The sequence below is a fragment of the Dreissena polymorpha genome, chromosome 5 (assembly GCF_020536995.1).
Source record: "Dreissena polymorpha isolate Duluth1 chromosome 5, UMN_Dpol_1.0, whole genome shotgun sequence".
In the NCBI taxonomy this organism is placed as follows: domain Eukaryota; kingdom Metazoa; phylum Mollusca; class Bivalvia; order Myida; family Dreissenidae; genus Dreissena; species Dreissena polymorpha.
The window spans coordinates 12,951,156-13,076,690 of record NC_068359.1 but is presented as its reverse complement, the minus strand read 5'-3'; the positions used below and the strand labels follow the sequence as shown (position 1 = coordinate 13,076,690).

General features: G+C 34.4%; 7 protein-coding genes across 12 annotated transcripts; 5 read left to right on the top strand and 2 right to left on the bottom strand.

Annotated features, from left to right (window-relative positions):
• Window positions 1-3,539: 3,539 nt before the first annotated feature.
• LOC127830961 (uncharacterized) lies at window positions 3,540-7,490 on the bottom strand. Of its 2 annotated transcripts, XM_052355912.1 has the most exons (3): window positions 7,385-7,490; window positions 5,957-6,867; window positions 3,540-4,859 (listed from the first exon to the last, which is right to left on the bottom strand). In XM_052355912.1, the coding sequence occupies exon 3, from the start codon at window positions 4,474-4,476 to the stop codon at window positions 3,898-3,900; it is 579 nt and encodes a 192-aa protein (XP_052211872.1). In that variant the 5' UTR covers window positions 4,477-4,859; window positions 5,957-6,867; window positions 7,385-7,490; the 3' UTR covers window positions 3,540-3,897. The 2 variants fall into 2 exon arrangements, with proteins under 2 accessions (XP_052211872.1, XP_052211871.1); XM_052355911.1 differs by lacking the exon at window positions 7,385-7,490 and adding an exon at window positions 7,244-7,384 and having other exon boundaries at window positions 3,540-6,867.
• Window positions 7,491-12,620: 5,130 nt separating this feature from the next.
• LOC127880996 (4-hydroxybutyrate coenzyme A transferase-like) lies at window positions 12,621-31,340 on the bottom strand. 3 transcript variants are annotated; one of them, XR_008049854.1, is made up of 9 exons: window positions 31,070-31,338; window positions 27,507-27,659; window positions 26,776-27,015; window positions 26,015-26,203; window positions 25,488-25,703; window positions 22,596-22,733; window positions 19,937-20,065; window positions 15,482-16,069; window positions 12,621-15,336 (listed from the first exon to the last, which is right to left on the bottom strand). XR_008049854.1 is itself a non-coding variant. In XM_052428554.1 (8 exons), the coding sequence occupies exons 1-8, from the start codon at window positions 31,236-31,238 to the stop codon at window positions 15,879-15,881; spliced, it is 1,425 nt and encodes a 474-aa protein (XP_052284514.1). In that variant the 5' UTR covers window positions 31,239-31,340; the 3' UTR covers window positions 12,621-15,878. The 3 variants fall into 3 exon arrangements, 2 of the variants coding, with proteins under 2 accessions (XP_052284514.1, XP_052284515.1); XM_052428554.1 differs by lacking the exon at window positions 19,937-20,065 and adding an exon at window positions 20,360-20,488 and having other exon boundaries at window positions 12,621-16,069; window positions 31,070-31,340; XM_052428555.1 differs by having other exon boundaries at window positions 12,621-16,069.
• Window positions 31,341-31,440: 100 nt separating this feature from the next.
• LOC127880997 (4-hydroxybutyrate coenzyme A transferase-like) lies at window positions 31,441-49,126 on the top strand. Its single transcript, XM_052428557.1, has 9 exons — window positions 31,441-31,655; window positions 35,769-35,921; window positions 37,033-37,159; window positions 37,711-37,823; window positions 40,575-40,763; window positions 41,859-42,074; window positions 43,493-43,630; window positions 44,162-44,290; window positions 45,259-49,126. Exons 1-9 carry the CDS (start codon window positions 31,493-31,495, stop codon window positions 45,441-45,443), a joined length of 1,413 nt encoding a protein of 470 aa, XP_052284517.1. The 5' UTR covers window positions 31,441-31,492; the 3' UTR covers window positions 45,444-49,126.
• A 6,573-nt stretch (window positions 49,127-55,699) lies between these two features.
• Window positions 55,700-62,752, top strand: LOC127881171 (interferon-induced protein 44-like). Of its 3 annotated transcripts, XM_052428870.1 has the most exons (8): window positions 55,721-55,803; window positions 55,915-56,078; window positions 56,761-57,295; window positions 60,219-60,289; window positions 60,503-60,700; window positions 61,021-61,164; window positions 61,382-61,553; window positions 61,771-62,752. In XM_052428870.1, the coding sequence occupies exons 3-8, from the start codon at window positions 56,773-56,775 to the stop codon at window positions 62,118-62,120; spliced, it is 1,458 nt and encodes a 485-aa protein (XP_052284830.1). In that variant the 5' UTR covers window positions 55,721-55,803; window positions 55,915-56,078; window positions 56,761-56,772; the 3' UTR covers window positions 62,121-62,752. The 3 variants fall into 3 exon arrangements, with proteins under 3 accessions (XP_052284829.1, XP_052284830.1, XP_052284828.1); XM_052428869.1 differs by having other exon boundaries at window positions 55,700-56,078; XM_052428868.1 differs by lacking the exons at window positions 55,721-55,803; window positions 55,915-56,078 and adding an exon at window positions 56,310-56,549.
• A 1,595-nt stretch (window positions 62,753-64,347) lies between these two features.
• Window positions 64,348-71,746, top strand: LOC127881444 (interferon-induced protein 44-like). Its single transcript, XM_052429338.1, has 6 exons — window positions 64,348-64,430; window positions 65,210-65,684; window positions 67,721-67,791; window positions 68,682-68,879; window positions 70,023-70,194; window positions 70,422-71,746. The coding sequence occupies exons 2-6, from the start codon at window positions 65,306-65,308 to the stop codon at window positions 70,763-70,765; spliced, it is 1,164 nt and encodes a 387-aa protein (XP_052285298.1). The 5' UTR covers window positions 64,348-64,430; window positions 65,210-65,305; the 3' UTR covers window positions 70,766-71,746.
• Window positions 71,747-77,064: 5,318 nt separating this feature from the next.
• Window positions 77,065-88,008, top strand: LOC127881173 (interferon-induced protein 44-like). The gene is made up of 7 exons (XM_052428873.1): window positions 77,065-77,146; window positions 83,100-83,647; window positions 84,594-84,664; window positions 84,887-85,084; window positions 86,459-86,602; window positions 86,858-87,029; window positions 87,168-88,008. The coding sequence occupies exons 2-7, from the start codon at window positions 83,122-83,124 to the stop codon at window positions 87,464-87,466; spliced, it is 1,410 nt and encodes a 469-aa protein (XP_052284833.1). The 5' UTR covers window positions 77,065-77,146; window positions 83,100-83,121; the 3' UTR covers window positions 87,467-88,008.
• Window positions 88,009-104,906: 16,898 nt separating this feature from the next.
• LOC127881443 (interferon-induced protein 44-like) lies at window positions 104,907-109,533 on the top strand. Its single transcript, XM_052429337.1, has 6 exons — window positions 104,907-105,620; window positions 106,200-106,261; window positions 107,721-107,928; window positions 108,324-108,451; window positions 108,689-108,860; window positions 108,990-109,533. Exons 1-6 carry the CDS (start codon window positions 104,915-104,917, stop codon window positions 109,337-109,339), a joined length of 1,626 nt encoding a protein of 541 aa, XP_052285297.1. The 5' UTR covers window positions 104,907-104,914; the 3' UTR covers window positions 109,340-109,533.
• Window positions 109,534-125,535: the final 16,002 nt, after the last annotated feature.

The window sequence follows — 125,535 nt, the reverse complement described above, 5'->3', positions numbered from 1 at the left end:
ATTGAACTAATAGAAGTCAGAGCTGTCGCGCGTGAGCATTAAATACCGTGATAACATCGTTCAGCGCTGTAATGATTATAAAAAGATGTGACGAATTTATATTCATAACTTTATGGCAATAACAATTCTGGCAGTGTGGTATCGAAGGAGATTCTCGCAGTCCGACATATGTAAACTTTACGATACCGAAGATGTGGTTTTTAGAATGCATTGCGGGCGGTATTTATTGATTAACTTGAACTAGCGCCTGCTATCTATAGGATGCCTCCATGTATAGGGTGCCCCCCACACACACATTCCTAACATTTCCTAAAAAAATGATATACATATCCCGGTTGATTTCCAAGCATGCTCGGATAAAGGTCTTATGTAATATATTTCTGTGGGCGTCAATTTCTTTTGAAGAATATAGAGTTACATTCACAGAAAAACTTAAAAATAAATTTTATTTATCGTAATGATTTTATATCTTATTTTTTCCACCTGTATGTTTCATTTATGCACATAATGCAAATGTTATGGCATGTACATCAGTTGCACGTCAGTATATATTGAAATTTTTTGTATGAGCATATCTATGGGCGGCGTGTCTTACAGCCCATGTTGCCATCCAGGAGAGAATCTTTTATATTGTTATGTGCTTTATGGAATTTCTATAATAAATGCCCCGTTTCAATCATTTTTTTTCCGTCACGACGTACGAGTCCGTCCGGACTATCACCTTATCATTACCACATAGGACAATATAGAAATAAGATGTGTGTTTCACTGCTTAATAGTGCTGGTTCCGATCAAAAAAAATCTTAAATCGCTCGGAACCGTTGCCCTTTTCCATTTACCTCGACCACCAAGTAGGGCAGTAGATTATCATTTAGTATAAAACTATGATGGATTAATGTAAAGTCTGTTTGAATTGTGTTAATTTAGATTTGGGAAATATTTCGGGAAAGGCTTCTTTAACTTGACGGACAAACTTGAACACACACGTTGTGATTTTAGCTCGCATTTTTTTTTGGTAAGTGTAAACCTCAAACTTGCTATGATAATAATTGTAACACATAATTTATCCTTACACACCGAAAAATCTTTTTCCTACAAGAGGGCCAGAAGTGATTTCAAATACAAGAGATTCATGCTGGCCCTACAACGCTACTGAATTTACATTCTGAAACTAGAGCGATCGTATATAAGGAATTTTTTAAGTAAAATAAATAAAACTAAATTAAATAAAACGTATAACTCATTAGGCGGGAACATTTTGACCACATAGTCAAGATTGAATAAATGTTGTAGAATATCGCAATATGATTTTACATATAAATACTATACACCTGAGCCGCACGATGTTAGAGGAGGTATTAAAAGCAATTTGTATTAGTCTATACATGCAATGTAACCACTGGGGCGTTGCTAGTTTTGATAGGTTCAAACATAATTAATAGTTATTTATAATCTCTATAAATGTATTATTTATTGGTCTTTATTGTAAAAAAGTTGACAACCAAATAAATGCAATATATTCATTTGCTGCGCAATAAAGAAAATGATTCATTATTAAAACTTTCTTCCACATTGTGAAGGAGTATGGACAATTTTTGTAGAACAAGCAATCAGAGACCATGAAAAAAGAGAAAGATGTCAAGAACAAAAAATAGTGATTTCTATCAGTATGAATATCAAAACATAGTCCATATAAACATTCAAAATATATAGAAAAAGTAATGAGTGACAGAATAACGCAACTTAAAAAATAAAATAAAAACAGATTGTAAACTGTTATCAAAGATCTATCCATCGAGAGTCTCGTCGATTCTCGCAGCAACCGAGATTTCATCAAGTGAAAAAGTGACGCGCGTCACATTATCGTGATTATCTTATCTACACATGTGCATGCGTGTGGTGTCACAGGCATAGCAGTAAACGCTCTTAATCCACAATAGGGACATGGTCTCCCTTGAACATAATGCGTTTGCGCCTCTATCGCAGATGTGTATTTAAATAGTTTATCGTCTTGAAAATATTATTTCTCCGTAATAAGTGACGTCAAAATGAGTTTCCTGTTATCCGTTTAATCTAAAATTTATACTTTATTATGGACCATTAATACATAAATAGATTAGTTGAGGAAATATAGAAAACATCGTCGGGACAGTTCAATATAAATTCATCAATTTTATTTCAGCCTTGAGTTTTTTTATATTTTATTTAAAACTGCTACTTGATTAAAAACATTTATAAAACATACGAGTTTAAGGCAAAGGCAGATATGAACTTTTCAATAATTTTTTTTGTCACGGCCTTAACCCATGTATGCCTAACGTCTAGAAAAAAGGCCGGCAAACAGCGTAGACCCAGATGAGACGCCGAATGATGCGGGTCTCATCAGGGTCTGCGCTGTTTGCTTAAAGGAATACTCTAAATATAGAAATACATATACTAGACATCCCTAATTTTGGAAATAAATTGATCCAATTTAGAAGGATGGGAGAGTCAACTAGGCATAAATGGGTTAATCATTCAAATTTTCTCTGTTGAATATCTTCCGAAATACTTCAGTTACAATCGCTTAATTTATTTTCGGCTATACCTTTTTATATTGCTTTTAAATTGATCTTCAAACATGAAATGTTTATTCAGGAATAGTAGAGCAAGTTTAGGGCAAAGGCGAATATGTACTTTTCAATAAGAAAATATTCATCGAACTGAAATTTTACAAAGAATCGTTATGAATATACCCGGATATGCACTTTAACCCATTTATGCCTAGCGCCTAGAAAAAGACCTTTGAAAACAGCGTAGATCCAGATAAGACGCCGCATAATGCGGCGTCTCATCTGGGTCTGCGCTGTTTGCTTTAAAGAATTTCTGTAAGAAATATTCTAAATACAGAAATAAATATACTAGACATCACTAATTTTGGAAATAAATTGATCCAATTTAGAAGGATGGGAGAGTCCACTAGACATAAATGGGTTAAAGAAGAATGTCTGTATCGGACTGAGATGTTACAAATATTCGCTGTATATCTCCGAGACTATTCACGTTAAAATAATAAAAAATTCATAGTCTTGCACATTTTTATATTAATTTAAAATGATCCGTAAATAAGCAGTATTTATAAAGAAACAGTAGAGTTTTAGGCAAAGGCGGCTATGTACTTATCAATAGGAAATGTTCCAAAATAGTCTCTTATGAATATATCCGAAGCTTTTCAAGTTAAAATCGAAGTTTTCTTAGCCTTGTACATTTTTATATTACATTCAAAATGATACGCAAACAGGAGTATTTATAAAGGAACAGTAACGTTTTAGGCAAAGGCGGATATATACTTTTCAATAAGAAAATCGGCATCTTTATGGTTTGTATCAAGATTTTTCAAAATTGTAGTAAAGTAATTACTCAAAGCTTTCAGACATTCACACAAAAATATATTGGCCAAAAATTATGATACAAAAAATATTCCCTAAATACAAAGTACAAATATTTAGAGCCACTCTGGCAATATACCTAGTGAATTGGGTGTTCCTATAGACCTGTGCTTATAATCACTAATTTAATATAATCATAATCAAATTAACATATTTGATACATATTAACATCATAACGTTGTTTCAGAAGCAATCTCTCTCTTTCATATCAGACATTGATTTACAGGTCGTCGCTTTGTCTTAGCGACATCTATGTACCGACCTGCCCCTGTAACCTTACATGGGAAAATATTTAATTTGGAGCCAAATTAGGTCAAATTAACCCCGGCCGTCCGGTTATTCGCCAAATAATTTTTTAGATCCAAATAGACCAGTGCACGGTGGCCAATGAGACCTTTATGTGCCCTCGTAGACATGATGGTGATCTCTGGTGGCTTATGTTGAGTATATTGTATGTGGGTGCTGTGTACTAGTATTTGTCTGGAGCGGAAGTGGAGGGGTTAGTCAAGTTGTTCGCGTCCGTCAGTCGTAAAAAGCAATTGCGTCTTGTCTCAGTTCCCAGTGTGTAGAGCCCACCGCCCCTACGCAAGCGCACATACGCCACATGGGCCATCACCATCACCACCACCACCAGAGCCATCCAACAATCAGCAACAACATGACAAATAATCTCCACCATCACCACCATTTCCACCATCACCTGCACCATCTCAAGCACCACCACCAACACCAACATTACCACCATCACACCACAACTATGACCCCTCACCACTTCCACCACCATCACCACCATCATCGCCCCCTTCACCACCATCATAACCATTACCATCATTATCAAGACCACGATCACTTTAACCATTACTACCATCACCACCGTAACCATCACCAACACCATCATCATCACCACCACCATAACCACCACCACCATCATCCTCCCCACCAACACCATCACCAACGCCTTCAGAACTATTACCACAACCATCACAAACACCATCAACACCATCATCACCACCACCATCACATTCATCCCCATCATAACCGCCATCATCACTATTAACCCAAAACCACCATCACGACCATCACCACCACCACCACAATAACCACAATCAACAGCACCATCACCATTTCCACAACCACCATCGCAATCATCATCATCTTGCAAATCGTTTTTTTCCTTGTTTATTTAACAAAATGTAATTTCTTATAAATAGTAATTATACATGGACAAATAAGGCATGTGTGTTTGTATGTAAAGGGGTTTCTTATACATAAATAAAAAAATATATTATTCAGTCGCTACAATTTCTTTAATATGCAACGATGTTCAGCCTCCACGGAACGGCTAAATTAAGGAATCTTCATTGCATCCGTAAACGTTGCGCCATACTTCTCCAGCAATTGAACCGGATCTGACACGAACTGGAGACTGACCTTAAAATACATTAATTGCTACTTTATTGAAAATCAACAATAAGCGCTTTTTTTCTCCTCCTCCATATCTTACCCCACCGAATACACATATCAAAAAGCAGATCAATGTATTTACACCTAATATAAATGCAAAAACTATAAAAGCGTGCAGTTTACGCGCAAAAACAGTACTGTATTCTCTCTACGTAATACATGAACAATACCAACAATATCCCGTTCCCACAAAGTGTAAGGTTGAACGAAGTTTGACTATTATGAAAGAAAATATGTTTTGTCATAATTACAAAACGAGATATATGATTTAATCAATTACTTAAGATAAATGCCAACTAAATGATCATTTGAAAACATGATTCTGCATTTGCTGTCAATATGTCCATTAAAGGATGTATAAATGACATATATACATATCACAGCTTTATAGCGAAATCACTTACATGAAAAATGTTAGGATTTAAAGTTCTCCCAACATTATTTGTGGTCTTTACGTGTTAACATTATTTACATGTTTCTTGCGATGACAAGATTACGTCAAGTGTACAGCTAAACAAAACAAATAAAAGAAGAAAACAGATAAATAACATAAACACGTATTAGCATGTATAGAAAAAATAGGATACGTCCATTTGCACAAAAAGATCAGAGTTAACGCTATACTGCTGCAATGAAAATAGAGATAAAATGATGCAAGACCTTACTTACTGCCTTTGGTAAACAGTATTGCTGTTGGAAAACAGAACGAACACGCTATTGATTAGACTTGGTTTTCAGAGCTAAGGCGTTTTAACACTTTTTACGCTGACTCGGACTCGCTTTCGCACCATCGACCCACGTCAGTGTGTTTACGCTTGCGGGCAAAAAAGTGTGTCCCTCGCTGTAAACTGAGGAGCCTTGCCCGAGTTTAAGCCTTCGATGTTAAAACGTCCTAGCTCTATAAATCAAGTCGAATGGACAGTGTTGTCTGTCTGCATACCAACAGCACTAGTGTTTACCAAAGAAAGTCGAGGACAATCGCATATCACAATTATCTCTTTAAGCATAGCTGTCTAACGTCATGATTGGCCTTTAATTTTGATATCACTTATCTTTGTATTTACTCCAATGGCAGGGATGACGATCCACACTTCAGACTGATATGTATGACCTTCAGCGGTTGGCCATGGTGTATCGGAGCCCATTTGGAGTTCCTGCCAGTATCCCAATGCACGGACAGCTATTGAACAAACATATGTTAGAGATACCACCACGACGTATATTGGATACAGACAAAGAATACGACGCAAGTTTTTTTGTCAAAATATATTGATTAAAGTTAAAAAATGTTACAAATGACCATGTGCTATATTTTTCTCCAAATTAGTTGCAGATAAATAACATAAACACGTATTAGCATATATAGGTAAATTTGAATACGTCCATTTGCAACAAAAGATCAGAGTTTACGTTATACTGCTGCACAGAAAAAAAGAGATAAGATGACGCAAGATCTTACTTACTGCCTTTGGTAAACAGTATTGCTGTTGGAAAACGGAACGAACACGCTATCGATTAGACTTGATTTTTAGAGCTAAGGCGTTTAACACTGTTTACGCTGACTCGGACTCGCTTTCGCACCATCGACCCCCGTCAGTGTGTTTACGCTTGCGGGCAAAAAAGTGTGTCCCTCGCTGTAAACTGAGGAGCCTTGCCCGAGTTTAAGCCTCAACGATGCTAAAACGTCCTAGCTCTATAAATCAAGTCGAATGGGCAGTGTTGTCTGTCTGCATACCAACAGCATTAGTGCTTACCAAAGAAAATCAACGACAATCTCGCATCACAATTATCTCTTTAAGCGTACCTGTCTTACGTCATCTTTGACCTTTAAAAATGATATCACTTATCTTTGTATTCACAGCAATGGCAGGGATGACGATCCACACTTCAGACTGGTATATATGACCTTCAGCGGTTGGCCATTGTGTATCGGAGCCCATTTGGAGTTCCTGCCCTTATCCCAATGCACGGACAGCTGTTGAACAAAAATATGTCAGAGATACCACCCATGACGTATATTGGATACAGACCAAGAATTTGTCCCCAATATGTGTTTGTCCAAATCTATTGATTAAAGTTTAAAAGTGTTCCAACTGACAATTTGCTATATGTATTCCAAATTAGTTGCAGCGCTAAAACCTTCCATTAACGAGAATTGACAGTGTTGAACATTCAAAACGATCTGTTAATGTATACATACACATTAAGGTGCACATGTGAATTGCTTAATACCTATCTTTTTCATGGGGAATACAAAGCACATATAAATGTGCATTAAGGTCATGCTTCTTTTCATTAATATCGTCATGTTTTTAATACTTCGAGCGGAAAATTAGTCACCTAACACTAACCTATTTTTTTTATTTTAACTAGATTTACATCTTCATTATGTTTTATTTTCAATTAATTAAACACATTCTAAACGCATCTTTCTCACAAGCACCGTCTCAATTGTAAAGCACACAGCATGCGTAACACAACTTCATATTTACCTTATCAGGTGAACTACACATCTATCCATTTCAATATCCCGACAACCAATGGTCTAAACAATCAAGTTTCACACCTTACCATATCACCTGATCACATCTCAGAAAGGTGCAACACGCCATTAGAACAACTCAACAGATAAAGAGGTGGTACATATTTAACCCTTTACCACTTAGGAACGTATTTGGACGCATGTGTAATCCCATAGAACGTTAAATTATATGAAAGACATTTCGTACTAAATTCATATTTAAAGGCTTCATTTCCAACCCTTAGATACTGATGAGCAGCAAACAGCATAAAACCTGAACAGCACTGCGAGTTACTCGCATAGGCATTTTTAATTTGCTTTTGAGTGGGAAAGGGTAAATCAGGTGAAGGTTTAATACGGCAAAAACATCGTCCGATTTCGAATAAGATCGTGTTGGCATCTAGTGACAGGAAAGGCACTAAGCAATCTTAATATAAAGTTATTATCTAGTTATTGGGCAAAGCCTTGCAGACTTCGGGCGGCCACCTGTACAGAACTCAGAATTTAATTGCGGCGACATCAACTCGATTCCTCTTTCAGCGAATTCACTTTGCAATAATGTACAACCCTGCATGAGAAAGATCCTCTAGGTTGAAATCAAATCACAGGAGCGCCATCCAGACATTTTTCGGTTCTCGCCGGTCTGAACTCTCCTTATTTCCGAGTTCAGTCATCACCAACCGTTCGATGCCCACTTAAATTTGATCGAGCAAAAGATGTAATTGTTGTATATTTTGATTTGTATATGGTGTCAAAAAAGTTGTATAAAGGGAATTTCCATCCTGAAATTATATTGTTAGTGTGATAGGTATTCGATATTCCAACAATATTCATTTAATATGATGGAGATTGCAAAAAAAAAATATTATCTGGTTCACGTTATACCATTGTCATCATATTTTTAATGCTTTAATTCTTGTTGATGAAAATAAACAAAAAAAATTTGCGAGCACTAGTTTTTACTCACGAAATAGGTAGTCTTAAAGACGGCGCTGTTTACCCTTACTTTGTTGTTGATGCATTACTTGTAAGTTGTTACCCTAGTAGTTCACACGGTGTCAACCAGTCTCTTAACTTAACGTCGGTATGGAACACTCTCGCGCTTTTTCGGCGTAGCTGTTTTACCCAGCTTTTCACCTTAAATGACCTCTACATAACGCCAGCAGGCACAAATGAATACATTCGGATATTTTAAAGGCCGATTCAAGAGAAATCCCCTGAAATTTGGCTGCATCACTGTGTCTGTGCGCAGCGTAAAGAATGTAACACTGTTTAATGTACGGAATTCAGGACTACTCTCTGCGTGTTCAAACGACACATAGACACAAACTGTGGCCCAGTTACAATTACGCGTTAAAATCCATCTCGCAGAATTTCAGGGTCTGTACTCGGTCACTAAATCGTCAGGGGAAGACATAATTGACTATCGATAAACATAGTTTTGCTTTCAACATGAGACAATATAAACTACCGAAATAGTAAAATGTCAAGTCAAGAGAAAATCGTTTAATTATCTAACCTCGTTTAATTATCTAACCACAAATGTTTGCGTACTCGGTCAGCATGTCTGGAAATCGTTTCTGAACGCCTTATTTGCCAGTTTGCTTTTTTGAATTCAATTTTATATCGAAATGCATTGTGCTAAAATATGCAATTTACAACTGGCAATGAGATTTAAAAAATACCGCGTCATGCGGAAATGGGTCTTATGCCATATGCGCCCATCATAGCTATAGTCCACCCAGCCTGCGCATCTCTCAGTCTGGTCAGGAGATACATAATGAGACCATAAAAAATTAAATGATTTTAAAGCGGACAGCATCGCATCTGACCAGACCACGCAAATGCACATGCTGGGCTTGAGTTACGCTGGCCGAAACGCCATAAGACCCATTTTCGCATGACGCGGCTATGAATGTGTGATTTGAATGTTTCGAAAGAAAACCACGTGTAAGATACTAACATACGATATATTTCGATGGTGTAGAAATAAACTCATAATAAGCCATGTGAGGACACATATGATGTGAACTCCCGTTGCATAATTTGTATCTACTAACACTAATGTGTGGTTTGACTATACTAACATGTAGTGAATATGCGATTTACAAGTGAAAATACACACACAATAGTTTAACTTTTGTTTTCAATTTAATTATTTAGAAACGAAATTTTCAAATTTTATATCATAGTCAGCATTTTCGCAACTCATATTCAACGTGTTATAAATTGATAACTGTGAATATAAACAAGCTTAACCTTATACTATTGCGTTGTTATTGCCGTGCAATTGAGAATACATGTGATATTGCCGCTACCTGTTGAGAACAAAATAACGTTTCCCAGACAAATCAATTATAACCCCGCTGTAGTAGCAAGCACTAGGGTACGCAACAGATGCGTGATAGTGTATTGGACTCTCGATATCTATAGCCTCAGATTATGAATTATGGATGACCTGTGCTGAGCAAAAATACCAAGTGATTAAGACGCAGCAGATAGTGGACTATTTTAATCATTTATAAACATTCTCTTCCGCGACACGCACATTTCTAACATTGTTTATTGATTCTTTTCTATATACGCTACGTTAAAATATTCCATTTAACACGATATTCACATTGTTTTGATATGTGAATGAATAAATTTGAAAAACTTAAAACTCTGGCATAAATTATACAACTCTTTCTCGGCGCGGAAGCGGCAGTTATCAGTTTTATCGTAGTTACAAAACCGGCTTGAAACGCATGGTATTAACCTTAGTTGTTCGCAAGCGAACAACTAAAAATCGGACAATGTAGTGCGGTTCAGGGAAGATTAATTCATCTACACATGTACAGAAACACACACAACTTATTTGCAAACGTGAGGTCCTTTATGAGTTGTGTCATGTTGGCGTTTTTGAAAGCATATCGATGTTTTTGGCCTGTGTGACGAGCAAATTTCCATCGAATGAAAACGCCAACGACATCAAAACATTGCTTTGAACATATACAAGTTGTTGCACGCAAAACATTGGCCACTAGTGGGTCTAATAGATAATTTTGTATATTTTCAAACGAGATGGGGCCAATGACAATGAGGTCGCGCTAATGCACAATTTAATTTTCGTCACCGTCCGTACGTTTTGTATGTGGCATTCTAGGTTGAATGTTCGATCTATTTTTCTTAATTGGGTACATATTTTGGGTTAACGTATATACGTTAAATCATAAAAAAGAAATATGAAAAGGAACAGTATATATCAAATGTAAGTCATGTGCTGATTCATGTATCGTGCATTGGCGCCACCTCCTGTCCTTAGCACCACCTCCTTGGCATCGGCTCCATCTCTTTTGGAAAAATTAAAAAATATCAATTAGATCCGCAAAAGGCCAATGTGTTTGTGCTTGCAGCAAATTGTATATGTTGAGCGCAATCGTTTAATGGCATTAGCGTATCAATATGGTGGACATTTTCCCGTCACACAGGTAAAAACATCAATTTGATTTCAAAAACTCCACCATGGCACAACTTATAAAGGTCCCCACGTTTCCAAAAGGATTGTGATTGTGTTTTCTATATCATTTGTGGATGAATTAATCTTCGTTAAATCGCACTATAGTGTCCGATTAAAAAAATGCGAAAAACAAATATATGTTGAAAAAAAAACCCATATAAAATCTATTCATCCTTCAGAATTATACTAGAAATTTCAAAACGTCCGGTCCTTAACGCCACCTCGGAAGTAGCATTGGCTCATTTATGAATGTATTTTCAGAAAGAGGTGGCTCCGTGATTAACCGCCGTGTAGTGGTCGAAAAGGCCGAATGACATACGTATTGGGGAAAGCGTACCCTTCCGTCGTTAACATATGGTTTGTTGTTGTTGTACTGTGCTTTATTCTGTATCTTGACAAGCTCGCGTCCATGGCGCCTGAACAGGGCACAGCCGCTCGTCAAATACGGCCAGTCATCTGAGCGCTGCTCAGGGGTAGCCATAGGTGACTGAAGGCCATGGCCCGGACCAGGCCGGTAGGATACAGACAAGCGCAGCCCACGCAGGACCCCCGACAAATTGAGTCGTGTTCTGTGAAAACTGGGCATAATGCACGTGCGTCGTCCCAGATTAGCCTGTGCAGTCCGCACAGGCTTATCAGGGACGACATTTCCGCCTAAATTGGATTTTTACTAAATAAGAGACTTCATTTAACCTAAAAATGTCATAAAAGCGGAAAGTGTCGTCCCTGATTAGCCTGTGCGGAGTGCCAGGCTAAATGGGGACGACACTTTAAGCACATGCATTATGCCCAGTTTTCTCAGAACATGACTCAATTTGTCCTAAGACGCTCGTGACGTCATATACGGCCCGCCATCCGTGTCCTGCTCAAGGGCCACCATGGGTGATTTTAGTCCATGGTCCGAAGCAGGCCGACAAGATACTGATTGATTGGTTTATGAACATAATAATTTATCTATTTATTAACTGTTGTTAATGGCCTATATACAATATGACGCCATATTTTCTGGGGTTATATTAAGTCGAGATGATTATTGATAGTTTGCACTCTAATCATTGTATTAATTAATCATTTAAGAACGAGTGGCACGGCATCGAGGTTCGTAACAACGCTTTGCGGGAAACACGTTCATATATATATATATATATATATATATATATATATATATATATATATATATATATATATATATATATATATATAATCAATATATATATATCAATATGCGAACCCACAAACATTCCGATATGCTTAGGGGAGGTAATTTATACAAGTAAAAGCGAGTTTTATTTTAGGAAATACTTGTTAGCTCGCTTATTTCATTTATTAACTTGAAAAAGTTATAATTTTGAATTGATTGCCACCAGAAAACTGTCCGAAAAAAGAAATATTTAGTTTTTTATTGTTGGTAAATTGTATATTTTCTTATGTATTTTCTGTTTTTAATTCTGTTTTGCAAAGTCATGAAATTTTGTTGATTGGAATCAAGCTGCGATTGTGCATGATATCGCCAGATAACAGAGGGAGATCAGCGACTACCCCACTGATGTCACGTGATGCAGATCTCGTATTCGCGGCAAGAATTTCCGATACTTTCTATTGGTCCGAATGGATGTTTCCAATCTTTGTGTAGTTATAGATCTTTGGGGAAATTGCTTCTGAATTTACAGTCCATGATACATAATAATAAGACACAAGTAAAGCAAAGTCACTTCCAGAAAAAAGTTAATTTAGCATTCAAAAGCAAAACATTGTATACTGAATACAAAACATTGATTGTATTCAAAAAAATTAAATTATTGTACAGCCAATCATAAACTTATTAAATCGACACATTATATAACAAGGACCATGTTAACATCCTTCTATAAACTGTTGAATTTTTTTGATGGTATATATTATAGGTACGATTTCTGCTAGATTAAGGAAAACGTTTTTGATAACAAGCAACATACACAGTTCTCTATGTCACTAATGTGCGCTAAAAGGGAACTAGATACATAGAAAATATTTGTTTCCATCTGAACAATTTAATAACGCTTTTTAACTCTAAACATTTGGTGGCAAAACTGAATCATGCTCATGTTGACCCATTTATGCCTAGCGTCTAGAAAAAAGGACTTTGCAAACACAAAGATGCGGCGTCTCATCAGGGTCTGCGCTGTTTGCTGAAAGGAATTTCTGTAAGAAATATCCTAAATATAGAAATAAATTATTAAATATACTAGACATCCCTAATTTTGGAAATAAATTGATCCAATTTAGAAGGATGGGAGAGTCCACTAGGCATAAATGGATTAATATCAGAACATTATAATATGAATATCCAATTCAAAAGATACTACCTGGTACATCATTTCCGATAGATACACTTCTTCAGTTAAGTATCGACATTCTTTAAAGCCATCATATTCTTGTACAATGCCAAAGTTATTTTATTGTATAACAACTATATTGTCTAATCAATAGGACTACTACTCGCTTACTTACACAATTCTTGAACTCGTTTAATAAAAATTTAAAAATGTTTATTATGGTTAAAAATAAACTCGTGTCAGATCTTACATAACCCGTGACAACATATACAAAAAACACCTACCCGGTACCTTAACGTGTACACCACAACAATTTATATTACACAAGGCACCATACATGTACGTATCAAGCACAGCTCAAAATTGATAATTACAATTACGTAAAATGATGTGCGCAACATATGACTATTTTGCACTGCATGGTTGTAAAATATTGTTTATAATGAAGACCAACCGTCACAGGGAAAGATTAATAAACTCTGGGTAGATTTATAAATAGGGAATCAAAAAGGAAACAAAAAGCTTCAACGGATACCTGAAATTATCAGTGAATCTATGTGATGTGATTAACGAGTTTAATGTAAATCCTTGTAAATCACAGGTGTTAAAGAACAACATGTGGTCCTACAACCTTTTAGTCTAACCTTGACCTTGAGTTTGTGTGATAAATATTTGTTCTGCACATCGTATGCATGACCTAAATACATGAAACAAGTTGTGTTAAAATCCATCAAGGATTATGAAATTAACGAGAACTGACAGCTAAGTCTGAACAGAGATGTAGATAACATATGTCTCTGATCTGAATATATTCATACCTGCCCTTAATGGAGAGTAAATAAGTGTCAAGTAATTAAATATTATATAAAGACATAAGCGTGGTATGCATTACTTTTAACAAACATAATTGTATAACGAATTGAGATTATTGGTCCAAACTAATTTGGCATTTCATGGGCAACATTGTGTCAAAAAGCTTGTCAAACAGTTCCCAAAGTACAATTCCATGCACCAAACCAATAATTTAAAACCAAGTAAACGAAATGTTTAGCACAGGTTTACACTTTGTCAAGAACAACAATAATAAATCAATACTACTAAACAGCATACCCTTAACGACAAGTCATAGATCAGCAGGGACATGTAGTTTACATTAAAGGTAATATCACTTATTGCTCATTATGTGACTCAGCAAGGTATAAAACACCTGACTATATACATGTTACTGATAATAGTTCGTATTTTATGTATAAGAATTTTAAGCCAAGATATCACCACATATAATTTTAAATATGCATGCATATCTTCACACTAAAATATTAAACCATTTGTTTGATATTTAAAATGGTACCGCTTCAATCATGATTGTAACATAATTTGAAGGAAGAACATAATAATCAAAATTATTTATCATATTGATTAAGACTGGATGAGGATATAACCCACGTTATGATTGGTTCGGTCAAATGTTCATCACTGAAACACATCCATAATATATATCCCAAAATTGAAATGTTAACTTCAGCTTCCAAGTAGAGTGTGTTCAAAACAACCAATCAAAAGACAGACACTGCTTGCATTGATGTCATTATCTCAATAATAATGTTTTCCAATTAACTATTTCAACCCAGGTATGTCATGTGATCAAAGTGTACAGCAAGTTCTGATTGAAATTCCAGCACATTTGTGTATGTGCTGAATTACATCTTCCCACTAGTGAACGTGCAATTTCTAATATAATCTTATTCAGAGAGAACATCATAATTCGTATATTTTCGATCTTTTTTCTTATTTCAAAATTACTTGCTATATTTATCCTTTACAAAATATAAAATTCTTGAAGAAAAATTGATGATTTTTTTCAAACTTCTCCCTTTTTTCGGCTGATGAAAACGGCAAAATTTGACTGCGTCTTATACACTGGTCAGTCTTAAATCAACCCATTATAAAGTCCCAAGTCGTGGTGCGTCTTATAAGCGAGGGCGTCTTATAAGAGAAAGTATACAGTAACAAACATTTCTTTAACTAGGCATATGCGTTCTTGAGTTATCATCCGAAAACCATTTTATTATTTCGGGTCACCGTGACCTTGACCTTTGACCTAGTGACCTCAAAATCAATAGGGGTCATCTGCGAGTCATGATCAATCTACCCATGAAGTTTCAGGATCCTAGGCATATCCGTTCTTGAGTTATCATTCAAAAACCATTTTACTATTTCGGGTCACCGTGACCTTGACCTTTGACCTAGTGACCTCAAAATCAATAGGGGTCATCTGCGAGTCATGATGAATGTACCTATGAAGTTTCATGATCCTAGGCCCAAGCGTTCTTGAGTTATCGTCTGACAACCACCTGGTGGACGGACCGACAGACCGACCGACAGACCGACTGACATGAGCAAAGCAATATACCCCCTCTTCTTCGAAGGGCGGCATAAAAATCACACACAGAACAAATAACAAAGATTCATATAATATCAAAATATGGCCTTCATTTAAACGGTGTGGGCATACACTTGAGTCGTTCACATAATCTTGTATCGAAAAATCATCTGTTTGCATATAAAACACTACTACATGTACAACATTTTTCATCTACACCTATGTTAATACATGTAATGCTATAATGTTTAAGATCAGAATAGGGCCTTCATTTAAATTTGGTGGGCATACACTTGAGTCGTTCAAAGGCTTGTTTTTCCAGTGATTCCCGGTGATCCGGATGAGCAATCTGTATGAGTTCATACGCTCGCTCCCGCAGACTCTTCCCAAACAGGTAAGCTATGCCGTACTCCGTGACCACGTAGTGAACATGGGCCCGTGTGGTCACAACACCAGATCCTTGATAAAAGAAAACAACTCATCACAAAAATCCTGCAGATTTAAAACAAAACAAAACTCTTCAGCCATTTACTTAGAAATGTTTGTCACATTAATAATTTTTGATCAGGTATACAAAAAGCTCCATAGACAGATCCTCTTTTTTTCAAGCCAATGCATTTTTTATCAAAATGATTCCATTGCAATAATTTCAGCAATATTTACTTACACCAACAGATCCTTGAACAAAATCAACTGATCCATGCCATGCATTGTGCGCAATCATGTATAACGCACACCCAATTTGTTCATGCCAAAAGTGGATATTAACGATAGCAAAATGAATTTTTTACAATTTTGCACTCAGTAGGGTGTTGAATCAATGTATTATAAAGCGCACCAACTTTTTAAACTGAAATTTCTGGTAAATTTAACTGCGCGTAATAGGTGTGTACAAAACTCATAAAAACATATGAGCAATTAACTAAGAAATATTAGTCACAATATTATTTTATCAGGTACGCACTATGATCCAGGGAAATCTTTTATAAAATTTTGATTGTATATTTCAACTCCAATATGTTCGCAAATAAAAAAAAAACAATATCAATACTTTCAGCAATATTAACTGATTCTAAACAGCTTTTAAAAATCAGGTCAATAACTTATAACAATCTTAAGTCATCCCGGGTCAATGACTTATAACAATCTTAAGTCATCCCAGATCAATGACTTATTACAATCTGAAGTCATCCCAGGTCAATAACTTATAACAATCTTTATCCTGTCACATGCCTTTAAATCAGCCTGATAACCAGGTAACCTAATATCCCAAAAGATATTAGGCTAGTTTACCACGTGACCTCGAATATCCGTCAGTTGCTCTCCGCACATGCGCATGCCTTTACTATTTTCTATTAATAAAATATACTTTTTTTTATATTAATAAAATATCAAATACATGTAGAGTACTGTTTGTTTAAACATTATTATTTAAACAGCATAATTTCGTCTTTGTGTATTGAATAAAAAACGAGTAACTCAATTTCTGTGTTGTTTAACAACATGGAAGCTAGCCTAAGCGCTTTGAATGACGTGACGTCACCATGTTTTTGTTCGCGCGTGATGTTTCGCGTATTAAATATTTAAACACAAAATACTCGAAAACTAGATATTTTAGAAACATTTCAACAAATGTTGTAAATGTGACAGGATAAATAGAATAATAGGTTTGTGACATGGATGGAGAATGGTTATCTGGCTCGTCGGAGGATCTTATCGGGTTCGCCTTCGGCTCACCTGATAAATTACTCCGACTTGCCAGATAACCATTCTCCATCCACGTCATCAACCTATTATTCTGTACAAGTTATCCAAGGTCAATGACTTATAACAATCTTAAGTCATCCCAGGTCAATGACTTATAACAAAATTTTAAGTCATCCCAGGTCAATGACTTATAACAATCTTAAGTCATCCAAGGTCAATGACTTATAACAATCTTAAGTTATCTCATGTCAATGACTTATAACAATATTAAGTCATCCAAGGTTAATGACTTATAACAATCTTAAGTCATCCCAGGTCAATGACTTATAACAATATTAAGTCATCCCAGGTCAATGACTTATAACAATATTAAGTCATCCCAGGTCAATGACTTATAACAAAATTAAGTCATCCCAGGTCAATGACTTATAACAATATTAAGTCATCCCAGGTCAATGACTTATAACAAAATTAAGTCATCCCAGGCTTAATGACTTACATTTTGTATAACAATCTTAAGCACAATCTAGTAATCGCACTGAAATGCTTAGAGGAAAACAGTATCATAGGATTTATATAATTACCTCGTGACATAATATATATATATAGAATAACTGGTTACTTCCCTTCCTTACATATCAGTTGATGCTTAGAATAAAATAACACTGATGGTTGCAGAGCTGTTTTTTATTTGTGCAGAGCCCGATATACTGAGTATTACAAATGTTAGGGCATTTATGTAATTTTTGTTATTCATACCTATATGCCCCATTTGTAAAAAAAATACTTAAAATCCCTACAAGTCCGATTTTTGGTTAAATCAATTTAAATCTGAAGCTAAATCAATATAAAATATTCAGGTGCCTAAATCACTAAAGCCTGGGTTGCAGCCTTAACCCTTTCCCACTCAGAGGCAAAGTGAAAATGGCTGCGAGTAACTCACAGTCTGTTCAGGTTTTATGCTGTTTGCTGCTCATCATTATCTAAGGGATGTAAAGCTTTTAAAACTTTAATTTATTAAGAAATGTATGTAATTAAATTTAACTTTCTATTGGACTACAAATGCATCAAAATACGTTTCTAAGTGGTAAAGGGTTAATCAGAAGAATCTTGAGGAAGTTTCATCTATAGATCTTATCTTAGCAGATCTTATTTTAAATCAAAGAAAAGTCTGAGCTGTAACCAATAGATCGATGTCAAAGCTTCATCAAAGATTTATCAGAGCATTAATATATAACACATTCTTAGAAGTAAGATTAAATAGGTAGTTAATACAGGCATTATATAGATTTTAAAAAAGGTAATAGAATGTGCAAATGATAATTTTCAGAGTAAACAATATATTTTTGTATATGCATTTGCAATGCAGCCCTAGTGCATATTGAAAGCAGAGTTAACTACATCTGTACATATATGTACCCTGACAGCATTACTCAATCTAGCAAGAAACTTTCCCAAAAGGCACATCAAACTTACACAGCTATGAAAGAGATGCACACACATCAATAAATATAGTTGTAGCAAAGGAGTTAAAGTAAGCTACCGTAAATACCATAAAGTTAATCTCAGTATCACTCTGTAAGAAACCACACAAATTCAATCAAACTTAGTCAAATGCTTACAAATATCTACATTCAAATTTATGCAAGTTTCTTTTTGGTTCAAGTATAATGTACACATGCTCTGTAGCTGTTTTCAGAATTTGAATCGTGAATTTCATGGTTATCGTATGAGCCTGGCTCTGTGAAAAGGGGGTTTAATGAATGTGAGTAAAGTGTCCTCCCAGATTAGCCTGTGCAGTCTGCACAGGCTTATCAGGGACAACACTTTCCGCCTAAACTGGATTTTTGCAAAGAAGAGACTTTCTGTAAATGAAAAATACCATAAATGTGGAAAGTGTCATCCCTGATTAGCCTGTACAAACTGCACAAGCTAATCTGGGACGACACTTTACTCGCATATATTAAACCCCCTTTTCACAGAACACTGCCCAAATAATTGTATAGGTAAAATTCAAGCAAAGCCAGGAGCAAATTACAGAAGGTATGAAAACACACATATGAATGCAGAAGCATACATATACAAGACATGTGTCAATACAACAAATATGCGCCTACATTCCACTTGTGTTTACAAATATGACCTTTGATCCAAATAATGACCTTGATCTTTTTGGTAGGGAGATGTAATAGATGTAAAATATTTTATATGATAGTTTAAATTTGTGCACAGTTATTTTAAAATCCATGTTTACATGTTAAGTTAAACAAGATATGTGTTCGTCAGAAACACAATGCCCCCGCTTTGAAAAAAAATCATTATTTTTATGACCTTTGACCTTGAAGGATGACCTTGACCCTGAACTTCTACCACTCATAATGTGCAGCTTCATGAGATGCACATGCATGCCAAATATCAAGTTGCTATCTTGAATATTGAAAAGTTATGGCCAATGTTAAAGTTTTTTTCCGACGGACAGACAGACTGACTGACGGACAGTTCAACTGCTATATGCCACCCTACCGGGGGCATAAAAAGCCAAAATAGCAAAGCCAGAGCAGCAAAGCAAAAGGCCAGAAACATACATGAATTCCTTTTAACAATCCTGTACAATCTCACCTAACTTAAGTGTGGACACTATTTTTGTTTCCCCGCGACTGGTTGTAGAGGGCATGGCAATGATTGGCTTACCCAAACCGTCCAGGCCAAGGGCCGCCCCTCGAATAAAATCTATTTGGCCTCCAAAACCTAGAAAACATGCCCAACCAACGATGAAAACAATGCGCAAACATATTCACCTTGCTCTGGGAACACTGGGCTTAATATATGTGCGTAAAGTGTATTCCAAGATTAGCCTGTGGAGTCAGCACAGGCTAATCAGGGACATCATTTTCTGCTTTAAAGTTATTTTTTGTTTAAAGGATGTCTCTTCTTAACCAAAAAATCAAGCATAGGCCGCAAGTGGGCCTTTACGCACATGCGTTAGGCGCCATTTTCGCAGAGCGCGGCTAATATGCCTGTTTTGGAGAATCAAATACTCACCTGGCTTCAGAGTGACCTGAATTTTAGACTCCCCCCTTTTTGTGGCAGATGGCATGGCAATGATGGGTTTTCCTTTTCCATCAAGCCCTAGTGCAGCACCTTGTATGAAATCTATCTGCCCTCCAAATCCTAAAAGCCAAGGTCATTAAGCACAAATTTCATATTCGCACAGTTAACATAACTTTTTGTTTCATTGCTGTATAAATATAAATTTTTGAATGCTGAGCTTTCTTTGAGCTTTCTTTACTTCTTAACGAATTGAAGACCAATAGGACCAATAACCAAAGAACCAGTATAATTAAATAATCTTGTAAAATGAGAATACAATTCATCGCAGAAATAAATTTCTGTGAGTACTGTAATTTCGAATAGTTTCTAATTAGTATTTATAACAAGAGCACCGCATAACGGGTGCCACGCTCGGCTGCAGGTGCAGTTTTTAATAAATTATAGCTTGTCAGAATTATTTTTTTTTACAGGTCAGTGACCTTGACCTTTGACCTAGTGACCGCAAAATGGGTGTGGCGTGTAGAACTCATCAAGGTGCATCTACTTATGAAGATCAAAGTAAAAGGTTGAAGCACTTCGATTTTAGAGCCAATGTTCAAAACCTTGACAAAATGTGAAGGTTTGCGGACGGCGGACGACACTACGAGCTGGCTATGACAATACATCGGGTTTTCTCAGAAAACAGCCGAGCTAAAAATACAGCACTTAATAAATTTTGTTAACATATGTTATGTCAGCCTTGGTTAGGGAGTTCTGAAAGTGCAGAAATTTGACATGAATGAGGCCTGATATATTGGTTATTAAATCTTTGTAAAAATTAAAACCAATGACTCATAACTGCTGCTCATTATTAATTATCAATAATTTTCAATTTAGATATTAATTCTTAAGTCAACTGTTCTAATATGTGATATTATCCGTTGAAATTCCGTGCAAAATTGTCGCATCTCTTTCTGATTATTTAAGTTACAAATGGCTAAAGATTTGCACATGATAAAAATATAAATAAAACATTAGGAAGGATGATTTATCTTTTTTGGCCATGTCATATGAAATAATTGTCTTCGGTTATTGGGCCTCATTTTGGCAAATATAACATAATTTATTGGTCTCATGCTTGGCCTCATGCAATATTCCACTTAAAATCATAACATCCGGGGCGTTAATGAAATAGAAAGATGAAACACATACCGGTAGCTTGAAACATGTTAAATATCATTTCATGAAACAGCATATTAACATCTGATAGCTTTATATTATTATTTAATTCGGTTATTGGTTCTTGCCAAGCAGGGGGAAATATTAGGCCCTCCAGCAAACCAATTTTTAAAATTGATTCAATATTCACCAGATTTTAGGTAAATCAAAGACATGTTTCTTCCACTTTACCTTTTGCCTATAAGTTATCATCTAAAATTGAGTGCAATGCCTTTTTCCCAAATCAAGAAAAAAAGCCCAGGAACTTTTGAAATTGTTTGCTGTCAACAGGGCCACAAATAAATGAGCCACACTTAATGCATGTGCGTAAAGAGTTTTATCCCACTTTTACAGCAAATTCAGTTGATTAAAGCCCCGTTGCTTAAATATCATCTATAATCAACGGCAGGAAATGACGTCGATATTTCGACGAAATGACGTCATAAATCCAGCAACATTATCCAGTCAAACTAATTTTGTTTAAACAAAAAGGTTTACAAAATAAAAAGTGGGATAAATAGAATAATAGATTAGTGTTGATTATAGATCAGGTTTATCATTTGTTTTCTAAGCCTCGCATGATAAACCTGATCTATAATCAACACTAACCTATTATTCTGAATGTCCAAAATAAGCCTGTGAAGCCAGCACCATCTTATCAGGGATAATACCTTCAGCTTTTATGAAATTTTTCATTTAAGAAAATCAATTTTAAGCAAAAATCTGGACTAGGCAAAAAGTGTCTTCACTTATTAGCCTGCGCACACTGTACAGGCTTATCAGCAACAACACCTTCGACTATTATGGAATTTTAAAGGAAGTCTCATTAAAAATGAAAAACAAGCCTATAGGTGGAAAGTGTCGTCCCCAATTAGCCTGTGTGGACTTCACAGGCTAGTAATGGATGAAATTTATGCACATGCATTAAGCCCCTTTTTCCAAAACACTATACAATAAAGTTTTGAATGAGTAAACCCTTTCCATTACATGTATAAAGACAAAAACTAGTTGAAGTTGAAAAATTGGTCACCTGAGTATATACGTGTCCCGATAGAGTCAGAGCATATCTGTCCTGTGAGGTCCACCTCTATACACGAGTTGATAGCAGTCACCTTGGGGTTCTGGCAAATAACTGCTGTGTTGTTGGTAAATGCAACATCGCACATCTCTGTGGAATGGAAATACAAACTTGATCTTTGCTAGTTGGATAGGTTGCTGGACAGGAAATAATTGCTTTTGTTGATTGATAGTCTATTTGGTTCCTATGTTGTATTCTTCAGCATGTCAGTCATATTAGGGAATAATTAACCTTATCACATGGTTACTACAGATGTATAAACTGCTAGTACTAAGTGTACCAGTGAACCTTATCACAATTTTACTGTATAAACTTTTTGCTAGTACTAAGTGTACCAGTGAATCTAATCACAATTTTACTATATAAACTGTTTGATGAGTGTACTAAGCGTACCAGTGAACCTAAGAGACATACTTTTTTTATTGAATGGTACATATCTTTGTTTTTCTAAAGATTTATTATTTATTTATTAATATTTCTTATTCAAGAATAATTTTTAAGGTAATGTAAAAGCTCTAGCTGAAATAAAGTTTGCGCTTTAACTAAATTTGGTTCGGAAATATTGTTAAGGGAAACTCTGTAAGATTTCTTGTAGAGGCAAACTTTTCTTATTAAAAAGTATTTGGTTTAGTCTAAAACTTTGTTGTTTTTTATTAATATATTTTATTTAAAAATCGCTTTCAAACAAAAACCTATAGCCGGATAAGAATTTTGTGATTTTAAAAGAACTAGTCCAGGGGATATTCATTAGCCTAAATGTGTAAGATGTCAGAACATTGCAGGATTTTTAATTGAAAAGTGAATATCTGATTTTGCTTATAACTTTATTTTTATTTTATCATTCAAATACCATTCTAATGTTACAATCAAAGTCTGTAGCCTGAACAAACTGTGTTTTTCTTGTTGTCAATATTTACTTAATTGTTTGTTTGCTTTTCTTTATTTTCTTAATAAAATCTAAATTTAGGATAAAAATGCTCAACATGACACATACGTAAACTTAAATAGTCCCAATAATGTTCCCTACATTCCGTCAACGTATTAATTTCTTTATTAAATTTTCACTATACAGTTAAGATTTAAAATAAACTATTAAAGCACGAACGCAATCAGTGATGTTCTTCTTCGGTAATTACGGATTGTCAATTTAATTAATTAAATAAATTAAACTAATTTATGGTAAAAAAAAACACCATCTGCGATTGAGGAACGAAAGCATTCCCTCAGTGGGAGACGATGTCCCAATGGTGGATTAAAAGTGTTAATTGGTATGTCTGTGACACCATATATCTCCACATGTGTAGATGCTGTTATTAAGATAAGATACCATGCTTCACCTTCTAATAACATGTCAAATGACAATAAAGGCCTAATTCATGCTGAGTTTTATCAGAGACGTAGAACTATGTCTCTGGTTTTATGTCTCTTCAACAATTCAGATGGACCTGATAAAAATATTACTTTTAAAAATACGAACTGTTATATAATTTTTGTATACTATCGATAACAGAAACCATATAAATCTTCAAATATATTTAATAAAATCGCGTCCCTTCGTTTTTTTTGTACAGGGACCTATACAAGCATATAGGTCCCTGCATTGTTCTTCAGTTCCGTCAAGGTGGCGCATGCAAGTATTCAGGGGCGGTAATCAGGGTGTTATCGATTTCTGGGATTGTCTATATAAACTGTTTGCTAGCATTAAGTGTACCTGTTAACCTAATCACAATTTCAATATATAAACTGTCTGCTAGTACTTAGTGTACCAGTTAACATAATCACATTTTTACTATATAAACTGTTTGCTAGCACTAAGTGTAACAGTTAACCTTATCACATTTTTACTATATAAACTGTTTGCTAGTACAAAGTGTACCAGTGAACCTAATCACATATTTACTATATAAACTGTTTGCTAGTACAAAGTGTACCAGTGTTTTACTATATAAACTGTTTGCTAGTACTAAGTTTACCAGTGAACCAAATCAAATTTTTACTTTATAAGCTGTTTGCTAGTACTAAGTGTACCAGTGTACCTAATCACATTTTTACTATATAAACTGTTTGCTAGTACTAAGTGCACCTGTGAACCTAATCACATTTTACTATATAAACTGTTTGCTAGTACTAAGTGTACCAGTGAACCTAATCACATTTTTACTATATAAACTGCTTGCTAGTACTAAGTGTACCAGTGAACCTAATCACATTTTTACTATGAAAACTGCTTGCTAGTTCTTAGAGTACCAGTGAACCTTATCACATTTTACTTTATAAACTGCTTGCTAGTACTAATTGTACCAGTATGCTAGCACTAATTGTACCAGTGAACTTAATCACATTATTACTATATAAACTGCTTGCTAGTACTAAGTGTACATGCCTATGCTAGTAATTGACAAATGATTTACTTGAATCAGATATAGGGAAAAAAGACCTCATACAAATATTTCATGACCAATCCACGCAGAAGCACACCCTCAGATTTGTTGTTGAGTGCTCTACCGCATAAGCTAGAATGCTAACATGTAGAACCATTCTACCTAACATTTTACATTTCTTTCTTCTTTCTTTATTCCTTTATACAAAATGCAAAAAGTCCAATTTGTATTAGTTTTACCTAGCCATTTACTAATATGAATTTGTACATAACCTATTTGGAAATATTGCAAGATTTTGTTTTTCCTAATAATACGAAACAGTCATTATTATCATCTCTTGTTAGAAAATATACATATGTTTCATGTGATTTCCTTTCTGAATAATTCCCCTATTCAACATCTTCCATATCTAAGCTACAACCTTTGGCATTCAAAAAGAAAATAAACTATAGAACAAGCTCACCAACAAAAGGGTTGTTATTCATAAAGTCGTAGAGTTTCTTGGTGCCCACTGCAAAGCTGCTGACGATCTTTCCCGTCATGATAACCTTATCGTTGTTGGTTATTGCACCCTTTTCACAAAGGTCCACAACTCCATCTGAGAACATCTCCGAGTGAACGCCAAGGTTTTTGTGGTTGCCTAGCTGTGCCAACACAGCATCAGGTATTGATCCAATACCTGTTAAAAAAAATTCTTAAATAGACAGGCCACAAGGAATAGAAATCTATGCACTTGCAGTGGCCTGAAATTTACTGTCAACAACTAGAACAGTCATTGAAGCTTACAAATACCTCTCCAGTGGCTCATTTTAAGCAGGCAATTAGAGTATTATTAAAATTAATCTCCAATTGTTGTCATTTGCTATTTTACATTGATCAGACATTAAGTAGAAAAGCTCCACAATGAACTAAAGTTGAAATGCTTTACAACTCTGCAAAGAATATTGTAACATACACCAAAATACTGTCTCAACAATCTACACTACCCACCCATCTGGAGTGTAGCCCCATCAGACACGAGATTCTCCGCTACCACTTTCCCGATCTTCACTTCCTCATCGGTCAATGACCCCTTTCCATGCTCCGGTAGCGGGTCATTACATTCCACCATAGCATCGATATGAGAGGTGTGGATAATACCATCACCAAATGTGCGGGGCAAGTGCCTGTTGACTTGCGCTGTAACATGATGAAATGGTCCACGAAGAATTGTTAAAACCACTGTAACAAGATGCATCTTACTTTGCTAAGAATACTTTGTTTTGATTCAGTTGATTTCATGTTGACCATGTATATCTCTATATTTAGTCAGTAAGGTTCAAATTGAATCAGTAATTCTTTCCAAATTAATATTAAATGATATCATGAAAAAAAGATGTCATAAAAATAAATCATATGTCATTGAAAATTTCAGTATATCTAAGTTAAGCCATATTATTAGATTTACACTAGGAAAAATGTTTTTTGGTAAGATAAATTTTATATTGGTTTCTTACTGACCCCAATCACTGTGATACAAGCAATAAAATTTAGATTGGGGCAAAGAGACAGTATCAGACAGAACAGTGTAAGTAAGAATCCAATTAGCTGCATGTATTGAATTTGCCGATAATGCCAGGTTCATACTAAAGGTGGTAAAACAGGGGAATCTAGGTAGGTGATAAATCCATTTCAACATCACTTCAATGTGTTAGGGCTGGATAACATGTGCAAAAGATTGTTATATTATATAATAATCATAGGTACGTTACCTATGATGTATTTGGCGTTCTGAATGGCTGATCTCGTGCAGTCCACACTAGTTCCCAGGGAACAGAAACCGTGCTTGTCTGGCGGACTCACCGACACGAGTGCTACGTCAAGGTTGATGATCTTCTGGCGGAATAATCGTGGAATCTCGCTAAGGAAAATGGGGATTGCGTCGCCTCGGCCTTCCATGACTGCTTTACGAGAGTTCCCGCCCACAAACAACGAGTTTGATCGGAACATCCCTAAAAATAAATAAATAAACATGAGTGTATGATGGCCCCAAAGTGCTGACCCAAGATCCAGGTATACCAATTATTGAAGATTTGACCTCGTGACCTTGGTTTCATCCCAAGACCCAGACTCGGACGTACATTGCCTTCATATTAAAAAGATAAACACTATGACTAAGTTTCATATAGATCGAGTCATAAATGTGGCCTGTTATGGCACAAAGTTTTTTTATAACATTTAAGCTTAATGTTATGACCTTGTTTTTTTTAACAGACTTGTGCTCCTACATAAGGCATAGGGCATTATGAATGAGACATTTTCAATTATTTCATAGAATTATTGTAACATCGGTATCCACGTCAAAGTAGAGCTTCTACATAACATAAGGACAGCACTAAGATACTTGTGCTACACAATTACTGCCAATGTGTACAGTAATATTTTCTCAACGCTAATCAAAGGCTGAACTACAGTACATGCCATGAAAGAATGCTTTTCTTACCAGCATATTCTGGTTCATTATACAGCCCGGGTCCCTCTGTATGGATATGCATGAGTTCCACATCACGGATGTTAGCTGACTTGCCGTGCTTGCACATGGCCTTGATGAGGTGAACTGGGGTGGCAGCTGCTCCATGAATGAACACCCGCTGACCTAGAGCAGAGACAAATTGACACTGTTGACATTAGCAACAGTCAGGCTTGTGGACATACAAGCCTTTTCCAGACCATTTTGAGAAACCAAGAAAATTCGCAAGAAAAGTCCATTGATGTGGGAAAAACTAATATCATATAAAATACAAAGTCATGTAAACTATAGTTGTATAATTTAATAGATATAATTTACATAAAATTGAGTATAATAATCATGAGAAGCTACATGTATAATAAACTTATTTCCAAAAAAAAATTAAAAAAATAGGGGGGGCAGGGGTTTTTTTTAGAGAAAGGGGAAGACGCTGGACGCTGGGTGAAAGGGGAAAAAAGAGTGCGAAAGAGACATATTAGGGGAAAAAATAAAAACTGTTCATTTCAATGTCTATAACTCATCAAAAGAGGCTTGTCTCCGTCCTTTTTGTTCTTAAACACATTTAACACGTATTAAAGTCAAAGTCCTTAATTAAGTTGCAGGTGTAGATCTAATTATGGGAAATGTTTTCAACTATATTTCTGTACTGGGGCCGGGGGACGATGTCAATTTTGTGATTTCAATTTCATGATGAATGGGTTGACGATCTTGATCTGCTACAGTATTGGAAGGGAAAGGAGCAGCAGCTGCCGATTGTCTACTTTCACTTTCACAATGTTCGATGTTGATTACCTCAGAATCCTGATGGGTTATAACGGTTTTCGATGATTCTTTCTTAAAAAAATGCCTCGATGTGTTCAGTATCTTCCAATTCCAAATGTTTTATTTTGTTTGTGTAAGAACGCCAATTGTGAGACATTTTTTTCTGTTTTCACGTTTATATCTTGGCTTGCACATAGCCCGGATGAAAATTCGACTGGTTTCTGGTAATTTATTGACGAAACACCCTTCTCGCGCAAGACCGGTATCCAGTTAAATAGTCACATGATTATTACGATTAGTTGCCCAGTTTACATAACGTTATTTAAGAGCTATATTTAGAATAACTGGGATTCTCAGATTTTTTGTGTTCGTCTGGAGAGAGAGAGAAAGATAGTTAACTTGTACATGCTGCAAATTGGATAATTGTCGAATGCCCAAAGGAAAAATAAACATTTCTTTAAGAGAAAATATTATATTTTGGTGAAAAATGATATTTTTGGTGGGGAAATTGTATTTTGAGGGGAAAAATTCTGGTAGGGGAAGACGCCGAATATCGGCGTCACTTTCTTAGTAAAAAAAACCCCTGGGGGGGGATTTTGATTTCAAATTTACAATTTTGCTTTTGGAATGGGTTAGTTCAACAGACATGTATATGCATAAGGAAAAGGTCTGGCATAGTGATAGTCAGGCTTGACATACATGTAGTGACTGACTTGTGGAGTCTGTACGCTTTTTAAGCTCACAATAAAGCACCCATCCAATAGTTTTGGAGGTTATGGGTAAGAGTCTGTACACACGGCACACTTATCATTCAATGTAAATTCAGCAGTGCAGTGTGTGTCAGTAGGAACCAGCCTGCCACCTTATTAATTTGATGCTAGAGTGCCATGTTGAAGCTATATTGGTTGGATATATCCTGCAACCAGAGGAAGAAAGTACAGTCAAGTTACCATTACCAGATCAGCAGCGTAATTAAGTTGTTCTGGTGAAAAGCAATAAAAGTTATGAGACCTCTTTTACACCAGTTTGATTTTTTAAATATTACCTTTGCTTACTGAATTTAGCACATAGTCTAATTTTTAAATGCAGGCAAGATTTTTTGTGATATCTTTTTTTCGCCGCAGAATTCATGCATTAACAGATCAGTTGTAGCCATAATGGATCACATGACTGAAACCACTCAGGGGGGCATCTATTCTAACATGCTATTTGAACTGTCGAAACATGAAATGTGCTGTTTACCATGACCAAGTTACATTTTCAGCTATAAATTATATTCATTTTTTTGTGTTATTAGTTGCTTTCTATATGTGATCTTGCATCCACACTTTACACATGGTGTTCTTGTGTGAATTATCTGTTGAAAATTCTAAAAAGATCGAAAAGATATAAGCATCATCGATATTGAACATGGAACATAAATAAAACATTAAGATTAAGATCATTTATTGAAAGAATCAACAAGATTTGCATATATTTAAATATAAAATACTATCAATAAGCATAATATCATGCTTGATCCGTTATTGCCCTAATTCTTCATTTCATTTAAGGTGTTGCAAAATCTTTAACACGAATCAAAACTGAAATGTACGTTTGCAGGCAGAAAGACTACTTAATGGCCTTTAAATTAATGCGTTAACTTCTTTCTTTCCAACAGAGTTATAGCATGTGGCCGTGAAAAATGTCCAACCTCGATTTGGAAATGAGACGGAAGTCAACAAAGTCGTATATACATGTCAGCAAAACATACCCAAATGCTTGACAAAGAGTAGCTCCAATTACGACTCAATCAAAGAACAGTCCTTGAAGATGCTGTGTACAAAATATCATCTAACAAGGGACAAAATTGTCACAAAACCAGGTTTTCATTGTGAAAAAAAAATCTGATAAAGGGAGAAAACTCAAACTGAACTTTTGAAATGAACAAACAAAATTAACCCCCTTTGTAAGTTTGTTTTTAAAAAAAAATATATTTTTAGTCGTGGCGACCTTGACATTGGAGATATTGACGTGATTCTTTCGTGCGACACACCGACCCATGATGGTGAACAAATGTGCCAAATGATTTTAAAATCTCACAATGAATGACATAGTTATGGCCAGGACAAGCTCATTTATGGCCATTTTTGACCTTTGAACTCAAAGTGTGACCTTGACCTTGGAGATATCGACGTAATTATTTATTCGCGCGACACACCGTCCAATGATGGTGAACAAATGTGCCAAATGATTTTAAAATCTGACAATGAACGACATAGTTATGGCCCGGACTAGCTTGTTCCCCTAGCCAGCCAGCCAGCCAGCCAGCCCGCCAGCCAGCCAGCCCGCATTCGCCAATCTAATAACCAGTTTTTTCCTTCGGAAAACCTGGTTAAAAATGTTGACTATTTATTGCTATATGCAGTCTTGAACATCAAAGTGATCAGCTATGGGTAATGATCCGGTAATGGTTACTTGACTGTATGCAGCCAGTAGGATTTAAACCAGGGACCTCCTTCTATTAATACCAGTGCTCTACCAAGTGAACTAATCTGGCCACTAACACCAACAATTACATATCCGCTTGAGCTGGGTACCGTGACAGGCTAGCCCTGCCAGCTGCACCAAGCGTAATTCATGTCTGTTCAACTTGAAAGTTCAGCATAATTGAGTAGACTTGGAAAAGGCGAAAGTTTCTTTGCGGCTTTGATAAATTACTACATGATGTTGTTGTTTTCAAATTTTACGATGCAAAAAATATGAAAATTTCCATGTATGATTAATGCAATTACCTGACTGAATAACTTGCACCGCCTCATCCGCTGTCTTCCAGTCAGGGACCCGATCCGGCAGTGGGTGGATTGGTTCCGGCGAATAAAGATAGTAACTCCTTTGAAAGATCTTCCATAGTGGTCTTGCGGACTGCAATTTCAGTGCTTTTGCGAGATTTTGAACTGACATTCTGCTATGTTATTGAAAACGAATGCCCTATTCACACACTGGTTTGATCTGAATAACAAAAGCGGCCTTGATTGAAAGGTGAGGTTTTAGCCCGGCGTGGATGTGCACAATTGGTTCAAAATCGGGAACAAAATAATCAAAGCGTCCAGCGCGATCAACGGAAGCTTATTAAAACGAGAGAGTTTTAGTGTCCTTGATTTTGGAAAACGGCCTTCACCTTTATTGCCTTTTGCAGATGATTGGAAACAACAAAAATGTCAGCTCTTTTAAAACATGTTTCTAATGTGTTGCCGAGAGTGTCAAGCGCCGGTGGTCGGCGAAGTTTCTTCATTTATTCCCCAAATGCACTGACGCCGCAGGTCGATCGTCAACCGAAGTGGACAACAGCGGAGGAGGCAGTGCAGGGAATCAAAAGTGGTATAAATACTGAAATACGAGTAGTGCAATGATGCTTGCATTTACAACTATCATGTTAAGATAATTTATATTTGATGCCATTTTGTAGTATAAAAACATGTTTAAGCTCTATGATTGTGTATGTTCCAATGGCTCAGAATACCTATTCTCGAACCCTTTGCTTAGTACCACAACCACGGCTGTTAGATCAAGTACCGCTACTAATTACTATATAATTGATTATAACTACTATTCTATTTGGTCAAGTATAACTTCCGCTACTATAAGGTTGAGTATAACTACCACTAGCATGTCTATCCGTAGTATCAGCCCTCTTAATGAATTACATACGAATGCTGGAAGTGAACAAATACAAAAACGCGCATGTGCTATATGTAAATCTATAGTTTAATAAATGTGCATTCTTGGACATAACAACGAAAACTGCATTTAAATATGCAATGTTTTAACAAAATACTGGCAAGCTAAGCTCACTGTTTCATTTATAATTGTCTCATAGTATCAGCTCTTCTGATTAGTTTCTAAGATTTGTTACTGATAAAGGCACGATACTATGAGGAGGACCGTTACTATGAGGGTATCAGTTTGCAGTTGAGGAAAATAAGAGACGAAGACACCGAGATCCTCCCTCAGTCAGGTCTATTATAGGCTGCCATGAGTAGCTCATTCTTGCACATTTTCCATCCAGGTTAATATCTTCTGACGACCTTGACTTCCCTCTAGGACCTGTTTACATTTCCAAGCCAAGCAAGCTTTCGTCGTTTGACGGTCCCTGGGAGGGGTTCCTGTGGGCTAACAAGTGCTGCTGTCATGTTCCAAACGTACTCTTTGGTCTTGTGCTCCAGTTAGGAGATGGGGAGCTGTCTTTAGAGACACTTGCGTTCAAATGCCTGTATCCTGCGTTCTCTGTCGGCGTGAAGCATCCAAGTCTCACAGCCATACAACATTAGTATGGAAACTACGAGGGACGTGTAGAGCCTTTATTGGATGGGGAAGCTGATGGAGCTGCCTGTTCATAATCTGCTGATGCTAGCCATCACTGCAGTTGCCATGGCAATTATTATTGGGACCCTATCCTTGGATAGGGTTAAGGTAGCGCACCTCTAATGGGCACATATTCAAATATAATTTAATTTATTATTTTCCTAATCAGCATCACTTCACTGAACTACATGCAAATTTGTAGGTATGCTTTCCATGCTTTTAAAAAAAATATACCGATTTTTTCAAACCCACCCTCACGCTCGGCTTTTGTCCAGTTTATTTTCACCCCTGGGGTATATAAAAGTTCCATAATTCATTCAGATTTCCAAATATGGGCATGCAGTTGGTGTGTACAGATGCAGTAAAGGTGTTTAAAGTTTAAACAAGATGAAATAAGTATTCTTTTACAGACATTTAATTTTTACAATTTTTTATCTATGGAATAGCACCATGAAATGTAAGTGATTTCAGCCAATTGAAAATTGGGTCGGTTAAAAACAAAGTGACATAAAATTCAAAATAGTATCATTTAAGTTATATTTTAAACTATTTTTTGTATAGAAACACTATATACAGCAAAAATACCAAGAAATAGACAGATTTACCGTTTACTTTTTGAAATAAAAATAAAAATGCAACATGCATCATTCGTATTTTCAGCAGTAAATTACCCAATTTAGCCATAACATTGTTTTAATTTTAAAAATTGTAGGATGTTCTTACAATTTTTAACATATTTGACATAAGCTAAAGCTAAATCAAATTACGTTAGAAAAGAAATAAAACGTGTCGCCAAAAGTATGCGATGTCGGCAGGATTGGAACCTGCACGGGAAGATCCCAAAATATTTCTAGTCCATCGCCTTAACCACTCGGGCACGACAACTTCACATCAGTGCCACCTTAAATTAGTTATCCATACAGGTAAAAAGGCTCGTCTATCTTTGAAGAAATCGCGAAATCGTATTTTTCAGATGATAATTGTATCAAAGTCAATATTTATAGTGAAAATAATGTATTCTAAATGAACTATGTAAATACATATCAAAATTCGAAGTTTGAAAAAAATAAAATGCATCTCTTGGAAATAACCGATCATTTAAGATCGGCAATTATCGTAAAATAAAAGCGGGAAATCATTAGAGGTGCGCTACCTTAATAAGTTCTTGAAAGTGGTCATTTCTTACAGTTTCTTGCTATTCATGATGAAGACTGTGCCAATATTGTTTGTGCTATTTACCATGATCTTCATCTTCTAAATGCTGACCTCCATTCCGTATGCTCCTGCTCTTTTATAGAGCTTGTCAGTGAGGTCTTGGAGTTCCCTCCCATGAGGTCAGCGAATCTCAAGTATAGATGGGTCTGCCACGTATGGAAATGTGATTGTCTTATAGAGTCTCCTGCATTGTCTTCTCAAGGAAAGAGTTAAACAGGATCTGGGGGAGCCGACAATTCTGAAGGACACCCACTGATGTCCTTAAGAAGTCACCTATAAGAAGCTCTTATGTTTCGCACCACGATGTCACGTGCATTTACGAGTTTTACGTCATATTATAGACGTCATAACGTTCATTGATAAAAACAATATTTGTACAACATTTGTGGACAACATCACAATCCGTATTATTATTTTATTTATTTTTATGTCCCCCACCACTATATATGTTTTTGCCCTGTCTGTTGGTCTGTACGTTGGTCTGTTTGGTCAAACTTTAACATTTGCCATAACTATTGCAATATTGAAGAAAACAACTTCATATTTGGCATGCATGTGTATCTCATGGAGCTGCACATTTTGAGTGGTGGAAGGTCAAGGTCATCCTTCAAGGTCAAAGGTAAAAAAAAAAGTTAAAGCGGCGCAGAAGGGGACATAGTGTTTCTGACAAACACATTTCTTGTTTTATTATAATTTATTCATTAATTCATTGTAATGTCTTTAATATGGGTTTATGTAATTAAATTAGTTTTAGAATAATAATAATTATTATTTTACATTGCTTAATATTACATTGCTATAATTTGAATTTATTTGTGTTTAGAGATTTGTCTATGTCTATGCATTTGTCATCGTCTTTGTATGTATGAAAAATAAATCGGTAGAAAGACGCATGTCTCCATGATATGTTCCACATGAACTGAATTACTTACATCACCCGTCCTTTCATTTAGAAGTAATACACTGCTGGTGTAACTGTAGAGATCTTGGATGACTTGTACCAGCCCTTTGTCAATGTTGAACCCTCTCAGAACCTGCCATAGGTCATCATGCCACAGGCTGTTGAAACCTTTGTTGAAGATGATGAAGTTATATTACAAGAGCTAATGTTGGTTCTGCAGGACTGGTGTTTCTCAATGATGACTACTGTTAAAGATATGTTCCACTGTTCTCTGCACAGCTCTGAATCCAGCCTGCTTTTCTGCCTTACTATTCATTCGGAGCATTACTTTGCTGGGCTGGCAGATGAGGCTGACGGTGCTGTAATTCTTGCACAGCTTGAGGTTGCCCATTTTAGGTAGGGGGATTGTCAGAGATTGGGACCAGTCTTTGGGCCGTTTCTTCTCCGAGATCTTCAGGAAAAGTGCCTTCATTGCTGCAGTGATATGAAATTTTGTGGTTGTGTTCTTGCACGGATGGATCATACCAGGACACTGTTCTGGACGTTTTTTGTGTGGGTGCAGCGTGTTGGCCAGTGTGAGTTGGTGACTTCTGGCTAACTCAAGAAGTCTCAGCCCACTGTCATTGGTCTTTCATATACACAATCTGCCTACTGTTCCTTGATCTTGGCAGGCATCTGGTCCAACCTTGAAGTTCCAGTCCCCTAGGAAGAAGAGGATGTCTTTTTCATGACATTTGCCATGATGCGCTCTATCTTTTCATAAAACTGTTCAACAACAGTCATACGAATGCATAATATCTCAACTCATATCTTCATCAACTTGTTTTTACTTGCAATTCTTTTCTACAAACCTTTCCATTTACACAGTGAGGGATGGAAAAATACTTTTTTGCCGCCCAACCTCATGGGTGCAATCCTTTTAGAAAAACAAACATTATGAATTTTAAAAATCCGAAGGAGCCTAATAAAACTGGAGGGTTCATTGTGTAGCTGGTCCCTGTTAACATTTTCAGGCCAGAAGGTTTTTGTTCATGGCTGTGCTGCGACGCCAAACTTCCTGCTGGAACATCTCACAAAGTACGGGAAGACTGCGGGTCTAAAGGATGTACAGTTGATTCATATCCCCACTGTCGGCCCAGCTCTTTATAATGAGCCAGAATATGAAGGTAAGCTATAAAAGTGTATTCAGGGGTTATATTTTTCAGACTTCCATAACTATTAAAATAGAAGTAGTTTCAGCACAGGCTGTCCACACAGGCTTATCTGGGACAACATTTTCCACTTTGATTTTATTTTTGTTTAGACGAGACTGCATGTAAATGAAAAATTCCAAAAAAGGGTGAAGTGTTGTCCTTGATGCATCAAGTGCTGTTTTATCAGAACGCGGCTTAATGTGTTTTTAACTACTGCTTTTTACTAGTGCACATGTTTCTAGCATAGAGGATGTACATTTAATTATATCACTTGACAAAATTCAGAACAAAGAAAAAGAGTACCGGTATAAACATTTAAAGTTCAACTTGAGATGTTTATTTAATTTGACCCCTATGTTTATTTAATTTGGCCCCTATAGTCACACTGCTGATTGTTTTATGTTATTTTGAAGATAATTTCAGATAAAATTTTCATGTCAAATCCAATTCATGATTACAAATGTGGAAACATTGTAAGCATAAGATAATTCTTTGTAAAATACACACTATTTAACTTATTGAATTATTGCACTGTTTTTTTATATCTCCTATCTATACTGTTGATTTCTCTTTATCATATTTTAATCACAACAAAACACAGCTAAAAAAACTTCCACACATCCATTTGTTACACCGGTATTTACAAATTTAAGAGGCAGAACTAGTATATTGGATTCACTCTGTTATATGAATGCCTACTGGTTTGGTCAATTCTTCTCATAAAATGCTATGTTGCCAGACTTTATTGCTTCCACTTTCCTCAGAGGAATGAATGAATTCAACTTCAAATATGTCATCATCATGAAGTGTAGAGTTTTCTATCCCCAATGATTCTGACAATCCTGAGTCAACCCTTTCTCACTCAGAGCCAAAGCTTAAATGGCTGTGTGCAAGCAGCATAAAATCAGAACAGAATGCGAGTAACATGGTATGATATGACAACTCGTGCCAGATCCTATATGTATTAAAGGGTTAATTTCCCATAAAATATCTAAGAAAAGTTGTTTAGATAAGTCATGTTTCTGGCAGAGCTCTAGCAGCAGACTACAATTGAATGTTTCTGTGGTGATCCTCTATTTTTCAGGTATATTCCGCTCCAACTCTTTGTTCATTGGTCAGAACTGCAGAGAGGCTATTGCCGCAGGCCGCGCTGATACTGTTCCGATCTTTCTCAGTGAAATTCCTCTGCTGTTCAGAAGAAAAATATACAAGTAAGTAGAGGAACAATGAAGTTTATGATCTCTTGTCTGAATTATATTCAGTCTAGACCAGTTCAAAAGAATGTGCTAGTAATGATTGGAAAAGTCCTTTCTTCTTTTTCAAATTGCTTCATAAATGTAAGTACAGAAGTTTTGAATGTAAATACAGGTAACATTTGAAATTAAAGGATTAAATATTAAAGATTCTAGACCCTGAAGAAAAAATGGGTAGGTAAAGTCAAGGTCACAGTTTCTTAAATATAATTTTTACTACTTTTTACATTTGAATGAATTTATAAAATTCCGGTATCATGCAAATGTTTACTTATTGCTGCTGAAATGTTTGTTGAGGTACAAAAATCATCATTACTAAAGAAAATAAAAATGTAATAAACAATTATTAATATCTTAACGCAAATTAAGCATCTAACCAATTTGGTTTTCTTTGAACAGTTATTTTTCTTTTTCTAAAGGCTGTTTTCAAGTCTTTTTCGTATGTGATTCATCAGGGCAATTTAGTTTTATATTGAGACAGGATAGTGATTTGATTTCTCTGCATTCAGACTTGACGCGGTGTTGATTCACGTGAGTCCACCGGATCAGCATGGCTTCTGCTCGCTGGGAACCAGCGTGGACTGCACCAGGGCTGCAATCCAGCACGCCACATACATCATAGGTACGAAGTGATCAGCCTTTTACAGGCTGTCTCACAGTGGCAAAAAGGCACATTTTGTCCCAAAATTCTGACATGCACTTATATACAATTGAAAAACTGTTATTTATAATCATTTCAATAATGTTTCAATTTACCCAATTTCATGATTAATCATGCTATTTGTCCCGATCCGAAAGGCACAGCTGTTAAATATAAAGCAAAACAAATCACAGGTAGGATAGAAAACTCTGTTATATTTAAAAGGGGCCTTTTCACAGATTTTGGCATGTTTTGAAGTTTGTCAATAAATGCTTCATATTGATAAATGTGAACATTGGATCTAAAAATCTTCAGTAAAAATTCAAGAATACAAGTAAAAAAAGAAAAAAGGTAACTGTCAGCAGGGCTCAAACCACTGACCGCTGGAGTCCTGGAGTAAAAAGGACTTAGACCACTCGTCCATTCTTCCAGATACAATATCAGAGGAATTTTATAATTTATATTAGCAATCCTCGTAGTTTCACAAAATATAACGACAACAACAAAACTCTAAATTGTTAATTCGTTTCGCGTTGCAACGCTTTATAATTTTCAGGTTTTTAAGTCGTCAAAAGATGCATATAATGGCTATTTTTTAGCATGATAGATGTTCAGTATTACTGTTTCCTCACAAATATCATAACTAAAACAAAAATTTGCGAATCTGAAACAATTTTTATTTTTTATTTTATCAATTTACCCAAACATGAAAAGGCCCCTTTAATGCTTTAATGTTACTTTTACGGAAATATCAATTAATTATAATGTGTAATTCACAGTTTAAAACTGTGTTTCAGACGTATTCTAAATTGAACACAGAATATTACACTGAGTTAGATGAAAAATATTGAATTCGCATCATTTTTATGTCCCCCACCACTATAGTGGGGGACATATTGTTTTTTCCCTTTCTGTTGGTTTGTTGGTTAGTTTGCCCAAACTTTAACATTTTGCCATAACTTTTGCAATATTGAAGATAGCAACTTTATATTGGGCATGCATGTGTATCTCATAGAGCTGCACATTTTGAGCGGTGAAAGGTCAAGGACAAGGTCATCCTTCAAGGTCAAAGGTCAAATATATAGCTTCAAAGTGGGGCAGAAGGGGATATAGTGTTTCTAACAAACACATATCTTGTTTATTGATGCTATGATTGGAGATCTTTTTGTATTAATATCCATTTAAAATGTAAAGAAAAAATGCCAAAATTCAATAAAATTAACATAGAAGCATTAGATTTAGTAAAAAAATGAATGTTTAATCACTTTGAGAAAAAAATGAAATACTTTTTATTGATATATTAGATCTACTAATATATCACTCGTACACAAAATCATCAAAAGCTGTGAGGTAATAAACAGACCTGCTGTGCGCAATTCTTTAAAATATTACAGATGTGATCCTTCAAAAGAAACCCGAAAATTATCCTTTTTAGCTCGACTATTATATATGAAATATATATAGTGGAGCTATCCTACTCACCCCGGCGTCGGCGTTAGCGTTCCTGTTAGCGTTAGCGTGCAAATGTTAAAGTTTGCGTACCACCCCAAATATTTTCAACGTCCCTTGACATATTGCTTTCATATTTTGTATACTTCTTTACCAACATGACCCCAACCTATAAACAAGAGCAGACAACTGTATCAAGCATTTTGTAAGAAATATGGCCCTTTTTTCACTTAGAATATGCATATTATTGATAAATCTATGTTAAAGTTTTCGTACCACCTCAAATATTTTCAATGTCCCTTGACATATTTCTTTCATATTTTGCATACTTCTTTACCAACATAAACCCAACCTATTAATAAGAGCAGACAACTGTATCAAGCATTTTGTAAGAATTATGGCCATTTTGTCATTTAGAATATGCATATTATTGATAAATCTATGTTAAAGTTTGCGTACCACCTCAAATATTTTCAATGTCCCTTGACATATTGCTTTCATATTTTGCAAACTTCTTTACCAACAAGACCCCAATCTATAAACAAGAGCAGACAACTGTATCAAGCATTTTGTAAGAATTATGGCCCTTTTTCCATTTAAAATATGCATATTACTTAAGTTACATTGCCATAACTTTTTTATTTATGATCAGATTTTATAAATACTTTGACAAAACAAAACTTACCTGAATACCACAATGGATTCCACCCAAACAATACCCCACGCCCCAACCCAGAATTTCTCCCCCCCCCACCCCCCTCCCCCCCAAATATTTTTTTTCCTTTTTTTATTTTTGAAAGATCATCTAATAAATGACCACACCCCACATTATACCCCCCCCCCCCCTCTAAACCCCCCCCCATTTTTTATTTATTTACTTTATTTTTCAAGGACCATCCAAACTTGAAATAAAATCTATTAAGTTTGTTTTATGTCTTTACAAATGTTCAATAGATTGTGGAAAATATACCTGAACTATTACCTTGACCTTTTTGAATAATTTGAACAATTACCCCATGATGGCTTACGTTATACTGTCAAGCACTCGAATAGTCAAGCGCGCTTTCCTCTGACAGCTCTTGTTCCTTTTCTATTCACTGTTTGCGCATGTTTAAAAAAAAAAGATTTTAAATTACAATGAATTTTTGAAATTAAGCTGAAATTCTTTTAGCAAAGATACTGTACTATATTTTGTTGTTGTTTACAGTATTTTTAAGTGTAAATCATTTGTAAAGATTCTTGAGTGCTATTGTGAAAACCTACACATTTGTGTCTGGTTTCCAGCCCAGGTGAACAAGCAGATGCCTCGCACGCTGGGAGACAGTCTCATCCACATGTCTCACATTGACTGCATGGTGGAGCATGACACGCCCCTGCCGGAGATAGCCCCCATCATCCGCACACCAGAGATCAACGAGATTGCTAGACTGATCGCAGATAACCTTGTTGAAGACGGGGCAACATTACAGACAGGTATGATATTTATGGGGAGCAAATGTTATGTAGAAGTGGAGCATACCAAAACTGTAGCTTATAGTTATGGGACATGTACCAGTAGTTTCAATTTTTGCAGTTACAGTACTAATTATTTTTGTCTGCTTTAATTTTTTATCCGCCGCCATAGGCAGAGGGATATTGTTTTGGAATTGTTCATCCATCCGTCTTTCTGTCCGTCCGTCTTTCCGTCCAGAGCCATATCTTGGAAGTGCTTTGGCGGATTTTGTTGAAACTTGGTATGAGTATATATATGGATAAGAGGATGTTGCACGCCAAATGGCATTGTACACCTACTGTAAATAACGGAGTTATGGCCCTTTGTATTTTGAAAAAATGCTTGTTTGAGTGTCAAATATAACACTTTTGTGTCCAGAAGCATATTGGCGGGGATATATATCAATTCAACGAATTTGCTTGTTATAATGGAACTCATTGAAAAGTTCCTTGGATATGAATTAAGATGCAAAATACTAGGGTTTAATTTAACCCCAGTCTTATACATTATATGTTTTTCAATGGATTATTATGAGTCTTGTTAGGATCAACAAAGAAGCTCATTTAACTGCCATTCTTTGTGACAATGGTACTTTTTATGGTCTTGACCATGGAGTAGGTGTTACAGGAAAGTAGCAAACCTACTCGAATTCAATTCAGTTGCACAAGTTTTGAATCAAATAACTCTTAGACTGTCCTTCTAAACTGATTATCTGCCTGAAGCAGTGTTGCATAAACTGTATATAATAGCATGAAACAGAATATAATATTTGAGTTCATTTCTTAAAATACAGATAATCAACCAAATATGACCAAATACCATGCTGTATGTTGTATTAAGCGCAATCTTGTATAGCGCACACCAAAGTTTTGAATTGTAAAAAGGAAGAAAAAAGTTCAAAATGATAAAGAAAAACTGGTAAATTTTACCAAAAATACACTGCTATTTTACTTTTAATGATGTGACTAAAACATTGATCAGTGTCTTCAAAAGGTAAACTGTTATTGCATATCCAAAATATTAAGCATCTATGATCATGAGCATGAATGGAGTGCTATTTGATTTTATGTATACAGGTATAGGTAATCTGCCTGATGCTGTCCTACACAAGCTCTACAATCATAAGGACCTGGGTTTCCACTCTGAGATGATCAGTGACACAGTTGTGAATCTGGTTGAAAAGGGAGCACTGACAAACGCCAAGAAAAACATTCAGACTGGAAAGATTGTCTGCAGTTTTGCTATGGGAACTAAGAAATTGTACTCATTCTTGGATGATAACTCGTTTGTTGGTAAGGGCTAAATCATTTTTCTTAAGCCATAACTGTTCATTATAAGTAGTGTTTTTCCCAGGCCCTTTTTTTCGTGTTGCAACTATTATGTTTTGTGCATTAACTATTTAGATTAATTATACTATTACTGTTTCATTATGCCCCCCTTCGAAGAAGAGGGGGTATATTGCTTTGCTCATGTCGGTCTGTCGGTCGGTCTGTTGGTCTGTCGGTCCGTCAACCAGGTGGTTGTCAGACGATAACTCAAGAACGCTTGGGCCTAGGATCATGAAACTTCATAGGTACATTGATCATGACTTGCTGATGACCCCTATTGATTTTGAGGTCACTAGGTCAAAGGTCAAGGTCATGGTGACCAGAAATAGTAAAATGGTTTTTGAATGATAACTCAAGAACGCATACGCCTAGGATCATGAAACTTCATGGGTAGATTGATCATGACTTGCAGATGACCCCTATTGATTTTGAGGTCACTAGGTCAAAGGTCAAGGTCACGGTGACCTGAAATAGTAAAATGGTTTCCGGATGATAACTCAAGAACGCATACGCCTAGGATCATGAAACTTCATGGGTAGATTGATCATGACTCGCAGATGACCCCTATTGATTTTGAGGTCAGTAGGTCAAAGGTCAAGGTCACGGTGACCCGAAATAGTAAAATGGTTTTCGGATGATAACTCAAGAACGCATACGCCTAGGATCATGAAACTTCATAGCTACATTGATCATGACTTGCAGATGACCCTTATTGATTTTGAGGTCACAAGGTCAAAGGTCAAGGTCACAGTGACCCGAAATAGTAAAATGATTTTGGATGATAACTCAAGAACGCTTTTGCCTAGGATCATGACACTTCATAGGTACATTGATCGTGACCCGCAGATGACCCCAATTGATTTTCAGGTCACTAGGTCAAAGGTCAAGGTCACAGTGACAAAAATAGTATTCACACAATGGCTGCCACTACAACGGACAGCCCATATGGGGGGCATGCATGTTTTACAAACAGCCCTTGTTTTATTTTAAATATTACTAAACATAAACATGTGACAAAACTCCCATATAAGATTTTACAATTAGTAAAAATGCGTTTGATCAATAAAAATGAGTTGTTGCTTGTACGATGATATTTGTCAACACTAAACAACTTCTCAAATGATGCTGTATCTTTTTTTTTGTAGATGACAACAAACATATTAGGAAAACAGCAGAATGGCAATTGTGCACTTTTGTATATAAAACAATTAAACACAATATACCTGTCTATCACCAAGCCATCATGTCTTTTATTCTCAGAATCCTAGGAACATTGTCAAAACAATCAAATTTTCAGAGTTATATTATAGAAAATGTAAAACATATTTAAGCAAAGTCAGCAAATTTCTCTCAAGCTTTTCCTTCTTTCATTTTGCCCACAGCTTTCCATGAGTGTGACTTCACTAACAACATATCCCTGATCAGCCAGAACCCTCGTGTTACCAGTATCAACACCTGCCTTGAAATCGACCTAACTGGTCAGGTGTGCTCAGACTCCCTGGGCACTTATATGTACTCAGGTATGGAAGAAAGTTTTAAACAGAGATATAAGTTGTTTGGGACTTACATTACTATGGAAGTTTTTTATGAACTGTATGTTGAGATTTGTTGAGAATTGTGTCCCTTGGGGTTTAGATGAACGTGTGTATTTAGGATACTTGAATTGTAATTTAAAGAATATGGAGTAAGAGCTTAAACTGTGAACTCAGTTGCGTTTATTTTATCTCAAATACTTTTTGTAAAGAAGACATAAATTATGATTTCTCTCATGAAATCCGATAGCCAACCACGAACATTATGGCCAATATTTCATGACTTTCTTCTAATGTATATATCATTGAGAATGCCTACAGGTTCCTCAAGGCTTATAATTTACTCAGTGATTGTGTGAAGTTCAATGTTTTCGAAATCTAATTGTATTGTCAGCTGTGTCCAGATTCTTTCTTGGCATACATGTGCTTATTGTTTAGGAATTGAGATTGAGTTAAAGTTATTGAGGTTTTGCAAATTCTCATCGTCAAAGGGATAGTTACTTTTTGACCTCTTGACAGGTTTCGGAGGTCAGATAGACTTTGTGCGAGGTGCGGCCCTGAGTTTGGATGGTGAAGGCAAGCCCATCATTGCTTGCACCTCCACTACTGATGAGGGCATCTCAAGAATCGTACCAACCTTGAAAGAAGGTATGAACCACGCCATGCTTAAATGGGTCTTGTGTCTGTGCAGTCTGTTCAGGAGCTACACTGCTTACTAATGACACCACAAATATTTGTGTGACTTTAATAGTAAATAGGGTAGCTCCTGACCACACTGTGCAGATGTGCAGGCTGGTCGAAGGCTGTGCTGGCTTAATATAAAATTGGACCCTATTTTGCATGATGTGACTTGTATGCCCATTGTTGCCTAGAATTCCATCTTTTGTATTGGTTGGATGGAAACTTAAATTAACTGTCATGTGTTTAAAATCATTTTGTTTTATGCAGTCTTGAATGTGAGAAAATCAACATTGACTTGAAAATGAATGCATAGAAAAGTCAGTTGTTAAACTACTTTGCACTGAAGAGCCACAGTTAATTCTTGTTAAAAAATCACTTTGGAAGCCATGAACTGACATTATATTGACACAGACACAATGTTTTAAAGGTGATGCAAATTTTTTAAGTTTGTTATACATTTTGTATAATGTTTACATGTTGATGTATAATTTTAGTCTTTTTTTAAGCCCACATGAGTTTGCTAAGCTCAAGGTGCAGCTATTTGTCTTATAAAGTAAAATCCTTTACCATTTATGTCTCAATTTCATGCCATATTACAACAAAACCAATTACTGCCTTAAAGAGAACACTTAAAAGAATAAAAATAAAAATGATCTATTGAGTCTTGTTCTGAGAAAACTGGGCATAATGCGTGTGAGTAAAGTGTCGTCCCAGATTAGCCTGTGCAGTCTGCACAGGCTAATCAGGGACGACACTTTCTGCCTTAACTTCATTTTTTTGGCAAGGAGGGACTTCCTTGAAACCAAAAATACCATAAAAGCGGAGAGTGTCGTCCTTGATTAGCCTGTGCGGACTGCACAGGCTAATCTTGGACGACACTTTACGCACATGCATTATGCCCAGTTTTCTCAGAAAATGACACTATTTGTTTTAAGGTGCCGGTGTTGTGACTACGCGTGCTCACGTTCATTACATAGTCACGGAATATGGCATTGCATACTTGTTCGGCAAAAATCTCCGGCAGAGGGCTTACGAACTCATTAAGGTTGCTCACCCGTCACAGAGGGAAGGGCTTGAGAAAGCTGCATTCGAGCGTTTCAAGTGTGTGCCTTCGCCATAATGTTGTCTTTTAAAAATTGTAAACTATTGTATATAAGAGTCTTCTGGAGAAAGAGTTATTTAGTTTGTGTTTATGAAACATATGGAAAATATTTGCAATATGCAGTTATGTGCTTGGTTGTATTTGTAAAAAATGAGCTTTTGTTTTCATTGAGAATCATGGAAACAATCTTATACTTATCTTCCTTATCAATATTCTGTATTTTAAGTTGTAAGTTTGGTCTCTTTCCTGGCAGTAATGATGGGAAAATTTTTAATGAAGAAAAAGTATGTTTATTCACTTTGAATAAAATTATTTTTTAACGTCATACTTCTTTGTCACTGCAAAGTGTACTGTTCACAACTATTAATGATATTATTAATGGACATTTTTTTTTTATATCAGCATGTGCCATAGGGGATGTTACATTTTAGTAAGTGTGCAAGTATTTTAAATAATTACATGTATGTCTTAACCTTCAAGGCTACAAACATTATCACTTTTTTGTTGAAATTATTTATAAATTAAACATTCTACATGTCAACAAGTATTATTACAATTCATGTTGAAATGGTATTTCATGGTTTGCGAATTAATTGTTTAAAGGGGTTACTGAACATCCTTTGTAACTTGTTCTGTATTTGTAAACAAGTTATTTGAAATTTTGAGACGTTTTTTACAATACTTTTTTTGTGTAAAAATTTAATATCTAACAACAATGTCTTTATCGCTCTGTACTTGTAGAACATGTTGGTATTCATTTCATTTTATTATTCCTCACGTTTATTCACAATTCTAAACTCCCATAGGCCATCGTGACACAGAAATACTGATAGACCTAGCGGGAAAACAATTACTGTCCAAAAAATACTGTCGCCCGCTACCTTAGCAATCACGTGCCACCAGCGGGAAAAAATGTACTGTCCAAAACATAATGTCGCCCGCTACCTTAGCAATCACGTGCGGAATGGTAAAAAATTATACTGTCCTATTCGTGCATGCGCAGTACGCAGTTTTGCATTTCCGTTGTATTTGGATAATTAAAATATCGATTGCAGTTGAAACTGTGCTGTAGAACAGATTAATGCCATTATTTAAGCTTTGACAGGAGTCATAAAAAATCAATTAAGAATAAACGACACGCTTACCTCAATGGCAACTTTAATCCAATGCTAATAACAATAAAGATACAACGATATACACTTCATGTGTCTGTTCTTAAGGTGTAATGCATGACAAACCACAGGAGTTTGAAATTCTATCCACAAAGCTAATCTAATGGCTAAATAAAAAAATATACCCCTATATAGTAGTCTTTCTACTATATAGGTTTTTAACCAGGTTTTCCGAAGGAAAAAACTGGTTATTAGATTGGCGAATGCGGGCGGGCTGGCTGGCTGGCTGGCGGGCGGGCGGAACAAGTTTGTCCGGGCCATAACTTTGTCGTTCATTGTAAGATTTTAAAATCATTTGGCACATTTGTTAACCATCATTAGACGGTGTGTCGCGCGAAAAAATTACGTCAATATCTCCAAGGTCAAGGTCACACTTTGAGTTCAAAGGTAAAAAATAGCCATAAATGAGCTTGTCTGGGCTATAACTATGTCATTCATTATGAGATTTTAAAATCATTTGGCACATTTGTTCACCATCATAGGACGGTGTGTCGCACGAAAGAATCACGTCAATATCTCCAATGTCAAGGTCGCCACGACTAAAAATAGATTTATTTTAAAACAAACTTACAAAGGGGGTTGATTTTGTTTGTTCATTTCAAAAGTTCAGTTTGAGTTGTCTCCCTTTATCAGATTTTTTTTCACAATGAAAACCTGGTTTTGTGACAATTTTGTCCCTTGTTTTATTTAGCCATTAGATTAGCTTTATGGATAGAATTTCAAACTCCTGTGGACAAACACACAATCCGAAATACGTTTTGGATTCGTTCGATGCTTTAAACAAATATTTTACTGTTAAAAAACCACCACGTCCATCATGTCCTAAAATATTTCGTCACCGGAATGACTTCACACGAGTACGTCATAAATTGCGTAATCAAGTATTAAAACTAAAATACGGTAGGCTGGTTCGGTAATACATTTTTAAAGAAATAATTGAAGACTAAGGAAATTGATTGGATAAATCGATTACTTGATTTAAATCGAATAAAGGGAAGTTCATTTTCCTCGGCCCGAAAATCTGAACCACTCAACATATTTATGGTTGTTCATTGTTGAAATTAAATACAATTAGTGAATATTAAAATTGTTCATGGGTCATATAAATTGTTCGTGTTTGAATAGTGTGTTCGGTATAATAAAATAAATATTACATGTCTGACAGGGTGACAGTAAATTTGTCAACTTTCGGAAAAATACTGTCAACCTTGGCTTCGCCTCGGTTGACAGTATTTCCTCAAGTTGACAAATTTACTGTCATCCTGTCAGACATGTAATATTTATATAATTTACCATGCGTGTTTTATATGCGCATTAGGCTATGGGTGCTTGTTGATGTGAATGATTTCATTTGTAAACAGTGGTCTGTATGTACAAATGTGTAATATTGTTACTCAAATGTAACATACTTGCTGTGCATGTATTACCCGGTATACTTTTAAATTGAAACTATATAATCATAAAGTAAGTTATTACTGTTTACACTCAGTTTTAGATAGATATGAATTGGGAGATTCACGTGATGTTAATACATTTTTAATAGAAACTGATAAATTAGTAAATTAGTTGATTTGTATTTATATACATGTTTTGGCAAACAGGAACAATTCATATTACCATGCGGAAAGCGAAGGAAGTTTGAAACACATGTGTTCACAAATGCTCTACTAAAATATGGTCATTTCTACCAGCCATACTGTTGAGTTTGCTTTTCGGTGATACGGTTCAGATGTAGGCCCACTGATTACATTATTTTTGCTTTGAAATGAAAGTCAGCTATGGTTACTGCCTCTAGTTTTGACCCAGTGTTACACCAATGGTGTTACAAGTAAAAACTTGGCCATGCTATTAATGCTGTTTCAAGTAAAAAATAAGATATCATGCAATAAATGGTGTCACAAGTAAAAATTGTTCATGCTATGACTTGTGTCACAAGAATAAATAGGTCATGCTATGAATGGTGTCACAAGTAAAAACTTAGTCATGCTTCAAATGTTGTCACAAGTAGAAACTTTGTAATTCTATGAAATGAATCACATGTAAAAATTGGTCATGCTCTGATTGTTGAAACAAGTAAATTTAGTCATTCTATGAATGGTGTCACAGGAAATCTTTGGTCATGATGTAACAAGTTAACTTTGTCATCTATGAATGATGTAACAAGTAAACCTGGTCATTCTCACAACGTAGTTTTTGATTTCTATCTCATTAATAATTCTAAAATACTTGTGTCTGGTTTGTAATGCACATCCTTACTTAAAAATATATACAACTTGAAATTCAGCCGCACCTACATGGAATTATCAGTGCAGGTCCTTAATTTATAGCGGAATGAAAAGACTCAAGCTTAAAGAAAATAACAAAACACACACTTATAATGCCCTGGTCTGCTGGAGTGTATTGACAACGATTATCGGAATTACAAACCGATGATTAATTCCCCAATAACAAACACTTAACTGTGAATTACATTTGTTTATCGAATCACGAATGTAATTTTAATTCAGTATTAAAGCCATGTTTAATCTATACTTCGTTCTTTTTTCGCATATAACACACACATATGCGTTGCAGTGACATCAACACACGAGAACCATGAACGATTCAAAACGATTCATAACCATTAAATCAAATTGATATACCGCATAAAATACGGTAAAATAGTATGATAATTAATGAAATTTAAATGTTAAATTTAATAAACGTTAAAATAAAAAACCTTTTAAACATTTTGAGGGGTCTGGATATGACAATATAACAAATTTGTTTTTAATGAATAAAATGCAGATATTATAAGATTGTACACAGTTTTCTAGCTCGCGCGTTTAAACATATTTTACTGAACAATTTATTGGTATTCCCGGACCTACTTTCCCGGACCTACTTTCATGAAATTAGGTTCCACCTTTGTTGCATAATAACCCACACTTATTTTCCTTCGTTGCTAATTGAAATCATTGTGCAGAATGCGGTAGTTGAATATATTATTACTTTTATATTAAAGTTTATCATTATTGAACGTTTTTTGTAAGTCGATACTTCAAAATCCGACCAAAAACCTATAGGTCTTTGATCCGACGGAGGGATGTGTGCAGATCAATTTTATCTTATTACAGCGGGATCATAACAAAAAGTTATTTGTGTACACCAGAAGTAGAACGCGAAACACATTAGGGATATAGTATTGCCTTGGATTAAACAGGCTAAGATTTGTTCAAAAATATATTAATGACCATTTGTAACCATATTTTACCAAATACAAATCATGAGTTTTCCAGACAAATTATTGTGGAATTAAACTATGTGTGTATTCGATGTATCACGGAGTGTATATTGACAGGAGATGAATCGAGTATTTGACCCTTACTGTAGTAAATTCAATCTTATGCAAGACCTATTCATCCGATTTTATTGGTTTATACGTTATCTTGTTGCTTATTAATTCCTCTTTCAAAAAAATATAACTTTTAGCATATTCCCGTTGTTATTAATGGATTTATAGCGAGTTAAACACAAGAAATACACATTTTATGTTTTACCACCGCGCGTTTTAACGTGTTGTGGCTATCGATCTTTTACGATTAGCGTACAGCGAAGTGCCGAGGTTATACATTTTGATGTACCCACTCACGTCTTTTGTTAAATTATAGTTTCATTTCTCGGCCGATTTTGACAAATTATATATCATTAGAAAGCTTACGTTACGTAGTAAACAGATATATCAATATATATTAAGTTTTTCTTCTGATTTCAACAGCCCGGCGAGTTATAACTTAAACTTTTGCAAATATCATACCGTTTTTGAGTTTTAGAATCTAGATTTACGGTTGACATGTTCGTACTTAATACCAATTTGTAGCGTTTATATTTGGAGTTCAGTTTTAAAAATTACATCTTGCTTAGGAGAATAGAATTCTGTATACGATAGAAAAAAAATTTGTTTAAAAACGAAAGTAATTAAGGAATGAAGGCGGGAAAATGTAGCGCGCGTTCCTAACGCACTGAACTGATGCTACGGTCTTGGCGATTATGCTTTTGTTTAGAAACCGGCCATTTAATTTCTTTTGCCATCTTATTATATTTTTTAGGGAAAATATTGTAGTATTTTGTTCACGAAACATATCAATAAAGCTTATTATAAATGAATCTTAATAAATTAACGATTTCAGCTCTTGTTTATAACACAAAAAGGGTGTAAAATTTATGATGAAACAGCGTATATAGCGGACCCTCTCGATATTATTCGGTTTTGCATGCATACTTGAAATAAAATGGGTGTCAAAAACATTCATCGTTTGCTGTTTATTATCAACAAGGTAATTATGTATAATTATTTGAAATGTTATTTACCTTAAATTATCAATTTATTAAAGATTCTTGAAAATCACGGTCCGTGTTACGCGGGTCATTTCGTATTTTGACATCAGGGCATCATGTCCAACTATTGAAAATCAGATTTTTTTTTCACCGGGACGATGACGGCTTGGATTTAGACAGGCAGACAGATAGTTTATTCAGACTTAAACAACAGTACATCGTCTTCAACTCAAATATATAAATTATTTTAAGACGAATTGTTAGGTGATTACACATATAGCAGTGATGATTCTGAGAATGTTGCCATGTTTTTTATCCGTGTAATCTAGAGTCCATGGTTTGAGCATTTTTATCGCGGTGTTCAATAAAAGATATCTCAATAATCTTGTTTATTGATAGATCTGTGGTTTTATTGCCCCTGTGTTCAGCACAAGCCAATTATCTCGTTATGATCAGATACTGTGCCGACCAATACTAAATAACACTATGGTGTCATACGCCACAGCAGGGACCTATACTTGTATATTGGTCCCTAACCACAGGTGGCAATGTCTGGTCAGTTTACACTTTTTATGATACCTCCATGTCTTCTCGTGGTATTAGTGGTCATTTCTTGGAGTAATGTAACGCCAAATACTCAATTTTGCGTTTATAAGATATGTAGCGTATTGAAAACATTTATAGTCATCTGCCCATACAGATTGCCATAAACTAAATACTGTATAGATGTCAGCCAGCTAAATCACAATAATTATAAGTGCTTAATACCTATACATGTACATTTTAAACCTTTAAAAAATCTAATACTTCACATTTAACGTATTTAGCGGGTACCGGTAAAAAAACTCCGTCATTTCGTAGTCCTATAAAGAGTGTATAGTAGTGTACGGAACAACATAATTAAAAACAGCATTCTCATTTGACCACAACAGGGTTAAATAATCTTTCCGAAAAATACAAATAATACAGAGTTTTAATTTAGAATTCTATATATTTATAACTCTGTTAACTTATAAAGATATTTCAATATACATGCATAGACAGTTGACCGTGATTTTCAAGAATCTTTAAATAATTTTAATTAATTGATAATTTATGGTTAATAACCTTTCATATAATTTTACATAATTACCTTTTTGATAATAAACAACAAACGATGAATGTTTTGACACCCATTATATTTGAAGTATGCAAGCCGAAAAATATCAAGAGGGTCCGCTATACATTTGTATACGCTGTTTCATCATAAAATTAACACCCTTTCTGTGTTATAATCAAGAGATGAAATCGTAAATTTATTAAGCTTCATTAATACTTAGCTTTATGGATATGTCTCTAGAACAAAATATTTCAATATATTTCATAAAAAACATAATAATCATGGCAAAGGAAATTCAATGGCCGGTATCTAAACAAAAGCATAATCGCCAAGACCGCAGCATCAGTTCAGTGCGTTAGGAACGCGCGCTACATTTTCCCGCCTTCATTCCTTAATTACTTTCGTTTTTAAACATTTTTTTTTCTATCGTATACAGAATTCTATTCTCCTAAGCAAGATGTTATTTTGAAAACTGAACACCAAATATAAACGCTACAATTATGTATAAAGTACGAACATGTCAACCGTAAATCTAGATTCTAAAACTCCAAAACGGTATGTTATTTGCAAAAGTTAAAGTTATAACTCGCCGGGCTGCCGAAATCAGAAGAAAAACTTAATATATATTTATATATCTGAAAACTACGTTACGTAAGCTTTGTAATGATATATAATTTGTCAAAATCGACCTAGAAATGAAACTATAATTTAACAAAATACGTGAGTGGGTACATCAAATTTATAACATCGGCGCTTCGATAGAAGATCGATAGTTACGACACGGTCACGTGACTTAGACACAACAAGATATTTGGCGTAACGGTCCCGTTTCATATCCGTGTAATCTAGAGTCCGTGGATGTATATAATATTATATCGAATATTATTAACAAAAGAAAGTTAATGTTATATTAGCGACACAGGTCTGTACGAACAAAATGCCTTTAGTTTTTAGTTGGTCGCCTTAGCTGCCAACTAAATTTACACAGCATGTTTTGCAAATGGGCCCGTATTCACCAAACAATTCTTAGACTTACGTCTAAGAATAGAGAAAATTCTTTAAATTAGAATAGGAGGTTTTTGTGTGACGTCACAAGAGGGGTTTTCCGTTACTAAAAATAGATTGGCCGTCAACTTCTCGATCGCGGCCAATTACATTGTATCAGAGTTAAGGTCGTCGGAAGACTTAATACTTACAATTTCACAAAACAAAGCTATGAATACCCGTATTTTTTTAAGTAAGACTTTAATAAATGATATTTCAAAAATTATAAAACATATAATAATTTGAATATTATTATAAGTGGTGTGGAATCGATAGTGTTATTTTTCATCCACGATTGAAATTTAGTGTAAGGGGTGCATTGAATCAGTTATAAAACAAAGCTCTAAAATAGCTCAATACATTTCATTCTTGAAATGTAGTTTTAATTTTTTTTAACATTGAATGAATTTTCGTTTCGTTTACATTGAATGAAAATATTAATAAATTTAAGCATTCCAAGTGAAAAAAACACCTGCATATTTTGCAAATTGAACTGTCTTTGCATGTACACGTATATTGAAAACTCTTTTGTAGTGATAATGAGCGATACAAGTCTAGCATTTTGTTATACCATAAATCTAAACATTTTATTTATTTTACGCAAGTATTTTATATCCGTATAATGACCAAACGCGATTATTTGTTTTCATGATGATGTTTCGAACACTGCAGTAACGCACGATCTTTACACATTATAGCAGAGTTTACATTTGCAGGTACCCGTTAAATACGTTAATTGTGTAGCAGTAAATTTTTAAAATATTTTAAATGTATAGTGATTAAACACTTTATTGTTATGTTTAAACTGGCTTATATATATACTTAATAGTTAAAAGCTGTTTATCCATTTCGGACAAATGTCTTCTTTTTTTAATATGTTCAAATATTTTATTAAAGCAACTGTTAAGTTTTTGACTTAATATGCCAAGAGATGACATGGAGGTATCATAAAGTGTGTTTAATGACCAGACACATGTGGTTTATGCAGAGACCCCATACAGAGTCATACAAGTATAGGTCCCTGGGTTTATTACACACTGTTTTCTTAGTAATTGTCTGGACAGTATCCGATCATATCGAGATAATCGGTTTGCGATAAACAGAGGCAATTAAACACTGGGTTAAACATGTTGAAACAAAGAGTGTAAAAACTGGTGTGAACAATTAAATAAAAGAATTAACATTTATCAAGAGGGTTTAGTTATAAACCTGTAACAAGGTAAGTTTTTACAGACAAATAGGTTCAATCAGTTTCTATATGTTGATTACATAAATTCAATCAATTTGTTGTTTGTTTTTGTCATTATTTGTGTTCGTTTATTGGATTCAATTTAATCTGAAAGAATTTCACGTTCTGAGCATTTTTCGTTCTTCAAAAGGGTCGCGAATACGATTGTAACCTTATCACGATGCGGTTCATCACATGCAAACAATAGCAGAATGGCCGCAGTTTTGACGGCCAAAAATTTGAGCATGCGCAAACGTGACGTCATTATCGGAATCCCCAAAACCTCCTATTGGCTGCTTTCAGGGAAAACGGGGCTTAATGCATGTCAAATAAGATTAGCCTGTGCGCACTGATTAGCATGTGCGCATTTCGCGTTAGCGGACGACTAAATTTACAGAGCATGTTTGCGAATCAGTATGTGCTTAGCTTGCTTAGCTACGCTAAGGACAGTAACTCACTATGCTAGGAACGATTACCGCTGCCTCTCTGCACTGCAGTCGACGAATGCTTAGGAGCGTCTGCTCTACTACTGCAGTGTGTATTTACCAGCTTGTAAGACGACATTGGCCAGTCTACTGTTTATCATTGAAATCTGTACATATTGGCTGCTCTCAGGGAAAACGGGGCTTAATGCATGTCAAATAAGATTAGCCTGTGCACACTGATTAGCCTGTGCAATGCGCACAAGCTAATCAAGGACGACAACAGCAAACAACTTAGTGCCTTCACCGCTTTGATTTTTAAGCTTCGTGGTGCACTTATTCTCAGCTACACAGACACAATAGCTGGTGTATACTCACTACAGTACCACATACTCCAGATTAAGTTATCTATTTGCTCATCTGTTGTATTTGGTTGAACATAAAACAATAAAGTACGTTTGCTGCATCTGATACTATTAATATGATTCAGTTCAATTAATTTGCGTCTGTAACGAACTTAAAGCTGAATCATGATGAATTCAAATAACAAGTGACTTGAATGTGATGAATTCTTAGCTGCGGTTTGCCTTTAGAACCTTTTAAAACTCAGAGCTGGTTTAATTGTTTGAGCATTTAGTACCTAGTTCATTGTCATGTACTGTCTACGTTCTTCAGTACAGTAAACGACTTATGAGGAAAAAAATGTTGATCTTTTGTACTCATATCTCCAAAATGATTAACGTTTCCCCTGATATCTCCAAAATAATAACATATGTAGGTCGGCGAAACATTTTTTTCGTGCTTTTATTTAAGAAACACAAGTTTTTGCCCACTTTTATAAGGCTTTCTAATGGCAAAATTCTTCAAACTGTTGAGGCACAAGTTTAAGCTCAAATAATTACACGAAAGTCGTCTTAGTCCGAGCTACGCTACTCACCCATTTACAGAGGGACATGTGTTTATGTAGGTCACTAGTTTATATGAAATAAACTAATAAATTGCAACTCGCAGCGACACGGAGGGCCAGTAGCTGGGCGTTGGATTATTGCAACAATTGTACTATTAAACAACTGTTTCATATTATCAACATTTAACGGTAATGTGTGAATATTTATGAAGTTGTCGTCGATGTGTTGAAATATCGGCACAAGTTTAAACTGGTGTATTGTATCGACATACTTTAATCTTTACATTTTCCATCTTGAAGGCAGTTTGGATCAGCAGACGATTCATAAGCATCTATATTACGGAGTATTCCGATTATAGTCGATGTATCACGGTTGAACCGATAGTTTATATCTGCACGAATCAGTGAATAAGTGCGCTTGTGCACGAAAACGAAAGTAAAAGCCATAAGAGGTATTGATTAAGGTAAGCATTTTTTCAGGAATACGCATTGGACATGATATCTATATTTATGAATTCCTTTTCAAGATTGCTTTAAAGTTCCCTCTTCTATGTTTAAACAATTGAAATCTATATCAGGGTTGTTTTGACTAGAGCTATTATCATTAATTTTATCATATTGCGTTTTCTTAAATAGCTCACCATTTGCAGAAAATTGTTTCGCCTTTTACATTGTCTATATAAACGTACTCCCAGAGCCTTTGATTGATGATTTTTGCTATGGCGGTTCTGGGTTATAAAGCTGAGAGTTGAATTAATGCAACTAGCCTTTTACACAAACTGAATCTACACTAGATCTATAAAAGTGATAAGGATTTGGTAAATCAAAATTCCAAAAATGACTTATTTTAATTTTAAGGGAAAAGCACACACGCTAACTCAATGATGCAGGTCTTTTTATTATATGGCATTGCTTGGAAAAATAAATTAGTACCGGTATGTTGTTACAATATTTGTGCTTGTATTATTTATTCAATCTTCATCATTATGCAATCAGCTTATTTGTTGCCGGTCTGTTAATGCTTGAAATCACTATTTTGAAAATACATTTGTTAATTCAAATGCTATGGGCGTTACGTTTTTTTCCAAATGTCCTTTAGTAGACATACTGTCAACAAAATATGTTGTTTTTCTCAACTTCATTTAGACTCCAAGAACAATGGCTGGACTGTTGCCGGATATATTCATGGATCAGCTGGAGTCCTGGATTGGCACGGGCCCCAAGCTCTTCACCCTGCTGTACAAGATAACCAGGGACGGATGCAACCCTGCAACATTTCACCAGAAGTGTGACAACCAGGGACCCACCGTTACTGTTCTGTACAACCAACAAGACTCGGTCTTTGGGGGATATGTCAGTTCGCACTGGAACAGTAAAAGCGCTTGGATTCAAGATGCGAACGCCTTCCTGTTTCAACTTAAGTATTCAGGATCTAATAAGTATACGAAGTTTCCTATTAAAGTTAGCACGAATACGTTGTTCGGAGGTCCATCCTTTGGACCTCATTTTGGTGCAGGAAACGATCTCAGTACATTCCAAAACACAGTTACCAGCTCAGGTGGCTATTTCGCTTTAAATGGTCAAATGAAATTTAGTAGTTACAACAACCAAGGTCTATCTTCTGATCAAGTCAACAATGGCAACATGAACGTCACTGATCTAGAGGTTTACAGTGTTACAGGTAAACGTGTATTGTGTTCAAAATACACCCCCTGTACGTCGACAATCCAAACTGAGTAGGATAATTCAAACTAAAGAAAAAAATGGCGACAGAAATACAGACTCCAGTCATTTATTTCTAAGAAAACGTTTATTTAAATTTAGTTGTGACACAATAAACTTTTCTTTTTGATAAAATGTTATTTGCCGGATACAATGCGCTATTAAACCCATAACAATTAAAAACAATTACGTCGAAATAAAATGAACATGTTTGAAAATCTGGAAAAAGTAAATGAACTTTTCGAAAGTTTTAGGCAAAAAACAATTATAATCGAATGTTTTTAATGTTTTAATGCTTGGACTTATGTATTCACCTTTCATATATGTATGTAAAAAGATTGATTGGCGTAAATGCTCGAAAACGCAATATATTCGTATTTTTGGGGTCAAGAATATACAAATTGGATATAATAACCTAAATAGTGTATGGATAATTCCAAACTAACATTAGAAAGTCGATGGATAATGACCAAACTGCCAGATGTCTTTATGTAAAGATCTGTGTAAAATAAACACTCTTGTAAAATATTTCGAGATTTGTTTAATTGCTGAAAACAAAAGCATTTTAGCACATTGTGAAACAATCATAATAAAAAATGATTTTTTTTCATGTAAAACTTCTTTCTTTTCTTTTCTTCTTTTCTTCTTCTTCGTCTTGAAAAACAACTCAAATTCTTCGCCATGCCGATCGATCTCAATTTCCGCACAAGGACTTGTACTGAAAAATGTATATTTCATAAAACTGTACTGAAATGTTGAAAATAAATAAGCATTTTCATACGAATGCCTCTTTCAGTCTGGTCCTACCACGTAGCGAAATAAATCCAATACTATGTGCCCAAGCCCCTGCTCTAAAACTATTTGCCACAAGCTTAAAGGAGCGAATCGACGGAATGTCTTTATATAATGAAATATCAAATATTCAATATTACAAAAAGTCCAAATTTTATTAACAGAAAATCGGAAGGAATAATAGTTAAAAGTCCAAAAATATTATTCACACCAAGGTTTCAATAGGGTTCAAAGTCATTCCATATAGAACTCGCAAGCTTTCTATGCTAAATACCGTTAAAAGTCGTTTATCGTCAGTGAGCATGCGCATGGGGGCACTGTACAATTCACTCGTAAATATTTGTCTACTACTTCAATTTTCACGCGCCGGCGAAAAGGGTCACGGGGAAAACTTTTTATTATTATTAAAATACATAAATAACAGAAGATGTTTAATATCTATGTCTGTGTATTGAGAAATCATTTAATATGTTAGTTCAATATGTAAATATATTTCGGAAAATAAAATGCTATACTAGCCGTCGATATATCCCTTAAATATTTGTGTACCATTCAAAGCAATCTTTCTGATATGATGTAAAATGAATCAGATCAGTAATGCCTCAAATAATATTCGAAACCTCTAATATGGTGACAAATACATGAATCAGCGGGGCAAGTGCTACTTAAATCTGCAGCTTCGACTCGAACCCCTTTAAATCAAGTGATGAAATAATAAGTAGGGACATTTTTTAATTCCTATGCTTTTCATCCAAAATGGCATGGAACACGTGTTATGGAATCTCTATGTACGTGGAATGCAAATTTCGCATGCTTATTTTGCTTCTAATCTCAATTGTATACATATGCAAGTTTAGTTGAAATTGATTTCACTTATAACAAATAAATGAATGTTGATGTTCATTGAAAGAGTTTTTATATTCCATTATACACATCGTGTGAGTTTTTGGTTATAAATATTTTTTTACAAAGAATAATATCCAACCTGTATTTGGAAAACATGTTCAAAAAAGAGCAGGTTGTGCATTATCCATTTTGAGTTTGGTTATTATCCACAGAAATTTTCATATCAGTTTGGATTTATCCATAAAATTTTATACCCTTCCTGCAAACACACGATTTTAACACAGAACCACACTATGTGTTAAAAGTAAAATTTTAAAGGACATTCATGATATAATTTGGCATATCTCTGTTACAGTTTCGTTCGCTCTTTTGTCAATTACCGTGTAAATAATTCAACACATAGATCGCATTTCATGAAAATTAGCATTTCCGAAGACCTATTTATCTTTTATTACTAGAAAACTATTAAATCATTGCAAAACTCAAAACGCATGTGTGTGTCAGACATTCATTATCACACGTGTAGAAAAAATACGTCCTTATAGTTACTAAATTAGCAGAAATGATAAAATAATCACCTACCTTTCAGTTTCGGTTTCGGCCGACATTTTTTCTTCGGTTTGAATTATCCAACTGAGTTTGGATTATCGACATACAGGGGGTGAAATATGTCAATGTATTATGTATGCAAAAGTGTAATTACCATAACAAGTGTTCACAGGAAGTTCACAGGAAGTTGTTTCATTGAGTTTCATTGAGTTTTATTTACCTTTAGGTTAATGCATTATCGTTAAAATGTATTTGCACGTTCACAGTGTATTTTTAATACTAAATATGTTATCATCACAGTTTAAACATTTGTCTGGAAAATTGTAAGGTTTAAATCCACAACTAACTTTAAAAAGAATCTTAAGCAAAACAATTTTTTAGTTGTCAAGTATTTGATTACCTTATACAATGAATTGTAAAATATGTGCATTGTAGGCATTTTTTCGATGATTACTTTCATTCAAAACCAACAAAAAAAATTTAAAATATGTTATGAACGTTTGTGATAAAGTTACATTTGTTAATGTTTTTATATTTACTATATTGTAAGAGAATCAAGTGATCTATGAAATTATTTTCATTTGGTTAAACATATGTTGATATTAAAATGCTATTACCATTATGTAAGCCCAATGTAAAGGCAGTGATCTAAGGTCAAAAGCATGTAATATTTGTTATACAATGATTTTGCACAGATGGGCAGCGGAAGAAGACTCCAACACCACCACTACAACCTTGGAGAAAAACTCCTGATTGGAATGAAAAGGTGAATGTCATTCCATATTACAGCCTTGTTTTGATATATGTGTATTAAGCTTTCTAAACCCCAATTTGTTTGTAGAACCGAACCGAAACTTCTATAAGTATGAAATCACTATTGTTTACGTTCAAATTGGATTAAACATTACGCACATGCCATCTTGGGTGCATTATAGTTATTATAAGATGGAAAAATATATATAAATTGTCCGGGTTTAAGTTTCTTGAAAAGCTTACCGAGGACATCGTATCGTTCAAACCATCCGGGGAGTTGAGACTGTCAGATGTACGTATCCTAATGCTGGGTCCAGTGGGGACAGGCAAGTCCAGCTTCTACAACACCATCAACTCGGTGTTCAAGGGTCGTATCTCTCAAAGGGCTCCTTGTGGGGTCGCACCACAAGGCATTACTATTGCGGTATGTGAACACAATCTGTGAACGTGAGACATATGCCTTGCACCTACTGTGGGTGTTGAAATTGAAAAAAATGTATACCACTTTCTCCAGTCAAAAGATGCTAAAACATAAGTTTATATTCAAGTATCATTTAGTATGTTTTGGAAAACATCTCAGTGGAAAATAAACACAATCAGGCTTGATTTAAAAACATTATATCAGAAAAATCAAGTTTAAGTTTTCACTTGGTTTGATATTGTTTCATTCAAATGCCAATTTTACATATTCTCACTGTTTTTAACTTCAAATTATACGTAAAAGTTACCATACATTCTTTGCAGTATACTCCGTTCGACGTGAAATTGTGTTCTGGATCCACGTTGAATTTCCGGCTGTGTGACACACGTGGCATACAGCTTACTCAAGAATTTGACATGGTGGAGTGTAACTACTTGCTGGAAGGGAACATTCCAGAGTTTTACGAAGTATTATTTCAATTCTATACTTAAATAATAATTAGTAAAGTGTCTCAAGCATTTTGCCAGCTGTATGTTTGTTTTATGTTGGTCTCTGTAGACAAAGAAATTGCCATGAGTCGACACGAACATTTTAATTTGAATGCGATGTCTTATGTAAGAATGACTACGTATAAGTATGGTTTATGCAAATAATATGCATATACAATTGTATTATACTTAACAGTTTAACCCACTCGCTCCAATCAGCCCAGACAATCCCGGATTTGTTCAACAGCCAAAGCTTTCAGAAAAGATTCATTGCGTTCTTTTTGTGATCGACGTTGAAACTGTCAACGACATTCCATCGGAATTGGTAAAAAAGATCAACAGTTTCCAACGAATCGTGAATCGCAAAGGTAAAATGTGTGACACATTTGTTTGCTGATGGTTGCTATAAAGGTTTGCGAAATACCCTTATGTCCGTACCGTAGTATGTGTTATAGTTTACATCCATCCAGTACTGAACGTTTTAACATTTCAATAAATTACAAGTACCTCTCTTCAGCTAAAACCGCATCGTATTCGATTAAGGTCTAAAAAGCTCAATTGTTCTGTTTTTACCTTTGGGTTTAGGAATTCCACAAGCCGTCCTTCTAACCAAAGTTGACCTGGTCTGTCTTGAAGTTGCCAGTAAAATATCCAACGTGTTCACCAGCAAGAAAATTGAGGCCGCGGTGGACAAGGTGTCCGGCCTTCTCGGGTTGCCTAGAAACAACATACTTCCGGTGAAGAATTACGAGAATGAGATGCAGCTGGATGACAACATCAGCATCCTGGCGTTGCTGGCACTGCGTCAACTACTTCACTTTACAGAAGATTACATTGAGAACCTTCAGGTGAAGACGAGCGCGCTCAAACTGTCTTCTCAGAGGCTTGCAAAAAGTGATAACTCAGAGAAAAGCAGCGACTTTGTAAAAGAATAACTAGCGACAAATAGTAACCTTTCAAAATAATGCATGCTTGCTTACGCGTCTGTAGGTTGAACACGTTATATATTGAACGAATGCCTTTACACTATACTGCTTTAATTATATAACCAACACTTGAAAAAGCTGACGATGCACGGAAATAATTATGTCTTTTTGTTTGTGTCGAAACTGTGACAGTTTAAATAGCGCAATAGCAATTGAAATTTACTATAGGAAACAGTGTCCATTTGAAAAGCGCAATAACAATTGCTATTGTACGGCTGGTCACAGCGAATATTTTAATAGCACAATAACTTTTGTAGTGCAGAAAACGTACTGTGTCCATGTTAATAGCGCAAAAGCAATAGCTATTGTATTGAAAGAAACAGTGACCATTTTAAGAGTGAAGTAGCAAAAGGTATTGTATTATAAAACTTTGAATATGAAATATATTTAATATGGAACTTGTCCCGAAAAACAAATGTATAAATATTATCAACACATTAAGAGGAAGGTATAAACTTTAAATATAGATGAACATTTGTTGAGCCACCTTACTTGAGAAATGTGTATACAGACTGGGCACTATACGTTCCTCACACATCTGATGTTAGATGGGGATAAATAAAAAGCGTTATACTGAATAAGGTCTTAGTTGTGTAATAACTTTGTTTGGAATATAGACCTTTTTAATTAGTTATTGTATATATTATACAGAAACAAATAGAGTAAGAAGTGTTTTTGTTGCAGCCAATTCTTGTGAGAAATGTAACCGTCTAGTCCATTTATTTTCTAATTACAGTGCTGTATGCACTGTTGTGTATAAGCAAGTTGTAGACATTAAACAGGTGTAATAGTGTTGTCATGATAGATAACGATATTAAAGGGACCGTCAAACACGATTGACGAAACAAAAAGTTATAAAAAACCGTATTTTTTACAATTATTAATTTATATTGATTAAAATATAACGACTGGCATATTACATAGCTTGAAAAAAGTTCATATTTTCAGTATATTCGGTAATAAAATTAAGCGATGTGAAATCGAAAGTACATCGCGAAAATAGGTGACATAACGATATACACACTATGAATACCTTAAGTAGATTGATCATTTAATATATAAAATATATCCAATTCACTACGCATGCACAATTTGCATTCATGGGTTTACCACGTGACGATGATGATCAATATACTTGCGTTATTTATAGTTATCTGGTAGTTACCTGGCACCTGTACCCAGTAAAATTTATTACCGAATATACTGAAAATATGCAAACTAAACAACTTTGTTCAAGTAATGTAATTTACCAGTCGTGATATTTTAATCAACATAAACTAATAATTGAAAAAATACGGTATTTTATAACTTTTCTTTTTTCGTCATTTGTGGTTGACGGTCCGTTTAGTAAAATAAAATCGTATGTCGATATCACAAATGTAAACTGTCATTCAAGTTTAATATACGTAATATACAAATGAAAATACCACACTTGATAACGATACTAAAAGTCTAAGTAGTACTGCAAATGACAAATTACTGTTTAACATGTAGCCATTTTAACGTTCATTCCGTTTTTGGAAAAGCTGATCACCATGTATAATTATTAATTTGATGAACATGTATACCAATGACTCACTAAGCGGTTGTATAAGTTTTCTTAATATAATACTTATTTACGAAAAAAAAAATCGGATTAATGAACTAAGAGATATCTCGCAATGTGAACGCATTGAAGTTAAGCAGGGCCTACACGTAATTGTTTCTTAGGTGTGTATGATCTGTAACGGATCATATTGAAGAAAATTCCTGAACAGTAACAACACTGCGCCGATCGACTGAAATAATTTCCATCATTCTGTAGTAAAACAAAGTTTTCATTTACGATCTAAGCATCATTAACACGCAATAAACATTGAGGACATAAGTACACACATAAAACATGATACATAAAAATGCAAAAACGTGTGTATTTATACTTTATCTTTATGTTTTTGACTCTTCGGTTTGAGGTTACTACAGAACGTTGCACAGAACAAAGGTTATTAATTGCAAAATTCGGCTTTGTGCTCATATTTCATGACGTGGAATAATTATCCCACTCTTGAAACAGCCAGCGATCAATACTACAATAAGTATATCAATAATCAATGGTGTTAATTGCTGTATCAGCCGATATTGAAAAATAACGCGGACGATTATTACGGGTTAAATAATTTAAATTCTTTCAAGCTTCAAATGTGAAAGACGAATTCGGTAATTAAGTAGTGCGCATGTGCATGGAAACGAAAGTGAATGACCTCAACTGTGTTAATTAAGGTAAGCCTTTTCAGGAACAGGTTCCGACACATGAAATAATTTTACAAATAATCTATTTAGTATCATATTTTAGTATTATCATAATGTTAGATATTTATGTTAAATGCGAACACGTGCAATACAGAGCTTGTTTTCCTCATTCCTTTTTAATTCGCTATTTCAGGTGAAGAAACCTTATAAAAAAAATTCATTAGAGTAATAATTATCAAATTGCCTTTTCGAAAATAGCTCACCATTTTCTGAAAATAGTTATTCCTACTGTAATAATTGACACTACGCTACAAGAAATTTAACAAGCATTCAAATGGGACCGACTGTATTAAAATATGGTTTGATAATTATGCAACGGAGTTAATGACTTATCAGTATACTGCATTTCGGTGATAATATAATCGATATTGTTTTGACACGAAATGTATATCTTCGTTGTTAATAATTGCGCGGCATTAAGAAATTTACACAATCCTCATATTGACACTTACAATAATGCTTGTAATCGCTCATTTGTAATGATGGCAAAACAATTCGAACATTCGATTTGAATGCTTGTCATTCGATTGCCAGACAAATAGTTTAACGCCCATCGAACACTCGCACAATTCGTATTATGCATAAAACCCTATAATTTGCCATATAAATAACTATCTCATAGGGCAGTGATAATAAAGTGGTAATTATCATGCCCATATTCGAATACCGATTTGTGTTTTAGTTGGCGTCCTTATTGTTTTCCAAATTCCTAATATACATACTTTTCACATAGTGTTTATTTTTGTAAGGTCAAATAGATTCCTTTCACATTGGCGGGACCATTGCCAGAAAAATACTTGGATCAGCTTGAGGCCTGGATTGGCACGGGACCCAAGACCTTCACCATGCTGTACAAGATATCAAGGGATGGGTGTAATTCTCAAACATTCCATCAGAAGTGTGATAAGCAGGGACCCACGGTAACATTGCTGTACAACCAACAAGACTCGGTGTATGGGGGATTTGTAAGTGTGAGCTGGAACAGTAATGGCAATTATATTCAAGATACGAACGCCTTCCTGTTTCAACTGAAGTATTCAGGGACTGATAAAAGTACCAAGTTTTCTATTATGGATGCAAAATGCTCGACTTATGGATCATTTAACTATGGACCTACCTTTGGTGGAGGACACGACTTCAAAACATTTAAACACACAATTAACAGCTCTGTGGGCTATTTCTCCTTGAATGAGCTATCTGAGGCCTGGGACTTAATACAGCAATAAAGGTATCACTGCTGACCAAATCAACAATGGCAACATGAATGTCACTGATCTTGAGGTTTAGAGTGTTACAGGTAAACGAGCATTGTGTTCAAAATTCGTCAGTGTACTTCTAACGTGTCTCCCTCATTATATAGATCCTAAGATAAATACAGGCACTTATTGGCAATGGGCTATATTTGTACATTGCGTTTGAGTTATAATAATGCCAAGGAAGCGATCTGCACGTATGTCCGTGTAATTTTTGACGTGTTTCGATTTTAAGAGGTTCAAATAGGTTAAACGGTTAACCAACTGAACTATCGGTTAATCAATTATTTTTGGTCAAGGTTACCCTGAAACTTTTTCGAAAGACATTTTTAGATTTGTTTCATCCAATATATTATACAAATTTCCTTTATCGAAATACTTCCCATTTACGATATTGTCTACTTCAAACAACACGCCACGCCGCCGACGGGAATCAATAATGCCTCAATACAAAAGTAAACCAGTACTTTAGTTGTAACCCACAGAGATTATGTTTTGTTAATGGGCAGTATCGTTAGGCATTGAAACGTTTATATAACTCGCGATAAACACAGCACAGAACAGAACAAAATAACACTTAATTGCACACAGGCATGCATGCTACAAGAATGTATTGATCGAGACTTTGGTCTGCTTTGCTAATGTTTTGTTATACAATCTTCGAGACTGATTGCCTGACAAAGTAACTTGTATCGACCAATCCATTGTGCAAAGATTGCCTTTATGTCTTTAACTCTAATCCTGTGTTTAATTGCTTAATCAAAATGTGCACTTTGTATACGTGATTGTAATCAACGATGCCATCACTACCATCTTGCACAAGTTTAAATAATTAATATAGCGAATATTGAAACAACTAATTTAACGAAAACATAATGGTATGTTAACTTGAAAAGGAACGAAACAAACATAAGATTTGTACAGCAAGTACACTTCACACGTTCGATATTTAAACATTAATACAAATAAACACATAATAATAATATATAATATATATTATATATATTATAATTATATATTATAATATTATATAATAATAAACACATTCGTTACACAGATTTCTGAGAGCGATACAACGCGAACATAATCGTCCCCCATTCAGAAAAAGATACATGATAGTGATCATTATACATAAGTTTATTTATTATTGATATGCTTTTACGCAGAACAATTACATACAAAGTCACACATACATTTGCAAATCCAACAAATTAAATGTTTTATTGACTAATATTTTAATAATGAACGTCATATGCCCGCTAATATGACCAACGTAAACGCTCATAAATTACTCTTTAACGAGAGTTAATGTACGCGCAATATAACACGTTAGAACCTATACTTAAAGATTGTGAAGTGTTTATAGTTTACCGGTTTATAAACTGATTTAAATGAAATGTTAACCGGTTAATGTTTGAGTAACCAATTGCATATCTAGTTAAAAAAACGAGACTGTTTGTAGTACAACTTAAGTCTTTAACCTTTAATAATGATAATTTTAAATATCGTTATTTCTATTAACGATTGTTTACTTCCAGCGCAGCTATTGAAATTCGAACTTTTAAAACGCATATCAATACATTTGATCTCTAAAAATATATTTTGCTTTATTGTATTACCTTTAATATAATAAGAGAAGATTTAATTCATATAAAAGTAGTAAGTATCATAACGATAATGCTGCATTTTAAATATTTATTGCTCTTGCATATTTAGAGAATTGTGTTTAAAAGTGCATTTGTGAATTGATTATGTGAATACGTAACCAAACTGATCGCCGTGGCGTAATGGATATAGTGTCCGCCTAGCAATCGGAAGGTCTCAGGTTCGATCCCTGATCGGGGAGCATTCTCTAGATCTTTCCAAAGACTCGAGAGCGTTTATATAATCCTGCGGCTTTCGAAGCAATCGAGCTAAAATAAATAGGTTCAAACTAACCTGTTAACGAAGTCGTCAACGTGTCATTTGACAAAATGAGCGTACTAAATGTATAATAATGAAATACAGATGGGCAGCGGAAAAAGACACCACCCAAACTTCCACAACCTTGGAGAAAAACACCCGACTGGAATGATAAGGTCAGTATCACAGCCCTAATTTCACGCATATATAAAGACTAAAACATTAAGACTTCAGCAACAAAACTTATCACTAAACCAAAACCATACTTCCATCAATTCATGTCTAAAACAATTATATGCGCCTTCCACAATTAGGCGCGTCTGAATCTTTGGGACCACGCACTTTATACATTGACGAATTTGATTAATCTCCCGTTTCATACAATTGTCACAAGGCTATAAACAGACATTTACATGAGAACTAAAACGTCCAATATCCTGTTTTAATTAGAAACTACCTATTATTACAAGTAATATAAATTAATAAAATGAATTCAGAACATCACTTATACGTTATTTTACATTAATGTCATCTTAATAACAAACATTATACATACCAAAAATTTATATCACATATGAATCGAAACATGTATAATTAAAAGGCGAAAATTAATGAAGTCAATCTGTTATAAATGTGTTTTTTCAATTCGCTAATATGGTTTATTATTATGCCTGGAAATACAAATACTATTATAAATGATTTAATGTATATGTATTGACAATATACTTAGATATAATGAATCCTAAGTAATTATCAAAACTTTTCTCTAGAGGCGTTCTCTTTCTTTGGCTTCTTAAAGCCAAATGTGCGCTTAAATTAAAATTTAAATTAAATTTAATTAATTAAGATTTTATTTGATAGCTTGATGTATTGTGTATTAATGTATAACGACAGGGAGTGTGACAATACTTGGATTTTTCATAAAAATCGATCAATATGCTTTTGTATTTAAATATTATTTTTTCCTACTAAGCCAGCATTTTGTTGTACTTGCAGCAACATCCCATCGAAAATATTTTAAACGGTACATTGTTGTTCTTGTACAAAAAGATTGTTATGATTTTAGTATCTCAAGACGCTTACCGAGGCCATCGAAGCGTTCAAACCTTCCGGTGAACTGGGAGTGTCAGATGTCCGTATTCTGATGCTGGGCCCAGTGGGGGCGGGCAAGTCTAGCTTTTACAACACCATCAACTCGGTGTTCAAGGACCATATCACTAAAAGGGCCCCATGTGGGGTCTCTACCCAAGGCATTACTCTCGCGGTATGTTAATAGTTTCTGTGAACGCAAGACACATGTCTTGAACCGACTGTTGGGGTTAAAATAAATAACACTTGTTTACCAATTTCTCAATTCAAAAGGAGCTACACCATACGTTAAGAGTTCAAGTTTCGTGTATTACGTTGCAGATTGAAAATAAACACAATCACTCTTAGTTTAACCAAAAAGCGAGTTAATAAAGCATTAAATCAGAAAAATAAAGTTTGAACTTGTGTTTTTGGTATTCAATTGCAAATATTAATATAATATCATTATGTGTATTCCGAAGATGTCAAATACTACGTTAAAGGTATTGTGAATGTTTTTCAGTACACCCCTTATGAAATAAATGTGAGTTCAGGAGCGACGTTGAATTTCCGGCTCTGTGATACACGTGGTATACAAGTCATTCAAGATCTAGACATTCTGGAATGTAACTACCTTCTTGATGGGAACTTTCCAGAGTTTTACGAAGTATTGTGTCACGTCACAATTATTTAAAGGGGCCTTATCACGATTTGGTTAATTGACAAAATTTTTAAAGTTGCTTCAGACTCGCAAATTTTCGGTGATATTTGTAAGGAAACAGTAATACTGAACATTTACCATGCTCTTAACTATCCATAATATGCATCTTTTGACGACTTAAAATTATGAAAGTTATAATGCGTTGCAACGCGAAACGATTAAATAATTTGGAGAGTTCTGTTGTTGTCGTTATATTTTGTGAAACTACGAGGATTGCTAGAATAAGGTATAAAATACTTCCATCATTGTATGAGGACGGATGGCCGAAGGTCTAAGCGTTAGTGTTTTACTCCAGGACACCAGGGGTCAGTGGTTCGAGCCCAGTAGAGGTTTACTTTTTTTGTTAAAAAAGTATTCTTGTTTTTTACTTGAGCTCTTAAGATCCAATGTTTACATTTATCAATATAAAGCATTTAATGACAAACTTCAATACATGCCGAAATCTGTGAAAAGGCCCTTTAAATAAGCTCAAGTATTTTGACACATGTATTTTTGTTTTATGTAATTCAATTTTGAAAATATAAATATCATGAGTCCACGTGAACACACAATATCTTATGACTACGTCTTTATATTTTAGTCGCACATACAGATAGACAGTTTTATTATACTTGACAGTTTAACCCACTTGCTCAAATCAGCACCATCAATCCTGGGTTCGTGCATCAGCCAAGGTTAACAGAAAAGATCCACTGCGTTGTGTTTGTAATCGACGCTTCAACTATTAACGACATACCACCGAAATTGGTCAAAAGGATCAAGAGTTTCCAACGACTCATAAATCGAAAAGGTTAAATTTTCCTCCCTTTATGTTGCTTATGGTAAATAAGCAGATTTGCTGTAACCTTAATAACATACCTTGCTATATATCATAGTCAACATCCGTACAGTGTTTGAACGTTTTAACATGGCATCTTATTACAATAAATTGCATATACCACCCTTCAGCTGAAAACTCATTGTATTCCCTTTACGTCTTAATAGCTCAATAGTTCTGTGTTTTATCTACTGGTTTAGCAATCCCAGAGGCCGTTCTTCTAACAAAAGTTGACCTGGCCTGTCATGATGTTGCAAGTACAATTAAGAATCTTTTCACGAGTAAGACACTTGAGGACGCGGTTAACAAGGTGTCCGGCCTTCTCGGGTTGCCTAGAAACAATATACTTCCGGTGAAGAACTACGAAAATGAAATGCAGCTGGATGATAACATCAGCATTTTGACGTTGTTAGCACTGCGTCAACTGCTGCACTTTGCAGAGGATTACATCGAACACCTTAAAGGGAAGATGAACGCGCGTAAAAGTTATCCTCAGAATCTTGATACTGGAGCTCTTGCAGAGAAAGGCAGTGACCAAGAATAACTTCTTATTGTCAACAAGAAAATGTCCTAATAACTCGATTTTTTATAACTTGTTAGATCAGATGCACTATTGTAATTTGTCTTTAAAATATCCGTTGTCGTTAACCATTACTGATTAATATATGCTTCCGTATTTTTTGCGTAGTTACCCTCTTAGGTCCCTTTACTAACAAACAGTTTAGTTACGTCATTAATGCATTGCTCATGCGTATATTTGCCTTTGCGTACAATCGAGTCGTAAAAAGTGTAACTTTATAATGATGCTATCATATACTTCAACTATTAACTAGTTGTTCATTTGAAGTTTTGATTTCTCTTCCTCCATATAATTGACTGGGTCATGAAGAAGATTGTGGAAGGTGAGAGATCTGGAATCCGATGGAACTTCACAACTATTTCAGAGGACATAGACTTTGCTGACGAAAGCACAAAGCTCGTCAAAAGTGAAACAATCTTCACACAAGATATCAAAACTGGAAGAACATGCTTTTGTCATCTTAAGTTGTTGTCAATGTACTGCATTAAATTGAATGACACTTGTTTCACACTCCAGTGTCTATGCTTTGACATATGGTGATATTAAACACATTTCTTCTTGCTAGTGATTGCTATTGAGACAACCACCATTCAAATTGAGGTTGTCATGGAATAAATCATCATCATCTGTTTATGTCGTACAGGTCGGAATCAGCTATGTTATCTCGAATCAATGTATGCAAGATTTGTATGAATAGCGTAGTAACTGATCTTCTAAGTTTATCTTAATGTAAGAGTGAAATGTATTTCTGGGCTGAGTGTGCTGTTAGGTTAGCCATCAATCGGTTAAAACACCCTATGCTTTGCATCGACCGTTTCAATGCATTGACCCCAGTGTTTAATTATTGTTATATGTTTAATGTTTGCTTTGTTGAATTCATTATCATGTATCGTAAAAACACCAGCGATACATTGTCCTGTAAAAAAGAGCAACCGGATTCATTCGAAATGATCTACTGATAATGTCTCTGGATTGCCATTGTTCCTATAATTATATTTATCACATGCCATACCCTGTTTCCCATGTAATACAACCATTACATATTTTATATATTACACATGTGTAATACAACATTTTAAAGCGTTTTCATTGGCTTAATTTTCGTTTATTGACCAATCGCATTTTGTTATGTTGCTGAAATGACATTGCGACGTCAAATGACGTCACGAAATGTAAACACCATTCGGAATTTATCATTATGTTTGCGTAAATATTTATTTAATTTGCTCATGTAAAAGCATGTGATAAAAAAGATCTGACACTCGTTGTCATATCATACCTTATTTTATTAAACTCGTCCAGAAAATTGGTTAGTAAGCTCGCAAAAGGCTCGCTTACTAACAAAATTCCTGAACTCGTTTAATAAATTAGGGTATAATAAGACACATACGTACGTGCATGCGTACGTTCAAAACGTTTTAATTTAATTACTTAGCAAATTTTCATTTTGTTTAACAATAAATGAAAAACGTTTTTACGGGATCAAAATGCTGAACTTAATCCAAGATAAATTGTAATACATTACACACGATAATTCATACATCATAAATGATTAACTCATATCGATTAAAAAACGATCTTACACACTGTTTTACACCTGTCATAAGAACAAAACTAAAATATATTTTACTTTGAATTGGGTAGTTCTAACAGTAAAGTTCTAACTATTGTATATGCCTATAGAAAATTTACGTGAAAATATTGACCCGTTGTACAGATTACCATACACATTGCCGTTATTAAAATGTGAGTGTGTCCATGGCTTTTGAACTCAGGACACAGCTATTGAACGCAACACGCACCGACGTACGCATGCGCCGACGCACGCATGCGCCGACGCACGCGTGCACGTACGCACAAATACCGACGCATCACGCAACATCTCTGTCGAGCTTAGAATGTTCGTGACATTGGGTGTTAATCCAAAGTGAGACATGTGCAACTTACGTTTCTAAATATGTAAATAAACATAAAACTAATGTATATACATGTAATTGTAAACGAAGGGAAACATTGGCTTTACCAGCAGGAGAGAAAGTTGAGTATGGCAAGAGGTGCTTAATTAATGGCAGACACCACATTGCCAGATAGTATAACACAAAATAACTCGTCAGACAGCACAAACACGCTAAAACAACACTCACGTCATGAAAAATTAAGTCAACTCATTGGAACGGTCAATGCATAAAGTTTGGGTTTAAACCGGTTACAAGAAACCCTAGCCATTGCACTGGCTCAAAGCCATGTACATGACATTTAAATGTAAATAAACATTAACCGGATATAATCACAGTTGAAACTAAATACCAATAGTCTAATTTCCATATAACTACTAACTTGTAATTTGCAAACCAGAGAAACTAAAATTAACTTGTTGAGCCACGATGTAATGAAACGAAATATGTATTAACTACATGTCGTCTTTGATTTAAACAATCGAAATAAAAAAATCAAATACTTTAATATTCAGATAACTAAATATTGGGACGATATATTCTTTAAAGTTCCCAATCGACAGTATTTCCTTCTTAATATAGATTTTTTATGAAATCAAATTTTATCTTTCCGGTAGATATACATTTAAAAACAATGTTGTGTTGGTGTAATCGTTATGGAAAAATGTACATTATGCAAAAAAATCCGACTAATCGTTATGTGGGATTCGAGCCAATACCTACAAAATTCTACCACTTAAATATATGTTTACTTCACTAACATCATTTTATCGGCAGTGCGCATGCGTACATATAAATTTAGCCGTGGTGTTATGATTAAAGTGTCTGTCTAGCGACCGGGTGGTCATGGGTTCGATTCCCACTGTGGGAGCGTTCTTAAGATTTCCCCCAAAGACACCAAGTACTGGTTCTAGGCCCATGAAACGGACTCGATAGCGTTTCAATAAGCCTAAGGCTTTTGAGGCAATCGAGCTAAAATAAATAGGTTTAAACTAAAGCAGGTATGAATTTCCATAAAATAAACGATTTATCTATCTGTCGTTCTATTGATTGTCCCGTGTTCGGTCAAAGTGTCACCTTTAAAACCTTTGTTATTTATAAAACATATATATTAAAGGATAATGAAAAAAGACATATCCACAAGCAACTATTTAACATGCAGATTTTACCGCTTCTTTCTTAAAAACGTAGTGAATACATCTTCTACGTGAAGTTTTAATTCTGCGCTTAGAAATAGCAGGTGTTTTACAGATATTTGCATAAACTTACGTGTTTAAAAGATTTATCTGGCCATGCTTTAATGCGTGTATTTCTTTCGACCATTCTTATATATTAACTCGCAAAGTAAACCTTTTAACAAAACTGCATTACCAAATAAATCCGATAATGTCAAACATTTGACAACCAATCTAGAGCTCAAAAAATGTTTAAACAATATGTTTGTATCTCAAAATAAAAACATTCACATAAAATACGGGTCGGCAATTTATTATCCTACTGCATCGCGATGATCTCAAATTCAGCGATACAAATGATGGTTTACAAAAGGTAGATCTAACAATAATAACTGTTAGTATCGTTATTTATCAATCACGTGTATGTATTGGTATCAGTAAATAATAGCATTCGTATATTTAGTATCACACTAACTTTAGGCCTTTGATATGCTCCATATACAGTATCTATATGTTCTGGTTTATAAAATCATCCACACATTCAGCCAACGATGAACATGTAACAAGGGGGTGAACGTTAATAAGGCATCAGTAAATTTAAGCGAGATTTTAATGTTAATGTAGTAAGGATGGTAAGATTTGTTGACATTTATAAAAAAATTGGTACATTTTCATTTTGGTGAGTGTGCCATTGTTAAATAGATGAATGTTGACCACTACTTTTATGCAACCACATAATTCCGTTATATGTAGACCTTAGAGAAAAAACGTACTTATTGAAAACCGTATTGAATGGAAAGGTCAACGGCATTAATTTGATACTGACTGTTCTACAAAAATGGTTAATTGTCTCTAAATAAATTCATTCAATATCACGAACAGACTTCATAATATATGCCCATGTACGTGTTTTCTACGTTGTAAACAAAAATATTTTTTTTGCAAAACTACCCAGTGGGCACCCAAACGTTGCTGCAACGTTGTATTTAGGTTGCAGTCAAACGTTGAAGTTTGGTTGTACCAATGGTGTATATGGAAGTTTTTCCGACGTTTTTTCCAAACGTTGCTGCAACGTTTCCTGCAAACGTTGCTGCAACGTTGTATTTAGGTCGCATTAAAACGCAATAAAATAAATACTATATAAAAAATACGCCTCGCGTGGGAATCGAACCCACCAATTCACGATCGCTAGGCGGACACCTCATCCACTACACCACGGCGACTGTTGGAAGATACAGACAAAAATGTTGACTATTGATTATTGGTTGAAGCTTTGAATTTTATCCGGCGATTTTGAGTAAAAGTTCATCTTTAGCATCTTCAAGTTTAAGCAACTGATTTGTAAAATTTGAAAAATTGAATTTCTAAAATTTACAAGAAAACATATTTTCATTGATGCTGTGCATGAACTGTATTATTATAAAGTACGATTCCTACTCGGGGAGCGTTTCATTATCCCCTCTATAGACACCAAGTACTTGTTCTTTCTAGGAAACGGAATCGACAGTGTGCATATCTGCCGATAATACTTGAAAGGGCGGTTGGCAGTAAATAGTTTTTATTTTTATATTATTTAAAAAAAGAATTAAAAAATACTACGTTTGAATGCAACCTTAATACAATGTTGCAGCATCGTTGGAAAAAAACGTCGGGAAAACTTTCATATACACCATTGTGACGACCAAACTGCAACGTTTCAATGCAACCTAAATACAACGTTGCAGCAACGTTGGAAAAAAAAACGTCGGGAAAACTTTCATATACACCATTGTGACAACCCATCTGCAACATTTGAATGCAACCTAAATACAACGTTGCAGCAACGTTGGAAAAAAACGTCGGGAAAACTTTCATATACACCATTGTGACAACCAAACTGCAAGTTTTGCATGCAACTAAATATAACGTTGCAGCAACGTTTGGAAAAAACGTTGCAGCAACGTTTGGAAAAAACGTCGGAAAAACTTTTATTTACACCATTGTGACAACCAAACTGCAAAGTTTGATGAAACGTCCGGGTAATGTTTTGTATGCAACGTTATGGCAACGGTCGGTAATTGTTGTCGACGTTGCGACCTAAATATTGCGTTGCAGCAACGTTCGCAAAACGTTTGATGCCCACTGGGTGTTATTATAATATTTACAAAATAATGTCATTGTAAGTTCCTGTAATGTCTTTGCAAAGCGTAAGTCAAATTTAATGACCACATACTTAAATTTAATACTAATATTCGTACATTCAATGTTAATGTTAATTTAAAAAAAAATAGCTTAGTATAAACCAGTATGCTTTACCTTATAAATATGTAAGCAAGTGAATTATAGAAATGCTTACTTCAAGTTACTTGTATTGGATAAAATAATATAGTTTTAATTATTTTGATATTAGTAGTAAGGGTCGTTGCAATATTCGTAGAAGCAGATGTACTGCTAGAGAATAATGTAAGTAGTACACTATGTACACGGTGGATCCTATACAGATATAATATGACCTTTGCTCATGTTATATACTTTTCATATAATAAAACAATACGATTAAAGTTATTATTTTCCGATTTGCTGTACACTGTCTATGGTTGCTTTGTTAGTAGGCATACTAAGCATGTTTTGTTTCTCGATTTCTAAGTACGTTTATAGGATTTACTACCTATATTATAATGTTAGCTAACATCCTCATACTTATTTTATTATATTTGAAGTTTTATTTTGTTTTATCCCGTCGAATGAGCCTGTGACACTTTGTCCCTATGTTTATCTTGTGCATTAAGTTTCCCTCTGTAATTCATCGAAACAAACAAAAACTAAGTAGATCACGAGTGTTGTCCTTAACAAATAGTACAAGACTTTCAAGTCAAACTAGACACTTGACCTCATGTCGCTTAACTTTCTCTTCAATAAATATTTGTATCAGTTTGATTTTGATCTGGAAAGAATTTAGGTATATTCGTGTAAAAGGACAACAGTCGAACATCAAGTCAAAATTCAAATCTTACACAATAAAAAATCATACATCTGAAAAACACACATAAACCATCATTACTTTAGAGACATTAAAGTCTCACTCAAACCCGACTGGTACATCATGTACGTTCACTACCTTGCTTGAAATGTTGATACACGATAGCTGCAGCGGAATACATGTACACGTAACTGATTTAATGCGCATGCGTTCGAAAACGAAAATGCAGGGTTTTTATGTTGTTAATTAACTAAAGGTAAGCGCGTTTTAATAAATGTGTACTTTTGTACTGCCAATACACATATATGTTATTATAATCGTGTTTACGTTAATTCCAACTCGGCTGTATGCTGAGGCTGTATAACGATCGTTTTCCAATTAAAAAATTATATTTTTGCTTAAATGTATTTGGATTGAAGTCTATATTTGTATTGTATTTTATAAAAAGACCTAGTCATTTTCCGAAAATAACTTTGCCTTTTAATTAGGGATGTCAACGAATATCCGAATATCCGAATATTCGGTCCCGGACCGAATATTCGGATACTATTTTCCGCATCGAATATTCGGAAGAAAAAAATCAAAAAATCGAGTAATTTCAAAGACTTTGTATTCGTGAAATTTGCTTCAAACATTGTACAAAAAGTCGTTCCTCGTGTCATAATGTTTAGTCCGGATAATTCGTCGCTATGGTGATGACAGTATACCGGTCATAAATCCCGCTAATTGCCTAACAAAGACAGTCACTTTGTGTCAAAATTATGATAGGTTCTAATCGCATCGGCAATCAAAACACCGACCTGCACTTGATCCAATGACTCGAATTACATTTAAAATTATCAAAGATTAAATGAGTAAAGGAAAAGCCGACTTGGTGTAAAAAAACAAATAAGACCGTATGGCAATTAAAACACCGACCCGTCTTGATCTAATAACTCGAATTACATTTAACATGATAAAAGATTAAATAAGTAAAGGAAGTGCCGACTTGGTGTGAAAAACAAAAAAGATCGTATGGTTATAATCACGTTGTCCAATCAAAAAAGCTTTTAGAAAATAATTTACTCAACCTCTAACCGAGCACGAGAATTCTGACGAACTTCAGAGATATTTGCTTGTGAAAATGGAGCCAACCGCTAAACCTCTTAAGTGGTGGAAACGTCACGAGAGCGAATTTCCGAAAGTCGCGTATGTTGCTAGGAGTGTTCTATATGTACCTGCAACTTCTATGCCATCTGAGCGCATATTCTCAACCACTGGATTGCTCATCAATAAACTAAGAAATAGACTCGCCAGTGATCTGGTCGACGCAATCGTGTTTTTAAATAAGAACAATGTTCATGTGCCCAGTGACGCCGATCCGAGTGACTTTTAAATGTGGCAACGGTGTTTTGTTTGCATGTGTTCGCTATGTAAATAATACGTTTAAGTTCAGTTCAAATTATTTATAGATCTAACTGTTTTGTCATGTAATTATTTTGTCGTCATGTAAATATTATGTTTCTCGTTCTATTGTTGATGTACAATATTAAAGCACGTGTTCGCTATGTAAATACTATCTTTAAGTTTAGCTTAAATTATTTATAGATCTAACTGTTTTGTCATGTAATTGTTTTGTCGTCATGTAAATATTATGTTTCTCGTTCTATTGTTGATTTACAATATTAAAAGTTAAAAAACAGTTTTCGTCATTCATTTTTAACAATTAGCGACGGCAATGCTGTGTCAATATTTAGTCACTTCCGGGGAACTTCCGGTAAAAACGAAAGTAGAATTCATGGAGTAATGGTACGGTAAACATAGTTGATTTTTTTCTAACAGATGTTGACCGAATATCCGAATATTCGTTCGGAAGGATGACCGAATATCCGAATACCAATATCGGTATTCGTTGCCATCCCTACTTTTAATGGTATTTGACTTAGCACAGCGTAATTGTTGATTTTATAATTGCATGCAGAAGATACATTGTAATAAGGGAATAGCTTATAACTCAGTGAATCACATTCATACTCGCTTAATTTATAATTAGCATACATAGGATACATAGATCATAACAGGTTACTTCCTGATAGTTCTGTAATGCATCAGGCTAGGCTTAGATTAGATTAAATAACGAGGCTTGTCGAGCCTTTTTTATTCTTGTCGAATCAACATGATGACTTTATATTTGAATCCGAATAATATATATACCTACTTCCAAACATCGACTGATACACCAATTTCCTGTTTAACTGGTACTACTTAAAAAATAGCATGCATCATTATATCCATGAAGCGGTATGATTTTTGTCGTTGTATGACAGTAGCATGTTGCTAATGAACAGGTGCCCTTTAAACGGCCATGGCTAAGCGTCGTTTAATCTAGTTAAAAAGGTCACATCCTGTCAGATTGTTCAGACTAAATAATACAGCATGTCCGTGTTAATAAAATCAAAGCGCTGAAGGCACCGCATTTGTACGTTATTGCATAATTTTAGACGCAACTCAGTTTTCAAAATTATGTTATAGCTTTTGGTATCGCAAGTTTGAAATGAACACAACCCATTTAAATTTATGACGAGTGTGTCTTAAAGCACAGGTCGATATGTGGGTGCACTGTTTATCCTCATATTTACGTTATAGAGATAACATAGACGAAATAACAACAATATGTCTCTTTTTTCGCAATTGGTTGCTGCACTGGCAACCATCTTTAGAATTTTGGTTGCCTTGCTAAAGAATAACTTGCCTAGAATCATGTACATGTTGTGTTATGTGTATCTTATACTTAATTTACTTTCTTTAAATTATTGCGCGACAATTATGCCGACATGACAGACTTTTAATGCAGCATGTCTTGTTGTGAGCCGGAATTGAATCATTTTCTAGGCCTAATTGATCCACAGTAGCCAGTTTGTATTCTATATTTTATTGGATTGAGTTGTTTCAAGCTTTGAAAAAGCTAGTTGCCCTGGTTTTTAGCCCAACTCGTGGCACTTGACATTGCAGACGACAGCAATAATTTCGCGCTGCTTTGAAAGGACGGGTTTTACATTGCATACATGTATAGTGAATGGTTATAATCACGCGGCTGTAAGAACGGGTGTACATCAGTTCCATAAATATACACGATGAAATATACATGCACTGGAATTAAATTGGCACGCATCAAACTGTTAACGGATATTGTTTTTCACAACTTACTCGCAGCGCTTTCCATATGATTTTTTAGACGTCCTGGGGCCGTCATCAGTGGAGGGGGGGGGGGTGTAGGGAGATGAGCCCCCTCTGTATGTTATTTATGACGGTGTTTTGGTCCGTTATGACTCTTTAAGACGAAGGCTATACAGTCATGGATAACGACATTTATTTCGTTGCTGAACACTTTTTTTTCACGCATAGATACGCATTATCCCAACTCGATCGATTCTCCAATGCATCCGTATCAGCCCAACTCGTATCAATTTCTGCATACTAACTTCCTTTCCCGTCGCTTTTCATTGCCAGATTATCCCGTATATTCCATTTTTAATGGTTAACTCGGGAATTTCATAAACATAAACATTCGCCTTTTTTCTTAAGTAGGAAATGAATTTTGGCATATGTGACTATTAAGAGATGTGATGAAATAATGTCCAATTGAGACGGGGTTTTCCAACTGAACACACGTATGTCGCCTGACTTACTGTTCAATAAATACACCCACACTTTTCACGTGACGTTGAACATGTCTGCATAGTTTTCGCGCGCTTTTAACTGAGACAAAGAAACAGCAGAAAAACACGAAGCGCTTTTTATTTGAAGCAAGAATTTGTGTATGTCGCGTCAACATTAAAATTCAGACGCGTGTTTCGGAATACAAATTTATTCATGCCAATTTGAGAATTCGACATACATTTAAGTGGTATAAATGAATTCAACTTTAATTTGTTCAAATTCTTTACGAGTCGAATAAATGATTTAACTGTATGTTTGCATACAATGCACAATGTCTACGAGAGGAGCAAATGTGGGATAAATTTATTGTACAGAAAAATTCTAGTGGCCAGGGATGGATTCGAACTATTTCTAAGCCAGCGTTCTACCATTACACCACTGTTCCCACTATTTCGTCGTCTGCATAATTTTACTTAAGCTAGTTCAGGCCTACGAGTGCTGTCCCTCATGCAAAGCGTGCGCTCTCATTGGCCAATATCGATTGTATACAACCAAGCTGCGCCCAGCGTAGCTAAGGCAGACTGACTTGCAAAACTCGCTACATTAATTGTACAATTAAAAATCAATATCGAAGCATCATGCTTTAAAGATAATAGCAATGAACATAATTGTTACTTTCTGAGACACGCATTTGAGGCATTGTTAAGTATTCAGATCAATGATAATGAATGCATTTAACCCTTAACCTGATATGTATGTACATGTAGTTACTGATAAACCTCATTATTGATGAATAATTAATGATAATAGAGGCTACGTAAATAAAACCTATAGTTTTATTGTCTGTCATTGATGTTAAATTATTATATTAATTTTGATGTGTTTTTTTAACCTGTGCAGGTGTATTAACTAATACAAAATTGTGGTTAAAACAGTAATAATCAGTGACTTTCACATGTACGTCCTTCATGTTGAAAATTGTATGCAATTTAACATTAAATCAAATATATATTTCGTTACACATATATGTTTTTTATTATTTAAAATCTCATTTAACAGCAGAAATGCAAAATCTGATCTATAAACAAGACACATATCTGTTTCTAGTGCTAGGAAACCTTTATTTTATCAGAGTTTAACTCTTCTTAGTTTCTCATTCTTGAGTGTTGTTTTAATGAGCCATTCAACTTTGAAGAAGGATAGTTAAATAAAGAAGTGCAATTAATGAAGGCATCATCTATGAATAACTACAATAGGTCTAATGGCTCCTGACTGTCAATGTCCAACTTTGCATGACCTGTGAATGGAGAAACTTATGGCAGAGACTACTATATTGACCAGTAATTCTCCACATCTAATGTATTTTTGTCGCAACTCTATTTCCTTATCACCATTTGTATCGCAACCTTTAAAAATTACATTTTTGCAACACTGGGCCCTTATCATCTTTGTTCAATTGAGGTAGAAGCCGCAATAAGGGTTGTTAATTGTCACATTGCATAGCGTAGCTGTATTGATTCATTTATTGCTATATTTATTGGCTTATTTTGAAAAGATAAAATTATTCTGGTCTATGTGTTTTTAAGTTAAATATGTTGAGATATCACTTCTTGCAAAAAATGCTTACAAGGTAAACCATCAGGATTTTACCATTGATTATTCATTGTAGTATATGATGTTCCAGGCATTTAAACTCCGTGTAGAAAGTACCTAGGGGCTAGGGACAAGCAGATATTCTAAGTAACATGCGTTCCTAAAAAGTGTGAATCACATTCTTAAGTAAACGCCTGTTACCATGTCTTTTCGAACGCGCATCAGCTAACTAGACGCTGACCGTTGTTGTAAAAATGTTGCCGCGTTGAACATGTCTCTAAGTCAGAGGGGGTAATCACGTGATAGTCAAGATGGCGACGTCAATGCCGAGACAGTTATTTTTCGCCATGTTATACAATTTATTACTTGTGTTTGAATTTTAAATGACGCTCACTTTCCAGCCATATCAGTAAACATTTTATAAGCGTTTATTTCGTATTGAATTTCGTTTTATATCTCAACTTTACTCCCCGCAAATTTTCTTAGTGGAGTTTTAATTAGGTCATCGCGCTAAGAAATTTTGCAGCGAGTACAGTCAAGTAAAGAGCAAATATCAACAAGAAATAAACGCTTGTAACTTTCTTATTGGTATAGCTGGAAAGTGAGCGGCATTTTAATAATAAATACAAATACTAAAGGGTATGAAACGGCGAAAAATACCTGCTTCGGCATGAACTTCGCCATATTGACTATCACGTGATTACACCCTCAGTAAGATCAGATATGTAAATGTATTATTTTAAATTTTGACGAGGGACAATAAGTTCATGAAAAATGAAGGATATTTCTTTCATACTAACTTTACGACTCGGCATCGTGAGAAATATACTTATAAAAGGTAATGCCTAAGTATAATGGCAGAAAATAGATTTAATGGCAATGCTACACACAGTATAACAACCTCGATGCTTTTTTTAGCACAATGAAAGACCGACATTTTAACTTCTGTTATTGTTTAAACATATATTATATATTATTTCATGTTCGATTCCTGACAAAATGAGTGGACAGTTGCCAGATAGGTACATGGATAAGCTGGAGTCCTGGATTGGCACGGGACCCAAGATCTTCACCTTGCTCTACAAGATAACCAGGGACGGATGTAATGCTACAACATTCCACCAGAAGTGTGACAACCAGGGACCCACTGTGACGGTTCTGTACAACCAACAGGACTCCGTGTATGGGGGGTACGGGAGTTTGAGCTGGAACAGTAGTGGAAATTATATTCAAGATACAAACGCTTTCCTATTTCAAATGAAGTATTCAGGCAACGATACGCATACAAAGTTTCCAGTTACACAGGCGATTTATGGGTTGTATGGACACTCAACATACGGACCAGCGTTCGGTAGTGGACACGACCTCTACACATTTAGCGGCACAGTTAATAGCTCTGGGGGCTATTATGCTTTGGATGGTTATGTGAGAATTGGTAATGCCTTCAACAACCAAAGTATCGATGCTAAACAAATTAACAACGGAAATATGTACGTCACTGAGCTAGAGGTGTACAGTGTTACAGGTAAAAGTACATTATTTTTATAATATGCCAATGGATTAAGCTTCATACTCCTTTTATAGGAAGCCATAATAAATATTTACGATTAAATCATGACTTGTTGGTATCAAAAAAATGATTTTTAATAATGTTAACATTGGAAAATATATAACAGTCCGGATACACGACTGTTTGGAATCATTCTCAAGGATAAACATTGCACTTACCTTTCCGCATCAGAATACCGTTCCAAAAAATATATGAGTTTCAGTACATGAAGTTGTTCAGATTGATTTAAAGGCACCTTTATATACTCCAACCGAGTATAAATCGGAATGTAAACATCGTATACTATGGAGATACGCATCAATAATGACATTAAAAGCAGCAATTGTAATTAAAACAACTGACGAGGCACTATTATTCATATATTAGAATAGCAAGAACACAGAATATTACGAAACATTTAAAGGGTATATCTAAAAAAAAACACAATTTATGTCCAGGTAAATTAGGAAATCGCTACCAATGGACAAAAACCATTTTAAATTATACTCCGGTCCACTGTACTTACCGACCTATTGACCACAGAGACTGTGATTGTTATTATATATTAATTATCTTTACAATTGCCATTTATGGTTATGGTAACGTTTAAAGCTATTTGTAGGACGGCAAACAATAGAAATGGTGTTTCGGCGTCTTTTCATCAAACTCGTGAAAAACGTGAACAATCGAAGCCGACTGCTACTTCATTAAACTTTTAGCCAATTGTTCAAGCTCTTAATTTATGCTGATAGAATTCACGAGTATCAGATTAATGTTTTCAAGTTACCGGTATATGTTCATTTATAACACATACGTGTTCAGAGCAGCCAGTCGTTTAAAAAAATATTTAAAAAATAATTAAAATGATTTGCGGTCGTTATATGACCAAATAATATCATGTTTGTTAATTAATTATGTACAGATGGTGATCGGAAAAAGTCCCCACCACAAGCTTCGCAACCCTGGAGAAAAACTCCGGAATGGAATGAAAAGGTAAAGGTTTTAACGCCCTACTATATTAGTATTTCGATGTATATGTTATAATTTATTTATTCAGAATCCCGGCGATAAGTATGGCAACACTAAATTCGGTTAATGAAATTTACTTTTAACCACATGCCAATTAACAATACTTGCTAAAGATGAGACTTACGTGATGATTTTTGCAGTCCCATGCATTATTAGAATTTCATTGTTGTTTTTTTTGGATTTAAGTTCCTTGAGACGCTTACCGAGGACATCGTTTCGTTTAAACCTTCCGGGGAATTGGGACTATCTGATGTCCGTATCCTGATGTTGGGCCCAGTGGGGACGGGCAAGTCCAGCTTCTATAACACCATCAACTCGGTGTTCAAGGGCCGTATTTCGCAGAGAGCTCGATGTGGGAATGCTACACACAGTATTACAACAGCAGTACGTATTTTAACAATATGAAAGGCAAACATGTTAACTTCTTTTAAAAGTTTAAACATGTTTTCCAAATTAAAAATGTACGTTAAAATCAGTTCAAGATACACGTTACATGTAACAAAACATATCGGTATAAATTGGCATTGCTGAATTCACAGTTTTAACTTCTTTTAAAAGTTTAAACATGTTTACCAAACTAAAAATGTACGTTAAAATCAGTTCAAGATACACGTTACATGTAATAAAACATATCGGTATAAATTGGCATTGCTGAATTAACAGTTTTAATTTTGTTGTTGTTGTGTTTCAATTTTGTAATGTTTTTATTAGTAGTATACTTTGCGGTAGCGACATTTGTTAATTCAATTGGAGACTTTCCAAACGCAACACTTTTCAAACTTGGATATCGCAGTAATGAGTTAAGATTTTGATTTAAAATTGCAATGTGTTCTGTGCTAGATAACGATACAATCATTCATTCGTTACAATCGGGCACTTTTTACGTGGAGTAGGTGTGGTTTCATCTTTTTTGGACGTGAGAATGGTGAAACGTTATATTATTCTAATTACTTTTCACTTTCTTCATTTAAGGTGGGTTGATACGACAGAAAAACATTAAAAAAAATAAAAATCAATATGTCTCGCATACAATATCAAAGGCTCAATAGCGCAATCGGCATGTTGCAAGCTACCTTCTCCACTTGCTGAAGCGTCCAATCGTCACGGTTGAATAATTTTATCGTTTGCTTGTACATACAGTAGTCAAATGATCACATGTACAATTTTAAATCAAATTATTTAATCATAACTGAAATATTTAAGTTTGAAAAAAAGCTTCGTTCGAAAAGGCATCAAGTGTAATGCAACGCTATATACTTCCAATTAAATTTCAATGTCATCATTCTCGGTGGGTTTTTTACACCAGGAAAACATCAAATTAATTAGAAAAACAATATGGCTCGTATGAATATTAATGAGCGCAATGTTGCAAGCCGGTCGGTCATTAATACGTGTAAGTAAACGCGTTTTACTTTTCACATTATTCTTTTTTGATGTACGATTTTGAGAATTTAAAGTTTTCAGTGATTTTTTTAAATGGTTTTGTTTGATATTTTAATGTTTATCAATTTCAATTAAATTTGCATGAAGTCTTGCATATGTGTTGAATTAGTCTGAGTCCAAATTTTAACAAATTCCGTTCTAAAATAAGGGAGCTATATTGATTTGAATACATGTTTCGTAAGAAAAGTCTCCAAGTGTATAACTCCAAAAACATCGTAAAGTATTTATATATGTTTGACGAGATTTGATTTTCTATGTTTTTCTTTATTGTTATTATTATTATGTATCATGTGATATAGCCTGTCTGTATTTCAGTACACCCCCTACTTAGTGAAGGCGCGTTCAGGAGCTTCGTTGAATTTCAGGTGTTGTGATACACGTGGTCTAGAAGTCACGCAAGGTCTTGACATTCTGGAATGCAATTACTTACTCGATGGAAACATTCCAGACTATTACGAGGTAGTAATAAAATGTATATAACTGCTTAATTTATATTCATACATTTTAGAATTTGCTGCTATACATCATACATCTCATTTACAAAAAGCGTCCTCTAATGTTTGTTATTTATTATGCTATAAAATGTTCAATGGTGTGTGGAACAGTTAACATATTTGTTTAATTTCGGCACTCATGCAGGTGCCTTATATAGGTGTCATAATAAATTCATAATAAATTAATAAGATCATTTGATCGTCATTTAATCATTTTCAGTTTAACCCAGCCACGCCAATCTGCCCCGACCATCCCGGGTTCGTGCATCATCCGAGAGTACCTGAAAAGATTCACTGCGTTCTGTTTGTAATCGATGCAAAAACTGTGGGCGATATTCCACCGAAATTGGTCGAAAAGATGAACAGCTTTCAAAAAATCATGAATCACAAGGGTAATACCAATTAAGCCTCATGATTATTTGTCAAATAATGATAACTTGATTCTCAGCAGGTGTTGATTACATCTTACAAAAATGCGAACTAATACGCGTGCTTCACCTACTTAACATAGAAATAATCTATCATTTAAGGTATTCCACAAGCCGTTCTGCTGACCAAAGTCGACCTGGCCTGTCAGGACGTTGCCAGTAAAATCTCCAACGTGTTCACCAGCAAGAAAATTGAGGCTGCGGTGGACAAGGTATCCGGGCTTCTAGGGTTGCCTAGAAACAACATACTTCCAGTTAAAAACTACGAGAATGAGATGCAGCTGGATGACAACATCAGTATCCTGGCGGTGCTTGCAGTGCGGCAGGTGTTGTACTTTGCAGAAGATTACATTGAGAACCTTCAGGAGAAGATGAGCGCGCGCGCGCGATGTCTCCAGTGAGAAGCCGAACAAAAAGGGAAATAAAGAGAAACGAAGTGACAAAGAATAATCAAAGCACTATTGCAATCAAAAAGTTTGAACACCATATATTGGAATAAACTTTCAAGGCATAAAGAATACCATCTATTCTAAAGGATGATGCTTTTTGAAAATATGCTTATGAAAGACATTATTCTATTTAGCTCAAACAAAATCGTATTGTTGAAAATAAGATGAAAAACATACGTTAAATGGCATGTTGGCGTTTTTTATTCGTAATGAATCGCATATTGTAACATGAAAGATATGTTTGTATATTGATGTATGTGTACTTTCTGATTGCCTTTTGCTTGATAATTAATAGATAGTATTATATACGAAAAAATGATTTCACTTTCTTCTTGTATTCATATTCTATAATTGTTTTTGTATTATTGTGTCCAAGTGTTCTACATACTCAGTCATAGTAGTAGTGCTTGAATTTGTGTGCCACTTGTTTTAAATATATATTTGGAACGGCTTGGACTAATGTATACTATTGTAATAAAATTTGCATCTTTCAAGTTGTAAAACTAGTGTAAACGATTGCTTGTCCTGCTATTATTAATGTGTATGTTCCATTTTAATCACAAAAGATTCTTACATACACATAGTTATATAACATACGTGTTGTTATATAATGTCTTTTAAAGACAAAGGTCCTAAATAGAAACATTTATTTAACTGTTACATTTTACGAATACGTTTGGTTTGTTATAATTTATGGATACGAAATTCCATCAGAGACCTATTGAAATATAATTGACGCTAAAACATCCGTTGGTCGATGAGGAGAACCAGATAAGGGTTGTCTGTCTGGTTACAATATTACCATTGTGTCCTAACAATTAGTTTTGCTTGTTTCCACTATCTCGACTAACGCTGGCGCGGACACTATTTTTCGGCTATCCACGTTGAGTTTTCTATCTTAAAAAATCGAGTATACTCGCAAAAATATCGTTTAAATTTAGATAATGATATGTTGATTTGAGCTAAGTTATGAAGCGGAAAATCGCTTGAATTTGGCCGACTTTTTATAGCAAGTACAAAACACCTATTAAATGCAGTCTTATGTATAAGATTATTTATAATTAAATTACGATCAAACGAGAGCGATCTGCTTAAATGCATTGTTTTTTGGTTAATTAATATATAATTCACTTAAACATTTAAAAACTTATAAATATGGCGTAACATTCATAATATCGATCTATAAACATATGTTGACATGGAAAGAGTCGCAGTGATGAATGCTCCAGACAAGTTTTCTACTAATTGGCACTCATATTGCCACCTCATAATTGTGCCACGTGCGAGTGAAGTTTGTAGCTGTACCAAACCGGTTTAAACCGCAGTGATTTTTGCGTTAATAGGTATGGAAACTGGTTCCTTTCCACAAATTGAGAACCACGTGCATTAATATTATTAATCTACAACTGGAGATTCACTTTGTTTTTTGAGTAAATCTCTGCTGAATACTTTTCGAACGATATTATCGTATCAAAATGTTATTCAATAAAACACATTATTTATTGATAATTGTACGTTTGTACAATTATATGCTTATTCCGTGAAAATTATATTAATTTTCAAAATAAAAACATTCTTTACTTCATGTATATTACGGCGTATTGTCAGGAGAGCAGTATTATAATGTTATAAGCGGTCAGTCGTGCGGATGTATCGTCTCTGATTTCAAATAAATATCTTATTGCTCTTACTGATGATTGCTATAATTTTTGAAAATTATATACATGTACTTTATCGGTTTAGCGAACATTGACGGGTTTCATGGGTAACACTCTGCAAGACGATGATGAAAAACATTTTACTCGTGTGTACATCGGTTGAATAGTATTAAGTTTTCAGATAAGTTTTAAAGGACACAAGCACTTTTTAGTTTTTACGTTTTTTTACATTTAAATATGCTGTGCTGTGTTGAAACTGTTAAACAGTGCAAATCAATATTACTTTAAAGTATGTAAACACTAACACCGCATACGATTATATCGTCCATAATATTATCAAATATATTTGATTAACTCAACGAGAAATACCAAATATGAAATATGTAAAAAAAAATATTAAAACAAACGCACTAAAACGTGAGTGCGATAATATTTATGTTAGCAATGTGGCCAGGTAGCTCCAGACCGGCCTTGTCAGGTCCTCCTGAGGAGCTAATCTTTCCGCTTAAAAATTTCACAAGTTTTCCTTGTCTCACTAGCTGATATTGTAATTGTTTATTTATTTAATTTTACGAAGTATATGCATGTATAATTTGCATTCAAATTGTCAGAAATATCTGTTATCGGGAAATATCACTTAAACTGCCGCAACACCCCTTCAGGGCATTTGTTTGAAACATATCGTACCTGGACTCTACTGTATTTTTGTTGTTGCGGCAGCGACTGTTCGGACACACTTATCACAATTTTTCAGACCATGGTGTTGTGTAGACAATTTTACAGTTGTTTCCCTTGCATACTTTTATAGTATGTATGGTATTTTTCTTTTATATAAACACATGTTTAATTGCATTAACATAAAATGAAAATACTTATAAAAACAATTAAACATTAACATCAATCACGAACGGTTATGCGTTTTCTTAATGACGTTATTAAACGCTCATCATCGCTAATGAGATATGATACACATTTTTAGACATGTAATCTTTAGTATGTTACATTCCATACGTGGGGTTTGTGCCAGTTTTCCGTTCCCGCTTGAACAAATCAGTCAGTGTAGACAAATAGTATGGAATACGCTGGTTGTTCACCTGTTCTGTATAATATTAGCGCGATCAATGTCAAAAATAATATACTCCAAATGCAAAACAAGTAGTTGTTAGTAACTAAGCATCCACCAGTCGTGATATGATGACCAAAGACTACTCCGACGGAAACCGGTACAACTTTGCTTAAAGACAGTATTCATGTTCACACCAATATCTGTCGCGTAGAAAAAGTCCAAATACGACATTAGTATAAACAATTCATTCATGAGAATAGATTACACTTGTTAAGTATTTAAGCACGTTATATAGATAACCATCAATTTTGATAGTAAAACTTTAAGCAGTACTTATTCCCTATACCAATATGTTATTTTAATTGTTTACGAAACATGGAAAGAAGTCTGCATATACATGGTTTTACTTTAAAATAAAGGGAAAAATTCCGGAATTATATCTGGAGAGAAAGTCTTGTAAACACTTAATAATAATTATTCATGACATTTAGTGTTAGTGCAAAGTCAGGCATGTACAACTTACGTTTATAAATACGTAAATGAACATAAAACCAATGTATAACGCGTAAACACATGGAAACATTGGCTGTAACAGAGGTAGAAAAACTTTAGTATAGTGAGAGGTCCTTTATCTATGACAGACACCACATTGCCAGATATTATGTGACACAAAATAACGCGTCAGACAGCACACACACGCTTAAAACACACATAAATATCAATAAAGTCATTGAAAGGATCAATTCATAGCGTTCGGGATTAAACCGGTTATAAAGAGCCTCAACCATTGCACTGGCTCAAAGCAATTTACATAGCATCTAAGTGTTAATTAATATTAACTGGATATTGCCACAGTTGAACTCAATACCAATAATGTAATTACAATATAACTACTTACAGGTCAAATGCAACTAAATGCACAGGTTAACTAATTATAACTTGCTGAGCCACGATGTAATGAAACGAAACATGTATTAACCATATCTCGTCTTTGATAAAATAACGAAATATAGCATCTCATTGGGATGAAATATTCTTTAAAGTTCCATATCGACAGGGCCTGATTATGCTGTTTTGGGGCCGAAATCTGCACATGTTACGGGGGCCCCTTCGCTTTGGTCCTCTTCTGTATATTGAAAATCATTCATGATTCTACCACATTAAATATAAGAAAACGTGCATGTGTACACAGTTGACAGTTACATTTTATATATATAGCAAAACGAGTTAAACAATGTATAACTATTTTATTAACTGAATTTAACACACGTGTTACTTGTAACAGATTCTAGCCTATATGTTTCTTCTTCGACACCTCAGCTTACCAAAGTCACCGATCAGCTGTATGACGTTTAGTTCTTGGAGGGCTTCTAAGATTGCTTTGAACTCAACTAACTCGTCAACAAAAAACGCCTCAATGTCACCTGGAGAAGACTCCACTAGATGTTGTGTACATTTCCGTAGCTCATTCAAGGTGAGGGACTCAAACTCTGTCATGAAACCAGTTTGTAAAGACCAGAATATGCGCTAAACCGCATGCGAATGTCAACAGTGAGGCATTCAACTATGCTGTAGAATGTGTGAATTCGAAAATTATCGCGTACACTTAGCTCCGAATTCGCATCTGGTGTCGTACTCTCGTCACGAAATTGTTTCCGCCGTTTCTTACGCTTTGTCGCATCCTTATATTCGTTGATTGCAACAAACGCTTTTTGCCTTTTCTTCAATGTCGTCAAACGTTCCAGATGTTGTTATGACCATACCGGCAAGTCGTATAATAAACAGATAAACTTATGGTTCTGAATGGATAAACAACACAGAAAGAACATTGATTACATAGTAAATCGAAGCGAGCAAAACGGTTACAATTGGACATACATCGGGAAACAGGTAAAATAACACATAACATTTTCTACTGCAATCCCGAAAGAGTCGTTAAATGGCGTAATTGGAAACTGTACTGCCGTTCGGAGCTTCTTAAAATTCGGGCCCCAAGGCTGCAGCCGTGTTAGCCTAATGCTTAATCCGGCCCTGCATATCGACTGTATTTTCCATTAAATATAGACATTTGAGAAAAGAAATGTTATCTTTTCCGCAGGATATTTATTTTATAACGCTGCTGGGTTGATGAAGTCGTTATGGAAAACATTGTATTACGACAAAGCGATTTCCGATCAAGCGTGTAGTGGGATTTTAACGCATGCCTACACAAATCGAACACTTAATCAAAAGTTTAATTCACCTAGATCAGTGTATCGGCAGCGCGCATTCCTAAAGCAGCTCTGAATTTACATAGCATTAAGAACGATTTAACTACCTGTCATTCTATTGGTTTTCCTGTGTCCGTTCAAAGTGTGACTATGGACACCTTTTTCATTTCATTAAACATAATGTTATATTATTAAGTTAAAAGAAAACAATACAAATTCGCAAGCAACCATTTATTATGTAGATGTCACCGCTTCTTCCTTAACAACGCGCCGAATGCATGCACTTCGTAAAGATTGTATTTTGCGTTCAGAAATAGCAGGTACATGTATTTAACAGATATTTGCATTAACTTACATGTTTATAATGCCTTTTCTGTTGATGTTTTTGATGCGTATATTGCTTTTGGCCGTTCTTAGATATTAATTCGCAAGGTTAACCTTTAAACAAAACTGCATTACCAAATTAATTAGAAGATGTTTATTAAGACATGTCGCAAGAAAAAATGATCGACAATAAATGAACAGATGCCAAACAAATACAAAAATGGTTTAAATACATTATATTTGTGTCACAAAATGAATACACTCACACAAAATACGCGTCGGCTATGTGTTATTTGAGATTTCACAAATCATTCCGCTTCAACGCATTACTTAAAATTAAACGATACCATTAACTACATAAGTAAGAGGTAGATCTAACTCTTATATGGTTAAGTTTCGTTATTTTGCAAGCTGACGTGTTTCTATTGGTAGCAGTAAATGATAGCATATGTATGTTGTGTATCACACTACCTTTATGCGTTTGATATGCTCTATATATTTCCACTGATGAAACAAGGGGGTGAACGTGACTAATGCACCAGTGTAATCGAGATTTTGATTAGGATGCGGTAAGGGTGGGGGATTTCTTGACATTTATAGAATAAGAGGTACATTTTCATAGTGGTGATTTTATAATTGTTAGAAAAATGAATGTTGAACATGAAAATACTTTTAAATAATTATTCCGTTATATTTCTATTGTTGTTCGTGAGTAGCACGTTCTTATGAACACGTAATTGAAGATAAAATTCTTCGGGAAAATTCATTTTTACATTCATACAGGCTTTTTTCATAAATACATTCAATATCACGAACAGGCTCAGAAATATGTGCACATGTTTGTGTCTTGCACGTTGTGACAACACAACTTTCTTTTCCATAACTGCTATTTATTATATTGACAAAATGTAATTGATTTAAACTCCATATAATATATATGGACGGTGTTGATTAAATATAATGCACACGAATTAACAATTAAACACCTATATTGAAAATACTCTTATATTCAATGCGATGGTTATATCTTTTAAAGCTGTGTACATACAAAACATGTTTTACACAATATATGTGTGAGAAAGTAAAATATAAAAATGCAAATGTATAATTTGAGATGAAAAACCATAATTATCTTAGTTACTTTGATAGTATTAATTCTTAAATAAATCAAAAATACAAAGACAACTGTTAATCGTATGCCACAAAAGCTGGATGGTAGACGATGCAGAATAAACGCTATCGCTAGTCAGCTATAACAGTTTATGATGTTCTGCAATATACTGGTGTATTAAATAGACTATAAAATGCCACTGATGCATATAAAGCAGCTTTAACTTTTGCCAAACGGACGTAGATAAAACGTATTCAATAAAACCTTTTAAGTTTATGACAATTGTTCTACAAATAAGACAAACTATAGCATCGATGGTTTGAGTTTGTATGAACATTTTGTGTTTTTCGAAACGCTTGACCTCATGCTGCCTAACTATCCCCTTAAATAGTTTTAATACCAGTCAATATGTGGTTTTGCTATTAAAAATCAATGTATGTAACAGAATAATAGTCATGGTCAAAATTCATTTCTAATACATTTAAATTCTCACCCTTATTGAAAATACTTGTTGTTTAATCAATGTTAACATGAATCCATCATCATTCACACAGAGACACCAGATTCCCGCTTAAAACCCACTGGTACATCATGTACGCTCACCCCCCTTGCGTGAGGTTGTAATGTGATACACGATAGCTTCAGTGGTATACATGCAACAGCTGATTTAATGCGCATGTGCTTAAAAAACAAAACTTCTCGACATCGGTGTTGTTGATTAACTTACAAGGTAAGCGCGCTTCGTAATAATGAAGTTGTGAATATATGTTTATTGAAAAAAAAACATAAATCAACATTTTTACTTCGTCTATATAATGTTGCTCTATAACGATCGGCTTCCTCATTTATTAACTATATATAAGTACTTAAAAATTTCATTTTGAGGTATATCATAATACTGTGGTTTCTAAATAACGTGTCATTTTCAGAAAGAAAATAAAACCTTTTAATATTATTTTATCCTGCCTCTGTTTTAAACATTGACACAATAAAGCAGGATCGAATAAACTAGTTGATCTCCGGCAACCGTAAGTACGTATCCCTACGCGCCGATTAACATTTACTATTTGTCCTCTTACACAATGTACATGCGAAGTTCCTGAGAATATTTTGTCAAAACAAAATGATAGAAAAGGTAATAAATGTGTATTACATTCAAGCAAACATATGGTAATGAAGTAATCACATGTGCCTTTAAATTGATTTACTAATAGCCTTTAACATATGGCTTTTCTTTATGTAAATAGAAAGGCTGCACTCCACAAATACACCCTTATTTTCGATCGTCTGCAATCGATTTAAGTTTTCAATGTAATATAATTAAATCGAATAAACGTATACTATATTTAAATGAAAATCCTTATCCTAATTTGCAGGCGCAACTGTTCATATTCATACTTTCTCAGTTTATATGAAATAATTCATCGTAAAGTGTGACATTTCATTGTTCATCCGTTTTCATAGACACTCGTTGAGGTCAACGACTTTGAACTTGAGATTTATTTTGATATTGCACTTTTTCCATTTCTAACAATAAACATATCAAATTCTCGATTCATTTTATTTCTTCTAATATTTTCAATTGGAAAGTATTAAAAGGAACAGTTTAATGTGGAACTTTTTTTTACGTGACACAACCGGTAGTTATTCTGTCGTCAGGAATATTGTTTACATATTGGAGGACGGACTTGAATAACAATTGTTTTATGTCAATTAATCGTTTATCTTTGATAAAATGTGTTAAAGACATACTTTAAAAAGAAGCAGGATAAATCGAATACATGGTTGGTGCCGAGATGGAGAAAGTTTATCCGGTGAGGCTTAGAAAAAGAAAATAGGACGAGCTTTAGCTTTAGCGCACCAACCATATATCTCTATTGACGTAGCGTTTCGTGAAAGCAGATTTTATGTTTGTTTGTATAACAATTGTATACCCCTCTGTGTAATCCGAGATTGGTCTGCCGGCATAAATGTTGTAACATGACTAGTATTTGGTACACAAGCTACTTGTTTATTGTCGAAATTGTCACACAATCCCAACCGGTGAATACTCATTTTCGGAAAAGTGTGATTCATGTTAAAATGTATTGCAGCTAACACGTTTTGATTGATATATTTCACGTGTCATATACGTTTGTATAATATTTTAGATAACAGGACTTATCAAAACATATCATCTGTTTCTTACAAAAAGTGTTCCATAACTATTCTTACACTTTCTTTGTGGATGCATAAACAATACAACCAACGCACATGCATATTATAAATGAATCTCTATTTAAACCATTTTCTCAACTGAAAATACATTTTAGTGAATATTTTACATATAGGTGTTAATCGAACGAAGCAATAGCAATCTGTTAGTAAAAGTTAAAGATGATGCAAAAATGCAATTCAATATTAAGGCATGCCTTAAGCAATATCACCCCGTTGGAAAGGGGCAATACTAAGCATCGTTAAATCTTGTTTAAAGGAGCTAAAATCCTCACAATTTATCCAAAAAATATTTAAGTGTAAATAACGACCTCAATGCATTTTATTAAAATTTAATAGCACAATGGTAATGATTTGAAAAATGATTTTTAATGAAGCTAAAACAATAACAAACGACATCTCGTCTTTGATTCTAATCCCTTAACGGGCATAGATATCATCCTATAGTTCAATATTCAGATCATCGTTATGCAAATGCAGATGGAAGTTGCAACAATTTTTGTAAAAGGCAAAATACTATAGCTTGGTAGTATATGTTTATTTCAAGCTATAATAATATGAATATCTTAAATTGTTTTAAAGATAACAATCCAGCATATTCTGTAAGTGAACTATGTTGATCTACCAATTGTTTGCGCATTATAAAGACAAATTTAACCTTAATTTTTATCAGAAATGATCGGCCAATTGCCAATGAGATGATCCATGCGATGTAACTATGCATAACAAGTACCTGTACAAATTAGCGTCAAAATGTATGCTGTTCAAATACATGTTCTAGAATTGTTGGTGCGGTATTTATCATCCAAACAGCGTTTCATTTTTCATGATTTGTAATACTTATGTAATTATAATTGATACTATTTGGACGCAATAATATTCTCAACCATCCATGAGGCAGTTTTTTTTACTTCATTTGAAGTTTTGCTAGTCTAGTTTAAATGTGCTGGTACTTACTATTTAACGAACGCTTAACTGACAAGTAGTTGATAATGTTAACCGCAGCGGACGCTCGCGTGGCCGTGATTGTGTATTATTTAAATAATGTGCATTCTACCTTCTGGGGGTGGGGGTGGGGCGGGACGACAGTAGATGGTTCATAATCCAAACATTAATGAGCTAAGCTATAATTTTGCACCTTATGTATAAACGGCATTGTAGTATATTTCACGACTAGATGTTTGCCAACAACAAGTCAAACATGTTCTCAAGAATACAAATCAAATTGATTATTTTAAATGGAATGAAACCTTTACCTTTGATCTCGGGATTAGGTTATTCGATGCAACATGGACGGTCACACGCACCCGCATACTGGTATACTGAACTGCCATGGCGACACGTTTATATCATATACTGGTTACACCCTGTATCGAGCTTACCGCAAATACTTTAACTTGTTAGTATTTATTTCAGACCTGTGTTTTACTAGAATGTGTTACAACTGCTGCGGGAGTATAACATATTGAAAATCGGATACTTAACATTTAATACATCGATACATTTTTTCCAACCAAGAGAATGAAGCGTGGCTTTGCTCAGATGTACATAAAAGCTTTTACGGATAATTGATTAAACCTACAATAATCTTTACTATAATCTTTTATAATCTATGAACACGTTTATATAGATACATTTCAATAGTGATGTTTACACTGTAAGTAGCGCTTATTCCCAATAGAAATATGTTATTTTAATTGTTTATGAAACAAGATAATGGAAAGAAGTTTGCTAAGAAATTGTTTTACTTTTAAATTAAGTAATAATGAAACTCCGGAATCATTATGAGGAGAGTAGTTCTTTAAAACTCTTTAAAACGTGTAATGACAAGTATTGCTTGACCAAAGTTTGACCTGTATAACTTACGTTTAAAATTACGTATATGAACACATAATCAATGTTTACAACCAATGTATATACACACAATCATTAACAAATTAAAACCCTAGTATATATAGCACATTTTTCTTTTTTATGGTAGGCAACAACTTTCCATACAGTCTTACTCAGCACGAAAACACTAGACACACCACAAAATCATGCAAACAACACACTCATTTGAATATCACTGAATTCACCTCATTAGAACCAGCTATATTGAGCTTCAACCATTACACTGGCTCAGTTATATGAGTTGAAATAAACATTAACCGGATAATATTACATTCAAAATCAAATATCAGTACGTTTGGAATTTAATTAACATTTAACTTCCCATGGCATATATGCACACCAGAGAAATTTCCTGAGACACAATGTAGAAACAAAAACTGGTATCAACTGTCTGTGATAAAACAGATTAAGCAAACTATTATCATATAATTTAATTATCACATCATTTAATTGAAGAATAATCGATACTTTAAACCTGCATATCGACGATATTTCCACTTAAATACAGATATGTATTGAATCCACGCTACTTTCCACTTTTACGGTAGATATCTATCTTGTTACAATGTTCTGATGATGAAATCGCAATATAACATTGTATAATATGCCAAAACAATTTCCGAACAAGTACAATTCGAATTCACCTCTACAAAAATCGAAGACTTCAATGAGAAATTTTCTGCGCTTATTTAAAGCTATCGACGAAGCTCATGTGTTTAATCGTCCTGAATTAACATAGCGTATTCATATCATTTTAACACTAGGTATTTCAATTGATTTCCCGTCCGTGTCCGATCAACGTGTCACTATGACCAACTTCTTTCATTTTATAAAACATATATATTTCAAAATTCGTTTTCACAAAGAATACAGCAATCTTTTCATATACAGTTTTTAAAAGATTTGAAATAAAACAACCGTTCTAATCGAATATATGCCCAATTATATCTATAACTTAAGCTTCTGTCTGTAAAACTCTAACAAGACATGTACTGCGTAAAGTCATCGTTTCACATTTAGAAATGTATAAAAGAGCAGATATTTTACAGATATGTGTATTAGCTTACATGTCATCTAGGGTACTGCTGCTGATATTTTAATGCGTATGACATGTCACAATCAGAAACAGCAAAGCATGCTTACTTGTCAAACATTTGCAAACTAATCAAGACCTGTAGAAAACGAAAAAAGGTGAGACACTTTTAAATTATATTTTGGGCACACACTGACTACATTTACAGACAATGAAGGTCGGTGTTTTATTAATTATGTTATCACATTAATTTCGATGCATCACATCAAGATGTAGTATAACTAAACAAATAGCGTTTATAAGGCATCATTCGAATTAACGCGATTTTTGAATGTCTATAGAGTAAGAATGGCGCGGTTTTATTGACTTTTTTTTCGCAAAGATGGCACATTTCCACTTTATAAATGTTTCAATGGTCTAAATTATTTATGTTGACCATAACGATTATATAACTTCGTTATAACGTTATATTGAGACGATGGTTGTTCAGAGAAAAACGCACTTATGCAACAAGATATTGAAAAAAAAATTTCATCATCTTGAGGTTGATTATTGCTGTTCAAAAACCAAGGTTATTGTCTTTATATAGCTCCATTCAATATCACGAACAAGCTCAATAATATGACATACGTGTGTATTCAATGTGAATGTGAAATTGGGAAAACATCTTTGTATAAACGAAGGATGTGTTACCTGATATAAGTGTTAGAAAGTGAGCTATACAAATTCGAACGAAATCCGAAATGCAGTTATATATATATATATTATACCTCACTTTTATTCACAATGCTAAACTCCCATAGGCCATCGTGACAAAGATAACTGTCAGACCCAGCGGGAAAAAATTAATGTCCAAAAAATACTGTCGCCCGCTACCTTAGAAATCACGTGCGGAATGGTAAAAAATTATACTGTCCCATTCGCGCATGCGCAGAACGCAGTTTTGCATTTCCGTTGAAAACAGACGACCAAATATGTCAATCTGACGTATATTGTCAAAAATGGCATTATTGTTATCAAAATATTAATGGTTGTTCATTGCTGAAATCAAATACATTTTTTGAATATTAAAATTGTTCATGGTTCATATAAATTGTGTATGTTTAAATAGCTTTTTCGGCATAATAAAATAAATATTTCATGTCTGACAGGGTGACAGTAAATTTGTCAACTTTTGGAAAAATACTGTCAACCGAGGCGAAGACAGTATTTCCTCAAGTTGAAAAATTTACTGTCACCCTGTCAGACATGTAATAGTTATATAATATCATGGTCAACAGGAAGTTCTTATATCAGTCATGGTAGGAGGATGGTCATATTACTTGGAATCAACTATAAAGTAATATTTTTCACAGGAGGGTAGCCCATAGTATTATTATTATTATTTTTAATATATATATATATATATATATATATATATATATATATATATATATATATATATATATATATATATATATATATATATATATATATGCTTTAATATGCTATAATAGAAACAAGGAGTGCAACTTCATTGGCTGAAAAACTACACCATCTTTACTGTAAACCATGTAACTCGAACAATTTTTAACAAATCATCTACACACCGATTGTTTTCGAAAGCTTATAAAATAATTAATCAGGAAAAATTAACATCAGTAACATTGATCTAGCAATATTTCGATACCAACCCTCAGAAGTTGACCCATTTCCAAAATCGTGTTTGGTCGGACACAACTGTGTACACATAGAGGTTTTCCATGTCGATCACTTTAAAGAGCTAAAACTCAATAACCAAGTCATTAAACGGTAGATAAACAGCACATGTATGCACATTAAACATTTTTCAATCGGTTACAATACCTACTGTTATCGAAAAAGTATGGTAAACACCATTGAAAATTCTATTCTGACTCTGGTAAACCCTTTGATGACGTCAGAGATACAAAATACGATTGGTCGGTTTTCATCAATTTCTCACTCACCTTTTTTCGGAGATCCTCGGGTAATTCCGCCCAACCAATAAAAAGACCCGCAGCAAATTTATGCTTAATTAAATGACGTCAGAAGATTCCCGTGCTTCCTTTTAAAAATTAAAGCTCTTGGTTGTTTATTTACAAAACGGAGTGAGAAACACTTTTGATGGTGTGTGAATGACTATAAAATGTATTGTTAATAACTATCTATCTATCTTACACAACCAACATAGTTGAAACAAACAATTGCTTAATCAGTGACCAAATGAAATAGCGATGTAACCAATACTTAGATGTATTTATGAATAACTACCTTGCCACGAAATGTTAAGCCTTTTTTTTTCACTTACATGTATTAGAAAGCTATTGCTATCGCTTAAAAAGTGTAAAGCGAAAACTAAATATAATATAGTTTGTAACTTAATCAAAATTATACAATAGTCAAGCAAACATAAAACTTTTCTGTTTTAATTTTATGTTTGGTGAAGCATTTATATGACATTTCTAACATTTACAAAAGAAGGCTATATATTGGTATATGCTTGAAATTTTATTTACAGAACATTCACCATGTGATAACTTTGCAAGAACTTTGCGGCAACTTTGCAAGAACTTTGCGGCAACTTTGCAAGAACTTTGTGGCAAAGTCCCGTATGCAAATAAAGTGTGCGAGGTTTTTGCGGCAACTCTGCAGCAACTTTGCAGCAAAGTTACCGCAAACTCCCATATGCAAATGAAGTTTGCAGAAACATGGCCAGAACTTTGCGGCAAATTTGCAGCAAACTTTTACCATGTAAATTAAGTTTAAGGCAAAGTTGCTGCAAACCCATATGCAAATGAAGTTTGCGGCAAAGTCGCCGCAAATCTCATTTGCATGGTAAAAGTTTAAAAGAAAGCATGTTTGCGGCAACTTTGCTGCAACTTTGCTGCAAATTAGCAAGGACAGTTTGCAGGAGGCCTGTTTTTTCGGTAAGGGTAGCTACTTGATTAGCGCAGTAATTTACATGGATATGTTACCGCTATATATTTGTATTTGTATAAACGATGGTTACTCCGTTATAACATAACCATTGAAATTTGTTAACTTAACACTGTAAAATTACCAACAACTCAATTCTGAAAATGACGTCGTTTTCGCGCAATTTGTCAGACGAGCATTGTCCAATATAGCCTTTGACTCTGTCACAAAAGAAATAAGCGAACAACGGGCTTTAACCTTTAGTGACCGAGAGGTGGACGTTTTTAAGAACTTATTGAAAGAAAATCTTCATAAAATCAAAGCAAATAAAAAAGGTCACTCGTTACCTAATAAGTAATGGACACCATGCTCGTTGTAGTCAGAAACTTTGTACAAGACGTTTTATTTAAAGCCCCATTAACACTCAAAATCAACGAATATTTGGTAATCTATTTCATAACATAACGTTATCCCATAAATAATCAGTGTTTCTTAAAGCAATAGCCAAATTTTGAACGCTATATTCGGTCTGGTAACATAGATTTAACAAGATACAATGTTACCAGACCACATCTGTCGTTGACATTTTAGCTATTATAAGTAACACTGATTTTTTTATGGGTACACTTTATTTTACGAAATAATTTACGAAATATTTGTTAATTTTGAGTGTTAATGGGGCTTTAAAAGGATCTATCTGGTTATGGTGTTAACGCATTAAAACGAAAAACTCATTAATTTATCGTGATGATATAACATTTTTGGTAAATTTACATAAGCGACACGGATTCAATTCACATAGACCGAAGTATGGTGCAACGAAGCAATAAGACGAAACGAACACATAATGTTTAATATATGTTGTCACAAGATTTATTATCGAATCCCGGTTAAATACAGTTTCAATCAATTTCAGTGCACGTTTTGCAGCAATAAAACGAAACTTAAACATGCTTTTTACATAATTTCAGGAAATTTATTATCGAATCCCGCCTGTTTAAAATTTAAGCAATATAAGTGTGCGTTTTGCAACACTGCGTTTTGCAAGATAAATTCTATATTTGAAATATGAAATTAGTAAAATACACATAAAATAATTCTTTGGAACGAAAGTACTTGCATTGAACATCAAAATAACTGCAGTTTGTATTTTAGAAGCTAATATGCATTTAATGTTCATGCCATTGAGTATCAAATATTGGGGACTTAAAATGATAACTACATTCATTTCAATTTACCGAATAAATATACATACCAACACTAAAATTATGTTTCAGTTAAGCTTTATTTAATTTAATTCTTGCATAGTTGATAAGTCTACTTATTGTTTTATTCATTTAGCTTACCGTACCTTATATAGCTTAAATAGCGATTTTTTGTGGAAGGTTTAAACGAATATCGATGGTCGATGGAACGTAATCCAAATCAATTAGAGGTATTGTAATAAATTAGAATAACGGTAATGCGTTTTCCTGAAATATCTTACATATCATGAAACTTAACAGTATTTATTTAAAAAGAAGAGCATAATAATCAGTGATATTAAACAAATAAATATTACTCTATCCAACTTTTCAAAGCTGCACATAAGAAACAATTCATAGTGGCATTTGTGGCAATCAGGAATAGTAATTTGCTCCGCACGGTCATTGGTTCGGACATTTTAATATAAGGTTTAAAAATCGAATATTCGAATATATTCGAATAGTGATAAACGAATATTCAAATATCATTTCCAGTATTCGGTCCCGTCACTTATTGTTATCGATTCATTAATGTTTATAGAACGGGAAATAACTGTTTAAATGACGAACAGTCATGTAATCTTTGTGTTTCTGCTGTTTGAGACGATCGGAAATTCAAGCTTTATTGGACATAGTTGTGTCCGACCAAATTTTGTTCGTGAGTGTCAGCTTCTGATGGCTGGTATTGATATACTGCTGGATCAATGGTACTGATGTTAATTTTTCCTGATAAATTATGTTATTACCTTTCGAAAATTTTGGGTACGAACAAAAATTTTGGTACGAAAATTTTGGGTACAAACAAATTATGCCAATAGGAAATTTGGGTACAAAAAAATTTGGGTACGAAAAACATTTGGGTACGAAAATAATTTGGGTACGAAAAAAAAATTGGGTACGAAAAAATAATTGGTTACGAAAATAAATTGGGTACGAACAATTTTGGGTACAAAAAAAATTGTGGGGTACGGGGAAGTAGTACCCGTGGGGAACTTTATCCATTCAGCGATCAAATCTAAAAATAACTACATTTGGGGTTTTCCCAGCGTCACAGCGTTTGAAGTGCCACCTGGCAGTTTCGTGTCTGGTTCCTGTCTCGAACCTCTCGATAAATTTGAAAGAGGACGGACACCAAGCGGACTTTACCTTAGTCAATGATAATCAGCAAGGTATGTCGATTGAGAAAATTTAGCTAACTCAATCGGACTGGCTCGGTCTTTTACATAGGTCGCCATTGTGAATAATTTGTTCATGGTATGATAGCTTAGACGAGCCGCTTTGCTGAAGAAGCATCGTCAAAAATGTGTGTTTGCTTAAATATGTCTGCATTTGTGGTATAGAATTAGAATTCGCTATTACTGGATGTTTAACGCATTGTTAAATAACTAGTAGTTGATCTTTTTTTTAGCCAAAGCCGACGTCTGCGTGATCGTGATTTCTTGCAAGTTTTGCGACAAAAATGGGCATTTTAGTGGGGTGGGGGGAGCAGTTGATGTTTAAAGTTACTTGTATTCAATGCAATTGGAAGTCGGATCCTAAAAAAACCCGTGTTAGCATATTTATGTCGTGTAGTTTGGGAAAACGTAGACACGCATCAGCTAAAAAAACGTATACAAATATACATGTCGTTTTATTATTTTCAGTACATGTAAATTGATTAATATTATTTTGACACTAATTTAACGCCTCGCCTTAGTAAGGAACATACTTTTCGAAGGTAATTCCTTTATAATGGCAGAACATGCATTAATTTGCATTGTCGGTCTTATTGAGATTCCTGACACAATGGCGGGACAGTTGCCTGAAAAGTACATGGATCAACTGGAGTCCTGGATTGGAACGGGACCTAAGACATTTACACTGCTGTACAAAATAACCAGGGACGGGTGTAACGCTACAACATTCCACCAGATGTGTGACAACCAGGGACCAACCGTAACTGTTCTGTACAACCAACAGGGCTCGGTGTATGGGGGGTATGAGAGTGCGAGCTGGACCAGTAGTGACGACTTTAGAGAGGGGATTCTGAGCTGGACCAGAAGGGACGATTTTAGGAATCCGAATGTGAGATTGACCAGTAGTGTCAATTTTGGGCAAAATAGGTATGGATTAATAGATAGGAAAATAAGTGAGGTACGAGATATCCAAGATAGGAATTCGTTCCTGTTTCAATTAAAGTATTCTGGTAGTGATCGCTTTACCATGTTTTCTGTATGCCGCCCTGTGTATGGGTGGGAAGGAATGAGCTCTTATGGACCGTGCTTTGGTGAAGATCTGATAACCTTCACAGGAACAGTTAACCAAGCTGAAGGCTTATTCTTCCCATTAAACGGTGCCATGTCCATTGGGAACTACTCCGAAAGTCATGGTCTAACAGGGGACCAAATCAACAATGGAAATATGTACGTCACCGAGCTAGAGGTTTACCGTGTGACAGGTAGGTGTATAGACTGGTGATTATTGTTTTTAGTTTTGCATTTACATTTACTTTGATTGAAGATATGAAACCATGAGTCAAGGCTGTATTAAAATGTTAATAATTTAAAAGAACAGGTAGTATTGGTGTTACAAATATATCTCCATGCTTCTTAAAAAACTGTGTAATGAAATCTGCGGTTCCATTAACTTGAATGCAGTACTTAAATATGTTGTTTCGGTTGTTCAAATAAAACGTGAAACCATTTAATAGGTGCTATGTTGCTACTCACTTCATACATGCCAGTTAGTTTATTTTAATCTTACTTATTTTAGCTCGATTGCATAGAAAGCCTACGGATTATCTGTTTTGGACTAGAACCACCAGTACTTGGTGAGTCTGGGTCAGATCTAAAGAACGCTCCCACAGTGGGGATCAAACCCGCGACCTCATGGTTGCTAGGCAGACACCATATCCCAGTTCTATTGCATGTGTAGTTCACATTCTCGCCTCTCATTTACATCATATTTATTTCATTTAATCTTTAAAAAAAAAGCATAACACTACATATACTACAGCTAATATGTGAATTATGTGCAGATGGACAAAGAAAAAAGAAACCTACTCTACCTTGGAGAAAAACTCCTGAATGGAATGAAAAGGTACATGCATATTGAGTAAAGATTTATGTAAAGTTTAAGGAATGGAACGAATATCCGAATATTCGAATATTCTAAATTCGGCGGAATATTCGATATTCGAAAATTCATATTCCAATATTCGAAATTCAATGCAAACGAACTTCCAAAAAAGTTATTAGTGCAAAGTCGTAGTTTTGCGACAATGCAGACGATTTTTGTGTATACGTTATTGTTTGGATAAATGTTTTCATCCATTAACGAGATGATAATTTGCAAACGGGAAGGTACATGGAGCGAGGTAGTGTCTTTGGTGGTTTAATGTTTTAGTTTACGCGGGTATCCATAAATTGTGAAAATAAATTCATTTATATATATTGGCTATGATAATTGACAAGTTATTCATAGTTCAGCGTATTGAAATTAAGAAAACAGAGACAACACCACTTGCGTTACATTCAAATGGTAGATCATCTAAATTGCTATATCCAATTTTATATCATAGGTGATGAAATAATTATTCAGTTACAAAAATATTAACCTATTAAATCGTCGTGTTTCTTAATTTCGTTCAGAATAAAAATGCAAAAACAAAAACATGAATTAATGTGATATAGGAAAAGTAATCCAAATCTATTAGTGTGGTAGTGCCATAAATTACAATTACGGTAATGTGTTTTAGAAACATCATATATGTTATAAATACAACAAAGTATTAAGTTAAAAGAAGAACATACATGTGTCATTTGTTTCAAATTTATTCTTTCGAGTTTTTCAAAGGTGTATGTAGTAAACGATTTATAGTGGTATTTTTGCACTCAGAAAAAAGTACGCTGCTTTGAATGTTCATGAGTTCGGATATTAAGTTATAAAAATAAAATAATCGAATATATTCGAATAATGACAAACGGATAATCGAATATCATTTTCATTATTTGTTCACATTCCTAACATAAACACACAAATACATATGAATGGACATAAAATATTTATTGATGTGTATATATAAAAGTATATGTGGTATACTTCATTAATCATGAACGCAAGTCTGACTTTCTGTGTATCGTTAGGTAGACACAACCTTTTTCCAGGGAGTTCATGCAGATTTTCCAACGTGCAACTTACGAATAACCATGATACATCTTTTCCTTATGGATGAAAGTAAATGTTTTCATCCTTAATTAAACATCGCTTAAGAACTTCTGCTTAGTTAGTTCAATATAACTTAACATAATGTCTATATTTACATGTGTTATAACGTGTTGCATTTATTTTGACCAAGTACATCGTGGGTTATCTTCACTACTCTTAGACTAGCTAATACAGTGACAAAATTAATTGTATCATATACTATGCTTTTTGCACTTCCTTTCTTTAGGATATCGATTTCATCTAGCAACTCATTGCACAGATCAATGTGTATCTATCATTATAAAGATATTGAGTATAAGACATATCAGTATTATATTCTTCCCTTAATAAGTTTCTTGAGACGCTAACCGAGGACATCGTATCGTTCAAACCTTCGGGAAAGCTTGGACTCTCAGATATCCGTATCCTGTTGCTGGGTCCAGTGGGTACGGGCAAGTCGAGCTTCTACAACACCATTGACTCGGTGCTCAAAGGTCGTATCTCTCAAAGGGCTCGATGTGGGAATGCTACACATAGTATTACAACTGCGGTTCGTATTTGTACAATAGAAAATAATGACAATTTAACTTCTTAATTAGTTTAAACATTTTTACCTAATAAACATGTTTTTTAGAATATAAGTGCAAGATACATGTAACATGTTATTAAACATATTGGTATCATTTTGGCATTGCAACCAACGGCGATGTTGCGTGCCCTTAAGGCGATTTATAAGACACATAAGATTTTGTGAATTCAGATTTTGCCAATTTGTGGGTTGAGCTGGTTACTTATATTTTTTAATGTTTTAATTTGAAGTACATTTTTTCGGTACTCCAATTACATCGTACAGTATTTTAATATGTTTGACGAGCCTTTAATATATTTTTCTAAGTGTTTCCATGAGTATTCATGTTTTATAGCCTGCCTGTATTTCAGTACACCCCATATTTAGTAAAGGTGCGTTCTGGAGCATCGTTGAATTTCCGACTCTGTGACACACGTGGTTTGGAGGTTACTCAGGGTCTTGACATTTTGGAATGCAGCTACTTGCTAGATGGGAGCATTCCAGACTATTACGAAGTGATAATAAGATGTCTACTACTGCTTAACTTATATTCAAACGTTTAAGAGTTTTCCGCGATTGTATACAACTCATTTACAAAAAGTGCCCCGAATGTTTTTTATTCATCATGCTATAAACTATTCACTGGTGTTGTCAGCTAACCTATTATTTAATTTCGGCGCTATTGCATGTGCCATATATAGATGTCATAATTAGTATATGAGCTCCTTTGGTCGTCATTTAATCCTTTTCAGTTTAACCCAGCCACGCCAATCTGTCCCGACCATCCCGGGTTCGTGCATCATCCGAGAGTACCGGAAAAGATTCACTGCGTTCTGTTTGCAATCGACGCTAAAACTGTGGGCGACATTCCACCAAAATTGGTCGAAAAGATGAACAGCTTTCAAAAAATAATGAATCACAAAGGTAATTACAATTTTACTGCATGATAATTTGAAAAAAAGTGATAACGTGATTCTTAGCGGCTGTGGTTTACATCTTACAAATATGCAAACGACTATGCGTACTTCACCTACAAATAATTTATCATTTAAGGTATTCCACAAGCCGTTCTGCTGACCAAAGTCGACCTTGCCTGTCATGATGTAGCCAGTAAAATCTCCAACGTGTTCACCAGCACAAAAATAGAGGATGCAGTGGACAAGGTATCCGGGCTTCTCGGGTTGCCAAGAAACAACATACTTCCAATTAAGAACTACGAGAATGAGATGCAGCTGGATGACAACATCAGTATCCTGGCGTTGCTTGCTCTGCGACAAGTTTTGTACTTTGCAGAAGATTACATTGAGAGCATTCAGGAGAAGATGAGCGCGCTCAAACTGTCATCTCAGAGGCTTACAAAAGGGGATGTCGTACAGAAAAGCGGCGACTTTGTAAAAGAATAACTAGCGACAAATAGTAACCTTTCCAAATAAAATCGACATCACAACTTATTGTTTGATTAAGTTCACAAAAACTATGGTATCCAATGAGAGGCCGAACACACAGGGGAAATAAAGAGAAATGCAGCGACAAAGAATACTAAAAACACTTCAATTATGGTATAGTTTGGGCACCATATATTGAAATAACGTGTAACATGTTATCATTAACACCTATGTATGAAAAAAGTTTTCTTTTAAAACATATTTATAATCTGTTTTGCACAAAATACATGTTGTCTTAAAATAAGAGATAAATAACACACTGTTAATGGCATGTGAGCATTTTATCTATTTTCAATTTGCTGCGAATTTTAAATTGTAAGTTACATTTGTATATTGTGTCATTATTATATGGATTTTTATGATTTTTTTATGATATTTTACTGGCTTCTTGTATTCATATTCATATACTGTTATTGTCTTTGAATTATTTTGTGTTTTATAATCAATCAAAGGAGTCTTGCTTTGAAGTTTTTGGGATTTCTTTGAAATGTATTTTTTTTATTCGGCTTCAAAATGTATCTTTATTAATGAAATTTGCGTACTGTAAAGATGTTGAACGATTGCACATTTTGTTTGCCACGTTAAAATGTACTTGTCTCTTTCATTTAACACAAGAAAAGAACGTACTATACACTCCGTCATATATCTAACGTACAGTAATATAACGCATTTTAAAGATACTGCCCGTCCCCCGTCCCCCAAAAAACACAACAAAAACAATCAATCAATCAACCGCATACATGAGGTTGCTAAATAATGTGTCATTGATGGTCGATGATGAAATGCAGCAGGCCTGACTATGGCCTGGGTACAATATCAGCATAATGACCTATACATAATTATTAGTATCCACTTACTCGACCGACGATAATTTTGTACAGGGACACTATATTTTCGTGTATTCACGTTGAGTAATCTACCTTATTTTAAATCGATTATATTCTCAAATGTACCGTTTATATTTAAATTGTGATATGTTAAACATATAAAAGATTTGAAAATTCTTATTAAGTTGACTTGAGTTGACTTGAGTTCTGCCTACTTATTTTTTATGCTGTTATAGAAACATACATCATATTTAATATAATATAATGTATATGATATTTGTAATTAAATATAGTTCAAACGACTGCGTTTCTTTTAATGGTTTTGTTTTTGTTTTATAAACATATAATTTTATTAAAATATAACATTAATAAAGATGACGTCACATGTGTAATATCGTTATATACAGGTACATCTATCAATAATAATTCTCAGTGCTGAGTGCTTAAAGGTACCGTCAACCTCGACGACGAAGAAAAGAAAAGTTGTAAAATACCGTATTTTTTTACAGATATTTTCGAACGAAGAAATTAAAATAAAATCATATCGCGTTTTACCATTTTCATCTGCAAAAAGATTCAACTACACCTGCCCCACGTGCAAAAGCGTGCTATTGTCACGGATTAATGATTTCATCGTTATCGTGCACAGACTATAGTCAAATGAGCACATGTGCACTTTTAAATCAAAATCTTAGATATTCAAGTTTGAAAAGTGTTGCGTTAAAAATGTATCCAAGTGTATGTATCGACAACTTGATAGTAGACCAATCAGAATATGCGCTATCGCGTGTCAGCTTTAGCAGTTTCTTTTGTACTGCAATATACTGATGATTGTATTTAATAGACTTCAAAATACCACTTACGCATTTGAAAGAGCTTTATCGATTAGTTAATGGAGCTAGCTAAAACTGATATAAAAAAATTATTTAGGTATTAAGTTGAAGTTCATTAAGACATGTCCCAATAAAAAAGGATCGACAAGAAAGTTGCCAAACATTATAGAAAGTAATATATAGCACTAGACGATGTACAATTGTTTATACAATAATGGTCTAAACAAGTAATAGTATATGTATATATATGAATATATATTTACAGACAATACGGGTCAGCGCTTTAATTGCTGTGTTTTAACATTCATTTCGCTGCATCAAATGGCTTTTTACTAAAATTAAACGATACCAACTATGATTTAAATTATAGGTAGATCTAGCAATTATAACTTAAAGTGGCGTTATTTATCAGTCTAATGAGTTTGTATTGTTATCAGCAAATGACAGATTATGTTTATTATTTATTACACACTAACTTTATTCTTTTGATGTGCTATATATGTTTCCAATGATTTATAAAAGCATGCACGCACTCGGCCAATGGCGAACCTTTAACAAGGGGGTGAACGTGAACAATGCACCAGTATAAGCGATATTTTGATGAGTATGTAGTAAGGGTGGTGGGCTTTCTTGACATTCATCAAATGAAAGGTCCATTTTAATCATGGTGATATTATACTTGTTAAATATATTAATGTTGAACATGACAATAATGCTATTACAATACTCTTCGGTTATATTTTGACTGTGGTTGTTTATAGTAAAATTTATTTTTGAATATGAACAAGAAATTGAAGGGAAAATTCATCGGCATTACGATGATAAGGCTGTTTTATCAATCCATTAAATATCACGAACAGGCTCAGAAATATGTGCACATGTTTGTGTTTTCCACCTTGTGACCGTAAAACTTTATTTGTCGCAACTGATATTTATAATATGTGATTTAAACTCAATATAAAGTATTTAGACGACGTTCGTAAATGTTTATGTACACGCCACTAAATTAAATACTTTGTTTACATACGCTTGTATTTAATATGAATGTTTAAATAAAACAAAAAGCTTTGTACAAAAACAACATGTTTTATCCTATTTATGTGTGAGAAAGTTTAATATAAAAATGCAAACTTATAATCTGAGATGAATATAGCGTACGCTGTACAAGTCGTGAATGTGCCCCATGACGCTTCGTCCATAATTAATTTTTGGTGCATACAAGTTCACTTTGTTAAACATCTTAATAATCCAAAACTAAATAGCGATAGCCTTTATGGTTTTAAATAATAATCATTTAAATACATACAACATACAGAGAACAAAAAGTGCAGAAGAAACATCACACATAATTGAAATCGCCATTCAGGCATAGCATTTTCTGATGTTCTGCAATATACTGGTGTATTTAATAGACTTTTAAATGCCACTGATGCATATTAAGTTTGTGAACATTGTTCAACAAATGAGACAAAAAGCGTCGATTGTATGAGTTTTTATTACATTTTTTGGTGTTTTTCGACAAGCTTGACCTCATGCTGACCAACTTCCCTTAAATAATTTTAATATCAGTCAGTGCGTTTTTGCTATTAAAAACCACTGTATTCATGTAACCGAATAACAGTCATTGTCGAAATTCACAACTAATACAATTAAACACTCACCTATATTGAAACATACTGGTTGTTAAATAAATATAATTACGAATCCAGCATCAATTATACAGAGACATCACAATCTGGCTTAAATTGTTTTAAAGAAAAATAAATCCAGCATATTCTATTAATGAAATATTTTGATCTACCACTTTCTTGCACACAATAGACAACTTAAACCTTTCAGAACAAAATCGGTCTATTGCCAATGAGATGTTCAATGCGATGTATATATGTATAACAAGTATCTGTATAAATTAGCGTCAAAAATGTATGCTGTTCGAAACATGTTCTAGAATTTTTAATGCGGTATTTAACGTCAAACCCGCATTTCAGTTCTCATGCTTTGAAATACTCATTTAATTATAATTGATACTTTTGCACGCAACAATATACAAAACCATCAATTTAGCAGTAGGTTTTACTTCATTTAGTAGTTTATATTTTTATCCAACGCGTACGTCCGTGTGCACGTAAAGCTACAACATTAATCAGAAGTTTTTTTTTAAATTACGTGCATTCTACCTTCAGGGCAGTAGATGGTTCACATGGCTTGCCCTCTAGGCACCTTGAAGTCAAACCCATCAGTAAATTCCTGTTAACGCATTCATGGGTTACAGTTTTTTTCAAAAGTAGACGCGCATCAACTTAATACAGCTACTACCGTGGTAAAATAGTTATATCTGCCGTTATATTACTTACATTATTTTCGTAAATATTTACGACGAAACAAGCAGTGCATGTAATAGGATCAATATTACGTTTGACTTTTATTTAAAAACTCACATTACAGGGGCATTTTCACGTTTTGGTAAATTGACCAAATAGAACAAAATTGTTTCAGAATCGCAAATTTTCGTTGTAGTTATTATATTGTTTAGGAAACAGTAATACTATACATTTATTATGCTCTAAGATTAATATACATTATATACATCTTTGGACGATTTAAAATCCTGAAAATAACAAAGCATTGAAACGCGGAACGATTGGATAATTTGGAGAGTTCTGTTGTTGTCGTTATATTTTGGGATACTACGAGGATTGCTTATATAACTTACAAAATACATCATTTATTGTATGAGCAGAAATGGCCGAGTGGTTCGAGCCCAGTTGAGGGTTGCTTCGTTTCTTTCTTTAATTTTTTTTATTGTTTTTTTAATGGAGCCTTTTAGATCAAATGTTTACATTTATCAATAAAACGCATTTAATGACAAACTTCAATACATGTCAAAATCTGTGAAAAGGCCTCTTTAATAAGAAATATTCGTTCCAAAGGCGATGCCTTAATATCTTGGCAGAAAATGCATAAATTGGATTATATGTCTTATTTAGATTCCTTACACAATGGCTGGACGATTGCCAGAAAAATACATTGATCAGCTGGAGTCCTTGATTGAAACGGGACCCAAGATATTCAACCTGCTCTACAAGATACACAGGGACGGCTGTAACGCTATAACATTCCATCACAAGTGTGCTAACCAGGGACCCACCGTGACGGTGCTGTACAATTAACAGGATTCCGTGTGTGGGGGTATGGGAGCGTAAACTGGAACCGTAGTGGCGATTATATCAAAGATGCGAACACCTTCCTGTTTCAACTTAAATACTCAGGCAGCGATGTATATGTAAACTTTTCAATCACAAATCCGTTGTATGCAATGCTTGGATCTTCCGCAGCTTGACCCTGTTTTGAAAACGGTTACGGTCTGTGGGCATTCAGTGGCACTGTGAACGCCTCTGGAGGTTATTTTGCGTTAAATGGCCATATGCAAATCGGAAAGAGTTACAACGCCCAAGGTCTAAATCTTGCCTAAATAAACAATGCCAACATACATGTGGCGGAACTTGAGGTATACAGCATTAAATAAATATTGCATTGAATTTCCTCATCAAAATAACCAAACAACTAATAGTAAACCTGCTAAAGTTAAATAGTTCGACATAATAGGTTACGATAATATTGTTTTGATATCGATATTATAAATATATGCACTTTACGAGTCATAGGTTCCGTATGTCAACCCCACATGTCACATACCAAAAAACATCAATGATACTTTACAATATAGGCCTACATGTACATACATACCTGAGCTACACGTCCGTGTGGAAAAGTAATTGTCTGACTTTGATGGTTAATATGCGTGGATGCATTACCTTTTGTCAACATTTGTATTTATTGGTTTTTAGGAATACGTGACTTGGTCTTCACAATAAAGAGTTTGCAACAAATTAAAAAAAATACAATATTTAAATAATATTTAGCTAATATACGTTTGTATATTTCGTTTATACTTAAATCAATCAATTCAACTCGGTGATCATTAACCGTTATAACTATAAGTTTTTGAACGCTAAAAATAATAACTGTTTGGTGTCAAAACATTTATATACACAATTTTATTAAAACCTCCATGTGTTCGAAAATGTAGAGACAAAATATGCAGATGTGCGAAAATGTAGAGACAGTAAAGCACTATTGAAACGACGATCGTATAGGCTATATGTATAGCATCAATTGTTAATAGCATGTTCTCGTAACGCTGAAGCTGTTTGGTGAAACTATTGTCCATTGCAGGTATAAATACTATTTACCTGACGCACATTTACTGGTCCATTTCCCTAAGGCATTTTTTTGCAAGTTTTTATTGCCTTTATCCGTTTGTGTAAACACATTATCAACGTTTTCCAGCTAAGCGAAGCAGAGAACAATTCTGGTATAATAATGGCAATTTAGATTTACGTACAATAATTATTTTTGCTAAAAAGGGGCTTGTCCGAAAGTTTAGAGAGTCCGAAAACTAAGAGAAATTACGTAAACAATCGCAATTGAAGGTTACCGATGTACCGCTGTTAATCTGTATCACGTGTATACAGTTGTTTATGGTTAAAGGCATCAGCGTCAAAATGCATTTGCAAGTGCAAAGTGTGTTGTATAATTCCCATATATCAATGCAAGGTTTAGAATGACTACTTATTTACACAGTGCTCATGCAAATCTATGTATGGTTGTTACGTATGAGAGCACATTTTTCCAATGATATGTTAAAATTTGGATATCAGGACTTTTGTTTTGATTACTACTTTAACTCAAAATCAACGGATGCTATTAAACACAAGTTCTAAAATATCGTATTACAATTATTTTGTTTATAAATCATGTTATTATAAACTTAGGAAATAAAGTAATGTATACAGATGCTTTCATTTTGTAAAATATATGTTTTCATTTTTTAAAATATATGTTTATATGGAAATTACAAATGTACTGTCTTTAAGCTCAATAATAATGCAGTTATCCAATGCCCAATTAATACACGTTATGCTATTAAATGATTTCTTCAGATGGGCAGCGGAGGAAAATTCCATCACAACCGCCACAACCAACACAACCAACAAAACTAACACAGCCAACACAGCCAACACCACAAGCACAACCAACACAACCATGGAGAAATACTCCTGAATGGAATGGAAAGGTAAAGGTCATTTTATTTAACATAATTGTTTTGATATATGTGTATTAACTATTACGCTTCAAAACAAAACACCTATGAGTGTAGGAATCAACACGTCTTTAAGTAACCACTATCAAGTTTTTGTTTAAATTTTGCTTTAAAGGTACGAACATGTCATCATACACTCATCGTTATTGTTATGATAAAATCAAATAAATTCAAGAACCTTTGAAAAACGTTTGCATTATTCTTCTGGTAAATATAAGTTGTCCGAATTTAAGTTTCTTTAAACTCTTACCGATGAGATCTTATCGTTCTATCCCCCACCCGGCGAGTTGGGACTGTCAGATGTCCGTTTTCTGATGCTGGGTCCAGTATCCAAGCTTCTACAACACCATCAACTCGGTGTTTATGGGTCGTATCTCGCATAGAGCTCCGTATGGGATCGCAACACAAGGCATAACAATTGCGGTATGGGAACAGTTATTCAAAAGTGAATACATTCCTTGAATTGACTATGAATAGTTTAACTTTTCCAATCATGTGGATAGCTTTCTTTAATAAAAAAAATGAAGTATGCAATCGCTTAGTCATATTAATAGTTAGGACTTCACGTATATATATATATCCGGATAAGATAACGACTCTATTGGTATGTTGAATATAAGTTAGCTATTCAAAGATATACTAGTACATGCCATGCAATCCAATTATATTTGTGTTATAACCTCCAAATAACCATTATTTTTGATGTTGTGTTATAACCCCCAAATAACCATTATCTATGATTTTGTGTTGTAACTCCCAAATATTTCATAGTTCATTTTATATACATTGGTTTCCTTTTTTTTTACTGGTATCCGTGTGCAGTTTTTTTTAATGGAACAGAACTGTGTAGGTTTTTAAAAATCTGCTTCATCTTGTAAGCGTAATTTCATATTGTTCTCAACTTTAATGGGAAATGATTCTGAACTTATTCTTACGTTGCTCATTTACGATAGGGGTTGAGTACTCATTGATATGAAAACACTGTAAAAGTTTGAAAAAAAAAATGAATGGAAACTGTAAATTGTATAAAGAAGCTGCATTTGACAATACATGTACTTTGAAATTCAGTAAAAGATCATACTAGATTTACTGCTCCGATATTCATCATTTTCAATAGGGATCGAGTAATACTGATATAAAAACACTTAACAAGTTTGGAAAGATCCAGACGAAAGTTGTGAAATCTTTTAAACAAGTGGAAATTGGTTATTTTGTCAAATTTAATAGAAAAAAATCTGGACTTACTTGTCCCGATGTTTCTCATTTGAAATGAGGTAAACATGCTCATTGATATAAAGACACTGTAAGTGTGGAAAGAATCTGACGAAAAATGTTGACACAATCACCTAACCAAACAATTTTACACTTTCATTTTTAAATTCAAAGAGACATAATTCTGGATTTATGGTCCGATATTGCTCATATAGAGTTTGGGTTGGGTCCTCATTGATAAAAAAAACCTGTGCAAGTTTGGGAACAATCGGATGAAAATATGTTGGACTTCGAACAAGGATTTCAAAATTTCTCAAATTCTATGGAAGGTAACTATCGACGTAATGGTCTGATAATGCTAAAGGGCCCATACCACCTGGAAAGTAATACGTGTCGCGCTTCGCGCTCTATATGTGGTTCTTAAAAAAACTCCAAGGAGTGCTTGACTCTAGGGAAACGGGTTGCTGGGGCACAGCTCCTACTTGATAAGCGGCTGCTTCCTTTATCGCAACTCATTGTTACAATCAAAAATACGTGTCGCGCTTCGCGCTCTATATGTGGTAAGGATAGGCCTATGATAGACAACCATAAACATACATGGATAATAGATGTGTTGTTTGCATTTATTCGTTTATATAAAAACACGTGTATTTTTTTATAAGATATTTAAGTGATGTAAGAAATTTTAATTAACGTTGTCACCACGTTGCATCCATTAATTTTAATAAAAATGTCCAATTGTAGTAAAATGGATTTTATAATGTCTACATAAAATAAAGCTTTATTATATTTATTGACCTGACTGAAAAACATGTCAGCCGCCGCACTGTTCCGTTCGTGCCGGAGCCCGGGATTGAACCGGGGGCCTTTAGATGACTGTTGCGTAGACAACTTCAATCTAACGCTCTCCCAACTGAGCTATTCCGGCTGACATTCACTTATGTACTGCTATTTGGTGAAGTTGTGTATAGAGATCGTTATAATATGTCTATTAATAAACTAATACATTGTACGTTTTCGTAAAACTACGCCTTCCAATAAACATGCTTGCGCGATAGGTCGTCAAATATCGTACTACATTGATTCTCCACTAAATAAGCAAATTAGAGAAAACACAAAATAAATATATTTTGATTATGTTTTGTTTTTATACAAAACAGCATTTGTTTTTATACAAAACCAGAAAGTTTCGCGTATTTGCCTAGTCCCTGTGATCTTTCCCCTGTGATCAGTTGTGGGTCAGTTATTAATTCAAACAATTAGCTTTGCATTATTGGCAGTAAATGTTGTAATAAATGTAATAGGCACAAATTCTGTAATTATTGACACTAATTTACACATAAAATCACCGCTATGCAAAATATTCTTAAAACAAAAATATATACATTGATCCGTAAAATAACTTCTCCTCCCATAAGCGAAAAAAAAATGCATTACATACTAGTCGCCGCCCTCCAGGGCAACGCAAACAAGTAGGCGCGATTTGTTATATAAAACTAGATTATACATTTGAAAACATATTATATTTGACATTGTTTTCATCCAGTGGCAATAGGACCTAATAATCTTAACATAAGACATTAAAATCTGATATTATGAAAAATGCATGGCTTGCTGTACATCCCTTATGAAGTAAAGGTGCGTTCTGGAGCAACGTTGAATTTCCGGCTCTGTGACACACGTGGACTAGAAATTACTCAAGAATTCGACATCCTGGGGTGTAACTATTTAATAGATGGAAACATCCCGGAGTTTTACGAAGTATTGTTTTAATTATTTAACTTAATAATAATAATTGAATTTATTTTCGCAAGCATCTTGAAATCTAATTGTGTTTATGAAGGTCGTTGTAGACAAAGATATGTCTATTAGTCGGCATTAACACGTTCATGTGTATTTTATATCGTATATGCGACTGACTACTTCTAAGTATGGAGCCGTTATATGCAAACATTGATAAACTGTTTTATTACAGTTTAACCCAATCGCTGCAATAAGCCTCGACAATCCCGGGTTCGTGCAGCAGCCAAATGTTGTAAATACGAATATGGATTTGCGTACATCTTTAAAAATTACTAGTACCTTAATAATAATGCTTTTCTCTCCGAGTTTAAATGCAGAGTCATAGACTGTTTTAAACAACATTGGTTTCACACACTTGAAAGTCCAGTTTTATTTTTGTACAAAGAATTTAAAATATCATTTGAATATGAAAAATATTCAGATATCTTACCCAAAAGTCTCAGATTTTACTTCTGTAGATTAAGAATGTCATGTCATCCATTAAGAATTAAAACGGGTAGGTTTAGTAATAACCGCATAGCTAGGGAAGAAAGATATTTTTTTTGTTGTAACTCACGTGATATTGAAGATGAATATCATTTTATTTTAATTTGCCCATGTTATATAGATATTAGGAAAAAATACATAAAATCTTATTATCTCAAACGGCCATCAGTATTTAAATTCTTAAGCCTTACGAGCACATGTAATAAAGATGTTCTCATTAAGTTGTCTTTTTTGTGAAAGAAGCTCTGATAATTAGGAAAGCCATATTGAATGTTGTTTAAATATCAGCTGAAATGTTATGTTCCGCGGGTTCGGTTGTGTGTTTGTTTATCTGATTGCTTGTTTGTTGTATGTATATAATCCTCATAATGCAGTACCAGTACCTGCAACAACATGAGGCGAAATAGACATGCGTGCTTGTGTTTCCGCATTTAATGCATATATATTTTGTGTTTTTTTTTTATAAGTATAATGATCCGTATCGTCTCTAATTTATTATTCATCTTTCACATTTCTCTAGACGACTAAAGAAATAATTAATTTCTACTCGTACAAGATGTAAAATATACGTGCCTGATTGTTTAATTTGTTGCCATAGTTTAATTTGTGTAATTTTGTAATTTTTGTTGTAGACATTAACAAAAATGCGCACTGTCTATCAATATTATTAGCATATTCATCCACATGATATGCGTAAGATAATCCACTCTCAATTTTGTTTATTTTACATAAATATAAACAGCATGATAATCGATTGCCACCTGTCACAATATGTTTTAACATTACGATTGTTTCCAACCACTGTCATGTATTATGTAATACGTTATGTACACTAATTATTATTGTACACCCACTTTCTTTTTCACGTGACCTTTTGAAATGTATAATATAACATGGCTAAGACAGACGATGTACTATGTACAAGTCGAAATAAAGTTCTGTTCTGTTCTGTTGTAAAAAAGATTCACTGCGTTCTTTTTGTTATCGATGGTTCAAATGTTCACTGACCAAAGTCGACCTGGCATGTCAGGATGTTGCTAGTAAAATCCCCAACGTTTTCACGAGCTAGAAAATTGAGTCCGTGGTGGACAAGGTGTCCTGCCTTCTTAGGTTTCCTAGAAATAAAATACTTCCGTGTTTTACGAGAATGAGATGCAGCTGGATGAGAACATCAACATCCTTGCGTTGTTGGCACTGCGTCAACTACTGCACTTTGCAGAGGATTATATTGAGAACCTCCAGTTGAAGATGGACGTGATTAAACTGTCTTCTCAGATACTTACAAAATGCGATATCGCAGAGAAAAGCAGTGATTTCATAAAAGAATAACTTGCGATAATGTTGCCCTTTACAAATACACTAGACCTCTCAACTTGTTATTAATAGTACAGAACTATTGCGAGATATTTTCAAGTGCTCTTATCTAGAAAACAGCGAATAGACAATACTGTAACACTTCTCAAACAAACAAACAAACTCACACACTCTGTTTGGTTATTTGTTTGTAACTTTAAAATGTATAAGCTTATTAAAAAAAACATGTAATGAAACTCCGGACACATTATGAGGAGAGTAATTCTTTAAAACTCTGTAAAACGTTAAATGACAAGTATTGCTTGACCAAAGTTTGACCTGTATAACTCACGTTTAAAATTACGTTCATGAATAGACAATAAATGTTTACAACCAATGTATATGCATACAAGTATAGACGAAGTCAACTCTTAGTATATAAAGCACTTTGTCCTTTTTAATGACAGGCAACAACTTGCCAAACAGTCTTATTTAGCACAAAACACTAGACATGCAAAACAAACACGCAAACAACACACTCACATGAATGTCACTGAATTCACCTGATTTGAACCGGTTATTTGGAGCTTCGACCATTACACTGGCTCAGATATATGTACATAATATTTGAGTTTAAATAAACCTTAACCGGATAATATTACATTTGAAATCATATACCAGTACATTCTGAATTTAATTACCATTTATCTTCCTATGGTGAATATGCACTCCAGAGAAATTTCCTGATGCACAATGTAATGAAACAAAAACTGTAATCAACTGTCTTTGATAAAACAGATTTTGCAACAAACCGGTATATAGTTTAATTAATAAACAACCTTTCTGATCGAATATATGCCTAATAATATCTCTAACTACAGCTTCTGCTTGTAAACTCGAACAAAACATGTACTACGTTAAGTCATTTATATTAAGAAATGTAGAAAAGAGCATGTATTATACAGATATGTGTATTTACATAAATGTCAATTAGGGTTCGTCTGCTGATATTTTAATGCATATATTGCTTTTGACGTTATACGAAATGAACTCGCACGATTTACCATTATACATACCTACGGGAACGAGAGAATTATTACCAAATTAAAGAGATTAAAGTTAACTAGGACATGTAGCAATAAATTAGAATCGTTAAAACATGCACACTTGTCAAACATTTGGCAAACTAATCTAGACCTATACAAACTGAAACACGTGTGTTTAAGAAACAGGTGAAAACACTTTATATTTTTGGCTAACAGTGACTACATTTACAAACAAAGAAGTTCGGCGCTTTATTAATTGTGTTTTCACATTCATTTCGCTGCACCAAATCACGATATAGTTTAACTAAACGCAGAACGTTTATAAGGCATCATTCGAGTTTACGCGAGATTTAAATGTCTATTGAGTAAGGATGGGCGGTTTTGTTGACTTTTTTTCGAATAAATGGCACATTTTCATTTTGATTTTGATAAGTGTTTTAATGCTTTAAAATATTTATAATAACCATGGCAATAATTTTACCACATTATACTGTTATATTTAGACGTTGGTTGTTCAGTAAAAAACTCACTTAACAGTTATTGAATAAAAAGTTCATTATCACGAGGTTGATACTGACTGTTTTTGAAACAAGATTATTGGCTTTATATAGATCCATTCAATATCACGAACAGGCTAGACAATGTGCGCACATGCATGTGTTTTAAACGTTGTAAACACAAACATTTCTTTTCAATAACTGTTATTCACAATGCGTTCACAATAATGTATTTTTAAGTCAGTATATTATATATGAAAACCGCATGTAAAATGTAACACACGCATATGGAAATGTAATACTAACTTTACATGCATGTGAATTCAATGTGAATGTGAAATTGAAAAAGAAATGTGTATAAACCTAACATGGACTAGCCGATATAGTGTTAGAAAGTGAACTATAAAAAATCAAATAAAATCCGAGATGCAATACTATATGTTAATCATTTTGATATTCGCAAACGGGATCGTTGCAGTATCTGCATTTGAAGATATAGTACTAGAACATTTTGTAAGAAGTAGCAGGCATACACGGTGAATCATTTACAGAAACAATACTGTTTGTACGGACAGTTGGTCATTTATTTTACTCTTTATTTTATCAAAACGATACGCTTTAAATGCAGCTGTCTAATACTGTTATACTTGCTATACTTAACATGTTGTTTTCTTTTTTTTTAATTTACTTGATAGGAATAACTGCCGATATTATAATGTTACCTAATATCCTCATACCAACCTTCGCGCGTTATAACAAACCACGTGATGATAGCCGAGCCACGTGGTACAATAATTTTCTTGTTGTTATTTTAATTTTTTTAACTTAGGTAATTTAGTGTTTATTTTGGAACTAAAAATATTCACTACTTTTAAAACATAAAAGAATATGATACTATTTTTCAAAATATTTTACTCCAGATATGGAATAATTTTCTTGTGATGGCAGATATTGTATGTGTCTGAGAACTTTTCTTTACTTCTTACTTTGTAGAGCTCGAGCGTTGTTGTGAAGAAAAATACAAATAGCAATGTTCATCCACTTCATTTATGTTTTGAAATATTATATTCGATAGATGCAGTGGTATACATGTACACAATACTGACACAATACTGACTGAACGCGCATGTGCTCGAAAATCGACCTTGGTGTTCTTGATAAACTTAAACGGTAAGTTGGTTTTAAGAATTGTGTAGTTGCCAATATACATATATACGTTTATTTAAAATTTGTATATGTGAATTATACCTCGGCTGTATTCTGCTGCTCTATATCGAGTATTTAATCCCAATATTTCTAAAATATACTTTTGCTAAAATATTTGTTAATTTGAGCTCATGATTGAATAGTTTTTTCTAAAAATAAAATTTTCGTTTTCCAAAAATATCTTTATAAATTTTAAAATAAGATTTAATGATTGCATTTGTAACAATTGCCAATCCCACTGTGTTATCAGTATAACTGTTTTTACAAACTAGAAGGGCTTTCTTAACAACACTATTGAAGAAATGGTTAATAAAAGAAATGTTCCTTCTATCCCGTGAATGAAGATTGGTGTACAATACGTTTTGCATCTTAACAAGTTTTGATCGTTAATTTTAAGCGCCTAATGATTATGTTACATATTTTAATAAAACAATAATACAACCGCGTTTTGCGTTTGAATATGCGTTTACTTTATTTTTAACGCCATAGTGAAAAACATACTTTCACAAGGTTATGCCTAATTACCATGTCAAACAATACATCCGGTTGAATGTTCAAACGTGTTTAGATTATTGACGCAATGGCGGGACAGTTGCCTAATAAGTACATTGATCAATTGGAATATCGGATTGGTATGAGACCAAAGATGCCTATAAATTGACAGAATTGAAGTTTCTTGAAACGCTAACCGAGAAAATCTTATCGTTCAAACCCTCCGCTGAGTTGGGACTACTAGAGGTTCGTATCCTGATGCTTCTTCCAGTTGGAACGGGCAAGTCCAGCCTCTCAAACCACGGTTTAAATTAGTTACCGCATTAGAAGCGGTTTAAATTGTTTAAAACGTACTTCATAAACGTGTGATATCTGTAAAACTATGATTTAACATTTAGTCATTTAAAGGTATTATTCGCGCGATTAAGAACGTTCGTTATTAGAGCAGAGTTGTGTATTAATTTATATCCACCAATGAATATTGGTGTTCATTCAAGCGCACATTAACTTTCTTTTGCCTTCACGATAATTTGATTATCGTGCATGAGTGACTTGTTAATTTGACCTTTAAGTCATTGAGAATCAAGTAGATTATATAATTAAACATGTTGTGTAGCACAACAATTATCAATTGCATATTGATTTTAATGTGGAATACCCCAACACAGTTGCACTTCTCATTGTCGTCTGTACCATAATTAGTAAGTAGTGAACTATGTACAGTACGCTTTTAAAGGGATAAACATTCACAGATGAAGTTCCAAAATGAGATTTTAATATTCAAGAAAGATACGTAGGCTGCAAAGCGAAATACAAGTGTCGAATAATGCATATTGTTAACTGCCCATGGGCATTCAAAAATGGATTGGTTAAAGTCAGACTTCTGCCAAGGAAATTGACGAGTGCCAGGTTAATATTTGCGAGATTGATAGCAGGTTATGTTTACTTTACAGTTCACCCCAGCTGCTCCAATCGCCATTGGAAATTCCGAGTCTTTTCATCAACCGAGGGTTAAAGAAAAGATTGACTCCATTCTTTCTGTGATCGATGCTGCAACTATTGACGACATTCCACTGATTTTGGTCCAAACAAATAATCTGTTTTAACCGAATCGTGAATCGCAGAGGTGATATTTGCTAAACATGATTTTTCTAATCGTAACTGAACATGTTTGCGACAACCGTTCTTAACCTTAAAACTTAAATATACATGAATAAAGGATTTGAACGTCATAACATGAAACTACATTAAAGTACTATTTAACAGTCAAAGTTTTGTTTAAGAGTATTCCTCCC

Excerpts from the sequence above, each read along its gene's own strand:
- LOC127881173 (XM_052428873.1), top strand. The coding sequence starts at position 83,122 with ATGAGTGGACAGTTGCCAGATAGGTACATGGATAAGCTGGAGTCCTGG. Across the intron at positions 83,648-84,593 it reads AGAGGTGTACAGTGTTACAG|ATGGTGATCGGAAAAAGTCC; the intron begins GTAAAAGTACAT and ends AATTATGTACAG. Across the intron at positions 84,665-84,886 it reads CTCCGGAATGGAATGAAAAG|TTCCTTGAGACGCTTACCGA; the intron begins GTAAAGGTTTTA and ends TTTGGATTTAAG.
- LOC127881444 (XM_052429338.1), top strand. The coding sequence starts at position 65,306 with ATGCTGTACAAGATATCAAGGGATGGGTGTAATTCTCAAACATTCCAT. Across the intron at positions 67,792-68,681 it reads CACCCGACTGGAATGATAAG|TATCTCAAGACGCTTACCGA; the intron begins GTCAGTATCACA and ends TTATGATTTTAG. Across the intron at positions 68,880-70,022 it reads CCCAAGGCATTACTCTCGCG|TTTAACCCACTTGCTCAAAT; the intron begins GTATGTTAATAG and ends TATACTTGACAG.
- LOC127830961 (XM_052355912.1), bottom strand. The coding sequence starts at position 4,476 with ATGATGGCGGTTATGATGGGGATGAATGTGATGGTGGTGGTGATGATG.
- LOC127880996 (XM_052428554.1), bottom strand. The coding sequence starts at position 31,238 with ATGTCAGTTCAAAATCTCGCAAAAGCACTGAAATTGCAGTCCGCAAGA. Across the intron at positions 27,660-31,069 it reads GGTGCAAGTTATTCAGTCAG|GTCAGCGGGTGTTCATTCAT; the intron begins GTAATTGCATTA and ends TCTCTGCTCTAG. Across the intron at positions 25,704-26,014 it reads TGGGGCTACACTCCAGATGG|GTATTGGATCAATACCTGAT; the intron begins GTGGGTAGTGTA and ends TTTTTTTAACAG.
- LOC127880997 (XM_052428557.1), top strand. The coding sequence starts at position 31,493 with ATGTCAGCTCTTTTAAAACATGTTTCTAATGTGTTGCCGAGAGTGTCA. Across the intron at positions 31,656-35,768 it reads AGTGCAGGGAATCAAAAGTG|GCCAGAAGGTTTTTGTTCAT; the intron begins GTATAAATACTG and ends TAACATTTTCAG. Across the intron at positions 40,764-41,858 it reads CGGGGCAACATTACAGACAG|GTATAGGTAATCTGCCTGAT; the intron begins GTATGATATTTA and ends TTATGTATACAG.
- LOC127881171 (XM_052428868.1), top strand. The coding sequence starts at position 56,496 with ATGATGCAGGTCTTTTTATTATATGGCATTGCTTGGAAAAATAAATTA. Across the intron at positions 60,290-60,502 it reads CTCCTGATTGGAATGAAAAG|TTTCTTGAAAAGCTTACCGA; the intron begins GTGAATGTCATT and ends TCCGGGTTTAAG. Across the intron at positions 61,165-61,381 it reads ACATTCCAGAGTTTTACGAA|TTTAACCCACTCGCTCCAAT; the intron begins GTATTATTTCAA and ends TATACTTAACAG.
- LOC127881443 (XM_052429337.1), top strand. The coding sequence starts at position 104,915 with ATGGCAGAACATGCATTAATTTGCATTGTCGGTCTTATTGAGATTCCT. Across the intron at positions 107,929-108,323 it reads TACAACTGCGGTTCGTATTT|TAAAGGTGCGTTCTGGAGCA; the intron begins GTACAATAGAAA and ends CCCCATATTTAG. Across the intron at positions 108,452-108,688 it reads GCATTCCAGACTATTACGAA|TTTAACCCAGCCACGCCAAT; the intron begins GTGATAATAAGA and ends AATCCTTTTCAG.